Consider the following 142,998-nt stretch of genomic DNA (forward strand, 5'->3'; position numbering starts at 1 on the left):
TCTAAAATTAAAAGGGCTAACAATATCAAGTGTTGACAAGAATGTGGAGCAACTGGAACTCTCATACATTGTTGATGTAGTGTAAACTGGTATAATCAATATACTAAAGCTAAACACATGTATACCCAATGACCCAGCAATTCCACTCCTGAATATGTATACCCAAAACATGTACAAGAATATTCATAGCAGCTTTATTCAGAATAGTGAAAACTGGAAATAATCTAAAGGCCCATCAATAGGAAAATGGATAAATTATGGTATATTCACTCACTGGAATACTACCCAACAACAACAACAACAAAAATAAAGTCTGATTCAACAGCATGGATGAGTCTTGTAGACATGATATTGAGAGAAAGAAGCCAGGCACTAAAGATCACATATTGTATGATTTCATTTACATGAAATATTCAGAATATAGTAAATCTATAAGACATAAAGCAGACTTGTGGTTGCCAGGGGCTGGGGAAAGGAGGGAATGGGAGTGACTGCTTAATGGGTATGGAGCCCCCTTTTGGGGTGATAAAATGTCATGGGACTAGATAGATGTGATGGTTGCACAATATTGGGAATGTACGAAATGTCACTGAATTGTACACTTTATAATAGTTAATGACTAATTTTATGTAATGTGAAATTTCAAAAATGTAATTAAAAAAGTATATATCCATGACTCTATGTATATACCTTTCAAAAATAGAAAGAGCTAATGTGTGGTGACAGAGGTAAAAATAATGGTTACATTTGGGGGTCATTGTCTGGAAGGGTGCACAAGGGAGCCTGATGAGGTGCTGGGAATGTCCTATATCTTGACCTGAGTGGCAGATACATCTTGGGTGTAGACATCTGTAAAAATCCATCAAGCTGTAGACTACTTGACTGATGTAGTGAACTGCATGTAGGTTGTACCTCAATAAAAGAGGTGAATGAACACACAAAGAAAGAACTCCCTGAAATTTCCTATGCTACAATCCAAGAAGATGGAGGCTGGGGTGGGGATGGGGGCAGTTCTCAGGGCCTTGTCATCCTAGATGTTTCCCACCACCTCTCTTGTGGTAACCCTGATGACAGGGCCTCATTCACAGTCTGTGCACGCTCAGCTTTTTGTACCCAAAAGAACTTGCTGTGTCCTGTGGAGAGCTAGAAGCCCTGGTGGCACAGTGGTTAAGAGCTCAGGTTGGCAGTTCAAATCCACCAGCTGCTCCTTGGGAACCCTATGGGACAATTCTACTCTGTCCTATAGGGTCTCTATGAGTCGGAATGGACTCTATGGCAACTGGTGAAAAGCTAAGAGACGGTTCAGTGGTCTAGCAGCTCTATGCCCTTGTATTTCAAAAACATTTTACCAAGTTAACTCTTTTATCAGGCCAGTGCTCTGGGCTTTACTCACTATCATTGGCCAGAGTCATATTCATTCATATAACATGCCCTGGTGATGAGGCGAGGGTGGTCTCTAAATACCCTGATGGGACAGCCAGACCCAAATGTCACCGATGGTGACTCCATCCTTCAAGTTGTGCGGACTGAATTGTTTGTAAGTATCCTTGACCCCTCTCCTTCATATTCCACATCAATCAGGCAGGAAACCAAGGTGGCTCACTTAACTTTCAAAATATGTCCAGAATCTCCCCACCTACACTGCTATCCCAGTGGTCACAGCCACTACCATCTCTCACCTGGACTGTGGCCAAATCCTCCTAACTCCGTTTCTACCTGATTCCCAACACAGCAGCCAGGCAATCCTTCTAAAACCTAAGTCAGATTCCATCTCTGCTCAGAGCTCTTCAGGAGTTTCCACCTCACTTAGAGTAAAAGCCCCCAAGACCCCAAGGCCCTTTATTATCTTGCCCTAAATTTAATTCTACAACCTACACCCCCAACACATAAACCAGCACTCATGATTCCTTTATCTCTTTTTTTTTTCTTCATAACATGCATCCCTATATAACTCACTTGTTCATTTTGTTTACTGTTTGTGGTTTCTCCTCACTAGGATGTAAGTTCCATGCGAGCAGGAATCTGTTTTATTCAGGAATGTGTTCCAAATGTCTAGAACAGCGTGTGGCATATAACCTGTTGTGGTCCAGTTGATTCCGACTGATAGTGGCCCTATAGGACAGAGTAGAACTGCCCCATAGGGTTTCCAAGGAGCAGCTGGTGGATGTGAACTGCCAACCTTTTGGTTAGCAGCTGAGCTCTTACCCACTATGTCATCAGGGCTCCAGTCTGGCATATGAAACCAAAAAAACACCAAACCCATTGATATTGAAACATATGGTTTATTCTGAGCAATTAATCCATACGCATATAGGGAGACCATCTTGATTCTAAAAAAAAAGCAAATGGCTTAAAGTACAGTTACAGTGAGGCTTATAAAGGGAAGAGGAGGGAGAAGAATAGAAGATCAACCATTGGCTAATCTTAACGTGATTGATTGAGCCTTGACCTCCCCCTGTTACTGAGATCAATTGATCACAAGGTGGTCTCTGGCTGACTTCAAACAGGAGAGGAAAGATTAGCAACTTTGGGTGAAAAAAGCTGCTGGCAGGATTTGGTCAGGAATTCTTAAGATTAATATTTGGTTTCATGGGTAATAAAAACCCTAACATCAAAGTAAATGTCTGTTATTAATTTTTCTCTTTGACAGTAGGTATTCAATATATGGTTGTTAAATCGATGAAACCAGCCTCCTATGCTCATTCAGCATGATTGCTGAGCTTGGCTGAAAAGGTCCAGGAACTTTCTGGATAAAATTGTTATGGCCCCAACATGACAACAGTCAGGCTCGGAAATTCTCTCTCATACAGAGGAAGATGATCCAGACAAATTCATCAAACAAGGAAAGCATTCAGCCAGACTTTACTCCTGTAGGAGCTGCTGATCAAAAAAACAAACAAAAAACAACAAAACCCATTGCCGTCAAGTCGGTTCTGACTCATGATGACCCTATAGAACAGAGCAGAACTGCCCCATAGAGTTTCCAAAAAGCACCTGGTGGATTCAGACTGTTGACCTTTTGGTTAGCAGCCATAACCCTTGACCACTATGCCACAGGGATTTCCTTAAATGATAAAAAAAAAAAAAAGAAAGAAAGAAAGGAAATAGAGAGGGAGAGTCCCTGGTGGGGCTAAAAAGCTACCTTGAATACCTCCACCTACAGATTAAGTCTTGGTCTCAGGACCCACCTGTCCCTGGAATGAGGAAGCCCCTCTCCTAGCTGGGGTGGGGTGTATAGGTAGCCGCAGGGAGGCAGGTGGCAGAAAGGAACTGCATTCTTGCTAGGTTTCTCCTCCACCTTCTCTAGGGGAAGTTTCACGCTGGATCAGGCACTTCTAGATAGGGTTGAAGAGAATTCAGACCACTGCTGTGACCCCGAGTCTCCTTTCCCTACCTAAAACCTCCAACAGAAATCCAATCTCTCTTTTTATAAAGGGAAGAACTGAGGTTGAGCGGGAGGGTGGGAAAGGGCTCAGCTTATCAGGAATGCCCTACAGATTAATGATGTATTTGGAACTGGGACCCAAGATCCGTGGTCCTGGGTTGCGTCCCAGATGGTCCTCCTCTCAGCTTCTCCTGGCAAAGTCTTCCTCCCTTCATGTTCTAAGGTGACTCCCTCTTCCTTCCCAGTGGCTCGGCCTTTTATCCCAAAACAGGGTGATGTTCTAGAAGCCAGTGTCACACACCCCTGCCCATACGGGAGGCCACCACAGAACCCCAGGCTGCAGAGCTGGAGGATCTCAGTGCTCTTGTGACTGAGGCCCAGAAAGGACAAACAACTTCAAGATCACACAGCTCCTGGGTCACGTTAAGGGTAGAGCTGGAAACAGAACCTGGATCTTCTGATTGAACTTTAAAGTTCCTCCCAGCTCTGAGATTTTATGATCCCCTGACCCTGGACCAGCATGCACCCTCTACACCTGAGCTGCTTTCATCACAAAGCTCTTGCCCTAAAAGTCCCATACAGACTTTCCTGGCCACCGGTGGCAGCCATAATAGTTTATGGCTCTGAACCCTTGAGAGGGTAAAAGTCTTTTTTAGGTGTGTTTGGAAATGTATTCAGCAGCCATGTTGCTCTTCTCATGGCCAAGTCCCCTCAGCTTCTCTAAGTCATCATTCTTGCACTTCCCTTTCTCCCAGGCCCTGTGACAGTCCAGCACATTTGTTCTTTGCCTTCTCCCAGCTAGTCCTGTCCCTCTGCATCCCCATCCCCATTCCAGTCCCTCAGCCCTGGCTGGACACAGTCCTGGCTCTGACTAGGATGCAGAAACCCAGGATGTTGAAGATGGAAGGACCTACAGAACAGAGTCATGCCCCCACGCTGGGGGGTTGTCTACTAGTGACATCAGAGGACTATCCTGTCTCTATTGCTTGAAAATCAGTGTGAGCCATCCCATTCCCTTACTCATTTATTCATTGGTTAAGCACCTAAGATGTGTATATTTTTCATGAGCACCAACTATGTAGCAGACACTGTGTAAGAGCTTTTACCATCTCATACAGTCCTTACAACCATAACCTACTGAGGTAGGGATTACACCCATTTTATAGATCAGGAAGTTGAGGTTCAGAAAGGTTCTAATAGGACTAATAAGGTCCAGGGTCCAGAATGAAACCTAGGTCTGTCTGGTTGACTAGAAGCCCAAGCCCTAGGCACAACGAGGGTGAGAGAGTGGGGGTGTGGAGTTGGACCACCATCTTACGTGGCTTCTCTGGCTGTAGGACTGAAGGGATGACTATCACTGTGGAAGTGATTCCACACCTTTAAACCAAGCTTCAGAGAGGAGCAGTCATGGGGTGAGGGGGAGAGGAAGGTCAGCTTGGCTGAGAGCTCAGGCTGCCAGCTTTCAGCCTGTTCATTTGTGATCACCTGGTGGCACCCTGGAAACCACACAGTTGCACCCAGGTAGGTGGCCCGCCCCTCCTCTCTGGGTTGAGGAAGCAGGAAAAGGCAGCAGTGAGGGCAGCAGGCAGGTCTCCTGGGCATAGTTGCCGGCGCCCCAGCCAGGATGGGCTCCCTCTGGGGCCTGGCTCTGACCCTTTTCCTGTTCTGCTGGGAGGCTGGGGTCCCCGGAAGCTCTGCAGGTAAGGAGTGGAGAGGGGGTCTGTGGGCTTCTTTCCTGGCAGGGCTCTGGGTGTGAGTTCCAGTGTGGACAGCCCTGTGGGTAAGGGTAGGCTTTCCTAAGCTAATTGTGATTAATCATAAGGCTATAAAAATGTGAAGTATTATTATTGTTGACAAAGAGTATGCAAATAGAAATGTGTGTCAGTTTAAGCATGAATGGACGCTGCAGTACACACAAATAAATGTTACCGAAAGGGTCCCCGTGAGTTTGTCTATATGCAGGTGGGATTTTGAATAAGTGGGGTGAAGAGTGTCTGTGTGTGTGTGTGTGTGTGTGTGTGTGTAGGGAGGCGTGCAGGCTGGTTAATCATTCTTAAAGTCAAAGAATGCAGCTTAACAAGATTTGAACTCCACCAAGTTAATTTTCTAATGTGAATTTCCTTCAAAATATAGTTTCCGCATGAAAGACCTGACTGTCTTAGACTGCTTGGGGAGGGTGGATGCCAAAAAACAAAAAACCAAAAACTAAACCCACTGCTGTCAAGTCGATTCTGACCCATAGCGACCCTATAGGACAAAGTAGAACTGCCCCAGAAGGTTTCCAAGGAGTGCCTGGTGGATCCAAACTGCTGACCTTTTGGTTAGCAGCCGTAGTCTTAACCACTATGCCACCAGGGTTTCCAGAGTGGATGCAGGGGTCTACGGTCTACAAAAGAAGGGAAGTGACACTGATCTGTCACTAATAGGAACTGTGCCGGGCTCGTCACGTGCATTATCTTTTTCATCTTCACAATAACCTTATGAGAGAGGTACTAGTCTTACTGCCACGTTTAAATACGAAGAGACGGAGGCTGATGGGGATTAAGTAACTCATTCACAGGGCCAGGATTTGAGTACACACACACACACACACACACACACACACACACACACACACACACACACCCCTAACCATTGGACCACTCTGCCTCCTGTAGGCACCTCTGATCTACCAGGCTTGGACTGGATATTTTACATCTAATTTAATTTTCATAACCTCCATGAAATAGATGCCCACAGCTCCATTTTAGGAGTCTGGGTGGTGCAAGTGATTTGCAATTGGCAGCTAACCTAAAAGCTGGTGGTTTGAACCCACCTAGCCGCTCTGCAAAAGAAAGTCCTGGCAAACTGCTTGCATAACGATTATGCCAAGAACTCGCACTGGGTCACGGTGAGTTGGGGGCCGACTTGACAGCAGCGGACAGCAACAACAAGCTCCATCTTACAGATGAGAAAGAGCAGCTGTGCAGAGGAGAAACTTGCCCAGGGTCACACGGTTAGTAAGCAGCAGAGAGGGGACTCAGAGTTGGGGCCCCAAGCCCACACATTTTCCACTCTCCCAGTACCCGTGTTTGATTCGAGGAATGTACCAGGGGGCTGTAGAGATGGAGGGGTAGACTTTGCTGTCTGAGAAGACTCAGGGAATCCATAGACCCCTGGCAGGTAAGACACTTGGGTGGGGATTGTGAGAACCCCAGAGATGAAGAGGTTATGGGTTTACCAAGGACGAGAAGGTTTCAGGACACCACTGGGCTCCTGGAAAAGGAAGAAGATATGACAGGGAAGGTCAGTGGTCAGACACCAAGAGCCTCACTGTTGGGGCTTCAGCTACTTCTACAGACAAAACCACAGGCCTTTCTTACACGTGGCTCCTAGCCACACGCACTGCCTCTGATGGCCTGCAGACCAATAGTCAGCTAGGATTCTGGGACTTGCTTGCCTTAAGTGGCTCATCTGGGCTTCAGAGGACGTCAGCCAGGGCAATGACAGTACTGTGGCTGCCACAAGGGATTGGTATTCCTGTTACTGCCTCACTCCTTCCTGGTTCATAAAAAGTGGGGATAAAAACAGCTCCCTCTCCCCACCCTCCTCCCAGTGGTGCCCAGGGCATAAAGGCAAGAGCTCGTGTGAAGTTAGTGCATTGGGATCCAGGACTCACAGGGTCAATCTCACCCAACGCAGGTCCCGGCACCAGCAGACCAGGCCCATTGCTGACAACGAACCACATAGAAATGTCTGCCATGACTGCAGGGGTGAAGACAAGCTCAGGCGGAGCCTTCTGGACCACTAATGTCGCTGAGACCTCAGGCCACTTGGAAACTCAAACTCTAAGAACCGAGACTTCTGCTGGTACCTTCACCCCAGCTGGTACCACTTCAAAAATAGAGACCGGGGACACCAAGACCATTTCCCCTGCAACAGAGACAAAGACCCTCTCCAAAACCATACCCAACCAGTTCATGGCTGTGATCACCAATGCTATGGAGACGTCAGCCACAAGTGGCAGCACCACGGTGACTGCAATGACCACAGTTGAGACTGTTAGGGGCAGTGATCTCACAGAAGCCATCTTTGACACCATTTGCACTGATGACAGCTCTGAAGAGGTAAAGAAGGTCATGGTTGACACCTCGACATTGGCTCACACCTCTGCAGAAACCGGGGCCCTGACCACAAAGAGTAGTACCTCCTCTGACGTCTCCCTTCCAGTCATCGTCACCTCACCAGCCCCGGAACCTGAGATCACTGCTCCAGCTAAAGCCTGGGTTGCCTACACCATCACTGACACTGAGGTTACCAATTGCAGCATTATAGAAATAGAAAAAACTGCCGCCATCCCTGGGCTCTCAGACATAAATCACAGCCCCACAAGAGTAAAGGCCTTGTCCATCCTGGAGACATCAGCTTTGCCTGACTCCATTGAACCAAAATCACACATCACCAAGACTACAATCTCTGTTAAGACCTTGTTGACACCCAGCCCCGCAGAATCAGCCACACCTGGTACCACAGTTGAGCCCCCGCTAACCACCACTAACGCTAAAGAAAGAGAGACCACAGTTGAGGCCGCTACCCCCAATGGGACTTTGGTGACAGTTAGCACACACTCTTTAGAAGAAACTGCAGCCTTCTCTGCTGAGACAATAAGCCACACTGAGGTCTCAGAAGCAGTTCCAATCTCCACAGAAGCTGAATCAACAACGGACCAAACTACTACTCCTGCTATGTCCTCAACTATAGCCCATAGCCCCTCAGAAGTAGCCACCATCAAGAACTCCACACCTTCAGAAACTTTTACCCCAGAGAGCACAACCAGCAGAAGCTTCCCCATCAGTAGCGGCCCTCTTCCTTCTGTCAATCTGACTACAGCCAACAGCAGCCAAGGAGCAAGCATGGCCTTAGCTAAGACCACAGCCTCAGCGAAGACCCTGATGATAGCCAGCACAACCAGGGCAAAAACTCCAACGGCCACGCGCACCACTGCTCAGACAAGGCTGACCACAAAAGGCACTGCAGGTAAGTGGCTTCCCCGTGTGTGATCTTCAGGGATCTGAGGTTTGGAGCCTCCAGGATGTCTACATGCTGAAGAATTAGAGAGGAAGGAAGGATTTGGGGGCCTATTCTGAGCCGTCTCTCCAATATCACCTCTTCATGATTTCCTAGGGTTTCTTGGTAAAATTAGTAATAGAGTCAGAGTTGTGATGAAAGGGTGCTGGGAGTCTGGTGAAATGATTTGAGACCTTGCCTCTGCCCTTAGCAACCTGAATGACCTTGGACAAGTCCCTCTCTCTGGGCTTTAGTTTCTCCATCTGTAGTGGGAGGGGGTTGCACTGGATGAGCACAGAAGTCCTTTCCAGCTCTGACCTTCTACGAAGTTAACTATTGAGTAAGTACTGTACACCAGTCAAGGCCCCACACTTTGTCTGAAAGACATGGCCCTCATGTTCTGGAAGCCTATTGTCCAGACATAACCACACAGAGGGCCAGTATGTGAGCATCTGGCCAAAGTTGCTGCCCTCCAAGCAGCTGGGGAAAGTGGGGCTCACAGGATGTACTTTATGAGGTTGGCACCATAGATAACCAAAACCAAACCCGTTGCCCTGGAGTTGATTCCGACTCATAGCGACCCTTTAGTGCCATAGATAGTGACTTTTTAAAAAAATGGGCTAAGTTTGGGAGCTTAAAGGTACATCTCTGAGAACTCTCAGAGAAGAAGTTCCTTATCAGAGGCGACTTGGTCTGACCAACTGATGATCAGCCTGCAGCCATAATTTGTTTTAACTTGTTCCCTGTGAATAGACATTTTGGTTGTTTTTAGTATTTTATTATGCTACACCAAACAGTACATTTCTCCCATGTGTGTTTTTATCTGTGGGATAAATCCCTAAAAGTGCAATCGTTGAATCAACTCTAATACTGTTCTGACAGGGAGAAATGATTACAAGTGGCAAATGAAGTCAAGCAGATTAGGGCTCAGAAAAGAAAGAACTTTCTTACTGAGCTGCTAAGCCAGGAAGGATGGTTAGAAGACCCTTCAGCCACCATCACCTTAGAGCTGAAGGAATTCACTGAGGGTATCCCTTCAGATAGCCAGGCTCTCCCCTGGCCCTCCCCCAACAGCTCCCATCCAGGATCTCCAGGGGTTGAGAATATTCTAGATCCACTTCCATTTCTCATTCCTCACACTACCCTTTGGACTTCTCCAAATGGGGGTGGTGCCTTCAGCCATCGTTTCCTTCACGGACAGAGTAGAACTGCCCCAGAGGGTTTCCAAGGAGTGCCTGGTGGATCCAAACTGCTGACCTTTTGGTTAGCAGCCGTAGTCTTAACCACTATGCCACCAGGGTTTCCAGAGTGGATGCAGGGGTCTACGGTCTACAAAAGAAGGGAAGTGACACTGATCTGTCACTAATAGGAACTGTGCCAAGCTCGTCACGTGCATTATCTTTTTCATCTTCACAATAACCTTATGAGAGAGGTACAAGTCTTACTGCCACTTTTAAAGATGAAGAGACGGAGGCTGATGGGGATTAAGTAACTCATTCACAGGGCCAGAATTTGAGTACACACACACACACACACACACCTAACCATTGGACGACTCTGCCTCCTGTAGGCACCTCTGATCTACCAGGCTTGGACTGGATATTTTACATCTAATTTAATTTTCATAACCTCCATGAAATAGATGCCCACAGCTCCATTTTAGGAGTCTGGGTGGTGCAAGTGATTTGCAGTCGGTAGCTAACCTAAAAGCTGGTGGTTTGAACCCACCTAGCCGCTCTGCAAAAGAAAGTCCTGGCAAACTGCTTGCATAAAGATTATGCCAAGAAAACGTTCTGGAGCAGTTCTGCCCTGTAACACATTGGGTCACGGTGAGTCGGGGGCCGACTTGACAGCAGCGGACAGCAACAACAAGCTCCATCTTACAGATGAGAAAGAGCAGCTGTGCAGAGGAGAAACTTGCCCAGGGTCACACGGTTAGTAAGCAGCAGAGAGGGGACTCAGAGTTGGGGCCCCAAGCCCACACATTTTCCACTCTCCCAGTACCCGTGTTTGATTCGAGGAATGTACCAGGGGGCTGTAGAGATGGAGGGGTAGACTTTGCTGTCTGAGAAGACTCAGGGAATCCATAGACCCCTGGCAGGTAAGACACTTGGGTGGGGATTGTGAGAACCCCAGAGATGAAGAGGTTATGGGTTTACCAAGGACGAGAAGGTTTCAGGACACCACTGGGCTCCTGGAAAAGGAAGAAGATATGACAGGGAAGGTCAGTGGTCAGACACCAAGAGCCTCACTGTTGGGGCTTCAGCTACTTCTACAGACAAAACCACAGGCCTTTCTTACACGTGGCTCCTAGCCACACGCACTGCCTCTGATGGCCTGCAGACCAATAGTCAGCTAGGATTCTGGGACTTGCTTGCCTTAAGTGGCTCATCTGGGCTTCAGAGGACGTCAGCCAGGGCAATGACAGTACTGTGGCTGCCACAAGGGATTGGTATTCCTGTTACTGCCTCACTCCTTCCTGGTTCATAAAAAGTGGGGATAAAAACAGCTCCCTCTCCCCACCCTCCTCCCAGTGGTGCCCAGGGCATAAAGGCAAGAGCTCGTGTGAAGTTAGTGCATTGGGATCCAGGACTCACAGGGTCAATCTCACCCAACGCAGGTCCCGGCACCAGCAGACCAGGCCCATTGCTGACAACGAACCACATAGAAATGTCTGCCATGACTGCAGGGGTGAAGACAAGCTCAGGCGGAGCCTTCTGGACCACTAATGTCGCTGAGACCTCAGGCCACTTGGAAACTCAAACTCTAAGAACCGAGACTTCTGCTGGTACCTTCACCCCAGCTGGTACCACTTCAAAAATAGAGACCGGGGACACCAAGACCATTTCCCCTGCAACAGAGACAAAGACCCTCTCCAAAACCATACCCAACCAGTTCATGGCTGTGATCACCAATGCTATGGAGACGTCAGCCACAAGTGGCAGCACCACGGTGACTGCAATGACCACAGTTGAGACTGTTAGGGGCAGTGATCTCACAGAAGCCATCTTTGACACCATTTGCACTGATGACAGCTCTGAAGAGGTAAAGAAGGTCATGGTTGACACCTCGACATTGGCTCACACCTCTGCAGAAACCGGGGCCCTGACCACAAAGAGTAGTACCTCCTCTGACGTCTCCCTTCCAGTCATCGTCACCTCACCAGCCCCGGAACCTGAGATCACTGCTCCAGCTAAAGCCTGGGTTGCCTACACCATCACTGACACTGAGGTTACCAATTGCAGCATTATAGAAATAGAAAAAACTGCCGCCATCCCTGGGCTCTCAGACATAAATCACAGCCCCACAAGAGTAAAGGCCTTGTCCATCCTGGAGACATCAGCTTTGCCTGACTCCATTGAACCAAAATCACACATCACCAAGACTACAATCTCTGTTAAGACCTTGTTGACACCCAGCCCCGCAGAATCAGCCACACCTGGTACCACAGTTGAGCCCCCGCTAACCACCACTAACACTAAAGAAAGAGAGACCACAGTTGAGGCCGCTACCCCCAATGGGACTTTGGTGACAGTTAGCACACACTCTTTAGAAGAAACTGCAGCCTTCTCTGCTGAGACAATAAGCCACACTGAGGTCTCAGAAGCAGTTCCAATCTCCACAGAAGCTGAATCAACAACGGACCAAACTACTACTCCTGCTATGTCCTCAACTATAGCCCATAGCCCCTCAGAAGTAGCCACCATCAAGAACTCCACACCTTCAGAAACTTTTACCCCAGAGAGCACAACCAGCAGAAGCTTCCCCATCAGTAGCGGCCCTCTTCCTTCTGTCAATCTGACTACAGCCAACAGCAGCCAAGGAGCAAGCATGGCCTTAGCTAAGACCACAGCCTCAGCGAAGACCCTGATGATAGCCAGCACAACCAGGGCAAAAACTCCAACGGCCACGCGCACCACTGCTCAGACAAGGCTGACCACAAAAGGCACTGCAGGTAAGTGGCTTCCCCGTGTGTGATCTTCAGGGATCTGAGGTTTGGAGCCTCCAGGATGTCTACATGCTGAAGAATTAGAGAGGAAGGAAGGATTTGGGGGCCTATTCTGAGCCGTCTCTCCAATATCACCTCTTCATGATTTCCTAGGGTTTCTTGGTAAAATTAGTAATAGAGTCAGAGTTGTGATGAAACGGTGCTGGGAGTCTGGTGAAATGATTTGAGACCTTGCCTCTGCCCTTAGCAACCTGAATGACCTTGGACAAGTCCCTCTCTCTGGGCTTTAGTTTCTCCATCTGTAGTGGGAGGGGGTTGCACTGGATGAGCACAGAAGTCCTTTCCAGCTCTGACCTTCTACGAAGTTAACTATTGAGTAAGTACTGTACACCAGTCAAGGCCCCACACTTTGTCTGAAAGACATGGCCCTCATGTTCTGGAAGCCTATTGTCCAGACATAACCACACAGAGGGCCAGTATGTGAGCATCTGGCCAAAGTTGCTGCCCTCCAAGCAGCTGGGGAAAGTGGGGCTCACAGGATGTACTTTATGAGGTTGGCACCATAGATAACCAAAACCAAACCCGTTGCCCTGGAGTTGATTCCGACTCATAGCGACCCTTTAGTGCCATAGATAGTGACTTTTTAAAAAAATGGGCTAAGTTTGGGAGCTTAAAGGTACATCTCTGAGAACTCTCAGAGAAGAAGTTCCTTATCAGAGGCGACTTGGTCTGACCAACTGATGATCAGCCTGCAGCCATAATTTGTTTTAACTTGTTCCCTGTGAATAGACATTTTGGTTGTTTTTAGTATTTTATTATGCTACACCAAACAGTACATTTCTCCCATGTGTGTTTTTATCTGTGGGATAAATCCCTAAAAGTGCAATCGTTGAATCAACTCTAATACTGTTCTGACAGGGAGAAATGATTACAAGTGGCAAATGAAGTCAAGCAGATTAGGGCTCAGAAAAGAAAGAACTTTCTTACTGAGCTGCTAAGCCAGGAAGGATGGTTAGAAGACCCTTCAGCCACCATCACCTTAGAGCTGAAGGAATTCACTGAGGGTATCCCTTCAGATAGCCAGGCTCTCCCCTGGCCCTCTCCCAACAGCTCCCATCCAGGATCTCCAGGGGTTGAGAATATTCTAGATCCACTTCCATTTCTCATTTCTCACACTACCCTTTTGACTTCTCCAAATGGGGGTGGTGCCTTCAGCCATCGTTTCCTTCACACAGTCCTTGCTCTTTGTAGTGAGTAACTGTAAGACCCCTGTGAACACAGACACACTTACACACGAGTGTGCACACATGGATGTGGGGAGGGAGGAAGGGGCTGGGTTGTGCAATGCATGGCTGGATTCCTAAACTGACTTGACCACACTTTCATCTTCCTACTGTTCTCAATTTACAGGTGGAGATGGCGGCTTCCTCCTTCTGCGGTTGAGTGTGGCCTCCCCAGAAGACCTCACTGACCCTCAGGTGGCAGAGAGGCTGATGAAGCAGGTGAGCGGGCACTTTCTGGGCCAGGGAAGTAGAGGAGAGTGAGAGGTTATAGAAGACTCCAGGCAGATATGTGTACAGGATACAGAAGAGCAACTATTATACTTGAGAGAGGGTCTAGTTTCTTATGGAGTATTGGGAGCTAAAACCAAGGATCCCTGCCTGGCTTTATTTCTGTCTTTTTGAGTTCTTAATTCCCCTTCTCTTAATGTTTAAAAAAAATTTATATATTCTTTGCCTGGCTTCCAACTTCCACAGGCCCGAGGAAATTCAGGTCTTCTGGGCTCTGAGAAGAAGGTCAATGATACTGATGGGGAGGTAGGCAGGACTCTTGTTTGCAAGCGACAGAAGCCCAGCTCATAGTAGCTTAGATAGAAAAGGCAAAATACTGGCTGAGAAACCTAGAAGTGGTTTTCCAGCATCAGTTATGGCTGCATCCGGCAGCTCAAACATGATCACCAGGATTTTCTCTTTCTCTCTGTTTCTTAGCTTTGCTCCCCTCATTCCGCAGAGTCTCCCTCCACATGTAAGGAAAGGTGGCTGTGACAGCCCTAGATTCACAAGCTTTCAGCTTAGCAAACTCAGCTGAGGAACTCACTTGCTTCTTCAAAGATCTGCATATCACACCAGGGATCTGCAAAGTCCACCATGACTGAGAGCCTGTCCAGGACCACATGGAATGGGAAGGACAGGCCCCAAAGGAAATAGGGGTGTTGGGTAAAACCAAAAACAACCCCCCCAAAACCGTACATGTACACTGTAGATGGAGACCAAGATTGGAATACATTTATACAAACTGGGAAAATTCTCCTAAACTCAGATCACTGGACAGGATTTCCAGCGGTGGAATTCCGGGGTCAGGACTTTGGAGGATGGTGTGAATCTTTGGAAGGTTATAATGGGTGTGCTCAGTGCAGATTTCTCTGGCTCATCCTCTCTCAGGGGCAGCTCCCCTACTCTATAAAGTAGGAGAGGGAAAAGGGTGTAGTAGAAAGTGTCTGGGCTCCAGTGAAGTTGGGCCCCAGCGTACAGTCTAACATGGACTGCCTGCCCTTTTGGTAGTGTTTCCTGCCAACACCTCAGGCTTGCATCTAGCATGCCTCACAGTCCTTGATGCCATGTAGCTTGTGAATGGCTCTGGCTTGGAGTCACTCCTTATAAGGTTAAACCTGACAGAGCTTCTGGCTGAGGTGTATGCCGGGGATGGGATCCTGGAGGCAGGCTGGCGAGGTGAGGTGGCTACTCTTGGCAGACAGAAGGAGGATGTATTCATTGCAAGTAGGATCCTTTGTTTCGGGCAAAAGAGAACAACCTGGCTGTAGTAAACAAAAGGGAATTTGTTGCAGGGTACAAGGGTACATAACCTGTGGCCGTTGAGTTAATTCCAACTCATAGTAACCCTACAGAACAGAGCAGAACAGCCTCATAGGGTTTCCAAGGAGTGGCTAGTGGATTCGAACTTCTGACCTTTTGGTTAGCCAAACTCTTAATCACTGGGCCACGAGGGCTCCACAAGGGTGCATAGAATTAAAGAAATGCCCAGGGAGCTCTGGGAGCTAGTTGATGGGAACATTTTGACTAGGACACTGTTGCTCTTGCTGACCACTGTCACCACTGGATGCTACCACAGCCAGTAGACATCATCTTATCTGCACTCAATGCTACAAATGGGCCCTCACAACCCCATTGTCTTTGGGTCACCTGTTACAGTCAAAGTCCTGAGTGGGGACATCCGTTAGACCAAGCCTTGATCCTGTCCCCAGACTCCACTGCCAAGGACTGGGAAGTGGGACTACATGGGCCACTGAAGTTCTCTTAGTGGAATGGAGACCCGCCAGAACTCCCACAGTGAAGAATTTCCTAAACTTGGGATTGGGGTTTTGATGTGGGACAGCCAGATAAATGACAAATGTCCCCTACATGTCATAATCAAAGTAGCAATTAAGAATCCTAGCTGAAGAGGGAAACTGGGGGTGAGTGTCGATCTGAGCAGCTATTTCCGGGGTCAGAAACCAGGGTGATCAGGAGCAGGTCAGGCAGCTAACGTTCAGGAACTAGGCCTTGAAGGTGTTGGGGGTCAGCTCTTGTTGGGAGCTGACTGTAATCAGGGTCGGATTACCCAATAAGCAAGGTACATACAGGCTTAACTGTGCTTACTTACTAACCTGTAGTGCAGGAAACCAGGTACCTCGCTTACTGTAAACTGGTGCATACCGGGTTTACTGGTTAATCCGTCCCTACAACTATTGGTGTAGGCTCAGGGGTCAGACAAACAAAGCGCTTTGGAGCCAGATAGATCTGGGTATGAATTCTAATTCCTAGCTCTGTGACCTTGGGCAAGTTACTCCATATTACTTTCTTCCGCTATAAAATGGGCATAATACCTGCTTCACAAGGTTGCTGGGAGGTATAAATGACAAAATGTGCATGATGTAATGTGCCCAGCACATGGGAAGCTCAGGACATGTTAGTGCCCTCCACACATGTTCGCTTCCACTGTCCCTTCCTGTCCTTGCCCATGACACGCTCATGGGTGAGATGGGCTGGATGCACCACCTGGTTCTTTTTGCCCCTCAGCTCCGCCATGAACTGCACGCCCACATACTTCCCACCCAAGTCTCCTTGCTGCGCGTCAGGAGGAGCTAAGGAATGTCAGTGGCAACCAGGGAGGGCCCATGTGCCCGAAGGAGGACAGTGCTGCCTATGGCCTGGGTCCCCACCAACAGACTGGAGCCTCTCTACCATTCTGAGATGTGCCTGGAAGCCTCCCACCACGGTCAGCTAGCCCAGGCCCCTTACCCCACATATGGCAGTGGGGCCCTGGCTCACATATGCCTGAGTGTGTGTGTGTAGGGGGGCTCCCTTATCCCCTGCCGTGTCCTTGGGCTTCTCTCGGCACATGTGCTGTGCGTTAGTAGAAAGTAAACTGATCTCCCATCTGTCATCTGCTGTGTGCTTCCATCCTGCATTAAATCACACTCAGCATTTACATGTCCAGAGGTCGTGTGGGGTGTTTTTTTTTTTTTGGACATTTTATGCTGTAGGAATTCTGTGCGTCCTCGCAGCTACCCCTGTCCTTCATGCTCCCCCAGTTCTTGGTTTGCACCTTTATCTGCTCAGTTTTGTTCTGACACCAGCCACACGTGCGGCTCTTCTTCCTCTGCTCCTAACCACCGGGAGCTCGGTCAGATCTCATAAACCCAAGGACACGGCCCTCCAGACGGCCAGCTCTGCTCACAACCTCAGACACCAGTGGCGAGCTTGGGAATCCCCATGACATTCTCCCTTCTGTTGGCGACAAGTTCAGAGGTTCTCTCAAGCTCCTCGGGATATGAGCCATCAGCTCAGGGGTCCCCAGGCCCCCTCACTTCTGACCTGCTGGCTCCCACTGCTCACTTAGGATGACTCACAAAACTCACAGAACATGCTATACTTATGATTACAGTTTTATTATAAGAAAAAGGATACAAATGAAGAGACACATAAGGTGAGGCCTGGGAGAGTTTCCAATGGAGAGATTCCGTGTTCCAAAAAGGGACATGCTATTCTCCCATGCGCATCAATGTCTGTCACCAACCAGGAGCTTCCATGCCTAGAGCCTTATTGGGGCCTCAGTACATAGGCATGATTGAATCAGTCCTGCCCACTCATTCAGCATCAATGTCTGTTATCAACCAGGAGCTTCCATGTCCAGAGCCTTACTGGGGCCTCATTACTTAGGCATGATTGATTGAAACAGTCCCACCTCTTTACTCCCTGAAGTGGGCTGATATTGCCTGGCCAGTCCCCCTGAGTCACTTTGTTGGCATAAACCCTTAGGTGTGTTCTGAGGTCTCATCAAAGGCACTTCCATCACTGGGGAAATTCCAGGGTTTGAAAGTGTATTTCTCAGGAGCCAAGGACAAAGAACAAATTCTTTGGGTAAAGTTAATGTAAACCTCACAAGCTCTCTCAAACACTGCTAGTGTGGATGTACACTGGTACAACTGTTTAGGAGGTCAATTTGATTCATTATCTAAAGCCTGGAGTCCCTGGGTGGTGTAAACAGTTAATGTGCTTGGTTGCTAACTGAAGGCTGGAGGTTTGAGTCCACCCAGAGATGCCTCAGAAGAAAGGTCTGGTGATCTATTTCTGAAAAACCAGCCATTGAAAACCCTTTGGAGCAGAGTTCTACTCTGACACATTTGGGATCACCACGAGTCGGTGTCGACTTGATGGCAACCAGTAATCTAAAGCCTTAAAAATGTGTATCCCTTTAACCCAGTGTCATGGATTGAACTGTGTCCCTCCAAAATATGTGTCAACTTGGCTAGGCCATGATTCCCAGTATTGTGTGGTTGTCCTCCATTTGGTGATCTGATGTAATTGTCCTAGGTGTTGTAAATCCTAATCTCTGCCTGTGGTTAATGACGTAAGATTAGGTGGGATACAGCACCTTACTCAGGTCACAGCCCAGATCTATTGTAAGGGGAAATTCCCTGCGGTGTGGCCTGCATCACTTTTTATCTTACAAGAGATAAAATGAGAGAGAAGCGAGCAGAAAGATAGGAACCTCATTACCACCAAGCAAGAAGAGTCAGGAGCACAGCATGTCTTGTGGACTTGGGGTCCCTGTGCTGAAAAGCCCCTAGCCAGGGGAAGATTAACGACAAAGACCTTCCCCCAGAGCTGACACAGAAAGCCTTCCTCTGGAGCTGTCACCCTGAATTCGGACTTCTAGCCTCCTAAACTGTGAGAGAATAGTTGTCTGTTAAAGTCACCCACTTGTGGTATTTCTGTTAAAGCAGCACTAGATAACTAAGACACCCAGCTATTTTATTCCTAGGAATTTATCTTAAGGAAATAATTAAGGATCTGTGCAAAAACCAATGGATAAATATGTTAATCACAGAATATAACAGCCAATAAAAGAAAAACACAAAACCAAACTGAAATGACCTAAAACATCCCAACATAGCAGTTTGATTAAGTATAGAGTTATTTTATAAGTCTATAAAAGTATTGTTGAGAAGTGTATTTATTAACATGGAAAGAAGCTCATGAAATACTATTTTGTTCTCTCTTATTTTCTTAAGATGGAATAGTCCTTTTTTTTAAAACTCCAAATCACCCTTCACATTGCCTCCAGAATTTTTCTCCCCCAGATCAAGGCCAGTCCTGTCCCTACCTACAGGATAAAATTCCTAGCTTAGTATACAAGGATCTTCGTGATATAGCCTTGGCCATCTTTCTCAGCTTCGTGCCCTACAGCCTTGTCTTAGTTTCTGGTGCTACTATAACAGAAATACCACAAGTGGATAGCTTTAACAAAGAGAAATTTATTGTCTCACAGTCTAGTAGGCTACAACTCCAAATTCAGGGCATTAGCTCCAGGGAAAGGCTTTTTCTCTCTGTTGACCCTGGAGGAAGGTCCTTCTCATCAACCTTCCCCTAGATTAGGAGCTTCTCCATGCAGGAGGAACCCTAGGTCCAAAGGACTCATTGTGCTCTTGGTGCTTCTCTCTTGGTAGTATGAGGTCTCCACTCTTACTTGCTTCCCTTCCCTTTTATCTCTTGTAAGATAAAAGGTGCTGCAGGTCACACTCCAGGAAAACTCCCTTTACATTGGATCAAGGATATGACCTTAGTAAGGGTGTTACAATCCCACCCTACTCTTCTTTAACATGAAATTACAATCACAAAATGGAGGACAACCACACAATAATGGGACTCATGGCCTAACCGACTTGATACCTATTTTGAGGGACACAGTTCAATCCACGACAGGCCCTATCTCCTATATCTTATGTTCCTTCCACAGGAAACTTCTTCTCACTTCCCAGTCACACCTGAGTGCACATCACAATTCCTCCCCCAGAATGTTCTCTCTGTCCCTGGTCGCTTCACCTGGAGAACTTCTATTCATCATATCAGATGGTACCTCCTCATGGTGGTTTTCTCATATCACCTACAGCAAGGCTGGTTTCTCAGCCTCCTGTGTGCCTCTCACACTTTGTTTCTGTCTCTGGTATGGCACTACCATGCTATATTATAGTTTATTTATTTGCAAGTTTGCTAAAGCATGAGTGGTTCAGGACAAGCACCATGTATTATTCATCTCTGCAGCCACAGAACCTAGCACAGAGCCCTGCACACGGAAGGCTCTCAAACATCTGCTGAATGACGGGCTAGGTGAGCAGACAATCAAGAAATATGTGTGCTGAGCTCTGAACCTTTAAAAAATGGCATTCAGTGTTATAATCAGACAAAATGAAAAGGTTAATTGGATGCGAATTTTATGCTCTAATTGCTATTATGCTGCACCATAATTAGGCATGAGTGAAGAACAGTTTGCATAAATGACTATGATACTGCTGTTATATAAGCCCAATTTTAAGTGGTTTTTCTTTTCTTGCTTTGTACATCTTTACAACAGTGGTATATTACTGTCCTAGGGTAGTCATGGAAATTGCTACAAACTTGGAAGGCTTAAAACAACAGAAGTTTATTCTCTCAGAGTTCTGGAGCCTGGAAGTCCAAAATCAAGGTGTCGGCAGGGCCATGCTCCCTCCAAGTCCTCCCAGGGTTCCCTAGGCCGTGGCAGCCTTACTCTAATCTCTGCCTCTTTCTTCACATGACCATCTTCTCTCTTCTCTGCATCTATATCTGAGTCTCTTCTCTTCATGTAAAGACACCAGTCATATTGAATTAGGACTCACCCTAATTCAGGATGACCTCATTTTAATTTGATTACATCTGCAAAGACCTTATTTCTGAGTAAGGTCCCATTCACAGGTAGGAAAGGTTAGGATTTCAACATATCTTTTCGGGCAACACAATTCAATCTATAACAAGTGGATAATTTAATCTTAATTACATACATATAAGGACATACACACGTATACACAATGCTGATTACTGTTATCATTGGATGTCAAAAAAATTGCAAAATATGGGCTATGGCACTCAGAAGCATTTGAGAATTCAAGTGTGTAATATAATTATGCTTGTATAGATGAGTGTCTGGGTGTTGTATCTGTGAGAACTACTGGAGATGACCAAAATTTAGCAGAAGTAATGTCACCAAACCAGTGTGAACCACAAGTACCTGGAGAAAATCCACCAGTTATGTAAGATTATAGAGGCTTCTGCATATGAAGTGAAAGTACCACATATTTCATAATGACAAAGGTGGGTGTGGGTCTAAACCAGCTAGTCTATCTAAAGCCACCTGTGACTCAGCACAATGCTGAGAAAGCAGCACTCGAGGCCACGAAGAGGACAACATGAGGTGGAGCTATACGGACAAGAGAATCCAATGGAAGCTTCTGCCACATTCCTTGTAAGAGGGATTGGCCATCAACTCATGCAAAACAGTGAATGGTAATGAGTTCCATCTGTGCTCTAAATTTAAATGAGTGGGCATCATCTCTTAGTATCAATAAACGTTTAAATTGGTATATCATACCGGTTAACTATTATTTGTATCCTGGTCATTAAGCTCCTTACCTTAGGCCCATGGGCAGTTTCTGGAAGGTTCCTCTGAGAGCAGGGAAGGGTGAGAAAGGAAATCTGCATCTCTGGCCCAGAATCAACCCAGACTGTTCTCTTAGCCTCCTCAGTGCCCACTGAGTGTCTCAGCAGTCTGCCATCAACTGGGGACGAGTCCGGGTGATCTGCTTCCTTCTCTCTGCCAAGCAAACACAGGCCTGGTACCCTGAAGAAGGGCTGGTCAGTTCTTCATTCCAGGTGCCAAAGGGACAGAATCCAAACCACGTGAATTGATGAAAATTTGGAGCTGTGTCCTTGATCTAATTGCACCGTTGACAGGAAGGCACACAAAACCTTTCTTCCTTTCTTGTGACTGTCTTTTCCTATACACCCAGTGCCTTAGCCCTTTCAAGTAGTGTTGTCAGATAAAATACAGGACATCCAGTTAAATTTGAATTTCAGATAAACAATGATTTTTTTTTTTTCTTAGAGTAAGGATGTCCCAAATATTTCATGGGCTCTGGGCATCTCCACTGCCTCTGGCGTGGGCAGTCTGCCACAAACATATTGTCTTTCCATCCTCCTCCATTTTTTTTTTTTTTTTCCATTGCTCAGTGGAGAAGTATCTGGAGATGTGTGAGAGGAGAAAGAACTTCAGGGTTGGGGTGGTCTTGCTCCCCGTTTGCCACCTTGCTTCTATTCTTTCCAGTTCCCTTCCCCACATTTGTTGACACACCTATACCAAGCCCATTGCCATTGAGTCAATTCTGACTCATCACGACCCTATAGGACAGAGTAGAACTGGCCCATAGGGTTTCCAAGGAGCAGCTGGTAGATTCAAACTGCTGACCTTTTGGTTAGCAGCCAAGCTCTTAACAACTGTGCCACCAAGGCTCCTGTTGATACACCCAAAACCCAGTACCCAGTGCTGTCGAGACACAGTACCTATAAAATCATGTATCTTGGGGGGGGGGCCAAGATAGCTGACTAGGTAGACGGGACCTCGGATCCCTCTTGCAACAAAGACTCGGAAAAACAAGTGAATCGATCACATACATGAAAATCTACGAACCCTGAACAACAAACACAGATTTAAAGAGTTGACCTGAGTGACAGAGACGGAGAACAAACAACTACGGGGAAGCAGCGACTGTTTTCAGAGCCTGGAGCCAGCATCCCAGTCAGGTAACCTTGGCGCTGGGCTTAGGACTGGGCACAGCGGAGCTGAACACAACATCCTGTGACGGCACAAACACAGGGCGCAGCCCTACCCCCCTGAACTGACCCTGGGAGTGGGCCCATCCGGTCCAAGCGGGCGGCACGGCGATGTGGCTGGTGGGAGGAGAAGTCCCTGGGAGGCAGTGACTGGTCTTGGAGCCGGGAGTACAGCGTCCCAGCTGGGGAACCTTGGTGCCAGGCTTAGGATTGGGCACAGGGGAGCTGAGCACGGCATCCTGTCACTGCACAAACACGGGGCGCAGCCCTACCCCCCTGAACTGACCTCGGGAGTGGGTCCAGCCATCCGCACGGGTGGCGTGGCAACGCTGCTGGCAGGAGGACAAGTCCCTGGGAGGCAGCGACTGGTTTTCGAGCCGGAAGTGCAGCGTCCCAGGTGGGGAACCTTGGCACCAGGCTTTGGATTGGCAGCAGAGGAACTGACCATGGCTTTTGCGGGCCTGACCCTAGGGGGCAATCTCTACACAGCCAGCACACATAGGCAACACGCCCCTCGGGTATCTCAGATAAAATAGTCACCCCAAGCAAGATAAGCAACTTTGGCTATATTCCGGGGTGCTACTCTCTCCTGTTTATCTGAACCCTCCCCTCCCCTTCCCAGGTGGCTTCATTAACATTGGAATTTCCTGAGCCAGAGGGAGAACGGCTCCGGCTCCACAGCTTTGCTTTTCCCTTTTTTTTTTTTTGGTATTTTCCTAACCCATTCTTCTGGCCTGAGAGAAGCAACCACAAAAAACCCAGGGACCAAAAATCCTTCCCTAATTGGACTAAAAACACAGAACCAGCTCCAGCCAAGCATATATGATCCATATCTCGGGCTTTCATCCCTACAGGGAACAAGGTGGCTATTATAATGCAAAGGCATTTCTGATAGGGATCTGACTGCATTTTTTATTTAGCGGATTTACTGGAAAAACAAGTTTCCCAGGTCTGATATCTCTGCTTATTCAACAGAGCCCTAACTGACCCACAACAGGGAACTGAGGGCTGAAGCTCCCCCCAGACAACCTAGCCTCGTGCCTTAGGGGTCTAAGGAGGGTGACACCTACCAATCTGTAGAGGTACTTGCATTGGGGGCCTAAGGTACAGCTACAGAGCCCTCCCACCAAGGTGCTTTAGGAATAGAGACACACCTACCTCACTGACACTTGGGGGAAGCCTGCCAGCATCCTGCCCCCCTCCTCGGAGTGTGAATCCCAGCTGCTACTAGAATCTGGTGCACACAACTATCACTACTACTTCTCAAGGTGGATAGGTGTTAGGGTGCAGCACACACTTGATGACCCAAAATCAGATTCTACTCAAGAATAGTGAATAGACTCAGGCATATATATCTGGCAACAGCCCAAACCAGCTGGTAATAGGTCATCAAGGGCTACAACAATCAAGACAGCACAATCTAGTAGCCCATCCACGTATATTGAAAGAAAACAAAACAAGATAAGACTCAGTGAGCAAATACAGAATAAATCACTATAATATCTTAGTGATGGCTCGGAGACAGCAGTCGATATCAAACCACATAAAGCAGACCATGACAGCTTCTACAACCCCCCAAACAAAAGAATCAAAATCTTTCCCAAATGAAGATACATTCCTGGAATTATCAGATACAGAATATAAAAAGCTAATTTACAGAATGCTTCAAGACATCAGGGATGACCTCAGAAATGAAATAAGGCAAACTGCAGAAAAATCCAAGGAACACACTGATAAAACAGTTGAAGAACTCAAAAAGATTATTCAAGAACATAGTGGAAAAATTAATAAGTTGCAAGAATCCATAGAGAGACAGCATGCAGAAATCCAAAAGATTAACAATAAAATTACAGAATTAGACAACGCAATAAGAAGTCAGAGGAGCAGACTCGAGCAATTAGAATGCAGACTGGGAAATCTGGAGGACCAGGGAATTAACACCAACATAGCTGGAAAAAAATCAGATAAAAGAATTTAAAAAAATGAAGAAACCCTAGGAATCATGTGGGACTCTATCAAGATGGATAACTTGCGTGTGATTGGAGTCCCAGAACAGGGAGGGAGGACAGAAAACGCAGAGAGAATAGTTGAAGATCTGCTGACAGAAAACTTCCCTGACATCATGAAAGACGAAAGGATATCTATCCAAGATGCTCATCGAACCCCATTTAAGATTGATCCAAAAAGAAAAACACCAAGACATATTATCATCAAACTTGCCAAAACCAAAGATAAAGAGAAAATTTTAAAAGCAGCCAGGGATAAAAGAAAGGTCTCCTACAAGGGAGAATCAATAAGAATAAGTTCAGACTACTCAGCAGAAACCATGCAGGCAAGAAGGCAATGGGATGACATATACAGAGCACTGAAGGAGAAAAACTGCCAGCTAAGGATCATATATCCAGCAAAACTCTCTCTGAAATATGAAGGCAAAAGTAAGATATTTACAGATAAACACAAGCTTAGAGAATTTGCAAAAACCAAACCAAAGCTACAAGAAATACTAAAGGAAATTGGTCAGAAAACCAATAATATCAGATACCAGCACAACACAAGGTCACAGAACAGAACATCCTGATATCAACTCAAATAGGGAAATCACAAAAACAAATTAAGATCAATTAAAAAAAAAAATGCTCAAAACAGGGAATCATTGAAGTCAATATGTAAAAGATCACAATAATCAAAAAGAGGGACTAAATACAGGTGGCATACAACTGCCATATGGAGAGGGATACAAGGCGACATAGGACAATACAGGTTAGGTGTTTACTTAGAAAAATAGGGGTAAATATTAAGGTAACCACAAAGAGGTATAACAACTCATAACTCAAAATAAAAACCAAGAAAAACGTAACGACTCAGCAAACATAAAGTCAGATACTATGAAAATGACGATCTCACAATTTACAAAGAAAAACGTCTCAGCACAAAAAAGTAAGTGGAAAAATGAAATTGTCAACAACACACATAAAAAGGCATCAAAATGACAACACTAAACACTTACTTATCTATAATTACGCTGAATGTAAATGGACTAAATGCACCAATAAAGAGACAGAGAGTCTCAGACTGGATAAAGAAACACGATCCGTCTATATGCTGCCTACAAGAAACACACCTTAGACTTAGAGACACAAACAAACTAAAACTCAAAGGATGGAAAAAAATATATCAAGCAAACAATAAGCAAAAAAGAAGAGGAGTAGCAATATTAATTTCTGACAAAATAGACTTTAAACTTAAATCCACCACAAAGGATAAAGAAGGACACTACATAATGATAAAAGGGACATTTGACCAGGAAGATATAACCATATTAAATATTTATGCACCCAATGACAGGGCTGCAAGATACATAAATCAAACTTTAACAGAACTGAAAAGTGAGATAGACACCTCCACAATTATAGTAGGAGACTTCAACACACCACTTTCAGAGAAGGACAGGACATCCAGTAAGAAGCTCAATAGAGACACGGAAGACCTAATTACAACAATCAACCAACTTGACCTCATTGACTTATACAGAACTCTCCACTCAACGGCTGCAAAGTATACTTTTTTTTCTAGCGCACATGGAACATTCTCTACAATAGACCACATATTAGGTCATAAAACAAACCTTTGCAGAATCCAAAACATCGAAATATTACAAAGCATCTTCTCAGACCACAAGGCAATAAAACTAGAAATCAATAACAGGAAAACGAGGGAAAAGAAATCAAATACTTGGAAACTGAACAATACCCCCCTGAAAAAAGACTGGGTTATAGAAGACATCAAGGAAGGAATAAGGAAATTCATAGAATGCAACGAGAATGAAAATACTTCCTATCAAAACATCTGGGACACAGCAAAAGCAGTGCTCAGAGGCCAATTTATATCGATAAATGCACACATACAAAAAGAAGAAAGAGCCAAAATCAGAGAGCTGTCCCTACAACTTGAACAAATAGAAACTGAGCAACAAAAGAATCCATCAGGCACCAGAAGAAAACAAATAATAAAAATTAGAGCTGAACTAAATGAATTAGAGAACAGAAAAACAGTTGAAAGAATTAACAAAGCCAAAAGCTGGTTCTTCGAAAAAATTAACAAAATTGATAAACCATTGGCTAGACTGACTAAAGAAATACAGGAAAGGAAACAAATAACCCGAATAAGAAACGAGATGGGCCACATCACAACAGACCCAACTGAAATTAAAAGAATCATATCAGATTATTACGAAAAATTGTACTCTAACAAATTTGCAAACCTAGAAGAAATGGATGAATTCCTGGAAAAACACTACCTACCTAAACTAACACATTCAGAAGTAAAACAACTAAATAGACCCATTACAAAAAAAGAGATTGAAATGGTAATCAAAAAACTCCCAACAAAAAAAGCCCTGGCCCGGACGGCTTCACTGCAGAGTTCTACCAAACTTTCAGAGAAGAGTTAACACCACTACTACTAAAGGTATTTCAAAGCATAGAAAATGATGGAATACAACCTAACTCATTCTATGAAGCCACCATCTCCCTGATACCAAAACCAGGTAAAGACATTACAAAAAAAGAAAATTACAGACCTATATCCCTCATGAACATAGATGCAAAAATCCTCAACAAAACTCTAGCCAATAGAATTCAACAACATATCAAAAAAATAATTCACCACGACCAAGTGGGATTTATACCAGGTATGCAAGGCTGGTTTAATAGTAGAAAAACCATTAATGTAATCCATCACATAAATAAAACAAAAGACAAAAACCACATGATCTTATCAATTGATTCAGAAAAGGCATTTGACAAAGTCCAAAACCCATTTACGATAAAAACTCTCACCAAAATAGGAATTGAAGGAAAATTCCTCAACATAATAAAGGGCATCTATGCAAAGTCAACAGCCAACATCACTCTAAATGGAGAGAGCCTGAAAGCATTTCCCTTGAGAACGGGAACCAGACAAGGATGCCCTTTATCACCGCTCTTATTCAACATTGTGCTCGAAGTCCTAGCCAGAGCAATTAGGCTAGACAAAGAAATAAAGGGCATCCAGATTGGCAAGGAGGAAGTAAAATTATCTCTATTTGCAGATGACATGATCTTATACACAGAAAACCCCAACGAATCCACCAGAAAACTACTGAAACTAATAGAAGAGTTTGGCAGAGTCTCAGGTTATATGATAAACATACAAAAATCACTTGGATTCCTCTACATCAACAAAAAGAACATCGAAGAGGAAATAACCAAATCAATACCATTCACAGTAGCCCCCAAGAAGATAAAATACTTGGGAATAAATCTTACCAAAGATGTAAAAGACCTATACAAAGAAAACTACAAAGCTCTACTACAAGAAATTAAAAAGGACATACTTAAGTGGAAAAACATACCTTGCTCATGGATAGGAAGACTTAACATAGTAAAAATGTCTATTCTACCAAAAGCCATCTATACATACAATGCACTTCCGATCCAAATTCCAATGTCATTTTTTAAGGTGATAGAGAAACAAATCACCAACTTCATATGGAAGGGAAAGAAGCCTCGGATAAGCAAAGCATTACTGAAAAAGAAGAAGAAAGTGGGAGGCCTCACTCTACCTGATTTCAGAACCTATTATGCAGCCACAGTAGTCAAAACAGCCTGGTACTGGTACAACAACAGGCACATAGACCAGTGGAACAAAATTGAGAACCCAGACATAAATCCATCCACGTATGAGCAGCTGATATTTGACAAAGGCCCAGTGTCAGTTAATTGGGGAAAAGATAGTCTTTTTAACAAATGATGCTGGCATAACTGGATATTCATTTGCAAAAAAATGAAACAGGACCCATACCTCACACCATGCACAAAAACTAACTCCAAGTGGATCAAAGACCTAAACATAAAGACTAAAATGATAAAGATCATGGAAGAAAAAATAGGGACTACCTTAGGAGCCCTAATACAAGGCATAAACAGAATACAAAACATTACTAAAAATGACGAAGAGAAACCGGATAAGTTGGAGCTCCTAAAAATCAAACACCTATGCTCATCTAAAGACTTTACCAAAAGAGTAAAAAGATCACCTACAGACTGGGAAAGAATTTTCAGCTATGACATCTCCGACCAGCGCCTGATCTCTAAAATCTATATGATTCTGTCAAAACTCAACCACAAAAAGACAAACAACCCAGTCAAGAAGTGGGCAAAGGATATGAACACACACTTCACTAAAGAAGATATTCAGGCAGCTAACAGATACATGAGAAAATGCTCTCGGTCATTAGCCATAACAGAAATGCAAATTAAAACCACGATGAGATTCCATCTCACTCCAACAAAAAAAAAAAGTGCGGCTGGCATTAATCCAAAAAACGCAAAATAAATGTTGGAGAGGCTGCGGAGAGGTTGGAACTCTTATACACTGCTGGTGGGAATGTAAAATGGTACAACCACTTTGGAAATCTATCTGGCGTTATCTTAAACAGTTAGAAATAGAACTACCATACAACCCAGAAATCCCACTCCTCGGAATATACCCTAGAGAAATAAGAGCCTTCACACAAACAGATGTATGCACACCCATGTTTATTGCAGCTCTGTTTACAATAGCAAAAAGCTAGAAGCAACCAAGGTGTTCATCAACGGATGAATGGCTACATAAATTGTGGTATATTCACACAATGGAATACTACGCATCGATAAAGAACAGTGAAGAATCTGTGAAACATTTCATAACATGGAGGAACCTGGAAGGCATTATGCTGAGCGAAATTAGTCAGAGGCAAAAGGACAAATATTGTATAAGACCACTATTATAAGATCTTGAGAAATAGTTTAAACTGAGAAGAACACATAGTTTTGTGGTTACGAGGAGGGGAGGGAGGGAGGGTGGGAGAGGGTTTTTTACTGATTAAATAGTAGCTAAGAACTGCTTTAAGAACTGCTTTAGGTGAAGGGAAGGACAATACTCAATACATGGAAGGTCAGCTCAACTGGACTGGACCAAAAGCAAAGAAGTTTCCGGGATAAAATGAATGCTTCAAAGGTCAGCGGAGCAAGGGCAGGGGTTTGGGGACCATGGTTTAAGGGGACTTCTAAGTCAATTGGCAAAATAATTCTATTATGAAAACATTCTGCATCCCACTTTGAAATGAGGCGTCTGGGGTCTTAAATGCTAACAAGCGGCCATCTAAGATGCATCAATTGGTCTCAACCCACCTGGAGCAAATGAAAATGAAGAACACCAAGGTCACATGATAACTAAGAGCCCAAGAGACAGAAACGGCCACATGAACCAGAGACCTACATCATCTTGAGACCAGAAGAACTAGTTGGGGCCTGGCCACAATCGATGACTGCCCAGACAGGGAGCACAACAGAGAACCCCTGAGGGAGCAGGAGATCAGTGGGATGCAGACCCCAAATTCTCACAAAAAGACCATACTAAATGGTCTGACTGAGACTAGAGGAATCCCGGTGGTCAGGGTCCCCAAACCTTCTGTTGGCACAGGACAGGAACCATTCCCGAAGACAACTCATCAGACATGAAAGGGACTGGACAGTGGGTAGGAGAGAGATGCTGGTGAAGAGTGAGCTAATTATATCAGGTGGACACTTAAGACTGTGTTGGCATCTCCTGTCTGGAGGGGGGATGGGAAGATAGAGAGAGTTGGAAGCTGCCAAAATTGTTCACGAAAGGAGAGACTGGAAGGGCTGACTCATTAGGGGGAGAGCAAGTGGGAGTATGGAGTAAGGTGTATATAAACTTATATGTGACAGTTTGACTTGATTTGTAAACGTTCACTTGAAGCTCAATAAAAGTTAACAAAAAAAAAAAATCATATATCTTGCACAGCATGAGTTAGTCTCTTGCCAAGAGGTCTCACTGGGGTTAGGATGAGACTGATTCCGGTGTAACTTTTGGACTTTATGCTACAAGAGTGTCTTCCCCTTCCTGAATTCGAGTCACATAACAAAGTTCTCATTGCATAACTTAGTCTTGGAACTACAAGGTCAGCGGCACGGGCAGTCCAACCAGTCCCTCCTTGTTTTACATCCCCCTCTTTGAAATTGCTGGACACTGCGTCCTCCTGCCCACCTCACCCCAGTGCCATGAGTGCTCCATCCTTGCTAAATGAATGTTGTGAGTGTGATTTTATACTGAGACCTGATAACACTTTGGGGTCTGGGAGGGTAAAGCCACAGCTCTGGACATGACAGTGAGGCTTCACCTGCTGGAAGAAGTCATTCTCGATGTAAAGCAGACATTTGGAGTGTCTTCTCAGATCAGAGATCTGAGTTCTCAGAGAACTTCCCACAATAGCACCCACCCACCCACAAGAGTGAGCCTGGACAGCCAGGTTTATATCACGTGACTGCCCTTCCCACCCTATGGCCACATTTGACTGGACCAAGAATGGACAACTGACATAAGCTGAGCCAATTGGATTTCCTCTTCAGGACCAATCCTTCTTTCTTGGCTTTAGGACCAAGACCTCTACCTAGTTTCTGCATACAGCTGGAGTTGAGGTTCCCTAGACACAGGAACTGTGGGCCAGTTACGATCAGATAAATGCCCTGCCTGTTGAAAGAGAATGATGACGTGGAAGCTGGTCAAGTTGCTGGGAACAAGCAGAGATAAAGTGGAGCCCAGGAAAGAGCAGAGAAAGTGTTCCAGGCATTGGGTACATACCCCAGATCTACGGATGGGGTGAATGGCATGCTTCTCAAGTTGGTTCCTGGAAAAGGAGCTGATGGCTCAATCCATTCTCCAAGGAACACAGGCAGTGGGGACAGGAACCAGAATAGAAAAAGGCACCACATATTTATCCTTTTGTCATTTTTTTGTGACACTGATGGACAGAGATCAGCTAGGCAGGCTCTGGGAGAAAGAGACTGGGATACCTCATATGGGGAGTATCTCTGTCTTTCTCTTTAAAGGGCCAGGCTTTGGTGTGTGTTAGGGCAGGGGAACAAGATGGTGATATGGAGGCTGTGGCAAGGGCCCATGTTGGGGCTGGAACAATTGAAGGCTTCCCAATATGAAGTAACTGAGGGCCAAAGCAGGACTGGATCCAGCCCACCCCTGCTCCTCTACCACCTGCCCAGCACTTAATCCCCACACCCTGTGCCTTTTGATAGTTGAGAAAAGGTCCTGTGCTAGCCCTTCAGCCACCAGAGGAAAAGAACAAATGGAATCTACGGCTTCAGAGACACAAAGTCAGAGGGACTTTATTTAAACAGATTTTAATTAGAACTAAATCAGAGAGTTTTGTGTGCAAAAAAGCATTTTGGTTTTTAACTTAGAGCCATCACCCCATATTAGTTCTGATGTGTACGATCTGAGTGTGTGTGTGTGTGTGTGTAGGTTGGTGTCCACCCTTGTATGAGTGTCTGTGGAGGACCCACCAGTTTATGTAGTATGTCTTTTTGATCTCCGTGTACTGACAGGGTGTGCTGGAGTCTTGTTCCGGCTATTCATTCTCCTTAAAGAGTCCTGAATCCCCTTTAGTCATCTTCCCTTTTCCAATCTCCCCAAAACAAGGATGCTGGGAGGTGTGCAGCTGAGGATGGTCCTGAGGGCGGTCCTGAGGTATTCTAGGCCACGGCTGCCCCACTGGGGTGAGGCTTCAGCTCTCCGAGTCCAGAGGGTAGGAGCTGAAGGTCCCGGAGCAGTTCCGGAAGCGCAAGACCACAAACACGGCAGTCCCCAGTAGCAGGAGGGCGCCCAGGGCCCCAAAGAGGATCCCGAAGAATGCTCTGAGCTTTATGCTTAGATGCTCACAGTGCTTGCCCCAAGGCATGTAGATGGAGAAAGGCACACAGCTGGGGACAGAGAGAGGGGCACGATCAGGAATGGGGGAAAGCCCGCCCTCAGCCTCCCCACCTTCTCCTCTTCTGCGGGGCCAGAGGCGGTTCTCCTTGGTTCTTGGAAAGGGAGCTGAGATGGCTTGACAGGCTAGGCTCACCCACTAGCGAGAGAGGCCGGAATCAGCCCTGAGGCCATGCTGAAATGAGGCCACTGGACAAAGGAGGCAGGCGTGGGCCTTAAAAACATGTGAATTTACCTGGAGACAGGTCCATGAACGCAGGGATGGGGGTTGGCTAGCCACAGATGAACAAGCTCAGCCTGCCTCAGGCTGCTGAGCCCTGCCCCCGGAGACTGGCCCTGCCTTAGAGAGCTAGCCCCGCCTTCAGCCCCACCCACTCCATCCTTTGCCTGGCTGGGGCAGAAGGGATTGGGGACCGGGCACGTTGAGGGAGGCTGCACTGGGGCCCTAGCCTGGGCAAGCCGTCAGAGAGGGCAAAGGAGTGGTGATGCCCATCTCCCTCCTAGCCTGCAGACATACTGCACTCCACTCCCGGGAACCCTCAGACTGTGAATGAACAAACAGGTCCTAGGGCACCAGCTTCAGATGACCTCCCCTGACTGAGTACTCTTAGGGAGCAGCAGGGCTAGGCCTAGCCACAAGCTGGTTGGTTCCTTTTCCACGCCGAGACAGCAGGGTGCTCATCGAAGAAACAAAATCACGCAGAAGAGGGTAAGGATTTTGGCTTTGCAAACCCTACCCTACTTAACTTCCTGGGTCCCTTGGACAGGTTACTTATCATCTCTAAGCTGCAGTTTTCTTATCTTTAAAACGGTCATAATAATATTCACCCCGTCGTTTGTTTGCATTTTAGAGGTAATATAGTTCTCATAAGGAAAACCTGGTGGTGTAATGGTTAAGTGCTACGGCTGCTAACCTACAGTTCAGCAGTTCTAACCCACCAGGTGCTCCTTGGAAACTATGGGGCAGTTCTACTCTGTCCTATAGGGTCGCTATGAGTTGGAATTGACTGGATGGCAATGGGCATAGTTCTCACACACAGTGTTGTTGCTGTTGTTAGTTCTTGTTGAGGCACTCACAAATCCTTTCCATTGTCCCCCTTTCTCTGATTCGTGTTCTCACTCGATTACAAAGCAAACCATCCTAATTTTCACATACCATGAGGTACCATGGTATTCCTGGACACTTTGCAGTATCTTGAACCAGCTTGGATTCCTCAGCACTGTCCTTGTGCCTCTTGTCCCTTACCCCACTCACCTGCACTGAGGCCCTTCGGGCAGGTGCTGGCACTGGCCTCCGTTCTCACAATAACCCTCACTGCATGGGGACACACAGGTGAAGCCGTTCTGGGGGCTGTAGACCAGGTGGTAGCCCTTGTAGCCACTGCAGTTGAAGTAAGTCTCCAGTGTGCTCAAGTTCACTGTCAGGTAGGACACAGATGAACACCAAAATCAACTAACACCGAATCAATACCTTTGAATCCTTTCATGCCCCTTGGGATAGACTGTTGCCCACCCACTTTTTCTACCTCTCAGGTTCATTGGGAAGCTGTTTTCCCATTGATCGTGCATGCTGCTGCAAGGCAGGGGCCTTTATGACTGTTTGAAACCAAAAAAAAAAAAAACAGGCGTGTGCTGCAAATTGCTGTTTCTACAGGGTGTTGTATGGGATGTGTGCATTTTTGGTAGGAAACAGAAATTTTGAAAAATTTTCTTTGGGACATCGTATGTCCCCCTGAACTCTAAGGGTCGTCCAGGGCTAGAATAGCAGGGCAACGTATGTCCCTTGGGTCAGATCGTTGGTGGGGGCCAAAAAAATAAAATAAAAATCCTTATTACCTTCCAGAAATTCAACAGCACTCAATGATTTAGCATGCTTCTATTAATGAAAACACATGGTATCAATAAACAATTCAAAGCAGAAAATAATTGGGTCTTGAAAGAAAGAGTCAATAATTCCATTTTCAGGGGGTTTAACCTCAGGAATAATTTGAAAGTGCACAAACACCTATGTGCATGGAAGTCCAGGTCAGTATGGCTTATGATAGCAAAAAACAAGGAGAGGGAGGGGCGAATAACCTTAATGTTTAACAGGAGGGGTCTTGTTAAATTCATTGCTATATAACCTTACCAAAGGAATGGTGTGCAACCAGTAATACAATGGTATAGAAAAAGCAGTGGTTGAGAGCAAGTGCTCTGAAGCAGTCAGACCTAAGTTGGAACTCAAACTCATTTATTAACTGGTTGTATGATCTAGCGAAAATTCTTAACTCTCACAGTCTCAGTTTCCTTATGTTTAAAAGAAAATTATAATAACACCTACCGTGCTGTGAGATTTAATGAGATAGTATATCCAGAGCACACAGTACAGTGCCTGACATATAGTAAGGACTCAATAAACAGTAACTATTGTTATGGCAGAAACCCTGGTGGTATAGTGGTTAAGAGCTGCGGCTGCTAACCAACAGGTCAGCAGTTTGAATCCACTGCTTGGAAACTCTATGGGGCACTTCCACTCTGTTCTACAGAGTCGCTGTGAGTCAGTAATTGACTTGACAACAGTGGGTTTTTGTTGTTACAGCAGAGCCCTGATGGTGCAGTAGTTAAGAGTTCTGCTGCTAACCAAGAGGTCGGCAGTTTGACTCCACCAACGGCTCCTTGAAAACCCTCTGGGGCAGTTCCATTCTGTCGTTATGAGCCAGACTCGACAGCAATGGGTTTGTTTTTTGGTTTTATTATTATGGCACTGTATTTAAAATGAAAACCCTAGTGGTGTAGTGGTTAAGTGCTACGGCTTGTAACCAAAAGGTTGGTGGTTTGAATCCTTCCTTGGAAACTCTATGGGGCAGTTCTACTCTGTCCTATAGGGTCGCTATGAGCCAGAATCAACTTGATGACAATGATTTTGATATTTAAAATATAATACACTTATTAAAACATTATTGTTGTTGTTAGGTGCCACGGAGTTAGTTTTGACTCATAGTGACCCTACAGGACAGAGTAGAACTGCCCCATGGGCTTTCCAAGGAGTGGCTGGTAGATTTGAACTGCCGACCTTTTGGTTAGCAGCCTGAGCTCTTAACCACTGTATCACCAGGGCTCCACAGAAACTAAGTTTTCTAAGTGGTAGAAAATTAACTGGAAATGATTTATTGAATGAAAACATCATTATGAAATATCAAATAGGAATACATGATATACAAGGTCATATGTTCACAGTTGTTTGACTAATGAGGAGTTTATCAAACATTAGGTACTATTTGATCCCTTTATTGTTAAAATAAAAATCGAATCTAAAAAGCTGGTGGGTAAAATGTTTAAAATGTCTCTCAAAAGTTATCAACAACAACAAAAACTAAGTTAACTTCGTACTTGTGTGTGGCCTCACCAGAATGTTTTTCTGCCATGGGCTTGTGTGGGCTGAAGATCTGTGACAGACTCCCTCTGGCCTCCCCGTGCCCTGCCATTATCCCTGTACTCACGACTCTTCAGGTCGCGAATGTCATCTCTGGAGATGGGATGGAAGACCACATCGTGCCTGGGATCCTCATTCCTCCGCCACCTTCTCCTCAGGGGCTGGGGTAAGAAGGCCTCCACCACAGCATCCAGCAGCTGGTTGGTCAAGAAGTTGATGACAGGGCCCCGAGGGCGGTACTGGAACTCAGAGATGACCCTCCAGCGTCGAAGTAAGCGTCCTGTGCCCAGCGTGGTGGAATCACTGTGAGGGAGGGAGACAGTGAGGGCTTAATGGTGGGGGTGGATAAGGGGAAAACCAGGTGCCCAGGCAGTTAAAGTCCCACTTACTGTGCTTCCACCAGGCTGTTCCGGAAAAAGGCTGGCACATCCAGGGTCCTCAGTCTGTAGGCCACCTAGGACGGAGAATGGGGGGTGGAGATGATGCGAGTGGTGGGAGTGGGTCATTGCAACCTCTTCTGAGACTCTTCCCCACTTTAATGCATTTTTTTGCCCCTGTCTGTTTTCTTTTTTGAACGTGAGCCTAGGACCCCTAGAATGTTTCTCACCCATAGCTGTATCCCTACGCCCTAACCTAACCCAGTGACTGGCGTGGCTTCCTGTTAATGTTTGCTGGTGAGTGAAGGACTTTAGGTCCTTTTTGCCCCACCTCTGCCTAATGTTACAAGAAGGGAATCTGAAATGAATGGCCCCTACCTTGTCTCAGATCCCAGTCTCACCTACTCTTTCTCTCACCACGTGTTTATTAAACATCTGTTATGTTTAGCCAGTTGGCGGAGGCGGTAATCAGGTGCTGGGCCTTATTCAAAGGGCCCACAGTCTGGTGCAGTAGACAAATGCCAACAGATTATTCCATACAGAGTGTGGCGTTCTATAGTAGTAAGAGTAATAATGTTATTATAAAATATAATAGTAATATTATTATTATTTTAAACACTTATTGTGTTCCTGGCACTGTGCTTAGTGCTTTACATACATTATCATTTAAACCTTGACATAACCCATTAACACAGGTACTATTATTAGCCCTATTTTTCTAGATGAGACATTAAATAATTTATCTAAGGTCGTATCTCTAGTAAGTGGTAGAGCAGGGATTTGAATGTGGTGTGTAGGAGTCTAGAGCCTACACCCTCAGCAACTATGCTTTACTGACTATGACTGAGGTGTGGACAAGGGCATGGGAGCCTACGAGAGGGAGCCCCCAGTTCTGTCTGAGAAGTCAAGGAAGGCTTCCTGGAGGTGATATGCCCCCTTGTGCTTCTCCCATATAGTACCAAGAAGTGCAGGTCTTAAGGGACCCCCATAGGGAGGACCTGGGGTGACTTGGCCACCCTCAACTCAGCTCATGGTGAGTTGGTCATTCCAGTCCCTTCTGACATCCATGTCCTGGGGCTTCCTGACCTCCTGCTCTATCAGCATCATCTGGGGGCAAGGGGCTGGATGGATGAATCTAGATGAATGACAAGACTGCAGGACACACAGTTCGGCTCAGCCTTGGCCCTGAACCTGCCAAGACCTCCTCGCCTGCCCAGCCTGGCCTGCAGCACTGACCGAGGCGTCGACCTCTGCAATGGAGGCATTTTCTTCTTCACTGAGCGAGAGCTGGATGATTCTCAAGGGAAGCTCTGGAGATAGGAGAAGCAAAAGCATAATCACTTCATGGTTTTTCCCAGCCATTCCCAGGTAGTCCAGCCCAAGGAGACCACCCCGTTCTACAGGAGGTCACTGGAGGAATCAGGAGAAGTGACCAAGCCTTCTGACTCTCCCCTAGTACTCATTCTACCATGACTCTCATCTTGCTGAGAGGCGAGGTCACCTTCAATCTTTCCTCAGCAAACAGGACAGGCCAGTGGTTTGTGATGTGACAGCTGCCACCACCAGCCCCCGTATCCTACAATTTACCACTGGTGGTGCAAATGGTTAACACGCTTTTTTTGCTGTTAACTGAAAGGTGGAGGTTCGAGTTCTCCCGGAGATGTCTCCGAAGAAGGGCCTGTTGGTCTACTTCTGAAAAATCAGCCAGTGAAAATCCTATGGAGCACAGTACTACTCTGATACACATGGGGGCACCATGAGCCAGAATCGACTCAATAGCAGCTGGTTTAAGGGGAACCTAGAGTTCTGCCCTGTGAGTTTGAAGAACTTAGCTGAGGACCTGTAAGTTTCCCCATCTTCCCCAAAGACGAGAGAAGTGTGGAGGTGGAGATGGTGGGCCATTTGGTTGTACCTGGACTGGCAGTGGGGGTGAAATTGTTCCCAGCCAGGAAGCAACGGCTGTCGATGAAGGCCGGGGGGCATGTGCATCTGGCCTGGCAGCCTGAAGTCTGGGAGATGTAGCAGTGGCCATTGTTGTAGCAGTAATTTACAGGGCAGGACTTGTTCTGACAGAGGAAAGGGTTCTCCACAACTGTAGAGGGAGCAGGGAGGTCAGCAACACCACAGCAGCAGGAGAGATGGAGCGTCCGGCTCATGGAAACCTGCTCCCTTGAAAGACTTGCCTTCTTTCCTGAACACCCACTCAGTCTGCATTCTGCTTGCGGGCCACTCCGAACCCAAAACTATCCTTCTCCCTTTCTCCAGCTACTTCTCTGTCTGGCAACCCTTTTTCCTTTGCCAGGTAGGTTTTCTCCCAGTCTGCTGAGGGGAGTTAAGTGTTTATCAGACCCTCCGCGTCAGAGAAGGACCCAGAAGGCTGGTGGGAGAAGGACTTGCCGGCTGTTTTCCTCACTCCCTCACTTCCACCTCCTTTTCTGCCTTGATAAGCTGTGATTCAACCCCTTCTGAACTCTACTCAGAAGACACAGCAGCCTCTAGATTTTAGCTGGGCATCCGAGAGAGCTTAGTGGAAGCCTCACCACATGGCCTCCGGAGGCTCAGAGGTGCAGGAACAGAGACTGGTAGGAGGACTCAGAGGGAAATTGAGGCACTCCTGCCACTCAAACCCCATGACAGCCTGTCCTGACTTCTGAAGCAGGAGACCTGAACGAGCCCGAGGGCCCAGCTTGCCTCTGGTCATTGGTGCTGTAGGAAGTTCTTTCCCTCTTCCTTCTCCTGGTCAAGCCCCTCTTCAGTCTTCTGCACGGATTTTTCCCCCGACAATGCCTCAGAGTGGCTCTGCCCAGGCCCCTTCCCCATGCCAGTACAACCCCTTCTCTCTCAGCCCCACACCATAAGCCACATTTTCCAAGCCCTCCTCACCCACCCACCCCTATTGAACATTCTAAAGACTTGCTGGGAAAGGGTTTGCCTTTGGCTTTCCTGGGCCCTTAAAGGGCCATTGTCTCCAGAACCTTATCCCACCAGGGCCCTGGCTGCAGCTTACCTGCACAGTGACGTCCATCCCCAGTCATGTGCGGGGGGCAGGCCTCACAGCCCTTCCCAGGAATGCAGCTGACATTCGGAAAGCAGTGCTCACAGGGGTCCCTGAAGCTTTCGCAGTACCGACCGAAGGTGTCCCCATCACAACTGCAGGCGGCCACCTGCAATGGAGAGCCAGTCACTGGGGCAGCCATGAGGCTGAGGCGTTAAGAGCTGCTTGGTGTCCCAGTACTGACCTCTCTGCTCTGAGAGCCCGTGAACCCCGAGTCTTTGTCTTAGCTCAACCATCATCTACTGAGCACCTTCTTCGACCAGGCCCTGGGCCTTCAAGTCCCTGCCTCAGAGGGCACACAGTCCGGTGCCGTTCAGGCTCCCTGCCATTCAACCCCAGAATTTCAGCCATCATCCCTCTCTTTTCATACCCCTCCCCACACCAGACCTTTTTGCCTGAAATCCTTTCTAGAGTAAGATAGGGTCTGAGTTCATACATACATACATGTGTACCTACATACATATTCTGCTATCTCTAGAAAACTGGATCCCACATAAGCTGTGTTTTCCTCACTCCACCTCCCCTTGCTGGCTTTCAGCCACTGCTAAGCACAAGGAAGGAACAGGCAATAACCAAAATTACGACCCAAGGAAAGTAAAACTTTCTGGAAATCTCACATCTCCATCGCTTTTTTCTGATTCTCCTACTGAGCTGACTCTGGAAAGCTCCCTCATACGCAGCCCTCCAGCACTCAGATTTCAACTTCCAAAAGTGGATATTTTGGGATCTCTAGAATAATACTTTGGTTTTAATTTCTGTTTTTCCTACTCTGTATTTTTTCCTTTTCTGCTCCATGGCCTCCCCCACCTCTACCACTTTCAAGTAGCCATTCCCTGCTCAAGCCTCAGGAAAAGTGTGTGCGTGTGTATGCGTGCCCACGTATATAAAGAAACGAAGGGGTGGCAGGGCTTTGCCAGCCAAATACTTTCCTTCCTAGCTCCCCCTTTATAACCATAAAAAGCAGGTAGGACAAAATTCATGGCCTTAGGCCCAGTATCTTGACTAGAAACTCAAATGGAGAAGGATTTTCTTCAAACTGTAGAGATGTCTCTTTTAGCTGCAGGGGGAGAGGAAGGAGAGAATCAAGGAGATTTGGGCTTCCAAGATCAGAGGGGACCTGCACTTCTCTTTCTGACACCATGAAGATGAGGCCCCAAAGAGAAATGGCAGTGTGGTGCTTCTAGACAGATGGGACCTGAAGCAGCCTTAGAAAAGGTCTCCTGTGTCTGAGGAAGGCACTGAAGCAGCAGACCAGCTCCTTGGGCTACTTGTGATGGACAGCTGTATAGATTCATACCCAAGGAAGACATGGACACCTTCCCACCCTGCGCCTCAAGGCCATGCTCTGGATTGGACCCCAGAACTGTGGAACTAGGAACCACCAGGGAATTCTAAGACAGGCTGAGGAAAAAGTTTCCTGTCAGCCAGACAGAATGGGAGCTTGGAGATAAGGTTGGGCTCTAAGCAATAAAGTTATATTCCTTACAGATGTGAGCTTGTGGCCTGAGCTTGGTATCTGTTCTACTCACCTCCCACAGCTCTACCCCACCCGCAATGTGGACATTACTCAGGAGAGGTTGAATTACAGTATCCCTTCAATTCCCATTTCTTTTCCCCTAATATAGGACCCTTCAGCACTCAGATTTCTACTCCCAAAAGTGGATATTTTGGGCAATCTACAATAATATATCGATTTTCATCTGTTTTCCCTACTCTGAAACCTCCCTCCCCCCTTCCACCCAACACTCACCTCGAGGGAAGAATTGCCTGCCCGGCTGGTCTGGTTGTATAAACACTGTCGCTGTGTACTGCAAAAGCAGGCCACAGTGCTGGGCTGCAGTTCAGAAGACAAGCCATTCTTGGCATTTCTTGCTAAAATCTTCAGAGTGAATGGTTCTGGCGACTTTGGTGTCCATAGCAATGTTCCATTCTCTGTCCCAGGGAAGACAAGACCATTGAGAACTTGGAGATCTCTGCTCTGCTGTCTGAAACATCCTGGAGCTGGTTTTATGGTATTTAATGCCCAGATTGCTAATGCTGGGATTTTCCCCACTTCTTTCAGACCACCCCCTAAATATTATCAGGTGTTTCCTTAAGGATGACCCTGGTCATGCTCTAAGCTGGAGGTAGTACCAGCCCAACTTACTGATTACAGGATGGAAGTCCACAGAGGGGAAAGCCTCAAAGGGCAACCCTGCCTGGGCCTGCACCAGGTAGGGTCATCCTGTGGGGGAATGCAGGATAAAGACTAGGATCCTCCCAACACTTCTCCTTCATCCCTTACCCTGATTTCTTGCCCACCCCTGTCACTTCCTGGATCTTTGACCAGCCGCCCTGTCAGACACCAGACTGCAGTGAAACACTGTTATATATATATATATATATATATATATATATATATATATATATATATATATATATATATCCCCATGTGTCTGTCAATTTGTTATACTGTGGTGGCTTGTGTGTTGCTGTGCTGCTGGAAGCTATGCCACCAGTATTTCAAATACTAGCAGGATCATCCATGGTAGACAGGTTTCAGTGGAGCTTCCAGACTAAGACAGACTAGACAGACTAGGAAGATGGACTTGGAGGTCTACTTCTGAAAAAAATTGGCCAGTGAAAACCTATGAATAGCAGCAGAACATCGTCTTATATAGTGTGGGAAGATGAGCCCCTCAGGTTGGAAGCCACTCAAAATACAACTGGGAAAGAACTGCCTCCTCAAAGTAGAGTTGGCTTTAATGGCATGGATGGAGTAAAGCATTCGAAACCTTCTTTTGCTGAGGTGGCACGACTCAAAACGAATAGAAACAGATGCAAACATCCATTAATAATCAGAAAATGGAAGGTATGAAGTATGAATCTAGGAAAATTGGAAGCTGCCAAAGATGAAATCGAACATTTGAAGATAGATATCCTAGACATTAGTGAGCTGAAATGGACTGGTATTGGCCATTTTGAATCAGCCAATCATATGGTCTACTATGGCAGAAATGACAAATTGAAGAGGAATGGCATCACTTTCATGTCAAAAAGAACATGTCAGTGATAGGATAATACTCATATACCTACAAGGAAGACCACTTAATGTGGCTGTTATGGGTTGAATTATGTCCCCCAAAAATGTGCATCAACTTGGCTAGGCCATGATTCCCAGTATTGTGTGGTTGCCTACCATTTTGTGATTTGATGTGATTATCCTATGTGTTGTAAATCCTAACCTTTATGATGTTAACGAGGCAGGATTAGAGCCAGTTATGTTAATGAGGCTGGACCCTATAGGTCGTACCTTGAATCAATCTCTTTCGAGATATAAAAAACAGAATCAAGCAGAGAGAAGAGGGAAGTCCTACCACCAAGAAAGAAGTGCCAGGAAAAGAGTGCATCCTTTGGACTGGGGTTCCTGCACTGAGAAGCTCCTAGACCTGGGAAGATTGATGACAAGGACATTCCCCCAGAGATGACACAGAGAGAAAGCCTTCCCCTGGAGATGGCTGCCTGAATTTCGACTTCTAGCCACCTAAGCTGTGAGAGAATAAATTTATTTGTTAAAGCCATCCATTTGTGGTATTTCTGTTATAGAAGCACTAGATAACAAAGACAATGACTATAATTCAAATTTATGCATCAACCAATAATACCATAGATAAGGAAATTGAAGTTTTTACCAACTTCTGCAGTCTGAAGTTGATCAAACATGCAATTAAGATGCATTGATAATTACTGGCGATTGGAATGTGAAAACTGGAACTAAAGAAGAAGGATCAGTGGTTGGAAAATACAGCCTTGGTGATAGAAACAACACGGAAGATTGAATGATGGAATTTTGCAAGACCAACGACTACTTGAAAATACCTTTTTTTTCCAACAACATAAATGGCGACTATACACAGGAATCAAATCAACTACATTTGTGGAAAGAGATGATGGAGAAACTCAATATAGTCAGTTAAAACAAGGCCAGGGGCTGACTGTGGAACAGACCATCAATTGCTAACATGCAAGTTTAAGTTGAGGCTGAAGAAAATTAGAACAAGTCCACGAGAGCCAAAATATGGCTTTAAGTATATCCCATCTGACTTTAGAGACCATCTCAAGAATAGATTTGACACATTGAACACTAATGACCGAAGACAAGTTGTGGAATGACATCAAGGATGTCATACATGAAGAAAGCAAAAGGTCATTAAAAAGATAGGAAAGAAAGCAAAGACCAAAATGGATGTCAGAAGAGACTCTGACCCTTGCTCTTGAATGTAGAGTAGCTAAAGTGAAAGGAAGGAATGAAGTAAAAGAACTGAACAGAAGATTTCAAAGAGTGGCTTGAGAAGCCAAAGTAAAGTATTATAATGAAATGTGCAAAGACCTGGAGTTAGACAACCAAAGAGGAAGAACACACTTAGCACTTCTCAAGCTGAAAGAACTGAAGAAAAAATTGAAGCCTTGAGTTGCAATTGTGAAGAATTTTACAGGGAAAACATTGAATGACAAAGGAAACATCAAGAGAAGATGGAAGGAATACAGAGAGTCACTGTACCAAAAAGAATTGGTTAATGTTTAACCATTTCAGGAGGCAGCATATGGTTAAGAACCGATGGTACTGAAGGAAGAAGTCAAAGCTGCACTGAAGGGATTGGTGAAAAACAAAGCTCCAGGAGTTAATGAAACGCCAATTGAGAAGTTTCAACAAATGGATACAGTGCTGGAATTGCTCACTTGTCTATGCCAAGAAATTTGGAAGACAGCTTCCTGGCCAACTGACTGGAAGAGATCCATATTTGTGCCCATTCCAAAGAAAGGTGATTCAACAGAATGCAGAAATTATTGATTTATATCATTAATATCACACAGTAATGGTTACGACTGTGTGTCAACTTGGTTGGGCCATGATCCTCAGTGATTTGATCAGTCATATGATAGTGTAATTACTTCCACGATAAGATTTGATATTATGTGATCACCTCCATGATGGGATCTGCTGTGAGTAGCCAATCAGTTGAAAGGGAGTTTACTTGGGCGTGTGGCCTGCATTGAATATAAGTGGACATTCTGGCAAGGCCTGTGGGTGTTCACTCTTTCTGGATCCTGCAGCTGGCTCCTTTTCATCTGATCTCCAGTTCTTAGGACTTGAGCTAGCAGCTTACCTGTGGTCTTGCCTGCTAATCTTTGGGATTCATTGATCTTCACAGCCTGTGAACAAGAGCCCTGCACTCTGACCTGCTGATCTTGGGTTCACCAGCCCCTGTGACTATGTGCATCAGGAGAAGCTTGACCCACGGACATGGGACATTTCAGCCTCTACATCCCTGTGAGCCATTTCCTTGATATAAATTTCTCTCTATATATATATTTATACACTTTACTAGTTTTTCTTCTCTAGAGAACCCAGCCTAAGACACACACACGTGCAAGTAAAATTTTGCTGAAGATCATTCAAAAGCCGTTGCAGCAGTGTTTTGACAAGGAACTTCCAGAAGTTCAATCCAGATTCAGAAGAGAACATGGGACAAGTGATATCATTGCTAATGTCAGGTGGGTCTTGGCTGAAAGCAGAGAATACCATAAAGATGTTTACCTGTGTTTTATTGACTATGCAAAGGAATTTGACTACGTGGATCATAACAAATTATGGATAACATTGTGTAGAGTGGGAATTCCAGAACACTTAATTGTCCTCATGAGGAATGTGTACCTAGACCAAGGGGCAGAACAAGGGGATACTGCATGGTTTAATGTTAGGAAAGTTGTGCATCAGGGTTGTATCCTTTCACCATACTTATTTGATTGAATAGGTCTGGTGAAAGGATACAACCCTGATGCACATCTTTCCTGACTTCAAACAACTGCCTCTTCCTCCATGTATAGGTTCCTCATGAGCACAATTAAGTGTTCTGGAATCCCCATTCTTTGCAATGTTATCCATAATTTGTTATGATCCACACAGTCGAATGCCTTTGCAGAGTCAATAAAACACAGGTAAGCATCCTTCTGATATTCTCTGCTTTCAGCCAGGATCCATCTGATATCAGCAATTATATGCCTGGTTCCACGTCTCTTCTGTATCTGGACTGAATTTCTGTCAGTTTCCTGTCGATATACTGCTGCAGCCACTTTTGAAGGATCTTCAGCAAAATTTTGCTTGCGTGTGATATTAATGGTATTGTTTGATAATTTTTGCATTCAGTTGGATCACCTTTCTTGGGAATAGGCATGAATATGAATCTCTTCCAGTCCGTTGACCAGGTAGCTGTCTTCCAAACTTCTTGGCACAGACAAGTGAGCACTTGCATCCATTTGTTGAAACATCTCAGTTGATATTCCGTCAATTCCTGGAGCCTTGTTTTTCTCCAGTGCCTTTAGTGGAGCTTGGACTTCTTCCTTCAGGACCATTGGTTCCTGATCACATGCTACCTCTTGAAATGGTTGAACATCCACCAATTCTTTTTGGTATAATGACTCTCTGTATTCCTTCCATCTTCTTTTGATGCCTCCTGTGTTGTTTAATATTTTCCCCATAGAATCTTTACTATTGCAACTCGAAGTTTGAATTTCTTCTTCAGTTCTTTCAGCTTGAGAAATGCCGAGAGTGTTCTTCCCTTTTGTTTTTCTATCTCCAGCTCTTTACATATGTCATTATAATACTTTACTTTGTTTTTCTGAGCCGTCCTTGAAATCTTCTGTTCAGTTCTTTTACTTCATCACTTCTTCCTCTTGCTTTAGCTGCTCAACACTCAAAAGCAAGTTTCAGAGTCTCCTCTGACATCCATCTTGGTCTTTTCTTCCTTTCCTGTCTTTTCAATGAGCTCTTGCTTTCTTCATGGATGATGTCCTTCCACCACTTGTCGGTCTTCGGTCACTAGTGTTCAATGCATCAAATCTATTCTTCAGTTGGTTTCTAAATTCAGGTGGGATATACTCAAGGTCATATTTTGGCTCTTGTGGACTTGCTCTGATTTTCCTCAGTTTCAGCTTGAACTTGCATATGAGCAATTGATGGTCTGTTCCGCAGCTGGCCCCTGGCCTTGTTCTGACTGATGATATTGAGCTTTTCCATCGTCTCTTTCCATAGATGTGGTCAATTTGATTTCTGTGTGTTCCATCTGGCAAGGTCCATGTTTATAGTGGCTGTTTGTGTTGGTGAAAGAAGGTATTTTCAATGAAGAAGCTGTTGATCTTGCAAAATTCTATCATGCATCTCCAGCATCATTTCTATCACCAAGGCCCTATTTTCCAACTACCTATCCTTCTTCTTTGTTTACAACTTTCACATTCCGGTCATCAGTAATTATCAGTGCGTCCTGATTGCATGTTTGATCAATTTCAGACTGAGGAAGCTGGTAAAAATCTTCAATTTCTTCATCTTTGGCCTTAGTGGTTGGTACATAATTTGAATAATAGTCATATTAACTGTTCTTCCTTGTAGGCATATGGATATTATCCTGTCACTGACAGCGTTGTATTTCAGGATAGATCTTGAAATGTTCTTTTTGACAACGAATGCAACGCCATTCTTCAAGTTGTCATTCCCAGTATAGTAGACCTTATGATTGTCTGATTCAAAATGGCCAATACGAGTACATTTCAGCTCACTAATGCCTAGGATATTGATATTTATGCATTCCATTTCATTTTTGACTATTTCCAATTTTCCTAGATTCATACTTCATACATTCCATGTTCCAATTATTAATGAATGTTCGCAGCTGTTTCTTCTCATTTTGAGTCGTGCCACATCAGCAAATGAAGATCCGAAAGCTTGACTCCATCCACGTCATTAAGGTCGACTCTACTTTGAGGAGGCAACTCTTTCCCAGTCATCTTTTGAATGCCTTCCAACCTGGGGGGCTCATGTTCTGCACTATATCAGACAGTGTTCTGCTGGTATTCATAAGGTTTTCACTGGCTAATTCTTTTCAGAAGTAAACTGCCGGGTCCTTCTTCCTAGTCTTTCTTAGTCTGGAAGCTCAGATGAAACCTGTCTGTCATGGGTGATCCTGCTGGTATCTAAATACTGGTGGCATACCTTCCAGCATCACAGCAACACAAAAGCCCCCGCAGTAGGACAAATTGACAGACATGGGGGACACACACACACACACACACATATATATATATATATATAGTCTTTTAATCAAGCCTGTCTTATATATCTGAAGAAAATGGGAAAGCCTCCAGCAGGTTGAAAGGAGCTGATAGTAGGGAATAGATGAGAATAACTTCTAGCCATCACTCTTCCAGAGAGGAATCTAGTGGAGAAAAAAGTCTTTCAATAGTGTTACCTTTCATCTGAGAGAATGCCACATGGAGCAAAAGGGAAACAAACAATCCCTTCTTGTGCACAGAGAAAGAAACAGAGGCAGAGAGGTGATCAGAACTCAGAATAAGGTTATGTAAGGGCTTTGGTTTAGCAGAGAAGGGTTGCCAGCATAATTGGTGCTGACAACAGAAGAAAAATTGCACTCTTTGTGCTTTGATCTGTGGACCAGATCACGGGTGCAGGCCTGGGGTCTCTGATGCCATTACTGAGATTGAGAAACGAAGCTTTGGTTGGTCCCAGCACTGAAAATCAGGCGACGAGAGACAAAGCTAGGTAAACATGGTTAACAAACACATAAAAATAGTGAGAAATGTATCAAAGGCATTTGTGTTTCTTTAAATCTTGTTCCACGTTATATCCTTTAAACAGACATGGAAATGTTTTAAACTAGCATTTGTTAATTGTTGTACTTCATTATTCTAAAACTATGGTGATTGTATAAAGACCCTATTATATTATATTGAGATTAAATGCTCTTTGAATTAGTTGTACATGTTCAGAGTCAGCCTAGCTAGTTGACCAAATCACCATAAATCCATCACTACTATTCACTGGAGGGCACCTACTTGAATCATAGGAATCATTTCTATGAAATCCTGACCCTGGATATCAAATGGAAGTGACAGTAATTGCACAGGGTATATAGACGCAAAATTATCCAAAACTTGACTCTGACCTCATCTCCTACTTCCCCAGCCAAACATTCTTACCAAAGAGTGTGAAGTCAGTAGAGTTGTGTCTGAGAGAGAAAGTGACATTTTCCGAGGAGCTGGTATACTGAATCCACTCGGTCTGCCCCTTGAAGGCTTTAATCTCAAGAGCCCCCTTGATAGACGGCGGGTACTGATCTGAAACACAAAGAGGAGACTCGGGGTCTGAGGCAGGGCACTATCTTCCTTACCAGCCTCTTTTCTCTTTCTCCAGTCCTCTGGTTTGTGTGAAGCATTCCCAGGGCTATGACCCACCTCCGGGAGCAGGGATTGTTTTGTGTACCTGCTTGTTGGGGTTGAATTGCCCAAGGGGCCAAACCTTTAGCTTCCCTTTTTCTACCTCCTCCTCAAACACTTCAAGTTTTTTCCTGAACAGCATGCTGCTATATTGGATGTGACACAAAATGAACCAGAGAGCCAGGTTGTTCAGGCCATCACAGAGTTTTACCTTTGGAAAAGGGCTGAAAACCATGATGTCTAGATGAACGTTGCATTTGTCAGGAAATACAGAAGTAAAAAACTTTTCACTGGTCTCTGTTTTGTGAGACCTGCTATTTCCATTTCATTTTTTGCCCATTCGTTATTTAGCAAACACTTATTAAGCACCTACTATGTGGCTAGTGGCACTGGTTTTTTTTGTGTGTGTGTGTGTGGCTGGCACTGTTCTAGGTAGAGAGGATATATCAATGAACAAAACAGATGAAAACCCCTGCCCTTATGGAGCTGACAGTCTTGAGGGGGGTGGGGTGGGAAAAGATACATATAAAAAATTATAAAACTGTTAGACAGGTATAAATGCTAAGGAGAAAAAATAAAGCAGGGAAGGTGAATAGAAAGTGTGGGCGAGTGTGAAGTTTTAGATAGGGTAGCCAAGAAAAGCCTCGCTGAGAAGGTGACATTGGAATAAAGACTTGAAGGAGGTGAGGAAGTGAGCCTTTGGCTGTCTGAGGGAAGAGCATATCGGTCAAAGAGGACAGTAAGTGTAAAAGCTCTGAGTTGAGAGCAAGCCTGGCATGTGTGAAGAACAGCGAAGAAGCTGGTAGAGCTGGTTGAAGTGACAGCAGTAAGAAGTAGCAGGAGAAGAGTTCAGAGAGGCAGTGAATAGGGTTGACAGGGTCTTGAAGGTCATCACGACTGAGTGGGCTGGGGAGTCATTGGAAGATTTTGAGCAGAGGAGTAACACAAGCAAAAATATCTGTTAAATGAATTAAAAAAAAGGGGGGTTTCACGGAATGGGGGCTTCTGATCTGCTCCCTAACTCTAGAAACACCTCTCTGGGTCTCGTGCCACTTACTGAGGGTGGCATTAATCTCCTGGAATCTTCTAAAGAGCATCCTAGTATGCAGTCCAGCATTTACATTCTGCATGGCCAGAGAGTCAAAGATGCATTGTGGATCTTCATTACACTCAGAGGCCAAACTCAGATTCGAGGAGGCATTTCTCAGTTGGTCAAGGAAGACAGGGGTGAAGTTGGAAGGCAGCTGGTCACTCCTCTTGCCAAGGATACTTGTTCCATTGATTTTCCCTGTAACATATGAGATATGATGGTAATGGTACCAGGGGTGGGGCTCCAGTTGTATTTTTGCTGTGTCTACCCCTTACCCTCAGTTTATATGACTTGGGGCAGAGGGAGGGAGGTGTGGAGGGACTGAATGGCTCTCAGCTTCTGGTCCAGAGATCCCCGTTCAGTGAGTGAGGGGTTACCCAGTTTTCACATCCTATCTCCCAAGTAGAGAAATGCAGGTGGGATGGGGTAGGGGTGGGGCAAATCTGGGGTGGCATCAGGTGCCTCAGAGTCTCCTCCTGACCTTTTTACCCTGCTCTTACAAAGGACAGAGGTCTGGGCCCCATAAGCCTGAGGGAAAAACATCTCTCCCTTCCCTCATCCTGCCCCTACCCCATCTGCCCTGAGGACTCAGGCCCAGACTTACAGCTCATTCCATAGTGAAAAATCATCTCCTCAGAGCTCTCTTGGGGAACGGTGGAGCCATTGGGTCTCCTGAAGTCATCATCTGGATTGTCGTTCCAGACTCCTGAAGAACAGAGTAGGAAGTTGGTCGTCCTGGGATTGTGGCTCTCCTCTTTCTTGGGAGCACCCAAAGAGTGATATTCAATATGTAAGGAGGGGTAGGAGGGGGCCTGGGAAGCCTCCTTCAGTTGCATCCGTTCTTGGTTCAGTCCTCCAGGAAGAGGGGAGAGGACCATGACCTCATACCTCGCCCCTCTCCTTTAGCGAGGGGGGAAGAAAGTGAAGAGGAAATGGAGGAAGAGAAGGAATGTGGGGATGCAAGCAGAAAGAGGGGAAAGATTTGGGGCAGAAAGGGGATAAGAGGGGAAGGAGAGGGTGGCTGCCCCCCACCCTCCCCAGAGCCCATTCTGGATGCTCCCTTGGCTGCCCTGAAATCTGGAGATTTAGGAGAAGGACAGGAAGCGAGCCTCAAAAGTAGCTGAGAGAAGCCCCTCCTCCCTCACCCACCAGCCCTGTGCCCTGAGAGTTCAGCTCCAAGGAGGTTGAGAAAGGGAAACAGCTTGGGATGTCCATAGGCCAGCAGGAGAGAGAGCTGCTTTCCACCTGGAGGTCTGGGCCCCTGCGTCAGCCACTGCCTCAGAGGCAGGGTCTGACCTGCTTCTTACCCAGGAGGCCCTCTGTGCGGTTTTTATACTCCTCTGGAAGGCTGGAGGAAGCATGGAGGATGTTGGAGAGAGCTATCACTGAGATGGTCACTGTCCCATCAAAGTTGGCTGAGACCAGGGAGCCATTGCGGGTCAGTATGATTCCAGTGGTGTTGAATATCTCCTGGCCTAGGACTTTGGGAAACAGATGAAGAAATCATAGGCATCTTGGGGGTTGGGGAATGATAGCTAAAACATATGGGGTTTCTTTCTAGGGTGATGAAAATGGTCTAAAATTGACTGTAGTGATGGTTGTACGTATCTGTGAATACATGTGCTAAAACCCATCAAATTATTATTTCAAGGGGGTGAATCGTATAGTATGTGAACTGTATTTCAATAAAGGTGTTACAGAAAAAGGAGGAGACTAAGAAGAAGCAAAAGGAGAAGAAACCATCCAGGAGCCCTGAAGGCCTAGGACCTGCTAGTTGGAGGGTCACTGTGCAGAGGGGAGACTCTGAGAACAGCTCTGTGATGTCCTGGGAGCACTATCTCTAGCGGCACAGAGGACACCTCCAAAACCCATACCACTTCCTTCTTGGGGACTAAAGATGGTTATCAAAGGAGAAGACTCAGCACTGGAAGGCGGGACAGAAGTGGGGGGGGGGACATTTAATGCCCTGCTCATGGGGTGAAGAAGCTGCTGCGTTACAGCTGCTGAAGGGACGGGGTGGCAACCCCTCTCTTCTGCCTCCCCCCTGCCCCCGCCTGTTTCTACCTTCACATTCCAACACACACTGCTCCCAGGGCACTGAGCAACCCAGGGAAGCAGAAGAGGGTGGCTGACCACTGTCCTCAGCCTACCTTCTGCATCTTCACGGTTGGCTTCAAATGTCACATTCTTGTCATTGAGCTGAACGTGAATTTTGTCATTGGGCTCAAGGAACCATTGAACCTGGAAGGAAATTGGAGGAAGCCTAAGTCTGGCCTGTAGGTAGGTCCAGAGGTTCAGAGAGGAGGCACCTGAGAGCAACTCAGGGCTAGAACCTGACCCAGGGATGAAGATGAAGGTGACAGTATGACAGTGAGGTTCTGATAGCTAACATCTGCTGAGTGTTTAGCACGGGCCAGGCTCTGTGCAAGGCACATTTCTCTGCTCATTTAAATTTCACAACAGCCCTGAGAAGTAGGTCATGTTATTATCTGAGGCACGGAGAAGTAATTTCTTCAGTCACACTACTAGTAAATGATGGAGCCAGGACCCTAATCCTGCTGTCTCCAGAGCCTGCTCTCAAAGCCACTACACTAGCAGTGTGTGCCCTCCCTCCTTTCTCCTTTCCCTTCCTGTTCTCTCCTTCCGCCTGGACCTTAATTTTCAGCAGAATGTCCCTCAGGCGCTGTCTATGGGGGATGCAGGATGTCCTGGGCTCCCCCTTGCTCACCGTTATGGGGTCCAGCCTGCTGGAGTTGTACTGAGCAGCAAAGGCGATGAAGTTGGTGGCCTGGGCCGTGCCAGTCTGGGCAGTACGTCCCTGCAGCAGGAAGGAGGAGTTTCCGTCCTGGGCCTGGACCAACAGGAAGTCCCCCAGCCCATTGAAGGTGTAATTGGCACCATCCAAGGTGGTGATGTGAGGGTCCCCAAACATCCAGGCTGGAAAAAAGGAGATGCCACATTAGCATGGAAAACCAGGGGTGGTGGTTGCTGTTAGCTGGTGTTGAGTTGGTGCCAACTCAAGTCGACCTTGTGTATAACAGAACGAAACTTTGGCTGGTCCTGCACCGTCTTCATGATTGTTGGTATGTTTGAGTCCATTGTTGTGGCTATTATGTCAATCCATCTATTTGAGGGTTTTCCTCATTTTCACTGACCCCCTACCAACCATGATGTCCTTTTCTAGAGGCTGGTCTTTCCTGATGATGTGTCCAAAGTAAGCAAGCCAAAGTCTTGCCATCCTTGCTTCTAAGGAGCATTCTGGCTGTATGTCTTCTAAGACCGATTTGTTTATTCTTTTGGCAGTTCATGGTATACCCAGTATTCCTCACCAACACCACAGTTCGAATGCATCAATTCTTCTGTCTTCCTTTCTCATTGTTCAGCTTTTGTAGGGACTGAGATTTCCACCTGGCCCCTCACTCCCCAAGCAGGGCATTTGCTGTTAGACTCAAGCCTGGGGAGATGTTCATGGGAGTATGGAATCCTCCCCAGAAGTCCTCTTGAACTTTTGGGCCCCTTTCTCACCCGTTCCCCAACCCCAGGTACAAAGCCCCTCCATTGGCCATGAGCACCACACTGGAAGCATCTCCATCTTCCCTGTTGCTATAGCTTTGCCCTACAAGCTAGCCCTTCCATGATCCAGCCTCCATGTCCCAGTGGCCAAGAGGCTACCCCTCCCCAGATGCTCTGCCTCACCCAGTCGTGGGGGCCTGTATCCAGCACAGCTGACACGGGGCTGCCTTTGGTGGTACAGGGTGCAGAAGAAGGGCTTGTCATTCCAGCGGCAACACCAATTCTGCGGCTCTAGTTCCTGGACTGTGGAGAAGAGAAGAGTGTTGAGGGAGATGGAGGAAGTGGAGAACTCAGCTGGAAGGCTTGGTATGATGGGATGATATCATGCCAATAGCATGGCTTTGGAGTCAAGTACGCCTCAGTTCGAATCCTGCCCTGCTCGGTGATCTTAGGCAATTGGCCTACCCAGTTACTGTCTCCCTTGCAGGCTCATTGGATAAACCGTTGTGCAGCTGAGGCCCTGGCACATGGAGGTGGGAGCTAAAGGAAGTTCCTTTCTTGAAGACTGAGTGCTGAGTTCCACTCCTCTCAAAGTAGTTGAAATGGACGGGGGGCGGGGGGGGGACGTGGTGCGTGGTTTGGGGACTAAGGAGGCTGCAGTGTTAGGAGGAGAAGAATGGGCGGACATACCTGGCTCCCAGACACGTGACCCTGTACTCTCTAGCTCCTTTTCAGGGTCTCTGGGAGTAGCTAACTCTAAGTCTTCCCCCAAACAGCCTGCTAATCTGGGTGGTGTAGAGGGTTGAGGAATAGACTAGGCCCCCTCCTCTTCCCTAGAAAGATGCCTCCACTCTGAGCTGGGGCTACAAGGCCAACTGGAGATGGGGCAAGAGGGCACTCACTCATAAATTTCTAGGCTGTTAGAGCCAGAAGGGACATTGGAAGCTTCCTAACTTTACAGATTGGGAAATTGAGGTCCAGAAAGGGGAAGGAGCTGGGAAGAAATGGGGACAGGAGGCTCATTCTTGAGGGTCCTACTGCCAGGTGCAGTGCCCAGGGCTGGTCTCTGACTGGGAAGGGCAGTGGGCTTTAGAGAAGGCAGGGCTGAGGTCTCTGTGGACACACGTACCAAACTGCCAAGGTTGCTGCACTCTCCAGCCTTCTCGAAACTCTCCCCAGGGCCCGTAACTGCAGCACACGCCCCCTCGCCAGGAGGAGAAGCTGCACAGTTGTCTATTGCCAAGGCCCCACCAGCCTGCAACAAATTCAGACATACTCAGGCCAGGCTGGGGGAGGCCTGTGGTAGGGCAAGAATGGGGGAGGAGCATGTGTGGGGATTCTCAGAAGAAGCTGAGGGTGCCTTAGAAAGGACAGGTCAGGCATTACCCCAGGGGATGTACAGGGGCAGCGGGGATGCCCCAAGAGACAGGAAGAAGGTGTCACCTATGTTGGTGGGCTGAAATCGTAAGTCCCATAGTCCCTGCTGCCAGGAGCAAGGGCAGGAGATCTGGTTCCAGGCCCAGCTGGGCCACTGAGGCTGTCTCATCAACCACTGAAGGCACTTGAGACGGTAGTTGGGCCTTTCTTCCCTGTGTAGCCTATAGAGCTGCAGTCCCCGGAGGCCTGGGGAGCAAAAGAAAAAAGGGGTCATCACAGAGCCTGGACCGCAGGCTTGGTTTTAGCTTTTGGGGCAACCAAAGTTCAGAAGTGCATCTTCGCACCTCACTCTCCCTTCTCTGGGCAGCTCTTCCAGGGATGGCTTCACGCAGTGTAGATTGGCAGTGGCTTCTCCCCAAAGCCCCTTTGACGTGTGCTCCAAAAACCCTCACAGCTTGGATCTTAGGCAAAATCTGGGTCAAGTCCAGTGCAGGGCAGCCTCACCTGCACCCAACTCAGAGCCAGACCTGACCCTCAGTCCACCCATCCTCCACCCCCCTGTCCTGTTACTCTAAGTTCTAATACCTTCTCATCCCCAAACAAGTTCGTTCCTGTGTACCTTCTCTCAGCCAGTGACGCTACCATCCATCCAGTCATTCCATCAGACACTTCCTTTACCCTCCCCATCTCCCAGCACAGACTCCAGTGGCCAAAGTAGCCAAGACAGAGGCTGATGCCCAGAGGCCAGCTGGGAGCCATAGCGAAGGTCAGCATGCAAAGTAGGGGCTTGCTCCAAAACCATGAGGCTGAGTAAGGTGTCCCTTGTGCCTAGATGCCATCTTTGGGAGGAAGAAGGAACTGGGAGAAGAAACCGTAACGGGGGTTTGAGCTTTCACTAGACCTTTAATTGGTTGTAAGTTTACACATTGCCCACCGCAGCTGCCTCAGGTAAGAAGGAGGACCCCCAAGCCCAATACGATCAGTTATAGGACATTGTATATTAGGTTTTGGCCTAATTTGAACCCATAAAAAAAAAAAAATTTGAACCCATACAAATGCATAAATTGCCAAGATAACTGCAATTGGTTAAGATTTTGAGAAAAATCATTGTTTATGATTATTTGCGTGTCTTCTCTGCAATGACCTGGTGTTAGGGGAAACACATCAAACACTCCCCCAACACACACACACACACACACACACACACACACACACACACACACACCCCATCATGATTCTACCCCTAGGTCACAGCACATGCATCTTGATAGAAGGGCACTAATCTGACTCAGCAGCTCTCTCCACAAAATGGCAGCCATGATTTGACTTGACTTCTATTTCTGATTACCAAACTTTTTGCCACAGAAAAAATAGAACTGGACCTGAGTTTCACAATTTACATGACTGATTTCCAATGTTAAAATGTCCTTTGTTTTATTACATTTTGGAAACCATGATTTCTTTCCCTTTGGGGCATTGGGTCATGACACTGAGTCATGGAGGGGGTAACATAATTTGTCTCCTGTTAGTAAAGTACCAGCCTGCTTACCTGAGGGCGAGCTCTTTGAGAGCAAACCTAGTGGATCATTTTCCCTTCTTTCATATTCCTGGCTCTCAGCACACTATTCGGCACACAGTAGGTACTCCATAAATGTTGAATGAATCAGTGTTGGACCTCTAGAACTCTTTGGTAGGTTCCCTTAAAGGACCGCATCTGGGTTCTCATCCTAGCCCTGGGACAGGATACTTGGAGTATTGTCCTAACTGTCCATTCACGTCCCTACCTCCCATAATACTCCTGCCTTTATTTCTAGGATCTAGTCCCTCATTGAAAGATCTCTTGGGTTTGGGTCATCCTGGGCAGGAGACGTAGCCAACGATGAGACTGTACTGTGTGTGAGGGAGCAGAAAGCAGCAGCTCCTCTCTGGCCAGTGCCAAGTCCCGATTTCTCCTATAGGAGGTCAGACTGTGCTGGTGACACCCTTGGGAATGGTGGAGACGCTAGGGAGCTGCCCTCTAGGACTGCCACAGCATACAGAGTGGAGGACAAAAGGGAATTTGAGACCAGCTCAAGTGAGAGAAGGTGGCGCTTTTACCTGAGTCATTATTCAGGAATTGGTCTGGACGATACTTCTCCCACACTGGCCGGAATGTCAGTGGGCTGTTTTGGAAATATCCATCTCCACTGCAGGCAAAGGAAAGAATCTTAGGTCTCTGTCACACACAGGGAATTCTATTTCGGTCAACAATTCCTTCCTTCCTTCCTTTTCCTTCCTTCCTCCCTTTGATCACTTACTCCCTTAGTCCAGTCAGTCATCAGTCATCAGCTTGTCAATTATCCAGTCAGTCACTCTGTCAGCTAGTCAGTCAGTCAACCATCGGTCAGTTGGTCAGTCAGTTTGTTGGCTGACTGGCCACTCAGAATCACTGAGTTCCAGTAATGAGCAAGAGAGAAGAGATGGAGGAGACAGGAATGGCTCCAACTTATTCCATATCTGTTTGCTAACTGCAAGGAACTGGCAGTTCCACTTGGTCATGAGACAGGGGTGTGAAAACAACAAACCGTTCAGGCCGCCTTCCATTGGTTTCCCTTAAACTAGGGATTTAAGAGAGTCCCTGGGTGGTAAAAATGGCTTATGTGCTTGGCTGCTAACCTAAATGTTGGAGGTTCAAGTCCACCTAGAGGCACCTCGGAAGAAAGGCCTGGCAATCTACTTCAGAAAAAGCAACCATAAAAACGCTATAGAGCACGGTTCTACTCTGACACACGTGGGCTTGCCATGAGTCGGAGCTGACTCCCCGGCAACTGTTTTTCACAGATTGGTGGGGGGAAGGGCTCTGTAGGGAACAGTATGTTGTGTTGGTTAAGAGCTGGTCTCTGGAGTTGGGCAGTCAGGGATTCAACTCCTGATTCCAGCACTCACTGGCTTGGTTACCATAGGCAAGTTACTTAACCTCTCTGAGTCTTAGTTTTCCCATCCGTGTAAAAAGGCTTATAGTAGCATCCACCTCACAGTGTTGTGAGGATTAAATGCAGTAACATGTGTAAGTTCCTCAGAACTGTGTGGGGACCCAATAAATGGGAGCTGCCACCACTGTCACCACCATCACCATCCTCAGTTTCCGTGTTCAAAGCACTGCTCTAGGAAGGCGGAAAACCTGGAGCGGCAGCCTCAGAGCAGACTCCCTGTCTTCTCTCCCCTCTGACACAACAGATGACTGTGTGTACTCAGGATGGTGTGAACTTCCTAACTGGTTGAATAATTCCTCTCCTTTCTTCTCCACAGCACGTCAAAACGCAAGTGAAGGCAATGTAACTATACCAGCAATCCTGAATACCCTAATATAAGAGAAAACTATTTGCAGCAAATTACCAGTAATAAACTACACGTGACTCTTACCACACAGCAGCAGCTGGAGACACGATGGCTGAAAACTGTTGCGTCAGAGGCTGAACTCCATCCACGTGTGGAAACCCACACTTCACCCATCCACAGCCCCGTCCCTCCACTCTTCCTCTTCACTCTAACCCACATAAGCTGTTGGGTGCCCCTGGGTGAGTGGTTAATTCTAAGACTAATTTTGAAAGTCAGGGAGGCAGAACCCAGCCTCAGATGTCTGGGTTCAAGTCCTTGCTTTGTCCCTTCCTAGCTCTGTGACTGGGTAAATTACTTACCCATTTGTACCTCAGTTTTCTTAAGTGTGAAATGGGGATAATAAGTAGTGTATACCTCATGGGATTTTTCTGCTAATCGAACAAAATAATGCATATAAAGTACCTAGTGGAATAAATGTTGGCTATTTTTAATTAGAAGAACCTCTAGTGGTATAGTAGTTAAGCACTCAGCAGCTAACTGAAAGGTCGGTGATTCAAACCCACCAGCTGCTCCTTGGGAGAAGGATCTGGTGATCTGCTCCCGTAAAGATTACAGCCTTGGAAACCCTATGGGGCCGTTCTACTCTGTCCTGTAGGGTGGATGTGAGTTGGAAATGACTCGATGGCAATGAGTTTGGTTTGGTAGTTTGGTGTTTTTATTATGATATTTGAGAAGTCAAGAGAAGTCAGTTAATGTCAGTGGAAATCAGGAAAGTCAAAACTGGGAATTATTACAGGGCACAGGGATTGGTTCCCCTGACTGGTGACAGGGCTGGTGGGGCTAGACCACAGTTGTGTTGCTTTGTCGGTATGTCAGATTTGGGACACTGTAGAGTTAGTGAGTCATTAGGCATGTGAGCAAAGGCATAGTTCGTGGTTGGTTGGGATAGGAAAGACAAAGACAGGCAAATAAGCACCTTTTTATTTGAAATGGAGTCCTTGGGTGGTACAAACAGTTAAGGCACTCGGCTGCTAACCAAAGGGCTGGAGGTTCAAGTCTACCTAGAGGTACCTTGGAAAAAAGGTCTTGCAATCTACTTGCAAAAAATCAGCCACTGAAAACCCTATGGAGCACAGTTCTGCTCTGACACACATGGGGTCATCATGAGTTGGGGTCGACTCAAAGGCAATGGATTGCTTTTGTTTTCATTTGAAACAAGTCAGTGTGTGGCTCCAGTGGGAACTGGAGTCAGTGTGAGTCAAACCACTGGCAAGGAGGATTCGTGCCTTGTTATAAGAGATGTGTGTGTGTGTGTGTGTGTGTGTTTCGAAACCCTGCTCTGCACCACTTCATATTATTTAGTCTGTGCTGACAGCCCCTCCCATCCTACCTGGAGAAGCCTATGAGGACCGAGTTGTCTTGGTGCTGGGCAGGGTCCCACTGCATGCCACCACTTTGGTAGAGAAACAGAGCATAGGACTTGCTCCCGTCCGTGGAGAGGATGGCCTGGTAGGTGTTGGTCTAGGGTTTGGTTGGAAACAAACACAGGGATGCCTGTGAGAGATCTGGGGTCTCTGCCCTGATGCCCCACCATGTACCCAACACCACTGCCCCAGTGCACATATCAACTGTTCTGGTCTACCCAGAGCAAATTTGGGATTGTCTAGGGCAGCTTTTCCCCTCGGTGTCAAAGCACCAAACATGGTGGATTTGCCTTCTTTGTGATTTATTTCAAAGGAAGAGAGATAAAGGGCTCTGGGTTACAATCAAGTTAAAAGAGGGTTTGTGAGGGAAAGCTACAGGAATCTGAGAGATTAGCCAAGACACCAGACAGCTGAGAGAGGTTTAATTAGTTTCCCAGCGATATTTAAGGACAATGTCCCTTCAACCTGGTGTGTGAGGACACGTGACAGTTGAGATTGGAGGTTCTCTGAAGGCAGAGTGCTTTGTATGAAGTAGGTAGTCCACAAATTTTTGTCGAATGAATGAAGAAGTGAGTGACTTTAGACAAGACACAAGGAAGAACTTTGTGACTGAGATTTGTGAGCCCCCAGTTGGTGTGGCGTGCCCCACTTCCATTGAGTGGCACTGTGGTTAAGAGCCAGAGTTTGGAGTCAAAAAAATTTTGGTTGCAGGCCTGGCTTGGCCATTTACTAGCTGGGTGACCTCAAGCAAGTTCCTTAACCCCTTTAACTGTCATCTTCCTCATCTCCAAAATTACAAGTTGGATAGTAATATCAGGTTGAACCATAACTGCCAGTAGACAGTCGTTTTTGACCTACAAAATTTCCATTTCCTGTTGCCACCTTATATTACCTCCTGCGCCCGGCACTGTGAGATAATATAAACGGGCGCTGACAGTTCCTTCACTAGGTTCGTGTCAGCCGGTGCGGTAACTCTTGGTGTCACCCACCCCATGGGCCTCCTCCCGTGCCAGATCATATAGAATCCTTAGTAATGTTTTTTGTACTAATGTTACTTGTAAATGGTAACTCTCATATATCATTCCTTCTTTTCCTTTATTTTCTACTTCATTCTTTAAAAAGTTATTGATATAGGTTCACAAATGCTAATTGCCACAGTATCGTAGCTAAAGCACCAGAAAATTTAACAAAATCAGCAACTATAAAAACAAGGGCAGCAACAAAAACAATAGCATAGCGTGTGCTTGTAGCTTGAGCAGATGAAATTGTGAGATTTGAAGCATCACCATAATTGTGTAATAATGACAGATCTGACCAAAGCGCATTAGAAGGTTCAAAAAGTAAATTAGGATAGAGTTTTAGCCTCGTAGGGGTATTATTATTAAAAAAAAATAAATTTCTGCTGAAACAGTGCACAAAAATTTTATAGATAGCTATTTCGGTGTCACCCCCTCTGAGAGTGTCACCCAGTGTGGTCCGCACCTGTTACCTCCCCCTAGTTATGCCATTAGGGGCTGAGGTAGGCCCAGCACCTGGTGAGTACTTAGCAAATGGTGGCAGTGGGTGGGTGTAACCAACAAGCTCTCAAGTCAGAGGATTTTCGAAGCATGGTCCCTGCCTGGGGCTCTAGGATGGCTGACCTGCAGGGTGCACAGGCAGCTGCCCCTGGGTCCACTCACCCCAAGGGTCCAGCTGGCAGGATAGGCAGGAACATTGACCCAGGTGATCTTTAGGGTCCACCTGGCTTTGTAGTACCAGACGTTTGCAAACTTTTCAATCCAAGACTCCACCTGCCGGACTAGCGGGTTGTATTCGTCATAGAACGTCTTGTATTCCTAGGAAAGGAAGGCAGATAAGGACAAAGGAATGAGGGCCCCACCTCAGCACCCCCAAGAGACCCCCACATTCTGCATGGTGATCTCGCTCACCTCAGTCTACCCATATGGCCCATCCTTCCCTTTCTCAGGCCTGCATTTTCACAATCTGCATCTCTGACCTTGAGATCAGTTCAAATTTTGACTGTCGGGAAGCTTGGGGATGTGTGGAGTGGTGGGTTGAGGCCCAGAAATCCCAGCCAGTACAGATGTTGCACTCCTCTGGACTGTCCACTTACGCACCTCATAGCACAAACTGGCTCAGATACGGTGAACCAACTGTGCACATTTTACCTCCTGTGTCTGACTGGAGGCTCCTTGAGGACAGAGCCATGTTTCTCCACCTCTAGACCCTCTGCAGTACCTTCCCATGGCAGGCGCGCAATACACATTTGCAGGCAGTAGCTTTATTAGTGTGTCCACTAATGGGAAATACCCATTCTAGGAGCACAGGTGGGGATCCTGACTGGTCTCAGACTTGGTAGGCTATACTCCCTACAACCTTATTTTAAAATCAAACACTGAATTGCCAACTCATCCCTGTCGCCTGGTAGGTCTTCTCATGGTTGCATCAGGGTATTCCTGAGTCTCTGATAGTTTAATATTCCTTATCTGCTTCCTCTCTGCTCCCTACAACACCACCTCCAGCCCTACCCACCCCCACATTTAAGGCAGTAGCCCCCTGCCCACCCTGAGCCCAGGGTCTGGCAGGAGTAGCACTTGGCACAGCCCTTTCACCTCTCCTTGCTAGCTGCCAGGAGATCCCCAATGCTAGGCTTTGAAAGACCCACCTGGTAGAACATGGTTCCTCGGTGGCCGGAGAAATCAGCATCATCCCAAAAGGGAGCCACCAGGGCCACAGGGTCCCAGCTCGTGAACACTCTACGGTATGGGTTGGGGTAGGAGAAAATCTGGTAGTCGGACTCAGGGAAAATGATCTGGCCGTTGTCTGTGAACTGATCATAAGAGACCTTCTGGTTAGCATTTAGGGAGGGGGGCAGGGAGGGAACTTCCTATTTTGGAGCCAGCTCTTCAGGAGCATGGCCCCCAAGGGCCTCTCTGGGTAGAATGTCAGAGATGCCAGTGACCCCTGGAAGGTCATCTCATCCATCTCCCCACCTTCAGGATGAGCCCCCTTTGCACTGTAATCTCTTCACCCTCCAGACATTCCTCGTGCCCTAAATCCTTCCCAAGACTATATGCTTTGTCCTGCTTCAGTGGTAGACAATCCTGCCCACCCCACATCCCTAACTATAGACCAGCCCTTCACACAGCTGACTGTCTTAGTAAATTCTCTGGGCTACATCAGGTGGGATTAAAAAGATTTATACCCTCACCCTATTGCTGTTAGCCCTCTCTACAAGTGTGTCCTGGCTAAGCCTCCCCTCTCTGAGAGCAAGAGGGGCCAGGATTGTTGTTTCCACCCTATTCCAGGAGACATGAGGTACTTGGACCAGGGAACTAAGAAATAATTATAGAAAAGGCAACGGCATGAAATAGTCATGTTTCCCAAATATAGCTTCCTACTCATAAAAAGGCCTAGTGAAAACAGTGGAGAGTTTTTTACTTGGTAAAGACACTTCCATCCATACTGTTAGCAAGACCTTGTCTTGCTCCCTGTCATTGCTAGCATCCTGACATTAAAGAAGATTGTGAATGTCACTGTAGCCCATGGCAGGGACACAGTAGGTGCCTACCAGTGGTGCTTCCATTCTCCCTTCCTCTTTCTCTAAGAGATAACTGTGCTGGAGAGAGAAACAGGGCCCTATGGCTTGGGCTGCAGCTGGGGACTCACGTAGAGGGAATCCCGGAGAGAGGAGCCAAAGGGGAAGCCAATCTCGGGCTTGAAGAGGGGTGAGGTAAAGTCCACGGTCCTCTTGACAAACTCTTGGTCTCTAACATTCAACCCGTAAGGAAAGAGGGGAACACCTGGGAAGTACAAAGAAAGATAGGAAATCTTCATGGGACTTGATCTTTAGGGCTGAAAGAGAATCCCAGAGAGCTTCCCCCAAGCTGCTCTTCCATCCTTGTCCTTTATTCCTCAAGTGGCCCCAGTAGGCTCTACCTGGGGGCCATTGAGGACTCCTCCTTCTCCTCACCATTTACATTTAACCCACCTCCTTATTTTACCCTTGGAATTGGCACTCTTGTCCTTGAGAACTTCAATTCCAGTTTGTAGAAAACAGGTCCTGCATCTGCTATGGTAGTTATAATTCTTTTAAGGATTAAATGATAAAAATTTTCTGATGCAGTGAAAATTCATAATTGAAAGACCTTTTCATAGAATGAGACTTGTTTCCTAAGGTGGTATTTCTCTAGATAAACTTGAAGACTCCTAGAATTTGTCCTAGGGCCCCCATTGACGGCATTGGGCACCAGTTTGAGGACACTTGTCCTACCTATTTCTCAAATGGGTCTCCTCCTCTCCATACCTGCTGCCAAGGACCCATTGGAGCCCTGACCTGGTCTTTTTTGGAATACTGCAGAGGCCACCAAACTGTTCTCCTAGCCTCCTCACTCACCTCCTGCAAATTTAGCCTCCAAATCAGCCACCACAGTGGTGTTGTCAGTTGCTGTCAATTCCGACTCATGGCAACCCCATGTGTGTAGAGTAGAACTACTCCATAGGGTTTTCAAGGCCTTTCAGAAATAGTTTACCAGACCTCTCTTCCGAGGTGCCTCTGGGGGTGGGTTCACACCACCAGCCTTTCAACTACAAGTCAGGTGCTTAACCGTTTGCTCCCCTTTAGAGCCAGGGACACCACCATAGTACTGGTTATAAAATGCAAAGCTAATCATGTGCTCCCTGGTTCCCATCACCTCCAGGACTTCCTCGTGCTCCAGCCTCATTTCTTACCACTCCCTACCTTTACTTCCTGCAACCCCAAATACTTTGGGGATCTCCTCCCCCTGTAATACTGTAGGACTACTTTCCACTTCCATACCTTTATTCCCGCTGTCTAGGCCTCCTCTCTGCCTAGAATGCTCCCCTTCCCCCAGATTCTATTCACTTTTGCCAGCGAGCCCCTGGTTCACCTTAAACCCTCCCCCCAATGCCCCAGGTGCTTGCCATTGTATGTTCCTAATACCCGGGCTTGACTCTCTACCTACACCTATCAGAGCTCTAATAATTATATTTTTGTTGATCTGTCTCTTGGGCTAAACTGAGCTTCTTGAGGGCAAGGACTGTGCCTTGATCATCTCTCTCTCCAGCCCAAGGCAGGCCCTTAGCACCCAGCTCTGATGTTGTCTCACTGACCACTATGCCCTTCGCCATTGGGTTGATTCTAACTCATGGTGGCCCTATCCATGTGTGTCAGGGTAGAACTGCACTCCATAGAGTTTTCAATGGCTGTGCTCTTTTGGAAGTAAACCACCAGGCCTTTCTTCTGCGGTGCCACTGGGTAGATTTGAACAGCTAACCTTTTGGTTAGAAGCTGAGTGCTTAACCTTTTACACCACCCAGTGACTCTGATAAGGCCTTTCTAACCTGAAAGGGCAGAGCCTGTGAGCAAGCAGGCAGAGACTGAACACTCAGTTATATCACCCCTATAAAGGGGAGGTGGAGCCCTGGTGGCGCTGAGGTTGAGAGCTCAGCTGACAGCCAAAATATCAGCAGTTCCAATCTATCAGATGCTCCTTGGAAACCCTGTGAGGCAGTTCTACTCTGTCCTATAGGGTCACTATGAGTTGGAATCGACTTGATGGCAATAGGTTATAAACAGGAGGTGGGGAGCAAGTTAGACTTCCCATGGCCCAGATGTGGCAGTAGAGAAACCCACAAGCTGGAGATCCAGTTCCCCCAACTCTCCCACATGGATCCTCATGTGTAGATCCAATCCTAGTTCCATGGCTCCAGTTACCACAACCTCTGCATCTAACTCAATCTCAGGGTGGAGAGGTCCCAGCTCTATGGAATCACTTGCCTCTGTCAGGCTTGCTAGGGACTGGGGGGGCTGTTGAGTGGGTGACTGTGGATGTGCTGGGAGTTGAGGTTGTAAGGGTCCATAAGGATGTTGTTGGTAGTGACGTTGCTGTGCTTCTCTCACTGCTTGTCCTTAGTGAGGCTGTCATCATTCCTGGGTATGTAAGAAGAGGAGAAAAGAATGGGTCTTGCAGTCAAAGAGAATGAAATAATTCAGGAGGTGAAAGAGAAAGCTAGAAACCCCCCTTCTCCTGTCCTGTGATTGCAGGGCAGAGCCATGACCAACCCACTTCCTACAGATAGTATTCTGCTGGGACGGATGGATAGTGTGTCACCCCCACCCTAGCAGATTAACACTAAGACACTGTCCTTTCTCAAGCATGATCTAGACTTCCCACATACCTGGGGTCTGAGGCTTAACAGTGGAGCCTGAGGAAGCTGTGGCTGATGTGGAAGCATTGACATAAGGCAGAGGGTTTGTGTGACCTGTGAATGCAGTGGTGGAGCTCCACGTGACTGCAGGACCAGGGGCTGATTGAGAGAATGAAGAATTACACTTGAAATATAGAAACATGACATGGTATGAGCAAGCTTACATAACCAGAGAAAGTGGATTCAGAGCGGGGTGTGCTTCAAATGACAAATGAGGAAGATGACGTTTGCGTGGATTTTATCAAGTCATTGCTAGGATCACCTATTGGAGGAATGACCGCTGCAGTGATGTTTTCATGGAAGACTGAGCATGGGCATGTTGTCAGAGCTTCTGCACTTGTGGACAAAATTGTGGAAGGAGAACTTGAGGTCACATCACTCAGGGTGGTAGAAGTGAGCATCTTTGGCCTTCAGTTGTCTCCATTGACAAGGTTTGTGTTGCTGTCTGAGTTGTGTGGCTGTTGCTGACTGGTGTTGAGAAAAATATGCTGGTGCTTGAAGGTGACAGAGTGTGGGCCATGGTTTGGAGAAACGTGTGTCCATTTGGTGTTGATGAAGGAGAGGGAGATGTGACTGTTGAGGCGTCAGTCACCTGAGAGATTGAAGTGAGAGTTTCAGACGCTTTGATTGTTACTGTACTAGTAATCTGACACACCTGGGAAATGGCTGATATTTTCTGAGGGGAGGTGCTGGAAGAGAATGGGGTTGACTGAGCAATTGGTCCCCATGTTGTTGAGACCTAAGAGATGGTGGGCAAGGTGGTGCTGGTGACAAGATCAGACACTCTTCCCATGATTTCTGGGGAGTGACAATACTGTGCACACTGGACAAGGTTCAGTGGTTGACTGAGTTGAAAGGCCGTCACTGGAGGGAGCTGGTGAGAAGCTTATGATCTTACCTGAAGTGGCTCTTTCTGGGGACCCACTTCCAAAACCTGTTTGGCTGCTTGTGGTGGATGAAGAGGTAATTGTGTCCTTCAAGGTGGTGTCCGTCCCCGGCGAGGCTGGTTTCCTGGTGTCAGGTTGTCCAGTGGTCTCTATACTCTGAGTCTGCAGGTTTTGGAAAATGGCTGACATTGTATCAGGGGAGGTTCTGGTAGAAGGGGATGTTGATTGTCTACTCAGGCCCACTGATGTTGAGACTAGAGAGGAGACTTGAGGAGTGGTGTTGGCTATGGAATGTGCTGTGTCTGCTGAGGTTCCCAGGGTGGTTCCAGGGCTAGTTGGTGTTGCCAGCAGTACTGTTGTCACCTGGGTTGTGTTCATATCGGTGGGGTGTGGTGTGGTGAAGGTTGTTACTTTACTTGTGACCGGTGAATCCTGAGGAACCATTTCTGAGGGTGAAGACCCAATTGGTTTGAAGGAAGAACGTGGAGTTGTGACTGTCTTGATATAGTCAGCCTTAGGAAAAACTGACCTCGTGATTTGAGATTCTTGGGTGGAACGTGAGCTATGTGTGTCACTTATCTGGGAAACAGCTGATGATTGCCGAACAGGGGTGCTGATAGAGATTGGTGTTGACTGCCTTGACGGGCCCTCTGTTGTAAAGTCTTCAGACATTGTGTCATAAGTGACAGTATCTGAGATGTCTCCTAGATTCCCGTGAGTCATGATAGGACTGGTAGTACTAGACACCAATTCTGTTGACTTGTTAGTGTTACTGAATGGAGACACTGGAGAAGAAGGCATGTGAGCGGAGGTATAGCTCCAGGTTTGTTGTGGAGTGCTGGATTCTGAAGAGGTCGCAGAGGTGGTGCCGAGTGATGGGTGGGATGCGGGTTCTTGTGAAACAGTAAGTGTGGAGCCGGCTGCACTGTTAGGGGTTTTTGTAGAACTTACAAAGTTTGTCCTCGTCATGGGGTTGCTAGTAGAGGTAAGTGTTTCAACAGTTGCAGGCGGCTCATGGGTGGGTGTGTTTGATATCCCCACGGAGGAAGTGGATGCTTGTGTGGGTTTTGTGGAGTCATTGCGAGGACCACCTATTGGAGGAAAGATCGCTGCAGTGATGTTTTCATGGATGACTGAGCTTGAGCTTGTTGCTAGAACTTCTCCACTTGTGGACAAATTTGTGGGAGGAGAACTTGAGGTCACATCACTCAGGGTGGTTGAAATGACTGTGGTTGGCCCAGCAGCTGCCCCCACTGCCAATGTTTGTATTGATGTCTGAATCGTGTGGCCGTTGCTAACTGGGGTTGAGAAAAACGTGGTGCTAGTGTCCGAAGGAAATAGGGTGGGGGCTATGGTTTGTGGAGACGTGTGTCCCTTTGATGTTGGTGAAGGAGGTGAAGATGTGACTGTTGAGAAGGTGTCAGTCACCTGAGAGACTGAAGTGAAAATTTCAGAACCTCTGGTTGTTATATTCCTTGTAGTCTGAGCCATGTGGGAAATGGCTGATGTTTCCCGAGGAGAGGAGCTGAAGGAGGTTGGGGTTGACTGTTCTGTTGGTCCACCTGTTGTAGAGACCTCAGAGACGGTGGGCAAAATGGTGCTGGTGACAAGGTTGGACACATTTCCCATTGTTCCTGAGGTAATGACAAGACGGGGAACAGTAGACAAGGATTTGGTTGTTAACTGAGTTCTGTGGCTGTCACTGGAGGGAGTTGGTGAGAAGACTGTGACCTTACCTGGAGTGGCTATTTCTGGAGCACTCCCTGAAGCTGTTGGGCTATTTGTGGTAGATGAAGAAGAGGTACTCGTGCCCTGCAAGGAGGTGTGTGTCACTGAGGAGGCTGGTTTGTTGGCATCAGGTTGTCCAGTGGCCTCTATGCTCTGAGTTTGGTGGGTTTGGAAAAAGGCTGACGTTGCTTCAGGGGAGGTTCTGGTAGAAGGGGCTGCTGATTGTCCTGCTGGCCCCCCTGATGTGGAGAATAGGGAGGTGACTTGAGGAGTGGCGTTTGCTATGGAATGGGCTGTGTCTGCTGAGGTTCCCAGGGTGGTGTCAGGTCTGGTTGGTGTTGCCAGCAGTTCTCTTGTCACCTGGGTTTTGTACATTATATCCGTGGGCTGTGCTGTGGTGAAGGTTGTTCCTTCACTTTTGGCTGATGTGTCCTGAAGAAACGTTCCTGAGGGTGAGGGCCCACTCGGTTTGAAGGGAGATGTTGGAGTTGTGACCGTATTGATGTTGTCAGTCATGGGGGAAACAGAACCTGTGATTTGAGATTCCTGGGTGGAATGTGAGCCAAGAGTGTGACCTCTCTGGGAAACAGCCGATGACTGCTGAACAGAGGTGCGGATAGAGATTGGTGTTGACTGCCTTGTAGGGCCTTCTGTTGTGGAGCCATCAGAGGTTGTGGCACTAGTGACAGTATCTGATACGTCTCCTGGATTCCCCTGGTTGGTGACAAGGCTGGTAGTACTAGACCCCAATTCTGTTGCTTTGTTAGTGTTCCTGGATGGGGCCACTGGAGAGGTAGGCATGTGAGTGGAGGTATAGCTCGGGGTTGGTTGTGAAGTGCTGGTTTCTGAAGAGGTCGCAGAGGTGGTGCCGAGTGATGGGTGGGATGCGGGTTCTTGTGAAACAGTAAGTGTGGAGCCGGCTGCACTGCTAGGGGTGTTTGTAGAACTTACAAAGTTTGTCCTTCTCATGGGGTTGCTAGTAGAGGTAAGTGTTTCAACAGTTGCAGAAGACTCATGGGTGGGTGTGTTTGATATGCCCACTGAGGAAGTGGATGTTTGTGTGGGTTTTGTGGAGTTATTGCGAGGACCACCTATAGGAGGAAGGACCGCTGCAGTGATGTTGTCATGGATGACTGTGCTTGAGCTTGTTGCTAGAACTTCTCCACTTGTGGACAAAATTGTGGGAGGAGAACTTGAGGTCACATCACTCAGGGTGGTTGAAATGACTGTGGTTGGCCCAGCCGCTGCCCCCACTGGCGATGTTTGTATTGCTGTCTGAGTTGTGTGGCCGTTGCTGACTGGGGTTGAGATAAATGTTGTGCTAGTGTCTGAAAGTAACAGGGTGTGAGCCATGGTTTGTTGAGACGTGTGTCCATTTGGTGTTGGTGAAGGAGGTAGAGATGTGACTGTTGAGAATGTGTCAGTTACCTGAGAGACTGAAGTGAAAATTTCAGAACCTCTGGTCGTTACATTCCTTGTAGTCTGAGCCATGTGGGAAATGGCTGATGTGTCCTGAGGAGGGGAGCTGGAGGAGGTTGGGGTTGACTGTTCTTTTGGTTCACCTGTTGTAGAGATCTCAGAGATGGTTGGAAAAATGGTGCTGGTGATAAGAATGGACACATTTCCCATGGTTCTTGGCGTAGGGACAAGTCTCGTGACAGTGGAGAGCAATTCGGTTGTTGACTGAGTTCTGTGGCCGTCACTGGAAGGAGTTGATGTAAAAACTGTGACCTTACCCAGAGTGGCTGTTCCTGTGGAAGCACGTTCTGAAGCTGTTGGGCTGTTTGTGGTGGATGAAGAAGGGGTAGTTGTGCCGTCCAAGGTGGTGTCTGTTCCTGGGGAGACCAGATTGTTGGAGTCAGGTTGTCTAGTGGTCTCGAAACTCTGAGTGTGGTGGGTTTGGGAAATGGTCGACATTGCATCAGGGGAGATTCTGGTAGAAGGGGCTACTGATTGTCCTGCTGGGCCCCTAGATGTTGAGACTAGAGTCGTGACTTGAGTGGTGCTTGCTATAGAATGTGCAGTGTCTGCTGAGGTTCCCAGGGTGGTGCCAAGGTTGGTTGGTGTTGCCACCAGTTCTCTTGTCACCTGGGTTGTGTTTACATCCACAGGGTGTGTTGTGGTGAAAGTCACTTCACCTGTAGGCAATGTGTTCTGAGGAAATGTTTCGGAGGGTGAGGGCCCACTTGGTTTGAAAGAAGAATTCGGATCTGTGACTGTATTGATATTGTCAGTCATGGGGGAAAAAGAATCTGTGATTTGAGATTCCTGGGTGGAATGTGAGCCACGAGCGCGACCTATCTGGGAAACGGCTGATGATTGCTGAACAGAGGTGCGGATAGAGATTGGTGTTGACTGCCTTGTAGGGCCTTCTGTTGTGGAGCCATCAGAGGTTGTGGCACTAGTGACAGTATCTAATACGTCTCCTGGATTCCCTTGGCTGGTGACAAGGCTGGTAGTACTAGACCCCAATTCTGTTGCTTTGTTAGTGTTCCTGGATGGGGCCACTGGAGAGGTAGGCATGTGAGCGGAGGTATAGCTCGGGGTTGGTTGTGAAGTGCTGGTTTCTGAAGAGGTCGCAGAGGTGGTGCCGAGTGATGGGTGGGATGCGGGTTCTTGTGAAACAGTAAGTGTGGAGCCGGCTGCACTGCTAGGGGTTTTTGTAGAACTTACAAAGTTTGTCCTTCTCATGGGGTTGCCAGTAGAGGCAACTGTTTCAACAGTTGTAGAAGGCTCATGGGTGGGTGTGTTTGATATGCCCACGGAGGAAGTGGATGTTTGTGTGGGTCTTGTGGAGTCATTGCGAGGACCACCTACAGGAGGAAGGACCGCTGCAGTGATGTTGTCATGGAAGTCTGAGCTTGAGCTTGTTGCTAGAACTTCTCCACTTGTGGACAAATTTGGGGGAAGAGAGCTTGTGGTCACATCACTCAGGAAGGTAGAAATGACTGTCGTTAGTCCTGCAGTTTTCCCCACTGATGAGGTTTTTTTACCTGCCTGACTTGTGTGGCCGTTGGTGACTGAGGATGAGAGAAATGTTGTGCTAGTGCCTGAAGGTGATGTGGTGGTTGCCATGGTTTGTGGGAACGTGTGTCCGTTTGTTGGTGGTGAAGGAGGTGGAGATGTGACTGTTGAGATGGTGTCAGTCACCTGAGAGACTGAAGTGAAAGTTTCAGAACCTCTGGTTGTTATATTCCTTGTAGTCTGAGCCATGTGGGAAATGGCTGACGTTTCCCCAGGAGAGGAGCTGGAGGAGGTTGGGGTTGACTGTTCTGTTGGTCCACCTGTTGTAGAGACCTCAGAGACGGTGGGCAAAATGGTGCTGGTGACAGGATTGGACACATTTCCCATGATTTCTGGGGTAGTGACAAGACTAGGCACAGTAGACAATGAATCGGTTGTTGACTGAGTTATGTGGCTGTTAATGGAGGGAGCTGCTGAGAAGATTGTGACCTTACCTGGAGTGGCTGTTTCTGGGGAAGCACTTCCTGAAGCTGTTGGGCTGTTTGCAGTAGATGAAGAAGAGGTAGTCGTGCCCTCTAAGGTTGTGTGTGTCACTGAGGAGGCTGGTTTGCTGGTGTCAGGTTGTCCAGTGGTCTCTATGCTCTGAGTTTGGTGGGTTTGGAAAAAGGCTGACGTTGCATCCGGGGAGGTTGTGGTAGAAGGGCCTGCTGATTGTCCTGCTGGCCCCCCTGATGTGGAGAATAGGGAGGTGACTTGAGGAGTGGTGCTTGCTATGGAATGGGCTGTGTCTGCTGAGGTTCCCAGGGTGGTGTCAGGTCTGGTTGGTGTTGCCAGCAGTTCTCTTGTAACCTGGGTTTTGTTCATTATATCCGTGGGCTGTGCTGTGGTGAAGGTTGTTCCTTCACTTGTGGCCGATGTGTCCTGAGGAAATGTTCCTGACGGTGAAGGCCCACTCGGTTTGAAGGAAGGAGTTGGAGTTGTGACCGTATTGATGTTGTCGGTCATGGGGGAAACAGAACCTGTGATTTGAGATTCTTGGGTGGAATGTGAGCCAAGAGTGTGACCTCTCTGGGAAACAGCCGATGACTGCTGAACAGAGGTGCGGATAGAGATTGGTGTTGACTGCCTTGTAGGGCCTTCTGTTGTGGAGCCGTCAGAAGTTGTGTTGTTAGTGGCAGCATCTGATATGGCTACTGGATTCTCTCGGGTGACGACAGGAGTGGTGGTAGTAGACCCCAATTCTGTTGCTTTGTTAGTGTTGCCGGATGGGACCACTGGAGAGGTAGGCATGTGAGCGGAGGTATAGCTCGAGGTTGGTTGTGAAGTGCTGGTTTCTGAAGAGGTCGCAGAGGTGGTGCCGAGTGATGGGTGGGATGCGGGTTCTTGTGAAACAGTAAGTGTGGAGCCGGCTGCACTGCTAGGGGTTTTTGTAGAACTTGCAAAGTTTGTCCTTGTCATGGGGTTGCTAGTAGAGGCAACTGTTTCAACAGTTGCAGGCGGCTCATGGGTGGGTGTGTTTGATATCCCCAAGGAGGAAGTGGATGCTTGTGTGGGTTTTGTGGAGTCATTGCGAGGACCACCTATCGGAGGAAGGATCGCTGCACTGATGTTTTCAAGGATTACTGTACTTGAGCTTGTTGCTAGAACTTCTCCACTTGTGGACAAATTTGTGGGAGGAGAACTTGAGGTCATATCACTCAGGGTGGTTGAAATGACTGTGGTTGGCCCAGCAGCTGCCCCCACTGACAATGCTTGTATTGATGTCTGAATTGTGTGGCCGTTGCTAACTGGGGTTGGGAAAAACGTGGTGCTAGTGTCCGAAGGTAATAGGGTGGGGGCTATGGTTTGTGGAGACCTGTGTCCATTGGATGTTGGTGAAGGAGGTGGAGATGTGACTGTTGAGATGGTGTCAGTCACCTGAGAGACTGAAGTGAAAGTTTCAGAACCTCTGGTTGTTATATTCCTTGTAGTCTGAGCCATGTGGGAAATGGCTGACGTTTCCCCAGGAGAGGAGCTGGAGGAGGTTGGGGTTGACTGTTCTGTTGGTCCACCTGTTGTAGAGACCTCAGAGACGGTGGGCAAAATGGTGCTGGTGACAGGATTGGACACATTTCCCATGATTTCTGGGGTAGTGACAAGACTAGGCACAGTAGACAATGAATCGGTTGTTGACTGAGTTATGTGGCTGTTAATGGAGGGAGCTGCTGAGAAGATTGTGACCTTACCTGGAGTGGCTGTTTCTGGGGAAGCACTTCCTGAAGCTGTTGGGCTGTTTGCAGTAGATGAAGAAGAGGTAGTCGTGCCCTCTAAGGTTGTGTGTGTCACTGAGGAGGCTGGTTTGCTGGTGTCAGGTTGTCCAGTGGTCTCTATGCTCTGAGTTTGGTGGGTTTGGAAAAAGGCTGACGTTGCATCCGGGGAGGTTGTGGTAGAAGGGCCTGCTGATTGTCCTGCTGGCCCCCCTGATGTGGAGAATAGGGAGGTGACTTGAGGAGTGGTGCTTGCTATGGAATGGGCTGTGTCTGTTGAGGCTCCCAGGGTGGTGTCAGGGCTGGTTGGTGTTGCCAGCAGTCCTCCTGTGACTTGGGTTTTGTTCATTATATCCGTGGGCTGTGATATGGTGAAGGTTGTTCCTCCACTTGTGGCCGATGTGTCCTGAGGAAATGTTCCTGACGGTGAAGGCCCACTCAGTTTGAAGGAAGGAGTTGGAGATGTGACCGTATTGATGTTGTCGGTCATGGGGGAAACAGAACCTGTGATTTGAGATTCTTGGGTGGAATGTGAGCCCAGAGTGTGGCCTATCTGGGAAACAGCCGATGATTGCTGAACAGAGGTGCGGATAGAGATTGGTGTTGACTGCCTTGTAGGGCCTTCTGTTGTGGAGCCGTCAGAAGTTGTGTTGTTAGTGGCAGCATCTGATATGGCTACTGGATTCCCTCGGGTGACGACAGGAGTGGTGGTAGTAGACCCCAATTCTGTTGCTTTGTTAGTGTTACTGGTTGGGGCCACTGGAGAGGTAGGCATGTGAGCGGAGGTATAGCTCGAGGTTGGTTGTGGAGTAGTGGTTTCTGAAGAGGTCGCAGAGGTGGTGCCGAGAGATGGGTGGGATACGGGTTCTTGTGATACAGTAAGTGTGGAGCCAGCTGCACTGCTAGGGGTGTTTGTAGAACTTACAAAGTTTGTCCTCGTCGTGGGGTTGCTAGTAGAGGTAAGTGTTTCAACAGTTGCAGAAGGCTCATGGGTGGATGTGTTTGATATGCCCACGGAGGAAGTGGATGCTTGTGTGGGTTTTTTGGAGTCATTGCGAGGACCACCTGTCGGCATAAGGATCGCTGTAGTGATGTTTTTATGGAAGTCTGAGCTTGAGCTTGTTGCTAGAACTTCTCCACTTGTGGACAAATTTTTGGGAGGAGAACTTGAGGTCACATCACTCAGGGTGGTTGAAATGACCGTCGTTGGCCCTGCAGTTTCCCCCACTGATGAAGTTTCTTTACCTGTCTGACTTGTGTGGCCGTTGGTGACTGAGGATGAGAGAAATGTTGTGCTAGTGCCTGAAGGTGATGTGGTGGTTGCCATGGTTTGTGGGAACGTGTGTCCGTTTGTTGGTGGTGAAGGAGGTGGAGATGTGACTGTTGAGATGGTGTCAGTCACCTGAGAGACTGAAGTGAAAGTTTCAGAACCTCTGGTTGTTATATTCCTTGTAGTCTGAGCCATGTGGGAAATGGCTGACGTTTCCCCAGGAGAGGAGCTGGAGGAGGTTGGGGTTGACTGTTCTGTTGGTCCACCTGTTGTAGAGACCTCAGAGACGGTGGGCAAAATGGTGCTGGTGACAGGATTGGACACATTTCCCATGATTTCTGGGGTAGTGACAAGACTAGGCACAGTAGACAATGAATCGGTTGTTGACTGAGTTATGTGGCTGTTAATGGAGGGAGCTGCTGAGAAGATTGTGACCTTACCTGGAGTGGCTGTTTCTGGGGAAGCACTTCCTGAAGCTGTTGGGCTGTTTGCAGTAGATGAAGAAGAGGTAGTCGTGCCCTCTAAGGTTGTGTGTGTCACTGAGGAGGCTGGTTTGCTGGTGTCAGGTTGTCCAGTGGTCTCTATGCTCTGAGTTTGGTGGGTTTGGAAAAAGGCTGACGTTGCATCCGGGGAGGTTGTGGTAGAAGGGCCTGCTGATTGTCCTGCTGGCCCCCCTGATGTGGAGAATAGGGAGGTGACTTGAGGAGTGGTGCTTGCTATGGAATGGGCTGTGTCTGTTGAGGCTCCCAGGGTGGTGTCAGGGCTGGTTGGTGTTGCCAGCAGTCCTCCTGTGACTTGGGTTTTGTTCATTATATCCGTGGGCTGTGATATGGTGAAGGTTGTTCCTCCACTTGTGGCCGATGTGTCCTGAGGAAATGTTCCTGACGGTGAAGGCCCACTCAGTTTGAAGGAAGGAGTTGGAGATGTGACCGTATTGATGTTGTCGGTCATGGGGGAAACAGAACCTGTGATTTGAGATTCTTGGGTGGAATGTGAGCCCAGAGTGTGGCCTATCTGGGAAACAGCCGATGATTGCTGAACAGAGGTGCGGATAGAGATTGGTGTTGACTGCCTTGTAGGGCCTTCTGTTGTGGAGCCGTCAGAAGTTGTGTTGTTAGTGGCAGCATCTGATATGGCTACTGGATTCCCTCGGGTGACGACAGGAGTGGTGGTAGTAGATCCCAATTCTGTTGCTTTGTTAGTGTTACTGGTTGGGGCCACTGGAGAGGTAGGCATGTGAGCGGAGGTATAGCTCGAGGTTGGTTGTGGAGTAGTGGTTTCTGAAGAGGTCGCAGAGGTGGTGCCGAGAGATGGGTGGGATACGGGTTCTTGTGATACAGTAAGTGTGGAGCCAGCTGCACTGCTAGGGGTGTTTGTAGAACTTACAAAGTTTGTCCTCGTCGTGGGGTTGCTAGTAGAGGTAAGTGTTTCAACAGTTGCAGAAGGCTCATGGGTGGATGTGTTTGATATGCCCACGGAGGAAGTGGATGCTTGTGTGGGTTTTTTGGAGTCATTGCGAGGACCACCTGTCGGCATAAGGATCGCTGTAGTGATGTTTTTATGGAAGTCTGAGCTTGAGCTTGTTGCTAGAACTTCTCCACTTGTGGACAAATTTTTGGGAGGAGAACTTGAGGTCACATCACTCAGGGTGGTTGAAATGACCGTCGTTGGCCCTGCAGTTTCCCCCACTGATGAAGTTTCTTTACCTGTCTGACTTGTGTGGCCGTTGGTGACTGAGGATGAGAGAAATGTTGTGCTAGTGCCTGAAGGTGATGTGGTGGTTGCCATGGTTTGTGGGAATGTGTGTCCGTTTGTGGGTGGTGAAGGAGGTGGAGATGTGACTGTTGAGAAGGTGTCAGTCACCTGAGAGACTGAAGTGAAAGTTTCAGAACCTCTGGTTGTTATATTCCTTGTAGTCTGAGCCATGTGGGAAATGGCTGACGTTTCCCCAGGAGAGGAGCTGGAGGAGGTTGGGGTTGACTGTTCTGTTGGTCCACCTGTTGTAGAGACCTCAGAGACGGTGGGCAAAATGGTGCTGGTGACAGGATTGGACACATTTCCCATGATTTCTGGGGTAGTGACAAGACTAGGCACAGTAGACAATGAATCGGTTGTTGACTGAGTTATGTGGCTGTTAATGGAGGGAGCTGCTGAGAAGATTGTGACCTTACCTGGAGTGGCTGTTTCTGGGGAAGCACTTCCTGAAGCTGTTGGGCTGTTTGCAGTAGATGAAGAAGAGGTAGTCGTGCCCTCTAAGGTTGTGTGTGTCACTGAGGAGGCTGGTTTGCTGGTGTCAGGTTGTCCAGAGGTCTCTATTCTCTGAGTTTGGTGGGTTTGGAAAAAGGCTGACGTTGCATCCGGGGAGGTTGTGGTAGAAGGGCCTGCTGATTGTCCTGCTGGCGCCCCTGATGTGGAGAATAGGGAGGTGACTTGAGGAGTGGTGCTTGCTATGGAATGGGCTGTGTCTGTTGAGGCTCCCAGGGTGGTGTCAGGGCTGGTTGGTGTTGCCAGCAGTCCTCCTGTGACTTGGGTTTTGTTCATTATATCCGTGGGCTGTGATATGGTGAAGGTTGTTCCTCCACTTGTGGCCGATGTGTCCTGAGGAAATGTTCCTGACGGTGAAGGCCCACTCAGTTTGAAGGAAGGAGTTGGAGTTGTGACCGTATTGATGTTGTCGGTCATGGGGGAAACAGAACCTGTGATTTGAGATTCTTGGGTGGAATGTGAGCCCAGAGTGTGGCCTATCTGGGAAACAGCCGATGATTGCTGAACAGAGGTGCGGATAGAGATTGGTGTTGACTGCCTTGTAGGGCCTTCTGTTGTGGAGCCGTCAGAAGTTGTGTTGTTAGTGGCAGCATCTGATATGGCTACTGGATTCCCTCGGGTGACGACAGGAGTGGTGGTAGTAGACCCCAATTCTGTTGCTTTGTTAGTGTTACTGGTTGGGGCCACTGGAGAGGTAGGCATGTGAGCGGAGGTATAGCTCGAGGTTGGTTGTGGAGTAGTGGTTTCTGAAGAGGTCGCAGAGGTGGTGCCGAGAGATGGGTGGGATACGGGTTCTTGTGATACAGTAAGTGTGGAGCCAGCTGCACTGCTAGGGGTGTTTGTAGAACTTACAAAGTTTGTCCTCGTCGTGGGGTTGCTAGTAGAGGTAAGTGTTTCAACAGTTGCAGAAGGCTCATGGGTGGATGTGTTTGATATGCCCACGGAGGAAGTGGATGCTTGTGTGGGTTTTTTGGAGTCATTGCGAGGACCACCTGTCGGCATAAGGATCGCTGTAGTGATGTTTTTATGGAAGTCTGAGCTTGAGCTTGTTGCTAGAACTTCTCCACTTGTGGACAAATTTTTGGGAGGAGAACTTGAGGTCACATCACTCAGGGTGGTTGAAATGACCGTCGTTGGCCCTGCAGTTTCCCCCACTGATGAAGTTTCTTTACCTGTCTGACTTGTGTGGCCGTTGGTGACTGAGGATGAGAGAAATGTTGTGCTAGTGCCTGAAGGTGATGTGGTGGTTGCCATGGTTTGTGGGAACGTGTGTCCGTTTGTTGGTGGTGAAGGAGGTGGAGATGTGACTGTTGAGATGGTGTCAGTCACCTGAGAGACTGAAGTGAAAGTTTCAGAACCTCTGGTTGTTATATTCCTTGTAGTCTGAGCCATGTGGGAAATGGCTGACGTTTCCCCAGGAGAGGAGCTGGAGGAGGTTGGGGTTGACTGTTCTGTTGGTCCACCTGTTGTAGAGACCTCAGAGACGGTGGGCAAAATGGTGCTGGTGACAGGATTGGACACATTTCCCATGATTTCTGGGGTAGTGACAAGACTAGGCACAGTAGACAATGAATCGGTTGTTGACTGAGTTATGTGGCTGTTAATGGAGGGAGCTGCTGAGAAGATTGTGACCTTACCTGGAGTGGCTGTTTCTGGGGAAGCACTTCCTGAAGCTGTTGGGCTGTTTGCAGTAGATGAAGAAGAGGTAGTCGTGCCCTCTAAGGTTGTGTGTGTCACTGAGGAGGCTGGTTTGCTGGTGTCAGGTTGTCCAGTGGTCTCTATGCTCTGAGTTTGGTGGGTTTGGAAAAAGGCTGACGTTGCATCCGGGGAGGTTGTGGTAGAAGGGCCTGCTGATTGTCCTGCTGGCCCCCCTGATGTGGAGAATAGGGAGGTGACTTGAGGAGTGGTGCTTGCTATGGAATGGGCTGTGTCTGTTGAGGCTCCCAGGGTGGTGTCAGGGCTGGTTGGTGTTGCCAGCAGTCCTCCTGTGACTTGGGTTTTGTTCATTATATCCGTGGGCTGTGATATGGTGAAGGTTGTTCCTCCACTTGTGGCCGATGTGTCCTGAGGAAATGTTCCTGACGGTGAAGGCCCACTCAGTTTGAAGGAAGGAGTTGGAGTTGTGACCGTATTGATGTTGTCGGTCATGGGGGAAACAGAACCTGTGATTTGAGATTCTTGGGTGGAATGTGAGCCCAGAGTGTGGCCTATCTGGGAAACAGCCGATGATTGCTGAACAGAGGTGCGGATAGAGATTGGTGTTGACTGCCTTGTAGGGCCTTCTGTTGTGGAGCCGTCAGAAGTTGTGTTGTTAGTGGCAGCATCTGATATGGCTACTGGATTCCCTCGGGTGACGACAGGAGTGGTGGTAGTAGACCCCAATTCTGTTGCTTTGTTAGTGTTACTGGTTGGGGCCACTGGAGAGGTAGGCATGTGAGCGGAGGTATAGCTCGAGGTTGGTTGTGGAGTAGTGGTTTCTGAAGAGGTCGCAGAGGTGGTGCCGAGAGATGGGTGGGATACGGGTTCTTGTGATACAGTAAGTGTGGAGCCAGCTGCACTGCTAGGGGTGTTTGTAGAACTTACAAAGTTTGTCCTCGTCGTGGGGTTGCTAGTAGAGGTAAGTGTTTCAACAGTTGCAGAAGGCTCATGGGTGGATGTGTTTGATATGCCCACGGAGGAAGTGGATGCTTGTGTGGGTTTTTTGGAGTCATTGCGAGGACCACCTGTCGGCATAAGGATCGCTGTAGTGATGTTTTTATGGAAGTCTGAGCTTGAGCTTGTTGCTAGAACTTCTCCACTTGTGGACAAATTTTTGGGAGGAGAACTTGAGGTCACATCACTCAGGGTGGTTGAAATGACCGTCGTTGGCCCTGCAGTTTCCCCCACTGATGAAGTTTCTTTACCTGTCTGACTTGTGTGGCCGTTGGTGACTGAGGATGAGAGAAATGTTGTGCTAGTGCCTGAAGGTGATGTGGTGGTTGCCATGGTTTGTGGGAACGTGTGTCCGTTTGTTGGTGGTGAAGGAGGTGGAGATGTGACTGTTGAGATGGTGTCAGTCACCTGAGAGACTGAAGTGAAAGTTTCAGAACCTCTGGTTGTTATATTCCTTGTAGTCTGAGCCATGTGGGAAATGGCTGACGTTTCCCCAGGAGAGGAGCTGGAGGAGGTTGGGGTTGACTGTTCTGTTGGTCCACCTGTTGTAGAGACCTCAGAGACGGTGGGCAAAATGGTGCTGGTGACAGGATTGGACACATTTCCCATGATTTCTGGGGTAGTGACAAGACTAGGCACAGTAGACAATGAATCGGTTGTTGACTGAGTTATGTGGCTGTTAATGGAGGGAGCTGCTGAGAAGATTGTGACCTTACCTGGAGTGGCTGTTTCTGGGGAAGCACTTCCTGAAGCTGTTGGGCTGTTTGCAGTAGATGAAGAAGAGGTAGTCGTGCCCTCTAAGGTTGTGTGTGTCACTGAGGAGGCTGGTTTGCTGGTGTCAGGTTGTCCAGTGGTCTCTATGCTCTGAGTTTGGTGGGTTTGGAAAAAGGCTGACGTTGCATCCGGGGAGGTTGTGGTAGAAGGGCCTGCTGATTGTCCTGCTGGCCCCCCTGATGTGGAGAATAGGGAGGTGACTTGAGGAGTGGTGCTTGCTATGGAATGGGCTGTGTCTGTTGAGGCTCCCAGGGTGGTGTCAGGGCTGGTTGGTGTTGCCAGCAGTCCTCCTGTGACTTGGGTTTTGTTCATTATATCCGTGGGCTGTGATATGGTGAAGGTTGTTCCTCCACTTGTGGCCGATGTGTCCTGAGGAAATGTTCCTGACGGTGAAGGCCCACTCAGTTTGAAGGAAGGAGTTGGAGATGTGACCGTATTGATGTTGTCGGTCATGGGGGAAACAGAACCTGTGATTTGAGATTCTTGGGTGGAATGTGAGCCCAGAGTGTGGCCTATCTGGGAAACAGCCGATGATTGCTGAACAGAGGTGCGGATAGAGATTGGTGTTGACTGCCTTGTAGGGCCTTCTGTTGTGGAGCCGTCAGAAGTTGTGTTGTTAGTGGCAGCATCTGATATGGCTACTGGATTCCCTCGGGTGACGACAGGAGTGGTGGTAGTAGATCCCAATTCTGTTGCTTTGTTAGTGTTACTGGTTGGGGCCACTGGAGAGGTAGGCATGTGAGCGGAGGTATAGCTCGAGGTTGGTTGTGGAGTAGTGGTTTCTGAAGAGGTCGCAGAGGTGGTGCCGAGAGATGGGTGGGATACGGGTTCTTGTGATACAGTAAGTGTGGAGCCAGCTGCACTGCTAGGGGTGTTTGTAGAACTTACAAAGTTTGTCCTCGTCGTGGGGTTGCTAGTAGAGGTAAGTGTTTCAACAGTTGCAGAAGGCTCATGGGTGGATGTGTTTGATATGCCCACGGAGGAAGTGGATGCTTGTGTGGGTTTTTTGGAGTCATTGCGAGGACCACCTGTCGGCATAAGGATCGCTGTAGTGATGTTTTTATGGAAGTCTGAGCTTGAGCTTGTTGCTAGAACTTCTCCACTTGTGGACAAATTTTTGGGAGGAGAACTTGAGGTCACATCACTCAGGGTGGTTGAAATGACCGTCGTTGGCCCTGCAGTTTCCCCCACTGATGAAGTTTCTTTACCTGTCTGACTTGTGTGGCCGTTGGTGACTGAGGATGAGAGAAATGTTGTGCTAGTGCCTGAAGGTGATGTGGTGGTTGCCATGGTTTGTGGGAATGTGTGTCCGTTTGTGGGTGGTGAAGGAGGTGGAGATGTGACTGTTGAGAAGGTGTCAGTCACCTGAGAGACTGAAGTGAAAGTTTCAGAACCTCTGGTTGTTATATTCCTTGTAGTCTGAGCCATGTGGGAAATGGCTGACGTTTCCCCAGGAGAGGAGCTGGAGGAGGTTGGGGTTGACTGTTCTGTTGGTCCACCTGTTGTAGAGACCTCAGAGACGGTGGGCAAAATGGTGCTGGTGACAGGATTGGACACATTTCCCATGATTTCTGGGGTAGTGACAAGACTAGGCACAGTAGACAATGAATCGGTTGTTGACTGAGTTATGTGGCTGTTAATGGAGGGAGCTGCTGAGAAGATTGTGACCTTACCTGGAGTGGCTGTTTCTGGGGAAGCACTTCCTGAAGCTGTTGGGCTGTTTGCAGTAGATGAAGAAGAGGTAGTCGTGCCCTCTAAGGTTGTGTGTGTCACTGAGGAGGCTGGTTTGCTGGTGTCAGGTTGTCCAGAGGTCTCTATTCTCTGAGTTTGGTGGGTTTGGAAAAAGGCTGACGTTGCATCCGGGGAGGTTGTGGTAGAAGGGCCTGCTGATTGTCCTGCTGGCGCCCCTGATGTGGAGAATAGGGAGGTGACTTGAGGAGTGGTGCTTGCTATGGAATGGGCTGTGTCTGTTGAGGCTCCCAGGGTGGTGTCAGGGCTGGTTGGTGTTGCCAGCAGTCCTCCTGTGACTTGGGTTTTGTTCATTATATCCGTGGGCTGTGATATGGTGAAGGTTGTTCCTCCACTTGTGGCCGATGTGTCCTGAGGAAATGTTCCTGACGGTGAAGGCCCACTCAGTTTGAAGGAAGGAGTTGGAGTTGTGACCGTATTGATGTTGTCGGTCATGGGGGAAACAGAACCTGTGATTTGAGATTCTTGGGTGGAATGTGAGCCCAGAGTGTGGCCTATCTGGGAAACAGCCGATGATTGCTGAACAGAGGTGCGGATAGAGATTGGTGTTGACTGCCTTGTAGGGCCTTCTGTTGTGGAGCCGTCAGAAGTTGTGTTGTTAGTGGCAGCATCTGATATGGCTACTGGATTCCCTCGGGTGACGACAGGAGTGGTGGTAGTAGACCCCAATTCTGTTGCTTTGTTAGTGTTACTGGTTGGGGCCACTGGAGAGGTAGGCATGTGAGCGGAGGTATAGCTCGAGGTTGGTTGTGGAGTAGTGGTTTCTGAAGAGGTCGCAGAGGTGGTGCCGAGAGATGGGTGGGATACGGGTTCTTGTGATACAGTAAGTGTGGAGCCAGCTGCACTGCTAGGGGTGTTTGTAGAACTTACAAAGTTTGTCCTCGTCGTGGGGTTGCTAGTAGAGGTAAGTGTTTCAACAGTTGCAGAAGGCTCATGGGTGGATGTGTTTGATATGCCCACGGAGGAAGTGGATGCTTGTGTGGGTTTTTTGGAGTCATTGCGAGGACCACCTGTCGGCATAAGGATCGCTGTAGTGATGTTTTTATGGAAGTCTGAGCTTGAGCTTGTTGCTAGAACTTCTCCACTTGTGGACAAATTTTTGGGAGGAGAACTTGAGGTCACATCACTCAGGGTGGTTGAAATGACCGTCGTTGGCCCTGCAGTTTCCCCCACTGATGAAGTTTCTTTACCTGTCTGACTTGTGTGGCCGTTGGTGACTGAGGATGAGAGAAATGTTGTGCTAGTGCCTGAAGGTGATGTGGTGGTTGCCATGGTTTGTGGGAACGTGTGTCCGTTTGTTGGTGGTGAAGGAGGTGGAGATGTGACTGTTGAGATGGTGTCAGTCACCTGAGAGACTGAAGTGAAAGTTTCAGAACCTCTGGTTGTTATATTCCTTGTAGTCTGAGCCATGTGGGAAATGGCTGACGTTTCCCCAGGAGAGGAGCTGGAGGAGGTTGGGGTTGACTGTTCTGTTGGTCCACCTGTTGTAGAGACCTCAGAGACGGTGGGCAAAATGGTGCTGGTGACAGGATTGGACACATTTCCCATGATTTCTGGGGTAGTGACAAGACTAGGCACAGTAGACAATGAATCGGTTGTTGACTGAGTTATGTGGCTGTTAATGGAGGGAGCTGCTGAGAAGATTGTGACCTTACCTGGAGTGGCTGTTTCTGGGGAAGCACTTCCTGAAGCTGTTGGGCTGTTTGCAGTAGATGAAGAAGAGGTAGTCGTGCCCTCTAAGGTTGTGTGTGTCACTGAGGAGGCTGGTTTGCTGGTGTCAGGTTGTCCAGTGGTCTCTATGCTCTGAGTTTGGTGGGTTTGGAAAAAGGCTGACGTTGCATCCGGGGAGGTTGTGGTAGAAGGGCCTGCTGATTGTCCTGCTGGCCCCCCTGATGTGGAGAATAGGGAGGTGACTTGAGGAGTGGTGCTTGCTATGGAATGGGCTGTGTCTGTTGAGGCTCCCAGGGTGGTGTCAGGGCTGGTTGGTGTTGCCAGCAGTCCTCCTGTGACTTGGGTTTTGTTCATTATATCCGTGGGCTGTGATATGGTGAAGGTTGTTCCTCCACTTGTGGCCGATGTGTCCTGAGGAAATGTTCCTGACGGTGAAGGCCCACTCAGTTTGAAGGAAGGAGTTGGAGATGTGACCGTATTGATGTTGTCGGTCATGGGGGAAACAGAACCTGTGATTTGAGATTCTTGGGTGGAATGTGAGCCCAGAGTGTGGCCTATCTGGGAAACAGCCGATGATTGCTGAACAGAGGTGCGGATAGAGATTGGTGTTGACTGCCTTGTAGGGCCTTCTGTTGTGGAGCCGTCAGAAGTTGTGTTGTTAGTGGCAGCATCTGATATGGCTACTGGATTCCCTCGGGTGACGACAGGAGTGGTGGTAGTAGACCCCAATTCTGTTGCTTTGTTAGTGTTACTGGTTGGGGCCACTGGAGAGGTAGGCATGTGAGCGGAGGTATAGCTCGAGGTTGGTTGTGGAGTAGTGGTTTCTGAAGAGGTCGCAGAGGTGGTGCCGAGAGATGGGTGGGATACGGGTTCTTGTGATACAGTAAGTGTGGAGCCAGCTGCACTGCTAGGGGTGTTTGTAGAACTTACAAAGTTTGTCCTCGTCGTGGGGTTGCTAGTAGAGGTAAGTGTTTCAACAGTTGCAGAAGGCTCATGGGTGGATGTGTTTGATATGCCCACGGAGGAAGTGGATGCTTGTGTGGGTTTTTTGGAGTCATTGCGAGGACCACCTGTCGGCATAAGGATCGCTGTAGTGATGTTTTTATGGAAGTCTGAGCTTGAGCTTGTTGCTAGAACTTCTCCACTTGTGGACAAATTTTTGGGAGGAGAACTTGAGGTCACATCACTCAGGGTGGTTGAAATGACCGTCGTTGGCCCTGCAGTTTCCCCCACTGATGAAGTTTCTTTACCTGTCTGACTTGTGTGGCCGTTGGTGACTGAGGATGAGAGAAATGTTGTGCTAGTGCCTGAAGGTGATGTGGTGGTTGCCATGGTTTGTGGGAACGTGTGTCCGTTTGTTGGTGGTGAAGGAGGTGGAGATGTGACTGTTGAGATGGTGTCAGTCACCTGAGAGACTGAAGTGAAAGTTTCAGAACCTCTGGTTGTTATATTCCTTGTAGTCTGAGCCATGTGGGAAATGGCTGACGTTTCCCCAGGAGAGGAGCTGGAGGAGGTTGGGGTTGACTGTTCTGTTGGTCCACCTGTTGTAGAGACCTCAGAGACGGTGGGCAAAATGGTGCTGGTGACAGGATTGGACACATTTCCCATGATTTCTGGGGTAGTGACAAGACTAGGCACAGTAGACAATGAATCGGTTGTTGACTGAGTTATGTGGCTGTTAATGGAGGGAGCTGCTGAGAAGATTGTGACCTTACCTGGAGTGGCTGTTTCTGGGGAAGCACTTCCTGAAGCTGTTGGGCTGTTTGCAGTAGATGAAGAAGAGGTAGTCGTGCCCTCTAAGGTTGTGTGTGTCACTGAGGAGGCTGGTTTGCTGGTGTCAGGTTGTCCAGTGGTCTCTATGCTCTGAGTTTGGTGGGTTTGGAAAAAGGCTGACGTTGCATCCGGGGAGGTTGTGGTAGAAGGGCCTGCTGATTGTCCTGCTGGCCCCCCTGATGTGGAGAATAGGGAGGTGACTTGAGGAGTGGTGCTTGCTATGGAATGGGCTGTGTCTGTTGAGGCTCCCAGGGTGGTGTCAGGGCTGGTTGGTGTTGCCAGCAGTCCTCCTGTGACTTGGGTTTTGTTCATTATATCCGTGGGCTGTGATATGGTGAAGGTTGTTCCTCCACTTGTGGCCGATGTGTCCTGAGGAAATGTTCCTGACGGTGAAGGCCCACTCAGTTTGAAGGAAGGAGTTGGAGATGTGACCGTATTGATGTTGTCGGTCATGGGGGAAACAGAACCTGTGATTTGAGATTCTTGGGTGGAATGTGAGCCCTGAGTGTGGCCTATCTGGGAAACAGCCGATGATTGCTGAACAGAGGTGCGGATAGAGATTGGTGTTGACTGCCTTGTAGGGCCTTCTGTTGTGGAGCCGTCAGAAGTTGTGTTGTTAGTGGCAGCATCTGATATGGCTACTGGATTCCCTCGGGTGACGACAGGAGTGGTGGTAGTAGATCCCAATTCTGTTGCTTTGTTAGTGTTACTGGTTGGGGCCACTGGAGAGGTAGGCATGTGAGCGGAGGTATAGCTCGAGGTTGGTTGTGGAGTAGTGGTTTCTGAAGAGGTCGCAGAGGTGGTGCCGAGAGATGGGTGGGATACGGGTTCTTGTGATACAGTAAGTGTGGAGCCAGCTGCACTGCTAGGGGTGTTTGTAGAACTTACAAAGTTTGTCCTCGTCGTGGGGTTGCTAGTAGAGGTAAGTGTTTCAACAGTTGCAGAAGGCTCATGGGTGGATGTGTTTGATATGCCCACGGAGGAAGTGGATGCTTGTGTGGGTTTTTTGGAGTCATTGCGAGGACCACCTGTCGGCATAAGGATCGCTGTAGTGATGTTTTTATGGAAGTCTGAGCTTGAGCTTGTTGCTAGAACTTCTCCACTTGTGGACAAATTTTTGGGAGGAGAACTTGAGGTCACATCACTCAGGGTGGTTGAAATGACCGTCGTTGGCCCTGCAGTTTCCCCCACTGATGAAGTTTCTTTACCTGTCTGACTTGTGTGGCCGTTGGTGACTGAGGATGAGAGAAATGTTGTGCTAGTGCCTGAAGGTGATGTGGTGGTTGCCATGGTTTGTGGGAATGTGTGTCCGTTTGTTGGTGGTGAAGGAGGTGGAGATGTGACTGTTGAGAAGGTGTCAGTCACCTGAGAGACTGAAGTGAAAGTTTCAGAACCTCTGGTTGTTATATTCCTTGTAGTCTGAGCCATGTGGGAAATGGCTGACGTTTCCCCAGGAGAGGAGCTGGAGGAGGTTGGGGTTGACTGTTCTGTTGGTCCACCTGTTGTAGAGACCTCAGAGACGGTGGGCAAAATGGTGCTGGTGACAGGATTGGACACATTTCCCATGATTTCTGGGGTAGTGACAAGACTAGGCACACTAAACAATGAATCGGTTGTTGAGTGCGTTATGTGGCTGTTAAAGGAGGGAGTTGCTGAGAAGACTGTGACCTTACCTGGAGTGGCTGTTTCTGGGGAAGCCCTTCCTGAAGCTGTTGGGCTGTTTGTGGTAGATGAAGAAGAGGTAGTCGTGCCCTCTAAGGTTGTGTGTGTCACTGAGGAGGCTGCTTTGTTGGTGTCAGGTTGTCCAGTGGTCTCTATGCTCTGAGTTTGGTGGGTTTGGAAAAAGGCTGACATTGCATCCGGGGAGGTTGTGGTAGAAGGGCCTGCTGATTGTCCTGCTGGCCCCCCTGATGTGGAGAATAGGGAGGTGACTTGAGGTGTGGTGCTTGCTATGGAATGGGCTGTGTCTGCTGAGGTTCCCAGGGTGGTGTCAGGGCTGGTTGGTGTTGCCAGCAGTTCTCTTGTCACCTGGGTTTTGTTCATTATATCCGTGGGGTGCGCTGTGGTGAAGATTGTTCCTTCACTTGTGGCCGATGTATCCTGAGGAAATGTTCCTGAGGGTGAGGGCCCACTCGGTTTGAATGGAGAAGTTGGAGTTATGACCGTATTGATACTGTCGGTCATGGGGGAAACAGAACCTGTGATTTGAGATTCCTGGGTGGAATGTGAGCCAAGAGTGTGACCTCTCTGGGAAACAGCCGATGACTGCTGAACAGAGGTGCGGATAGAGATTGGTGTTGACTGCCTTGTAGGGCCTTCTGTTGTGGAGCCATCAGAGGTTGTGGCACTAGTGACAGTATCTGATACGTCTCCTGGATTCCCTTGGTTGGTGACAAGGCTGGTAGTACTAGACCCCAATTCTGTTGCTTTGGTAGTGTTCCTGGATGGGGCCACTGGAGCTGTAGACATGGGAGCAGAGGTGTAGTTCGTGATTGGTTGTGAAGTACTAGATCCTGAAAATGTCATTGAAGCTGTGCTTGTAGATGTAGCTGAGTTTCCCATGGTCGTGCCAAGGCTGGTTGTTGTTGCTTGGGTTGTTTTATTGTCCATGGAGTTTTCTGTAGATTGTGTTGTTGTACTCGTGTCTTCTACACTTTGTCCTGTAGTACTGCTCAGTGTAACTGCCCCTGTAAGATGAAAATGACCGCAATCAAAATATGTACACTGATTCATGACCCTGGTGCTCTGTCTTTTCAGAGGTACTTTGGTGTCATTGTATTTGGCGTTGTGGAAATTGGTCTCATGTCTTTGTTTTAATCTAGATGACACAATCTTCTGGAAGAAACATGTTTTATAACAATGCTTTTTAAAAATTATATATGCATGTATGTTTATATGTATTGTATATATATTTTTTCTGTGTCATATTCCATAAAATATTTCAAACACCAATTCTGATTTACCAGCTGCGATATGCAGATGCCATAATTGTGTTTGCTGAAAGCAAAGATGACTCCAAGCACTTACTGATAAAGATCAAAGATTACAGTGATGAATCTGCAAAAGTTTTCACAACATGGATGAATCTGCAGGGCATTATGTTGACTGAAATAAGTCAATCACAAAGGTACAATTACTGAATGAGACCACTATTATAAAAACTCATGGAAAGGTTTACATATGGAAGGAAACACTCTTTGATGGTTAAGAGAGAGGGGAAGTGTAGGGAGGAAAAAACACTAACCAGATAATAGTTAAGTGGGGTAGCTTTGATGGAGGGAAGGCAGTACACAATGCTCGGGAAGTCAGCACATCTTGACCAGGGCAAAGTCATGGAAGATTCATAGACACACCCCAACTTCCTGAGGAACTGAGTTATTGGGCTGAGGGCTGGGGACCATGGTCTTGGGGGAGATGTGGCTCAGTTGGCATAACATAGTTTATAAAGAAAATATTCTACATCCTACTTTGGTCAGTAGAATCTGGGGTCTTATAAGCTTGTAAGCGGCCATCTAAGATGCTCCACTGGTCCCACCCCTTCTGGTGCATGGGGGAATGAAGACAACCAAAGACACAAAGGAAAGATTAGTCTAAAGGACTAGTGGACCACAACTACCACAGCCTCCACCAGACCGAGGCCAGCACAACTAGATAGTGCCCAGCTACCACCACTGACTGCTCTGACAGGGATCACAATACAGGGTCCTGGACAGACCTGGAGGAAAATGTAGAACAAAATTTTAACTCACAAAAAAAGACTAGGCTTCCTGGTCTGACAGAGACTGGGGAAACCCCACGAGTGTGGCTCCCAGACACCTTTTAACTCAGTCCTGAATTCACTCCTGAGGTTCACCCTTCAGCCAAAGATTGGACAAGCCCATAAAACAAAATTAGACTAAATGGGCACACCTGCCCAGGGGCAAGGACAAGAAGGCAGGAGGGGACAAGAAAGCTGGTAATGGGGAACCCAAGGTCGAGAAGGGGAGAGCGTTGACATGTCATGGGGTTGGCAACCGATGTCACAAAACAATATGTATATTAATCGTTACTGAGAAACTAATTTGCTTTGTAAGTACAATTAAAAAAAAAAAGATCAAAGACTAAAGCCTTCAGTGTGGATTACACCTCAACATAAAGAAAACAAAAATCCTCACGACTAGACCAATAAGCAACATCATGACAAATAAAGCAAAGATTGAAATTTTCAAGGATTTCATTTTACATGGATCCATAACCAATATCCACGGAAGCAGCAGTCAAGAAATCAAACAATGTATAGCACTGGGCAAATCTGCTGCAAAAGACCTTTTTTAAAGTATTAAAAAGCAAGCATGTCACTAAGGAGCACCTAACCCAAGCCATGATATTTTCAATCACCTCGTATGCATGTGAGAACTAGACAATAAAGAAGGAAGATGGACAAATAATTGATGCCTTTGTATTATGGTATTGGTGAAGAATACTGAATGGACTGCCAGAAGAATGAACAAATCAGTCTTGGAAAAAGTACAGCCAGAATGCTCCCTAGAAATGAGGATGGGGAGACTTCATCTCATATATTTTGGATGTGTTACAAGAGGGATCAGTCCCTGGAGAAGGGTATCATGCTTGGTAAAGTAGAGGACCAGGGAAAAAAGGAGCTTCCTCAACAAGATGGATAGACACAGTGGCTGCAACAATGGGCTCAAATATAGCAACGATTGTGAGGATGACTCAGGCCTGTACGCTGTTTCGTTCTGTTGTACATGGGGTTGCCATGAGGTGGAACCAACTTGACGGTACCTAACATCACAACATTCTGATTTAAAAAGTATAATGAGCTTATTGTATGATTTTTTTTAATACAAAAGATATAAAGGAAGAGCAAATACCCACAATCCAACTGTTGGTTTTCCTTGTCAGTGTAGGGATATTATGTTATCTCTGACTACATTGTGGAAACCCTGGGGGCGTAGCGGTTAAGAGCTATGGCTGCTAACCAAAAGGTCGGCAGTTTGAATCCACCAGGTGCTCCTTGGAAACTCTACAGGGCAGTTCTATTCTGTGCTGTAGGGTCGCTATCAGTCGAAATCGGCTTGACAGCAACGGGTACCAACAGCATAGTACTTCAGGGTAGATCTTTGAATGTTCTTTTTGATGATGAATGCAATGCCATTCTTCTTCAATCTGTCATTCTTGGCATTGTGTGTGTAAAAATCCAACTGCTTAATGATACATACTATTTTGATTGTTCTGTGCATTCATCTAAGTTTCCCTACACATGCAAAATTTATTTTCACAGAATTATCACAGTGTTTTTTTTTTTTTGTAAGTTTTGTGTTTGGATTTGTATTTCATAGTTTCTGACTAGGTGTCCTGTCTAGATCTCACAAAATGGTAGACAAGGTTTTTCTAAATATGGAGGATATGACTTTAAACGTAAGGTACAAAGACTGTATGAGACACTTATACAACTATTTTGTAAAGTACTATCCTATGTCACAATGTAGAAGGATGAATGGCTGCAGAGACTGATTTATTTATTTAACATCAGCTAAGAATTCTGCCATCACAGGGCAGACACCTGCTCATAAATAACACTGCAATGAATTACCTTTCTGTTAACATTTAGTCACCGCTACAGATTATATTGGAAGGACAGATGACCAGAAATAGAAGGTCCTGGATAGAATGACAGAAAAATGTAGAACAAAATTCGAGCTCCTAAAAAAAGGTCAGGCCTAATGCATCAATAGAGCCTGGAGGAACCCCAAGATAATCGCTGTGGGATGAACCGCTTTTACGTGGCCTTTCTCACCATGGTATTGTAACTCTCACCAAATGATTGGGTGAGATCATGGAAATAAGGTGTTTGTGGCCCACCAAGGGGGTTGGACAGCTTGCTAATAATGCAAATAGGGTGCACTGCATCCTTGCGGGGGTGGGATGATGCAAATAAAGTATATGGAACCCTAACAAGGAAATTGTCAGTTTTGCCATCCCACTAGGCTTAAAATAAACCATCCCAGAGGCAGACAGGAGGAACCTCACTACCACCAAGAAAGAAGAGCTAGGAGTGGAGCGTGTCCTTTGGATCCGGGATCCCTGCACTGAGACGCTCCTAGATCCAGGAGACAGAGAGAGGGAGCTGTCATATGGAAGACAGCAAGAGACGCTGGCACAGCAGTAGCAAGAGCTGTGGCAGTGTGAGACAGCTGTGGTGGGGCTTGCAGGCCCACGACTCACAGAGTTAAGAGTTGTACCAGTAACTCAAGAAGGCCCCTAGCAGGGCCCAGCAGAAGAAGTTATCCTGATTGAGGAACTGCATCCTGAGTCATTCTCGTTACTTCCAAGTTGATCATGATCCCAAGTTGTACCCTGTTACTTCCCTAATAAACCATTTCGCTGTAAGTATGGTTCGTGAGTTCTGTGAAAGGTGGCAGAGAATTACCGAACCCGAAGTTGGGAGGGAGGGTGCTGAGGGGAGAGGGAGTAGTTGGTGTTAGAGATGATGGAGTGGGACAGCAGTTTGGAAAAGTTGGACATTTGGGACATCTTCAGCCTCTGCCTCGTAGGAACCAGCTTTGTGCTGATTCTTATAAAATCAATTATTCATTTAATCGCCCTAAGATAACCTTTGAACTTGGAACTGAAGCTATTTCTGGAGGTCACCTTTCAGCTAAATATTAGATTGCCTCATAAAATAAGCAATATCACCCACGAGTAATATGCTCCCTTGAACAATCAACTATATAAGACCAAACAGTCAGCATTTACCCAAAAGCAAGGATGCAAAGGCAAAGAGCCGAGCGGAGGCCAGATCAATAGAAACAGAACAAACAGAATGCAAATAATGAGAACGCTGACACATTGTGAAATCTGTAACCAATGTTAAGGAACCATTTGTATAAAAATTGTGAAATAGGAACCTACTTTGCTGTGTGAACTTTCACCTAAAACACTGTAAAATATTATTAAAAAAATTCGTTGATGACAATCCAATTTTACTTTATATTTTGCATCGTATTGGACAACCTATATTGATCCCCCCTAGCCGAAACTATCTTTAACGTCCAAAAATGTAAAATGTTCACTAGAAAACCAGAGATAGCTTCTTTCTGACTCAACCCCTATGCGGGTACTAAAAAAGTTCCCACACAGTTATGGAAAACCAACGACGAATCGAATTTCAACAAATTTGGAGCATTTGGTTCTTTACTGAAAACCATTGTTGTTCTCTTCACAGCTACTACTACGACCCACTGCTGTCGAGTCGATTCCGACTCACAGCGACCCCATAGGACAGAGTAGAACTGCCCCATAGAGTTTCCAAGGAGCACCTGGTGGATTCGAACTCCTGACCTCTTGGTTAGCAGCCATAGCACTTAACCATTATGCCACCAGGGTTCTCTTAATAAGGAATGTGAATATTAAGCCTAAACCACTATTTCTTCGAAGAAAACGCTTTTCTCCAAGGTGACAGTAGCCAGTTTTAAAATATTCAATTCAAAGAAGATTTTACATGATTAGCCAAATTCAAAACCTGCAGAATATTAATATGGTGAATATTTAGAACGAAGTATTTCTCCGGGGCTCAGACATCTACATTCAGGGCCTCAAAAGTAAATCTGCCAATTACACAACTAGTTTTTTCAAAAAAATCCCATAATGTAAAGGTTCTTTTTATATGAAAAAGTGTCTTTTTTTTCCCCAAGGAATTTAGAAATAAAACTGAATTTTAATATGTTTGATTTGATTTGAAGTGGCCCATCTTTCTTGCTAAAGTTTCCAAGTATTCCTTCCCTGAAAAAAGCTCTGAGAGGCACAAGAAGATGGAGACAAGTTCCCTCATGATGGAGAATAGTGTAGAAGGAAAGGAGTCCCTGGGTGGTACACACGTTCAATGCTCTTGACTGCTAACTGTAATGTTGGAGGTTCAAGTCCACCTAGAAGTATCTCAGAAGAAATGCCTGGCCGTCTACTTCGGAAAAATCAGCCATTGAAAACCCTATGGAGCACAGCTCTACTCTGACACACATGGCGTTGCCATGAGTTGAAGTTGGTTAGACAGTACCTGGTATGGAAGGAAATCATTCAGCTTCCCAGCAAGGTGTGGATCCCCGGATGGCCAGGCCAATGGGCCCTGGGTTCCCGTTGCCATCGAGTTGATTCCGACTCATAGCGGCCCTATAGGACAGGGTGGAACTGTCCCACAGGGTTTCCAAGGAGGGCTGATAGATTTGAACTGCTGGCCTTTTGGTTAGCAGCTAAGCACTTAACCACTGTACCACCAGGGCTCCTTGAGGGTTCTCTTTGCCGTCGAGTGGATTTCGACTCATAGCAACCCTATACTACAGCGTGAAAATGCTCCCTAGGGTTTCCAAGGAGCACCTGGTGCATTTGAACTGCTGACCTTTTGGTTAGCAGCAGTCATTCTTAACCACTACACCACCAGGGTTTCCCCTTGAGGGCTGGGTCTGGCCAATACATCCTGCTCCAGGTCAGAGGCTTAGAGATTTGCCTGGAGGGATGCTTCAAGAGAAAAGTCCATGATAAAGAATAAGGGATGGCAGTACAGGACTCCCACAGAGGGAGGAGTTCCCTGACCAGGGCTGCTTTGAAGAGTTAAAAATAATAATAATAATTTCAGGAATATAATGACTCTGACTCACAACTGTCTTCCTCATGAGGAAGAAGGCGACATGAGACTAGACTAGTGAGAGACCATGTTTAAAACTCCATGGTGGGTGGAAGTCCAAACCCCTGCTATATACTGTGTTAACTCCTTTGGCCTGGGTTATAGCATTATTTTCTTTTTTAAGTAAATTAAATTAAATTTCTATCTCTTCCTCCTCCCTCCTCTTTTTAAACATTTGTCCCAATCTAGAAGAGACCTAGGAGTGACTGTATACTCTCTAGCCCTGATCACATCATACCAGATGATGATTTAATTTAATTGATTATGCCATTTTTAAAAATTCATTTATTTCCTAGGCAGAATGTTTAAATACCAATCCATGTTGTTCAAAATACTAGATGACCTCTGTACCAGCTACGGACAAAACCTCAGTCAATAGGACATACCTTCTTCCTAGATGTATTTCAGAGCCCTTGAGTCTTCTAAATTAAACTTTTTCTTAGGAATCTGTTCTTTCTGCTTTGTATTAGCCCCCTAGCTGATTGTGTGGAGCCCTGGTGGTGTAGTGGTTAAAAAGTTCGGCTGCTAACCGAACTGCTAGTGGCAGTTCAAAGCCACTAGCCGCTCCTTGGAAACCCTGTGGGGCAGTTCTACTCTGTCCTACAGAGTCACTATGGGTCAACTCTATGGCAATGAGTTTCGTGTTTTGGTTTCAGCTGCTCTCACTTTTTTTTTTTTTTCCTTTAACCTCAGTGCTCACAAGCAGTTAGAAGGATGAATGGAGTTCACAGACAGGACAGACTCCCAGGGAAGAACACAGGTTTAAGGTCTGTTCCTGGAGCTAACTCTCATCTATCACTTTCCTTCTTAAGAGAATAATTGAGGCTTTCAAGTGAATGGGAGCAGTTATGAATCAGCTCTGATTTATTAAAAAGTAAGTGACTCACTGGAAAGCTTCCGTACTTTATTAATAGTAACTAATTACTGGTGACAGACTTCTTAGCTGGTGTGGACAAACACATGGACTGAGCTGCCGAGCTGTGCTAGGAGGCCCTTGGGCCCCCACCTTTACCCAGAATGACTCTGCCCCAACTTGAAAAGGAGACTTCCTTCCTTTATTCAGAATCAGGGGTAGGTCTTCTTGTTGGATTCCAAACTCTATACCTGCTTTCTCCTCAATAAAAACTCAATTTCTCCAAATACAGTTTAGATTGTAAAACATTCTCTACACAACCATTGCTAGCCTTATTTTAATTTCCTAAGAACTGAATTAAGAGCTCGATCATCAGGCTTTGAGCAAACAGACCAAAAAACCAAAAACCATTTGCCATCAGGTCTATTCCAACTCATGGCGACCCCAGGTGTGTTGTAAGAGTAGAACTGTGATCCATAGGGTTTTTCACTGCCAGCCCTTTCTTCCAAGGTGCTTGTAGGTAGACTCAAGCCACTAACTTTTCAGTTAGTAGCGAGCACATTAACTGTGCCACCCAGGGACTATGAGTAAATAGACAGAAGCTATTTATGTGCCAAAATTTCTGAACTTGTCATTCTTTTTGGATGATATAACTGCTTACATAGAAAGTTCCCCAAATTTATAAATTAGCAGCAAGGTTCTTCCAAGATCAAAATTTTTAAAATAACTGCATTCTTATGCATTAGCAAAAGCAAATACATTTTTTTTTTTTTAAAAAAAGGGAGTGCTTCTGATAGTGAGAAAAAACACAAAGTACGTAAGAATATATCTAACAAAAGTTGGGGTTAACCTTTATGGACAAAGGTACACAGCTTCACCAAAACATACTAAAGAAGACATACATTATATATACTTTGAACTTACAGACAGCTGAAAGACCAAAAATCCATAATCCCACTACCCAGGCAACCACATTGTGAGCCTATCTTCAGATATTTGTATGCTTTAAATATATATATAGTTTAACTTACCTGGTAAGTCTTGCTTTTTATTTTTTTAACTTACAAGGGCAAAATGTGAACGCCCTTAGCTGAGCTCTGGAGGCCCCCATCTAACAAGACCAAATTTCTCCTGGAAACTTTCACTGTAACCTTGCATTCTCATTTCCCCACAAATAGTACAGGGACCTGTCCTTCTCCTGGAGCACTTTTGGGTACAGCTCTGCCCACCTCTCTGTGAGATAATGAGAGCCCAGGGGGGTCGTGTGCACTCTATTCCTTCTCTGCTGGTAAGTTTTTTCCTCAATAAACCTTAGAAACGGTTGGCTGTCAAGCTGATTCTGACTCCTGGTGACCCTAAAGTGTGTCAGAGTAGAGCTGTGCTTTATAGGGTTTTCAGTGGCTGATTTTTCAGAAGTAGATCTCCAAGCCTTTCTTCCGAGGGATCTCTGGATGGATTCAAACTTCTAACCTTTTGGTTAGTAGCTGAGTACATTAATCATTTGCACCACCCAGGGACTCCCAATAAACCTTACTAAATGTATCGCTAGGATGTATGTGTGATAGACCAGGCGATCCGTTTCCGTAAAGACTAAAACCCATTGCAGTTGAGTTGATTCTGACTCATAGCGACCCTATAGGACAGAGGTTTCCAGGGAGCAGCTGGTAGATTCTAACTGCAGATCTTTTGATTAGCACCCAAGGTCTTAACAACCGGGCCACCAGAGCTCCTCATCCTAGGAAACCCTGTGGGGCGGTTCTGCTCTCTCACATGAGGTTGCTGTGAATTAAAAATCGACTCAATGGCACCTAACAATGGTGAGAGAGAGAGAGTGTGTGTGTGTGTGTGCGTGTGTGTCAGACACTGGACGTGGCCTTTAAACATTCCCTACCCTTCTCCCATAGGGACGGCCCATAATTAACTTACTGTTGGACTCTTAGGCTGTTAGCAGTGTGTTAGTGTTGCAAAGCAAGCCTTGGTTATTATCTTCGGCATAAGGTTTTGTTTTGATTATTTCAACTCATTTCCTTAAGATAAATTATTGTAAAAGGGATTACTGGGTAATGCTGTCATAAAAAACTTCACATTATCAACATACACTGCCACGTTTCTTTGCAGAAAGGCCAGACCCATTTACAGTCCCATCAGCAATACGTGAGACGGTGCCTGTTTCCCAATGCCCTTTCCTTTTGAGAAAATACGGTCATCAAACAGGGCTGTGTCTCGGTCATCAAAGAGGGCTGTGTCTCAATACTCCTCCTTTTAAATATTTCAAGAACTTGCTACAAATCCTGGGCCAAAGTGATTAGCGTCTCCTGGTATAGCTAATAAGAGCGTTCCTTCGGGTTGATGACATAGTTTTGATAGTGACATGTCTAGGGAAGTAGGCACAGCCTTAACAAGTCTCTAAATCTGTTAGCGCCATTGTTGTTAGAAGGAAGAGATTAGCCTTGATTATTTCAAAACTACAGTTATTGTATTTGCCCTTCACCACCGTTTAAACGGCAAATCTTAAACCATGCCTCCAACGAGTTATTCAGCTATTTAGGAAAACAGTTTGCAGATATATCTAAACTTCAATAGGCTATTCTCAAGGAAGAAATCCTGGGGAGTAGGGAGCTAAAGACAAGTTCTTTTTGGTAAGAAATTGGCTCTCAAAAACCAGAACACTTGTAAAATGGAAGAAGATGCTTGGGCCGGTTCCCTATGCCCGGGGTCGGGTCTAGGAATCTGTATTTTAACATGTGCTCAGAGTGAGCCTGATACAGGTGGTTTATGGACCACATTTTAAGAAACACTGTCCTGGAAATAAAATGACAGTACCTGCTCCTAAAAGGCACACAAGCTTGAGTTCTTGACCAAGTTTTGTTCTACACAATATTTCCAGCCTCGTTTCTGCTGCTCAAGTGTTGCTGAAATGAGCTGGCCTTGTCTTGTACGGGTATCCCTGGTGGCGTAGCGGTTAAGTGCTACGGCTGCTAACCAAAGGGTTGGCAGTTTGAATCCGCCAGGTGCTCCTTGGAAACTCTATGGGGTAGTTCTACTCTGTCCTATTGGGTCGATATGAGTCGGAATCGACTCGACGGCACTGGGTTTGGTTTGGTTTTGGTTTGTCTTGTACGGGAATGCAAGTCAGGCTGTTCAGGCTCCATCAGGTGGTTAGACAGCTGAAGCCTGTCATTCTCACCCTAGCCAAACATATACCGTATTTGCAGAGCGGAGAGCTAGGAGATGACTGTAAAGAGCTGCTATCTGAGAAAAACAAGTTTAGTCCTGTCTTCCCCCTCCTTTCCTCTCTCTCTCCTTAAGACACTCCATCTTCTACTTCACTGAAAAGGTCAAAATTATCCAACCTGACCTCCTTCGATGCCCCAGAGCCCTTTGTGCCAGGAAACATCTCTACCTTCACCAGGCCCCATGTCCCATCTCAGGTGAGAGGCTAACTCTCCTTCCTCTCATCCTGGTCTGTTCCCTTCTCCCTCCACAGAAGGCTTAGTTTTTCAGTTCTCTCTGTCGAGTGTGTCTTTCTGTGATCTTTCCTTCTTCTTTGCTCCTTCTCTTCTGCCAACAATCTCGTTTAGGCCACTTTTGATCTAAAATGAAAGACTTTCATCCAGTTTGTGCCCATCTTGTTTCTATCTCTTGTTTCACCCTCAAGTATCTCCAGAGAGGGGTCTACACTGTCCACCTCTTCTTTATCGCCTACTCCTTACGCTCCACCCTCACTTCAATCACCTCACTGAAATGACATACCTCAAAGGTCACCCAAAACTCCTTCCTAGTCACCAAAAGAATCCCTGGATGGTACAAACGCTTAATATGCTTGGCTGCTAACCAAAAATTGGCTGTTCGAGTCCACTCTGAGGTGCCTCAGAAGAACGCCTTGGTGATCTGCTTCGGAAAGGTCACAGCCATTGAAAACCCTATGGAGCACGGTACCATTTTGAAACACATGGGGTCGCCCTGAGTCAGAATTGACTCGATGGTGACCGATAATCACCAAAAACAGAGTCCCTCCTCAGGGGTCTCTGTGAAAGTTATTCACTCAACAAATATGTGTTCAGCACCTATCTCAACCTTTCCTCCTTGACATTTGCATGGTATTTCCCTCCTAGAACCTGAGCAATTCTTATTCTCCTGCCAACACTTTCACTGATCCTTCTGTTTCCTTTGCTGCCGCTGCTCTTCTCCCCTCAGCTCCCAGATGAAGTCAGTCTTCCAGGTACCATCTGCACCCCTTTTTCTCCCCCTTCTATACTCTCTCCCTGGCTGAACTGCATCACATTCATGCCTTACAAGTCTATCATTCTATCCTGACTTCTCACCCATTTTCCCTACTCATTTTTCCCAGCGAGTGTGAAATCTAACCCTGGCCTGTCAAATGTAAACTGTCCAACTTGAACTTTTCCTTGAACTGTTTCTTCTATCTTCCTTCCTTCTGGTAATCGTAATGCCAGCCCCCCAGATATTCAGGCCAGAAACCTCTCAGTTATCTTTGATTCCTTCCTCTTCCTTGTCCTTGACATCACTGTTTGGCACCAACTATTATTTCTCCAGAAGAATTGATGCCTTTGAATTATGGTGTTGGCAAAGAATATTGAATATGGACTGCCAGATGAATGAACAAATCTGTCTTAGAAGAAGTACAACCAGAATGCTCCTTAGAAGCAAGGATGGCGAGACTGTGTCTTACATACTTTGGACATGTTGTCAGGAGGGATCAGTCGCTGGAGAAGGACATCATGCTTGGCAGAGTACAGGGTCAACAGAAAAGAGCAAGACCCTCAACGAAGTGGATTGACACAGTGGCTGCAGCAATGGGCTCAAACATAGCAAGGATTTTGAGGATGGTGTAGGACCAGGCAGTGTTTGGTTCTGTTGTGAATAGAGTCACTATGAGTTGGAATTGACTCCACAGCACCTAACGACCAAATTATTTTTCCCATTATACGTAATAGGCTTCCTATTCGCCTTAGCTGCAGCATCCTCATTACTCTAACTATTCCAGCAGCCTCTTAACTGCTCAGCTGCCCCTCCTGATTCCAGTCCCCTCCCCTCACTCTGAACTAGTTCTCATCACACCATATCTGGATTGATTTTCAGCTATGGGGACCAGAAAGGAGAGTTCTCCTATTGTCTCCTTAGCAGGAATTGCTTTGAAGAATGGCCCTGCCTTGGGAGGAAGCTTCTTAGATTCTAAGGGTCTGGGTCTAGTTGTCTTATCAGAACCATGGAGACTGCTGACTGGAATTGCTCCTGTTACCCCCTCACAACTGTGCTAAAGGGGCCAGAAACCAGGGTTCTGAAGCACAGCTCCTCAGAGGTGACCATTTGGTGATGGCTGACCTTACTCCAGAGCCCTAGTGGTGCAGTGATTAAGGGCTCAGGCTGCTAAGCAAAAGGTCTGCAGTTCAAATCCACCACCTGCTCCTTGGAAACACTATGAGGCAGTTCTACTCTATCTTACAGGGTCGCTATGAGTCAGACTTGACTCAATGGCAATAGTCTTTTTTTTTTTTTTACTTTACTCTGGTTGTAGCTGGAAGAGAGACGACCAAAAGCAGTGTCAATGGATCTGTGTGCAATGCAGGATGGCTTCTGTAATAAGGAATGAACATAACTGAGGCATTTCTACCATTTAGCCTATGGGAGACATTGTTTTTACTTTGGGTTCTTAAGTGTCAACTGACTTTTGTGATTAATTGACCCAGATAGCTGGGAATAGGGGCTTCTTTTGTACTTCTCTGAGTAGGCACATTTTGACTCTATGAATAATAAAAATGTTAATACCTCATATCTATGTAGTGCTCTATAGCTTATTTTATTTAATAGTGCCCCCATTTTACAGGTGAAGAAACTGAGATTTTTGTGACTCACCCAATATCACACACCCTGTTAGTGGCAGAATTGGGACTCAAAAATAACAGTCAAGACTCAGAAGATATGGACTACTACTCACCTGTGGGACTATCACCAAGTAGACTGCCTACCGACATTTTGGGCTCTTCTAATACTACCTCAGGAAGACTGCAAGTAAGGAATGGAGAAATGGTGACTGACCTGGCCCAAGTTCTTTATCTACCACATACTGAGGTGTCTGAGCCTACAGACAAGTCAGCTACATTTTTAGGGGCAACTGATGTGACACGGGAGTTCCTGGGAGGTGCAAATTGTTAATGTGCTTGGCTGCTAACCAAAAGGTTGGAAGTTCTATCCCACCAAGAGGGACCTTGGAAAAAAGCCTTGACAATCTACTTCAGAAAATCCAGCCATTGAAAACCCTATGGAACAGAGCTGTACTCTGACACACTTGGAGTCACCGTGAGTCAGAATTGATTCAACGGCAACTGTTTTTTGTTTTTGTTTATACGTGTGGCACGAGGACATTTCTTCCAATTTTCCTGGCATCTCCTTTTTTTGTGATAAAGTCAGAGTACGATGTGATGGCTGTCAACCACTTAGGGTGACATGACATGTGTGATATCACTTAAAATGGATAGTTTTTAAGAAGTTTTCTCAGAGGAGGTCTTCATCCAGGGAGAGTGAGGACCTGAAGCTGGCACTGAGGTGGGGATATTCCTCACAGCTGAGTCCTGGAAACTTCTGTGGATTTCTCTGCCACCATCTCAGTCAGAGAGCTATCAGGAAAGGTGGCTTTTCTCCCTTTGAACTGTGTTAGGTGGGAGATGCTCAGCAGTTGTCTTATTCTTTTCAGGGCTTCAGGAATGGCAAGGTTGATGGTGTCACTAGGCAACGTTTCTCCTGTTGGCCATCTGGTGACTCAGCAGGTATGTGGAGGTGATGGGTGTGTTATTGACCTGGCTGAAGGCGTGGTGGCAGAAGTGGTGGTGGGAAATAACAGTCCCATGGAGCGGTGAGTCACTCCCTGAAGAGAAAATAAAGTCTGTGCCCTTGTGGGTTTAAGCTTATTCTGGTCTGTTTGTCTTGAGTTATTCCTGGAACTGAAGGTGAGGAACCCATGAGTCCTTTCACCCACGAAGTTTCACTTTTCTGCTGTTATTTCCTGGTTGGTGGGGCTGTTGGCCAGGCTGAGCCTAGGGCAGTGCAGAGCCCAGGGAACATGCCCTGAGGGACAAGCCTCCTTTCTACCTCACCAACTGCAGGACAGTCTTGAAGAGAAATTTACTCACAAATGGACAGCAGGTGCCCTGAGAGATGTGAAGAAGTTGAGGGAGGCAAACCCACCAGCCTGGCCACCCATGTGAGGAGCCAAAAGCTGTTTGTGTGGGTATCAGCCTCAGAATCAGCCTGGCTCATGTCAGTGCCAGACACCCTCCTACCTCATCGCTGTAACTGTGCTTCAGGATCAGGCCTCTCACAGAGGAGGAAGCAGGTTGTGGGAACTGTTGCTCACACACAGCTGGACTGAGCTCCCCCAGATTGAGAACAGTTGCTCCCTTGGCTACTCTTGGTGACCAAAGGCTGACTTTTCTGAACTGTTCCTGGGCTGTGGGTGATTTCAGGCTTCTGCTTCTCTGTGGTCAGGGTTTGGGGGCCAGACAGTTCCCAGAGTTGCCCCTCAAGATGATGGGTTAGTGGAAGGTAATGTGTCCATTAGTCATTGGAGCCACTGCTGTAGACGGCACAAATACCCTGTGATGTGGCACAGGTGACAGTGAAGGCCGTAGCTACACATTATGTTCCTGATACCCTGGTGGCATAGTAGTTAAGTGCTTAGCTGCTAACCGAAATGTCGGCAGTTCAAATCTACCAGGCGCACCTTGGAAACTCTGTTGGGCAGTTCTTCTCTGTCCTATAGGGTCGCTATGAGTTGGAATCGACTCAACGGCAATGGGTTTTTACGGGTAACCTTAGTGAAAACAGAAACTGTGGCCCAGTGTTGTGTCAGCTGGGTATTTTTCCTGCATTGCTCCTAGAATTCAAGATGAGGAAAGATACTGATTCAAAATGCCCTTAGGATAACTGATCTCATGGTATCTCCAGCTCCTAGAACGGTGCCTGGCATAGCGTAATCACATCGCAAACATTTGTTGATGAATGAACTCATGTGCCCCTGCCCCCTGGTCTCTGATTCCTTCAGCTGAGGTTGCATCTGTTTTTCCTGTGCAAAGTGAGCCTGGGCCAGAAGGAGGCCATAGAGACCATAGCAGCCAGAGAGCTGTGACCACCACTGCAGCAGAAGGTAGTCAAGGTCCTGAAGGCGACCCTGGCGGGAGAGGGTGGGTCTGCCTTGGATGGAAGGTGGGGAGAGATGAGCTTCAAAGCCAAGATGATGGAATCTTGAGATTGAACTTCTTCTGAGAGGAGGAAGGCACGAAGAAAAAGAAAGTTGGAGCTTGCTTGTGTGAGTATGTGGTCGAAGCTGGGTTCTAACACCTCTTGTGTTGGTCCTTTACCAGCTGCTGAGGAGAAATTAGGTCAACTGACCGTAGTGATATCCAAGGTGATGAAATGCCCAGTGACAAACATTGTTTGGGATTTGACTTCAGCAGGTAGAGTTCTAAAGAAGAGATAAAGTCCTTGCCTTGGAGCCAGCTGTGGCAGGTGGATTATAAATTATTTTCCTCAGTGTTACTGACCTAGGTTTTTGAAGTCAGCCCAGAGGAGGCAGCTCTATTTACTGATAAGGGGAAGGAAGGAGAGCCTGAGAAAGCTAGAGCGATACCAGTAATGTTTCAGATACCTGAGTTCCAGAACATAGATCAGCTGGTCTTTAACTTGGGGAAGAAGGAAATGAAGCAGGAAAGTGATTTGTAGTAGCTAGTGCAATTTGGTGTTTGTTTGTTTTTGCCATGATTCAAGTCAGACATCCTGCTTCTGATACTCCCTAAAAGGCTCTCTCTGCTATGTTGGCATCTCCTATCTGGAGGGGAGGTAAGGGGGCAGAGGGGGCCAGAAGATGGCGGAATGGACACAGAAAGAGAGAGTGGAGGGAAGGAGTAGGATGTCTCATTAGGGAAGAGCAGTTAGGAGTATATAGCAAGGTGTATATAAATTTTTGTAAGAGATGAAAGAATTAACAAGACCAAAAGCTGGTTTTTTGAAAAACTCAACAAAATTGACAAACCATTGGCCAAACTGACAAAAGAAAAACAGGAGAGGAAGCAAACAGCCTGAATAAGAAATGAGATGGGTGATATTACAACAGACCCAAATGAAATTAAAAGAATCATAGCAGATTACTATGAAAAGCTATACTCAAATTTGAAAACCTAGAAGAAATGGATGAATTCCTAGAAACACACTACCTTCCTAAAATAACACAAACAGAGGTAGAACAACTAAATAGACCCATAACAAAAGAAGAGATTGAAAAGGTAATCAAAAAGCTCCCAACAAAAAAAGGCCCTGGTCCGGACGGGTTCACTGCAGAGTTCTACCAAACTCTCAGAGAAGAGTTAACACCACTATTACTAAAGGTATTTCAGAGCATAGAAAAGGATGGAATACTACCAAACTCATTCTATGAAGCCACCATATCCCTGGTACCAAAACCAGGTAAAAATACCACAAGAAAAGAAAATTATAGACCTATATCCCTCATGAATGTAGATGCAAAAATCTCAGCAAAATTCTAGCCAATAGAATTGAACAACATATCAAAAAAATAATTCACTGTGACCAAGTGGGATTCATACCAGGTATGCAGGGATGGTTCAACATTAGAAAAACAATTAATGGAATCCCCCACATAAATAAAACAAAAGACAAGAATCACATGATTTTATCAATTGATGCAGAAAAGGCATTTGACAAAGTTCAACACTTATTCATGATAAAAACTCTCAGCAAAATAGGAATAGAAGGAAAATTTCTCAACATAATAAAGGGCATTTATACAAAGCCAACAGCCAACATCACCCTAAATGGAGAGAGCCTAAAAACATTCCCATTGAGATCGAGAACCAGACAAGGATGCCCTTTATCACTGCTCTTATTCAACATTGTGCTGAAAGTCCTAGCCAGAGCAATTAGGCTAGATAAAGAATTAAAGGCATCCAGATTGGCAAGGAAGAAGTCAAAGCATCTCTATTTGCAGATGATGTGATCTTATACAGAGAAAACCCTAAGGAATCCTCCAGAAAACTACTGAAACTAATAGAAGAGTTCAGCAGAGCATCGGGTTACAAGATAAACATACAAAAATCAGTTGGATTACTCTACACCAACAAAAAGAACATCGAAGAGGAAATCACCAAATCAATGCCATTTACAGTAGCCCCCAAGAAGATAAAATAGGAATAAATCTTACCAGAGATGTAAAAGACTTATACAAAGAATACAGTACACTTCTGCCAGAAACCAAAAGAGACTTACATAAGTGGAAGAACATACCTTGCTCATGGATAGGAAGACTTAACATTATAAAAACGTCTATTCTACCAAAAGCGATCTATACATTTAATGCAATTCCAATCCAAATCCCAAGGACATTCTTTAGTGAGATGGAGAAACAAATCACCAACCTCATATGGAAGGGAAAGAGGCCCTGGATAAATAAGGTATTACTGAAAAAGGAGAACACAGTGGGAGGCCTTACTTTACCTGATTTTAGAACCTATTATACCCCCACAGTAGTCAAAACAGCCTGGTACTGGTACAACAACAGATACTTGGACCAATGGAACAGAATTGAGTCCAGACATAACTCCATCCACATATGAGCAGTTGATATTTGACAAAGGCCCCAAAACAGTTAAATGGGGAAAAGACAGTCTTTTTAACAAATGGTGCTGGCATAACTGGATATCCATCTGCAAAAAAATGAAACAAGGCCCATACCTCACTCCATGCACAAAAACTAACTCAAAATGGATCAAAGGCCTAAATATAAAATCTAAAACGATAAAGATCATGGAAGAAAAAATAGGGATAACAATAGGAGCCCTAATACATGGCATAAACAGTATAGAAAACATTATAAAGAACATAGAAGAAAAAATAGATAACTGGGAGCTCCTAAAAATCAAACACTTATATGCTCATCCAAAGACTTCACCAAAAGAGTAAAAAGACTACCTACAGACTGGGAAAAAGTTTTTAGCTATGACATTTCTGATCAGCGCCTGATCTCTAAAATCTACGTGGTACTGCAAAAAGACAAATAACCCAATTAAACAATGGGCAAAAGATATGAATAGACACTTCACTAAAGAAGACATTCAGGTAGCTAACAGATATATGAGGAAATGTTCACGATCATTCGCCTTTAGAGAAATGCAGATCAAAACTACAATGAGATTTCGTCTCACTCCAACAAGGCCGGCATTAAACCAAAAAACACAAAATAATAAAAGTTGGGGAGGCTGTAGAGAGATTGGAACACTTCTACACTGCTGGGGGGAATGTAAAATGGTACAACCACTTTGGAAATCGATTTGATGCTTCCTTAAAAAGTTAGAAATAGAACTACCATACGATCCAGCAATCCCATTCCTTGGAATATATCCTAGAGAAATAAGAGCCTTTACATGAACAGATATATGCACACCCATGTTTATTGCAACACTGTTCACAATAGCAAAAACATGGAAGCAACCAAGGTGCCCATCAACAGATGAATGGATAAATAGATTAAGGTATTTTCACACAATGGAATACTACACATCAATAAAGAACAGTGAGGAATCTGTGAAACATTTCATAACCTGGAGGAACCCGGAAGGCATTATGCTGAGTGAAATTAGTCAGTTGCAAAAGGACAAATATTGTATAAGACCACTATTATAAGAACTTGAGAAATAGTTTAAACTGAGAAGAAAACATTCTTTTGTGGTTACGAGAAGGGGGAGGGAGGGAGGGTGGGAGGGGGTATTCACTAATTAAATAGTAGATAAGAACTACTTTAGGTGAAGGCAAAGACAGCACACAATACAGGAGAGGTCAGCACAATTGGACTAAACCAAAAGCAAAGAAGTTTCCTGAAGAAACTGAATGCTTCGAAGGCCAGCGTAGCAGGGGCAGGGGTCTGGGGACCATGGTTTCAGGGGACATCTAAGTCAATTGGCGTAAAAAAATCTATTAAGAAAACATTCTGCATCTCACTTTGAAGAGTGGCTTCTGGTGCTAGCAAGCAGCCATCTAAGATGCATCAATTGGTCTCAACCCACCTGGATCAAAGGAGAATGAAGAACACCAAGGGCACAGGTGATTATGAGCCCAAGAGACAGAAAGGGCCACAAGAACCAGAGACTACATCATCCTGAGACTAGAAGAACTAGATGGTGCTCTGCTACAACTGATGACTGCCCTGACCCCTGAGGGAGCAGGAGAGCAGTGGGATGCAGACCCCAAATTCTCATAAGACCAGACTTAATGGTCTGACTGAGACTGGAAGGACCCTGGTGGTCATGGCCCCCAGAACTTCTGTTGCCCCAGGATGGGAGCCATTCCCGAAGCCAACTCTTCAGACATGGATTGGACTGGACAATGGGTTGGAGAGGGATGCTGGTGAGGAGTGAGCTTCTTGGATCAGGTGGACACTTGATACTATGTTGGCATCTCCTGCCTGGAGGAGAGATGCGAGGGTGGAGGGGGTTAGAAGCTGGTGAAAAGGACACGAAAAGAGAGAGTAGCGGGAGAGAGCAGGCTGTCTCATTAGGGGGAGAGTAACTGGGAGTATGTAGCAAGGTGTATATGGGTTTTTGTGTGTGAGACTGACTTGATTTGTAAACTTTCACTTAAAGAACAATAAAAATCATTAAATTTTTTTTTTTTGTATGAGAGACTGACTTGATTTGTAAACTTTCACTTAACACACAATAAAAATTAAAAAATAAAAAAAGGCTCCCTCTGAGCCTGCCATGGACAAGTAATGGCAGAATGCATCTGGCGAGGCCACAGAGTGGTTAAAAGTATGGGTTCTAGAGCCAGACTGACCAGCATTCACTGTGTGACCTCTCTAAGGCTCGGTGTCTTCATCTATAAAAATGGGACAGTTACTAAAATCCGCAACCCATTCCATGGCTTACAAGACATGATCTTGTACCTTCCTACCTCTTTCAAGTCTTCCAAAGGGTCAGGCTCTCTTTTGACTCTTCCTCCTGCCTGCCTGGCTTATGCTTTGCCTCACACTCTCCACCTGGTTTACTACTTACCCATCAGATCTCAGCTCACAGCACCTCCTCAGAGAGGCCTTCCCAGACTTCCTGATCTAAACAAAGTCCCTGATTTACTCTCATTGCACTCTGTACTTTTTCAACAACCTTACCACAATTATAGTTGGCAGTCTTTTGGTAATTATTTTATGTCCCTCTGCATACTGGAGCTTAGCTCTGGAAGGTTGGGCCACAACTGTATCATCCCTCACCATATACACAGTGCGGCCCTAGAACGACGTCAGAGGCATGATTGTTGTTGTCGTTGTTAGGTGTCGTCCAGTCAGTTCTAACTCATAGCAACAGTGTCCAGTCCTGTGCCATCCTCACAATTGTTGCAACCTCTGTGTCAATCCATCTCATTGAGTGTTCCTCATTTTCAATGACCTCTACTTTACCAAGCATGAGGTCATTACGATGAACTCTACTTTGAGGAGGCAGCTCTTCCCCAGTCATATTTTGAATGCCTTCCAACCTCAGGGGCTCATCTTCCAGCACTATATCAGACAATGTTCTTTTGCTATTCATAAGGTTTTCACTGGCTAATTCTTTTCAGAAGTACACTGCTGGGTCCTTCTTCCTAGCCTGTCTTAGTTTGGAAACTCGGCTGAAACCTGTCTACCATGGGTGACCCCGCTGGTATTTGAATTCTGGTGGCATAGCTTCCAGCATCACAGCAACATGCAAACCCCCACAATATGACAAACTGACGGACGAGTGGGGGTCAGATGCATGGTAAACCCAAAACCAAACCCAGTGCCGTTGAGTCGATTCTGACTCATAGCGACCCTATAGGACAGAGTAGAACTGCCCCATAGAGTTTCCAAGGAGTGCCTGGTAGATCCGAACTGCTGACCCTTTGGTTAGCAGCCGTAGCACTTAACCACTACGCCACCAGGGTTTCCAGATGCATGGTAGACATTAACTATTTATTGAATTAGCAAATGCGTGAATTAATGAATATTTCAGCAGGGGTGGTGAGTGCTTCTGTCTTTCCCATCATGGATGGGCTCAGCTGGTCAAACTATTTGTCAAAGTTCGTGTGCTGCAGTGGAAGGAAACACAGTGAACAAGGAGTTGGGAGACCTGGCTTCTAGTCCCAGCTGCCATATCTGTGAGCTGTGTGACCCTAACTTAGAGAGCTCTGAGAGCAGGAACCACGACTGATCGTCTTAGTGTTCAGAGCACCTGGCACACATGAAAGTTCAGCAAGTGAATAAATAACTCCACAGTCTGAGCTCCCTCCTCTTCTGAATTCCCAAAATCCCACTGTTGATTGGACCTCTGGTGCTCAAACAGCAACGTCGACTGGGAAATGTCTGTATATAGGATGGATGTCCATGCGGTCCTTAAGAATGCATGGCCCCATGCCTCCATATGAGTCTGACCTCACACATAAATGCAGATGCCCGGTTCTGGGGCCTCTTCAGAGTGTCAAGGAAAATGTTGAGTATTTTATGCATTGTTGTATACAGTGACGACAAATTCAGTCCCTCAGCACTGGGCTGGGGAAGGCGGATTTGGCAGTGACCAAGTGCCTGCTTGCAATGAACTCAGCCTAACAGAGGGAAAAACGTATGTGCAGGGCAAAGGGTTGGAGCTTGGAAGAGAGCTCCTACCTCCTCCTGTGAGGTCTTCAGTCCTGACCTTCAGAGGCCTGCCTCCGAGAGCTACATTCTGGGCCTACTTGAAGCACTTAACACGCTATGAGACCAGCAAACACACAGTAGCAACACCACTTGCTTGAGGACATGAAAGGCCAAATGGTTGTCAGCCTCTCCTGGCAAGGAAGGCAAACCACTCACACTTCAAACAGTGACAGGCCAGCCTCTGCTGCTGAAGGGAAGCACAAAAACCAAGAGCATGGAGCAGACGAAGCTGGCACTCAGGGCCAGCGCATGTGATAAGTCACATTCTGAATAAACCAACTCATCTCTCACAAGGCCGCAGGAAGCACTGCATTTAGACTTGGATTTGCAGACTGCCACATCTTTCTCCTGCAGACCTGCTGGTGGGTTTGAACCACTGACAGCTGAGCACTTAACCACTGTGCCACGTGAGCTCCACAGGAAGCATAGGGGTGGCTTGGTAAAGGCATGAGGAACCTTAAAACCCAAAAACCCACTGCTGTCGAGTCAATTCCGACTCATAGGGACCCTATAGGACAGAGTAGAACTGCCCCGTAGGGTTTTCAAGGAGCGCCTGATGGATTTGAACTGCCAACCTTTAGCCACTGTAGCACTTAACCACTATGCCACCAGGGTTTCCTAAGGAGCCTTGGGTCAGTGGAAATGCCTCTGAGCCAACCAAAGCTCCCGTTCCATTCCTGGCTCCAACACCCTCCTCACCACCTGGCTCTCCTCTGAAGTGGAGAGGGCCTGATCTCAAACAATGGCTCCCTGACTTTATACCAGACGCTGTTGCATTTTAGCCTCACAGCGACGCTATGACGTAGCCCCGGACAAAGACACCAAAACTCCAGGGCTAACGGGATTTTTGCCTATGCCCCCTTGGCTGCTAAGCGGTAAAATCGACACCAGTGCTACTGATTTTGGAGCCTGTAGCTCAGTTGTTTAAGCAGCTGGCTGCTAACCAAAAGGTCAGGAGTTGGAGTCCACCAACTGCTCCTTGGAAACCCTATGGGGCAGTTCTACTCTGTCCTATAGGGTCGCTATGAGTTGGAATCGACTCAATGGCAACAGTTTTGGTTTTTTGGTTGGTTTTCTACTGATTTTAAGTCCATGATCATTACTGAATATCTTGCTGAGCTGTTGGCCTAAATTTGATTGATTTTCTTGGCAGGACCTCTTGTACTGGGATCCTCTCCTTGTGCGTGTCTCCAAGCACAGAGAGGGCTTCCTGGGAGGGTGGGCAGGTGGGCCTGTAGAGTGTTTTGGTGCCCTCAGCGGCAGGTCAGTGGAAGCGTCTCCCAGACAGACAGACAGCTTGGAGGTTGTTGGGAGAGGGAGAGCAGGACACCCTTCTCTCTGGGCCCCTGTGGCTGTGAATCTCCTCCCCGGCTGTATACTAGCTTTAGTCCTGTAACCTCGGAGGACCTGTCAGGACTGCAGCCCCTCTGCCACTGGGCCACTGAGGCTTGTTTTGACCCAGTTTCCTCACTGTGAGGGGTGAAGTCACGGTTGCCAAGCATCATCCTGAGTCGTTGCCGCCCAGAGCTACCAGGAGTCACCAGTTTCCATTAGCTCCATGTCCAGCCCACCTCCATTCACCCCTTCTTCCTCCCCTTCATCCTCCGGAGCCAGAGCTTTTTCTTAAGGAAGCCTTTAGCACTGCAGCTTCTTCTCTGGAAATCCTGGGGTTTCTTTCTTCCTCCTGAGGCAGAGGAGGCTCTGATACCTGCTTTAGTGATGGCCCAGGCCTGGGAGAGGGTCCTGCCACCGGGTCTAGAAAAAGACCCTAGACTCAAATATAGGCAGGTCACCATAAGCCTCTATCAGGGAGGCAGGGGGACAGGACTGGCCGACTTCTACACCCCAGAAGCTTCCCTCAGAGAAGAGGAGGGGGGCGACTGCCCAGCCCTCTGTGACTACTTTTCTCCTCCAACATCCGGCATTGCCCCATCAGATGCTTGGGGCGCATCTCCCCAGCCCACACCCCCACCTCTCCTAGCTCCCCCACTTCACTTTGCTCCTTTAACAATACCCAGGAGGCCAGAGCTCCAGGGCATACCTGCGCCTCTTCAGGGTCATATGGGTGGGGACCCCTTTCCACATTCCTCGTCCTTCAGCCTCCTCTTCGGTGTACCCCATCCCTCCTCACCTCCGCTTTCGTGGTCCCCTCCCACTCCAGCTATCTCACCCTGGGGCTCCTCTTTACGGACCCTGCTTCCCCCCAACCCAACCTGAGCCTGATGACCTTAACGAAGGGCTGAGGGCTGAGCTGGTACCTAACCCTTTTGGATGGACTTTAAATCACAGAACGTTGAAACTCAAGAATGTGGAAATCAGGAGGTCAGGTCATTTACCACTCCCACTTTTTACAGCAGGAAGCTGAGCCTGGAGAGATCAAACAGGACTGGGCACTGGGGCCAGAATTATTAGTGGTACAGCCAGGACAGGGCCATCCCAGGAAAACCTAAACCCAAACCAAACCAGTTGCTATCAAGTCAATCCCGACTCATTGCAACAGATGTGTTGCAGAGAAGAACTGCGCGCCATACGGTTTTCAAGGCCGTGACCTGTGGGTGGGTTAATACTTGAGCAGTTGACTGTTTGTATCACCAGGAGCTCCAGAACAGAGCCCCAGGGCCCCTCCTAAATCAAAGCCACCTTCTCCCCACTGCCCTGCGTCATGATTCCCATGGAAACATTTTCGTCTACATCCCTTTCTTTGACTCCAGGACAAGACCCTGAGTGGCTGGCCACTGCAGGCTTTAAAGGTTCCTTCTGACCTCTGGGTCCTCACTGTGTGATGGGGGTGGGGGGGGTATGGTGGGAGGGCTGGAGGGCTGGGAGTGGAGTTTCTTTCATTTGCTCTTAGCCAAGCTCTTCAATATTTCAAGGAAAGTGGAGTATTCCACCTAACCAGCATTTTGTCTTTTACTATCTGTAAGAGGGCGTGTTCCTTCTGACCTGCTCCTCGAGAAAAGATTTCTTTCTGCAAATCTTCCCCAGACCTGTTGCAGGGGTAAGGGGGCTGTAATTCTATCTTTGTTTTGGGCTCCTGGCTCCTCATTGTCCCAGGAATAGCTTCACTCTCCCCAGGCTCCAGACCCTCCCAGAAGACTGAAAAACAAACAAACCAACCCAGATGCCATTGAATATACTCTGACCCATGTCGACCCCACGTGTGTCAAGTAGAACTGTGCTCCATAGGGTTTTCAATGGCTGATTTTTTTTGGAAGTAAATGGCCAGGACTTTCTTCCAAGGCATCTCAGAATAGACTTGAATCTCTGACCTTTCAGTTAGCAGCCAAGCACCCAGGGACTCCCCAGCAGACTCAGACACCCAGAAATTCAGAATGAGACCTGTTCCTGGAGTCAGAGGGGCAGTTGGGAGGTGGTGGGGAGAGGTCTGGGGAACCCCAGAGGGTCACTTCTCCAACAGGCCTTGCTCCCATGCCCTGCCCACCCCACCTCTGCACCCCAGCTCTGTACATGGAGGGGGAAGGGGAGTGTGGAAGGAAGCCAAGGTCAGTTCCAGGGCTGTGAGTCATGCCCTGAGGGCATCAACCCAAGAGGAGGTTTTCAAACCTAAGGCCAAAGGCAAAAAACCTGACCATTCCCAGCATCTCCCTTGCTCTCTTATCCCTGCCTGGTTTTCCTCTCTACCACTCTCTGAGCCGGCCTGTTCTTGGCTTCCTTGATCCCTTCCTTTCAGTTCTGCATGACGTCCTCTGATTTTCTCCCTGTGCATATCCGTTTTGCTTTGGCTCCTCTATTTCTAGCCAGCCTTTTTCTCTAACTCTCTATCTTTATTTTTCTTCTGTTGCTGTTCCTCAGCTTCTCTGCTTTTCTGTCTCCGTTTCTTTCCTCAACTCTCTCTCTCTCCACCTCTGCCCGCCTGTTCCCTCCTCTCCACAAAATAAGCCCTGGCTCTCCAATGAGTCCCCCAAACCAGGTCACCTGTTCCGAGAACTCTCTCTGCTTCTCTCTGTCCCTGTCTCCTCTTTCCCTCTCTGTCTCTCTAACACTCTCCCTCTCCCCCATCTCTCCCTCGTCTTGCCCTATCTCTTCCTGTCCACACTTCTCTCTCTCTCTCTCTCTCTCCTTTCCTTTCTCTAACTCCCCTGTCCCCCTCTCCTAACAAGCTCCCCAAAGCCCAGCCACCCCCTGCCCCAGAATGCTGTCCCTAGGGGCATCACTTACCCAGGACCACTGGCCAAAGGAGGGACACCCAGGTGATCCTCCTCCAGCAGGCCCCCCTCATGGCTCCGGAAAGAGTCCCTCAGGCTCCCGGGGAGGCTCTTCAGCCGATGCAGCGTGTGTGAGGAGCAGAGGTGAACCTGTCGCCACTGGCTGCTGGCCTGAAGCAGGTGTATTTCCCTGAAGGGGCCAGAGAACCAGAGAAGGAGGACAAAAGAAGGCGGGGCCCCGTGTCAATCATCCTTGCCCCGTCTTTTCTTTCCTCCATCTCCACCCCCTTCCCCCACCAGTGAAACAAAAACAAAAAAAATACCAATACACCCATTGCTCTGTTCTTAGTCAGCCTGAGCCAAGCTCAGAAAGGGGGCGGTGGGGAGGCATAGAAAAGGGGTATTGAGAAATAGAAACTGGGACACACAGGAGATGAGTGGGCCACTCTCCTGCCCAGACCCCTGAGCCCTCCTCCCTCCCCCACGGCTCCCCTATACTTCTGAGGGGGCTGCTAGAGGGGGCAGTAGCTGGGTCACTTCAGAAAGAGGGGCAGGGGAGAATGGGGAGAAAAGGGGCTGAAGGGGAGTGAAATTGGGACTGCACAAATAGGAGAAACGAGTGAGATTTGAGGACACCCTAGGGCAGATGGGGACTGGGTAAGGGGTAGGAATCAGAAATACCCTGTATGAGGTCTTTTGAAACGCTTAGAATATTTGCTCAGTACCAGGCAAACTACTAAGACCCTCACTGCCATGGATTGAATTGTCCCCAAAACTATGTGTCAACTTGGCTAGTCCATGATTCCCAGTATTATGTGGTTGTCGTCCATTCTACGATCTTATGTAATTATCCTATGCATTGTAAATCTAGCCCCTATGTCTGTGGTTATGATCCTATTTGGGAGTGAGCTGTTATGTCAATGAGGCAGGATACAATCTACAGGATTAGGTTCTATCTTGACTCAATCTCTTTTGAGATATAAAAGAGAGAAGCGAGCAGAGAGGAGAGAGACCTTATTACCACCAAGAAAGAATAGCCAGGAGCGGAGCAAGTCCCTTGAGCCCAGAGTCCCTGCACTGAGAAGCTCCTAGACCCAAGGGAAGATTGATGACCAGGACCTTCTCCCACAGCTGACAGAGAAAGAAAAACTTCCCTGGAGCTGGCACCCTGAATTTCGACTTCTGGCCTCCTAAACTGTGAGAGAATAAATTTCTGCTTGTTAAAGCCATCCACTTGTGGTATTTCTGTTATAGCAGCACTAAATGACTAAGACGCTCACCAAATGATAGATTCCTTCTTTCTAGAAGAGGGAGCTCAGGGTCAGGGTCCAGAGAGCCTGAGCCAAGCTGGGAAAGTAGCCCGAGGGATCTGGGCTGGGTAGTGGGGTTGAAGGCAGAACATAGGTGGACATGAGTAACCATGACCTAGGAGGAAGTGGGGGCTGCTCTTGGAGACCTTAGGGCTAAGGTCACCCCATTTTGACCTCCTGGGACTCGCAGGCACAATCAAGCAGGAACAGGAACCCCAGGCACATTGTGCTGGGTGGGGTTCTGAAGGTGAAGGAAGTTAGTTGCTGGAGCTCTGCAAAGGAAAACAATGGACGTTTTCCCCACCCTCTGCCATAGCCGGAATCTCTGCTTCTGGTTCCTCAAGATTTGATCCCCTGGGTGTGCGGTGTCTGTGTAGTAAGTGGTCCCAGAGCAGGGAGATCAGGCTCTTAGGTGCCGTTGAGCCCAGAAGAGGAATCGCATTACCTCGCTCCCAGGCACAGCCGACCTTGCCCAAGGAGAAGTAGGCAGCCAGCACTATGGTGTCATCTCAGAGCATCACGAAGGCCCCACCACCCAGTAACACTCCACCGTGTTGGCCACTGGCTTTCTGAAGCTAAAAGTCCACTTATGGCTGAAGTCAAAAGGCTAGCCCTTCTGGTTATGATGCAGATACTACTGAGAAGTAGAGTGGCACCCCTACTGTCCCTCCACCCCTGTGTGGATGAGTTAGTTTATCAGTTTATCCCATTCTTTCCGGGGGGGGCAGGAAAGTCATAAGGTAAAGAGGGACTTCAGGCACAGAGAAGGAAGACACCACTGAAGAGGATTATATAGACACCAAGGCCCAACTTGGCCTTCTTGATCATTTTTATGTGTCAGTTCTTGATCATGAGTTCTCCTATTAACTTGCTGGATGTTTTTTTTTTTGGTGACACTCTCTGGACTGCAGAGAATCCATCTACAGAGAAAAGAAAAGCATTCCACGTTAAGCCAAACTAAGAGTTGTCTTGTCAACCTAACACAGATAACCTCCCACTTTCCAATGCAAGGATAGACCAGAGGCCCAGAGGGTTCTCTGGAGGCTGCTGGAGTGGCCAAGACTCCAAGGGGATCTTAAGATACCTGGACTTGAATCCCCAGCACTGCCACTGTACGACCCGAGGCAAGTCACAGCCTCTTTGAGTCTTCTTCATCTGTAAAATGGGGATAACAATACCTACCCACAAGGTGGTGAGGCTGAAATGAGCTAATGTATGTTGCCTTCTAGATGTTAAGATACATGTAGAGGGAACTTGGCTCCTCATTTCATCCTGGCATCACCCCTGATCAAACCAAAATCAAACCCATCACTGTTGACTGGATTCCAACTCATAGCAACCCTAAAAGGTAGATACAAAGAAGGAAGCCAGGCTCAGAAAAGTTAAGTAACTTGCTCAAAATCAACTAAGAAGAGGAATCTGGAAATGGATTTCTAGAGCCTCTGCATACAAAGGACCTTCCCGTACCCCTGGAATTTTAAGATACTTTGACTAGGAGTATGAGAACTTGTTAATGAGGGCATGCTTGATACTAACTCGTCTTCTCCCTGCCCACCTCCAGTTCCCTTCTTAGTTTCTCTTTGAGCCCAGTTCCTCAATTTGCCCATTTTTGAGAGTTTCAGGATGCCTCTAGGTCTCTGTGAAAGTTGGCTCTCTTTTTATCTGTGGTGGGTTGTAGGATATCCATCTCCCCTCCCAAGGCAACTGATGGAGACAGAGAAAACCAAAACCAAACCTGTTGTTGTCAAGTTGATTCCAACTCAGGGCAATCCCATGTGTTACAGAGTAGATAGAACAGCTCCATAGGGATTTCTTGACTGTTATCTTTATGGAAGTAGACAGCCACGCCTTTCTTCCGTGGAGCCACTAGGTGGGCTGGAACTGCCCACCTTTAGGTTAGTAGTTGAGCACAAATGCTTTGTACCACCCAGGGGCCTTGAAGGGGACAGAGAGAGGGGAAGAGGCAAGTGGATTCCTTGAGTTCTGTCAGATCCCCAGGTGGAGACCACCTAGGCTTGCAGACTGCCAGGTTTGCTGGGGGGAATCGGAAACCAAGTTCAAGTTAATATCCATAGGGGACAAAGAGAGTTCAATCTGGACTTGAGGTATAAGTAAATAGGAAGAAACAGACGTGGCTTCAACAGACTCAGCCTGGGTTCTGGACAGTGAAGTCAAGATCTTGAAGAGATTTCTGTTACCCAAAATGGGAATCCCTAGTGTTTTGGGTTTGCTAAATTCCTTATCTCCATATAATTTATGCCCCAATAGAACCCCATGCTGCTAGTAAATTACTTCTGGTCAGACTTAAGATGCCTGAACTGAGAAGGTAGGCAGGAAGTCAGACATTTATTAAGTTTGATCTAGTAAGTCATTAATAAAAGACTAGTGACTGGAGGGCCAGGACCTGTGTATCTCATTTCACTTAATTCTGCCTGTGTATCACCCTCCCCATTTCACACAAGGAAACGGAAGTTCAGGGAGATGAACGTATATTCCAGCCACACTGAGCCACGTGCTAGGTTGGGTGATCAGGTGAAACCGAAGGAGCTGACTCCCCTGATCACACTGGCCCTAAGCCACAGAGCAAGTCACTAAGCTGGAATTGGAGCCCAGACAAGCCTGGCTTCAAAGCAAAAGAAGGGAGTTCACACTGGCCAAATGCCAACTGTATGCCAGGCCGTTTACACATGTAATTTCCCTGTGACAGACACGGAGGGGCACCTTCAAGAACCAACTCGCTCCCCAGCTGCAAGAAGAGTAGGTGGTTGACATTCCCCAGCTGTTAGCTCCTTCAGGGTGTAACTCAGCTTCCAAGCTGAGATCACACTCTTCTGGGGTAAACCTTAGGCCAATGACTGAGCGAGGCAGTGGTGCTGGGACCCAGGCATTTCCCCATAACATGGACTCCTCTGACAGAAACCTGTGCCCCAGAGCACCCTGTAGGGCTGGCAGAGATTTTGTGACTTTGTCAGTTCTCCATCATGGTTCCCCCACACCACAATTGCCTAGTCCTGCGTCCTCCCTTTCCCTTTCACAGGCATTGTTGTTAGCTGCCTTAGTATCAGCCCCCAACTCATGAAGATCCTGTGCATAATGGAATGAAATGCCGCCTAGTCCAAAACCATCCCCATGATGGGTTGTGTATCGGACAATTGCGATCCACAGGGTTTCCACTGGCTGATTTCCGGAAGTAGATCACCTTGTCCATCTTAGTCTAGAAGCTCTGCTGAAGCTTGTTCAGCATCATAGAAACACATAAAACTCCAATGACGGGTGGTGGCTGCACATGGGGTGCTTTGGCCAAGAATCGAACCTGGGTCTCCCATATGGAAGGAGAGAACACTACCACTGAATGGTGTTACTCCCCAATAAACCTTTGTAGCCCTAACTCCAGCTTTGTGTTTGCTTCCAGAAAGATGATCACTATTTTACAGATACAGAAACTGGCCCTCGGAGCTAGGATTCAAACCTAGGTCTACACAGCTCTGAAGCCTGTCCTCTTCCTACTCTGTCATACTCAATAGTTCAGCAAGGAAGGATGTGGGCTTGGTGGGCTTGGCACCCTGCTACACATGGTCCTTGCCTGCCAGAAGTGGGTGATCTGCTTGGGCAGACAAGAGCCTCACACTACAAAAGATAAAGACCAGCACACCCAGGTTCATGGCAGCACTGTTCACAATAGCAAAAGGATAAAAAGAACCTAAGCGCCCATCAGCAGGTGAATGGATGAACAAAACGTGGTATATACCTACAATGGAATACTGTGCAGTCATAAAAAGAATGTTCAAATCCTCAAAACATCTGATAATTTCGGTAAATCTGGAAGGCATTATCCTGAGTGAAATAAGTCAATCACAGTTTGAATCCACCAGGTGCTCCTTGGAAACTCTACGGGGCAGTTCTACTCTGTCCTATACGGTTGCTATGAGTCAGAATCAACTCCGACAGCAACAGGTTTTTTTTTATATGCATATGCGGCATGGTGGTTAAGTGCTATGGCTGCTAACCAAAATATCAGAAGTTCGAATCCACCAGCCATTGGTTGGAAACCCTATGGGGCAATTCTACTCTGCCTTATAGGGGTCGCTGTGAGTCATAATTGATGGCAATGGGTTTGGTTTGGTATTATATGTATATGTATATACATGGGAAACCCTGGTGGCGTAGTGGTTAAGTGCTATGGCTGCTAACCAAGAGGTCAGGAGTTTGAATCTGCCAGGTGCTCCTTGGAAACTCTATCGGGCAGTTCGACTCTGTTCTATAGGGTCACTATGAGTCGGAATCAACTCGACGGCAGTGACTTTTTTTTTTTTTTTTAATATATACCTGTGTTTTAGTATGTGCATGCATATATAGTCATATATATAATGAAGCACATAGGGGGTACAGTTATGGATACATCTTAGACATAACCAAACACCTCGCTAGATTGGTTTTCTGAGTTTGGAGCCTTAGGACCATAGTCTCATGGGAGAACTTGGTCAACTGGCATAATATAGTTCATAAAGTTATTTTCTATATGGTTTGGTAAGTAGCATCTGGGGTCTTAAAAGCTTGTGAGCAGCCATCTAAAATACAACTATTGGTCTCCTTTCATCTGGCGCAAAAGAGAAAGAAGGAAACCAAAGACTCAGAAGAAACTAGTCTACAGGACTAACAGTCTACTAGAACTATGACCTTATCCACCCTGAGACCAGAAGAACTAGATGATGCCTGGCTACCACTACCAGCCATTCTGATCAGGACCACAATAGATGGATCCTGATAGAAGGGGAGAGAAAAACTGGAACAAACTCAAATTCTTAAAAAGTCCAGACACTGGACCAGTTGAGACTAGAAGACTCCCTGAGACTATCACCCTGAGATACTCCCTAAACCTTGAACTGAGATTACCTTTTAGCTAAATAACAGATTGGCTCATATAATAAAGTATATTACCTGTGAATACTGCCACCCTAAAAAAATCATCTATATAAGACCAAATGGTCAAAAATTATTCTAAAGCAAAGATGAAAGTGTAAGTAGACAAGGAAACCAGATTACTGGAAGCAAAACAACCAGGGTGGAATTAACCAGAATGTTGACGCATTGTGAAAAATGTAACCAATGTCACTGAGCAGTGTAGGAGTAGTTAAATGGGAACCTAATTTGTTGTGTAAACTTTAATCAAAAACACAGTAAAACATTATTTAGAAAAAAGATAAAGATCAAAGTGATGGATGGATCCCAAGTGCCCAGTGGCTTGCTTCCTCAGCAGGTGGGTGTTGGTATGGGTGCCAACTGCAGAGGCCTTGGCTTCCAGAAGGAGCCCCCAGGCCGTGGTAAACGCAGGGGCCCTGACATTTGGGCCACACAAAGGCCTCGTCATTCTCCCAGGATTGGGTTTCTCAGCCTCTTTCTCTCCAAGTGCTGAGCATTTTCACACCCATTAGCTCATTTTCCTTCTCATTTTACGCCTGAGACAGAGGTGGGCATAATGCCGGGCATGGGGTCCCAACAAGGAGGGGCCATCCTGGGCGCACAGATGGGAGTGGGGGTAGGCTGTGTTGGCTCGAGGCCCAGGAATCTGGATTCACTCCATTTGTAAGAACTATATTCTCATCTTCAAGGGGAAGAAAACCAATGCCAGGAAATTAGCAACAGCACTAAGTCAAAAACTCAGTAACCCAGGCCTTGGATTTGCCATTTGTCTCCTACAGTTGGACTTCCCTCTTTAAATCCTGAAAGAAAAAAAAAGACTCACAACATAAGTTTAGAAGTGGAAGAGACCTTGACAATCATCCAAACTCTTCATTCTACCGAGGAGGAGACTGAGGCCTAGAAAGCAGGAAGTGTCCAAGTTCACGCATTTGGTAAGTGGCAGATGCAGACCTTGAACCCACGTCTCCAGCCCTCTTTCTGCTTGAGCACTCTACCTCCGCATACTTTTTGTCTTTGCGTACTCCAACACCTCGACTGTACAAAGGGTTGCTATGAGTCAGAACCGATTTCATGGTATCTAACAACAACAACAGCGCCCCAGAATCCGTGCTTCTAGTTTAAACCTCAGTAAATATTGACAGTAGACTAAATGACTGGTGGACTGACGTTTAGCAAGTCTGCAAATCCTCAAATAGAAATTCGCAAATAATGAGGATTGACTGTGCCTAAAAATAGAGAAAAGTATCTTCAGTGTTTCACTCCCCCATGAACAGCTCATAGATATGATGCATATAATTTTGATTCCTACTTTTTGACCTAACATTAAAATGTAAACACTTCCTCCTGTTACTATCAACATTCCATTCACATATTTTTAAAGACAGTATAATATACCATTGAGTGGACTGCCACCATAACTTATTTAATTCAGACTTTCTGGTTGTTCCCAATGTCCCCATTACAAGTGTCACAGAGACTGGAGGAGTCTTTGTGCTTAAAGCTCCTTCCGTGTTGAGCCTGATTTACTTAAGATAGAATCAGGCCTGGTGTGTTTTCCCCGGCTGCCCTGACCTTCCTTCTCCTGCAGCAGGAAGCCAGAGCACATAACCAGCTAAATCTACAGGACATGGGGCATATTCTTGGTCACTTGGGGTCCATTAAATCTCCTAATGTTGACAGCCTAACAGCAAAGGCAAAATCAACAGTAGAACACAATGATTACTCAGGAGAGCTAAAAGCCATGGGGTAGGTTAAAGACTCTGCAGGTGGGTTGGGTGGAGTCCCTCCAGGATGCCTTCTTGGGTGGGCTTCCAGCCATGTGTGATCAGCTGTCAAGTATCTCATTTGAATACCTGAGCCTTGACACAGCCCAGGTGAATTTTCTAAAGAAAGCGATGCAAAAGGAATTTGAAAGAGAAAGAGCAAGAGGGTTAGAGCAGAAGAAAATGGAAATGGCCCTGGAGGAAACCTTAGCTGAGGTTGAAGCTCTCCTTTCCCCTCCCTGGTCCCTGTGGAGAGGGACCAGCTGAAGCTGGAGACAGAGGTCAAGGGGACAGGAGGGGAACAGACCCAGGGAGTTCCAGCAGGCCCTGCTTCCCTGGTGTACAGTGACCCCAATGTACGTACAGGCCTCAGACAAAGGGTCGGCCTGGCAACTTGACAGCAAAGTTACTGCGTGAACCTGCGTGCCAGACACTGTGCTCGGAACAGGGGATGGTGAGATGAGCCAGAAATACCCCCACCCTCACAGGGTCACAGTCTAAAAGGATCTAGACATGGGAGGCCCTCTGGGTCTGTGGCCCTGAGGTACAGGTGTGTGTTGGGCAGTGTGGGGAGGCTCAGTGAGGGCAATCCAAGAAGTCCTCCTTGAAAGTCTGGGGAGTAGGGGTCATTACAATGGATGATTCTTGCCTATGGGAGAAGACCAGCCAGTGAGCCCAGGCCTCCCTGGTTGGCCCTAGAAATCCCCTGGCATGAGCACTCGTCACCACTGCATCCTGAGGCAGGCTAGGCGAACAAGGGAAACCAATCCCTGCATTAAGCCCTTGATCAAACTTCCCAGGGCCCGGAAGCTGGGCAGCAGCAGATCCCAGAGTCCCGAGCCCTGTCTCTTTAGGGAGGGCAGAGAAGTCATGACGGCACGAAAGCAGGCCCAGTTGGAGGGTCCTGGTCCTGAGACTGAGGTGTGGAGCTGACACAGGCTGGAAAAAACAAACAAACAAACCCATTGCCGTCAAGTTGATTCTGACTCATAGTGATCCCATAGGACAGAGTAGAACTGCCCCATGGGGTTTCCAAGATTGTAATCTTTACACAGAAGCAGTCTGCTACATCTTCCCTCCTTGGAGAGGCTGGTGGATTTGAATTGATAACCTTTTGGTCAGCAGCCAAGCGCTTTAACCACTGTGGCACCAGGGCTCCTTTGACACAACCAAACCCGTTGCCATTGAGTCGACTCCGACTCATAGCAAAGCGATAGGACAGGGTAGAACTGCCCCATAGAGTTTCCACGGAGAGCCTGGTGGATTCGAACCACTGACATCTTGGTTTGCAGCCGTAGCACTTAACCACTAAGCCACCAGGGTATCTGTGACACAGGCTCGCCCCTCACTAATTTCAGGCCTGCTCTCCCAAAGGCTGACTTGTTACAGCTGAGTGAATATATCACATTTCCTGGTTTCTTTCTGAGCCCAAGAAGAGATCAAAGGTGGGCGAGGGAGATGACAGCAGGAGTGTGTATTTAAGAATAAATAAACCCCACCCTGCCCTCGGGCATTCCACAGCGGGGGCAGGTCAGCCCCATCTCCCCCACAGGACTGCCCCCCAAGGGTGGGGAGGAACTAGACCATGTTCTCTTTCTCCTACGCAATCTCAGACTCCCCTTTATAGGAAAAAGTGACTTCTCACCCTGCCCCTCCCCTTGAAATTTCTTCTTTAGGCGTGCTTGGCATGTCTCCCCTCTGCTCCGACCTAGCAGGGTGCGGCTTTGCGTCTGTCATTACGCACTGAGTTGGTTCCTGTACCCACACTCCCTAGAGTTCTTCAGAGCTGGAATGCAGGTGGGAGAAAAGGGAGGCAAAAGGATTAGGATTACAATAAAGTCAAGAAGTTTTCACTGAAATGAAAGCCCCACTTCCGGGGGTCTTGTCAGCATGAGTCTGGGAGATGACCCTGCGGGGAGGAACCGCTGGCCTCTCTTCCTCCTGGGAGAGAGCTTGTGACAGGGTCTGTTGTTGAGCCCCAGAAGGTAGAGTGTGTGCTCTAGGGAGAAGAGCAAAGGCTTACTTTCTGGCTGTACCTCAGTCTTTCCATCGGTACTATGGATATGGTAGTAAATCCTATTAGCATATCACATAATAGGCTCTCAACAAATGTTAGTCCCTGCAGGGAAGGTGGATGTTGTTTGGAAACAGAGTCTGGGGTTGGAGGAGCAGCTCATGTAAGTGAGGGGGCTACCAGTGTCCATTCTTGGTGAGTGGATAGCTCAGGGAAAGGGGGACAGGTATAGCCGCAGGAGGTTACTGCACTAGCAGGGGCCTAGTACATTGGGGGTTGGTTAGCCTGGCTGGAGCTGGTGTTAAACAAATGCTGATAAGCTTGTTTTACTGGGGCCTTAACCCTATGGGGCAGTTCTACTCTGTCCTTTAGGGTCACTATGAATTGGAATCGACTCAACAGCTATGGGTTTTAAAGTTCCTGAGTGATGGAAACAGTTTACACTAGCTTGGCTGCTAAATAAAAGGTTGGCGGTTCAAATCCATCTAGCAGTGCTGTGGAAAAAAGGTCTGGTGATCTACTGCTGTAAGATTCCAAAAACAAACAAACTCATAGCCACTGAGTTGATTTTGACTCATGGCAACCCCGTATGATACAGAGCAAAACTGCTCCATAGGGTTTTCTTGGCTGTAATCTTGATGGAAGCAGATCACCAGGCCTGTCTTCTCTGGTATTACTTGTAGGTTCAAACTGCCAGCCTTTAGTTTAGCAGTTGACTGGAAACCATTTGTGCCACCTATTACAGCCACCGAAAACCCCTTTGGGTGCCGTTCTACTCTGACACACCTGGAGTTGCCATGAGTTTGAACCCGCAACAGGTTTTTATTCAATGGTTGTGCAAATTGGTAAGTTCTTCAGGGACTATAGTTTAGAGATTGGGGGAGAGAAGCAAGTTTGAAGCAATAAGGTTGAACCCACCTACCAAAAAGTATAACATCTAAGGATGAAGGGGAGTCCCTGAAGGGTCTCTGAGGCATTTTTTGTTTGAGGGCTCTTTTTTTTTTGTTTTAATTCTGACTCTAGGCTATCTCTCCCAGAGTATTTGAGCCCACAGGGCAACCTGACTGTTGGGAGTTCATATTTAGGTGCCAATATCTATATTACAATAATCAATATATGTTATGTAAAAATTTATTGCAGCATGTAATAGCATATTACATAATATAGTTATTTTATTACAGTGAAACCTGTGAGAGTCAGAACTCGAGGGGACTGCCTTGTTTTACTGAGTCTCACAAGTTGTCCGCCTTTGACAGGGTGCATCTTACCACTTCTCTGTTGCTGTCTGTTAGTAGAAAATATTTGCGTTTTCCTTCTCTGACAGGTTTCTGCCTTACATGAGTGTCAGCTTTCACAGGTTTTACTATGTTAACCTAGTTTAAGTGTGAGATTGGCTTTTCAAAAATACTTGAAAGGGTTTCATGAGCAGTTTTTGCCTGGGGAGTCCCTGAATGCCTGATCCTTGTGCTGGAACAGCCAAACCCCAAACCTCTGGCCCCTCCTGCCAAAAGGCAGTCCCATACCCAGCCGGGCCCCACTGGCAGCCCAGCCTGAAGGCGGGCTTTTCAAAGCAATGGGGTGTTGACGTTCAGCCTGCAGGGACCCGGCTTTCTGAGGACCTTTGCTGTCTGGAAGACACCCCTACCTCCTCCCCTACCCTGCCAAGAGTACTTTGCTTAAAGTACTCAGAACATGAAACTGAAACTGCTGTTTGATGAGTCTCTCCTCTTTCCCTACCAGTCCTTGGCAGGAATGAAAGACAAGATTAAAGCTGACTTGTTTAAAGTTTTGTATCCAGACTGTGAATCTGTATTTCTGCATAAATGATCAGTGCATTTGAAGATCAACAAGGACTTGCTTTACCCTTCTCAGGCCCTAAAATCTGCTTTTGCATCAGGAAATACAGAGAGTGAGGGAGACAAGGAGAAAACGTGCTGAGCAAATCTGCAGGCTACATTCCAGCACACGGACCAGACCCTGCACTCCTGGCACACACGAAAGGCTGCCAGGGGCTGGTATGAGTAGAGTCCCCGCGGACACCAAAAAACAGTCATTTTGATCCAGGTGGACCCAGGTGGATCTAGCAGCTTTGGACTCAACCCAGGCCTGGGGGCAGAAGGAGTGTAAAACCAGAGCTTGGTCCTTGTTTAATGCTCCAACCTGCGTGGCACTATGAGAAATACGAGAGGTGCTGGTGGCTGACTCCCCAAAATTCCACCGAATTTGGGTAAAATCCTTTGGGTGTCTAGCTGGAGTCCAGAATAGCTGCTGAGGCAGCCTCAGAAAGGAGTAAAATTGCAGGGAGGAGCCCTGGGGGGCTCCACGGAGCATCCCAGGGGGGTCCACGGAGCATCCCAGGGGGCTCCACGGAGCATCCCAGGGGGCTCCACGGAGCATCCCAGGGATCTGCTTTGTCAAGGGCAGCATCTCCCACTTTGTGCTAGAAGGTGCTGAGGGGACTTCGTGCAGAGGCCCTCAATGGCTGATTTTTCATAAGTAGATCACCAGCCCTTTCTTCCAAAGTGCCCAAGTGGACTCAAACCCAGACCGAAATATAATACATTCATTAAAAATGGTCTCGTGGGAGAATATATAGCAATCAGGGAAAAGTTAATAAAACATTGTGAAGTGAAACGTCTACAAAATGTTTTATGCAATATGATCTCAAAATTTTTTTAAAAAGCTATGTAATACGCAAAAAGCCTGAAATGAAATATACCAAAATGTTAACATTGGCATTTTCTGAGCGGTGAGATTATGGGTGACTTTCATTGTATTATTTTTCCTGTTGGTGTTTTCAGCAATAAATCAAAATCAAACTAGTTGCTGCCGAGTTGATGCCAACTCATGGAAACCCCACATGTTTCAGAGTGAAACTGCTATCCATAGTGTTTTCAACGGCTATGACCTTTCGGAAGTAGATTGCCAGGTCTTCCTTCAAGATATCTCTGGGTGTATTTGAACCACCTCAACATTGAGTATTATTTTATGATTAACAAAAGTGAAAGTTTTGTGAGTTGTTTAAGGTTTATTTTCTTAAGTGAGTTTTCCTCAGGTTAGTCATAGCTGGAATTTGAATTGCTAGAGAAGATGACCACTGCTGGTAAAAGGGTAAGAGGGATATTGGGAGGGAAGAGGAGGGCCAGGAGGGAAGGGCTTGAAGGGACCTCTGGGTCAACAGATGCAATGCCTTCCCCAAGGCTGATGACAAGCACCTGACAGTGGGGCCTCAAATCCACAGAGGTCGGCACTAGCAGTTTGAACATTGTATGTATAGAGGATCACAATATGAAATGTATTTTTACATGGGCTGTAGTTAAAAGCAACAAAAAAGGAGCCCTTGTGGTGCAGTGGTTAAGAGCTCAGCCGCTAACCAAAAGGCCCATAGTTTAAATCTACCAGCCACTCCTTGGAAACCCTATGGGGCAGTTCTATTCTGTCTTATAGGGTTGCTATGAGTTGGAATCAACTCGATGGTAACAGGTTTGGTTTTTTTAGTAGTTAAAAAAAAAAAAGTTCACGAAATACTGCTCTACGCTAGCCTCACCAAGTGCGGCTTGGCCCTGGGTGAGCCCTTCTAATGACGGGAAACTCACTACCTTCGGGCAGCTTTTTGGTGGCACAAGCTCTGGCTCGTCATCATAGCCAGGCATTGACCTGGCTTCTGCCCTCTGGAGGCCCCCACTCCTACCTCCTCGGGGAAGCACTTCAGACATTTGAAGGCAGCTGCCATGGCACCCCCAAATCCAGGATTGCCTCCTCCCATCCCTACCCAGCCCCTTAACCACCTTCCACCTCTAGGTTTTGAGGCCCTCATTCTCCACGGAGAATACCCTTCCTCTCTGCCACCCGGTCACTGATAAAGGGTCACACATACACATACACCCAGGACTGAGGGCAACATGCCAGGCCATTTTTCTCATTAATTAATCCACGGTTTCACTTGGTGATCATCAACTGAGCACCGCTCTGTGCCTGGCACTATGGAGGTGCAGGCGAGGCGCCTGCCTTTGGGTGCCCCCGTCTAGTGGGGTGAGAAGAGTTGACATGGGTTGTCTTTGTCATGGGCCAGCTGTGTTCACCCATAGGGCTGGCTGAGGGCGGCGGCACTCACAGTCTACTCCCTGGCAGTAGTCCCCTCTGCTGGAGCCGAGATAAACTGACCCCTGTGCACTGCCCAGGCTGCCTGCCACTTGCCCACCAGCACCTCTGGGCCCTGCCTGACTCCCAGACAAGGCGTATGTCCCTCTGGCAGGCAGCCCGAGGCCACACTAACCTCTTCCCCCTCACCCAAGAACAAAGCGGAACCATACACCCAAGAGAATTTTCTTGCTGCAAACCGTTACGTTCTATGCCAGGGCCTGTAGTGCTGATCACCTCATTTGTCTTATTTATTTACTTATTTTTTAAAGTTACGTTTTATTGAGCTTCCACCATATGCTTGATGTTTTGGTGTATTATCTCTAGTCATTGGAACCTTCTCGAGGTAGCTGTTACTCTACTTGACAGACGAGAAAATCAAACAGAGAAGTTAGGTTTCTGTTCAATGTCTATTGAGCATTTATCTGTGCCAGATATGGGGCTGGAAGCAGAGATGAAAGCCAGGCATAGCAAGACTGCCAGACTCTGCCCTCATTAGTCTGACCCAGAAGCAAATATTAAACTGAAAAGCTAGCAAATAATGACAATCGTGATAAGTGTTACAAAGAAAAAGTAGAGTATTCTAGGGCTACACAACAGCTGCATTTACTATAGCTGGAGAAGGGAGAGTTGCAGAGGGACACCTCAGGTGGGGCTAAGGAGCATGAGCTGGCAAGGCAGAGGGCAAGACCGCGGTCAGTAGAAGGAACGGCATGTGCTAAGGCCCTGTGGCAGGTAGAAACTGCCTATCAAGAATCTGAAAGGAAGATGGCTGTGGGTACACAGAGGGCCAGAGGAAGCACCCTCCAGACAAGAGAATGGGCCAGTGGAGCCAGAATTTACATGGCTCAGAGGCGGGTAGGGACACAGCAACCATGACGCCAACTGGCTGACTGGACCCAAGTGTCTTCAATAGAGATTTCCTTTACTGTGGAGCCCTGCTGACGGAGTGGTTAAGAGCTTGGCTGCTAAGCAAAAGGTCGGCAGCTGCCCCTTGGAAACCCTATGGGGCAGTTCTATTCTGTCCTGTATTGTCACTATGAGTCAGAATTGACTTGATAGCAACAGGTTTGGTTTTTGGATTTTGGTTACCTTGCAGAGGCCTCATACGTTCCCTCCGCTACATGCTTTTGCATTAGAATTTCATTTTGGCTTCACAGTACCACTGTGAGGCAGATCCCACTGGGATGGTCCTCCTCCTTTCCCTGATGCATACCCTGAGGCTCAGCAAGGGAAGCCATTACCCAACGGCCCATGTCAGTGAGTAGGAAAATGTGCTGGTGCACCAGGACCCAGGGAGGAGTTGGGCTGGGCTTGTCGATGGGCAGCCCGGAAGGCTGGGTGTTCATCGCAGGCACCACAGGCTATGGGAGAGCAGTGATCCCTGCTGTCATCGATCCCCTGGAGACAGGAGCTTGGGAGGAATGCTCTCTGGGTTTTCGTCACATCTGTGGGGGCACTGCTCTGGTTCAGGGAGGCCCCAAAGATGACAAAACCTTCAGGGTCCACCTGCTATGTCACCTGGGGCAGTTACTCCCCACTAGGTGCCTCGGTTTCCTACCTGTGAACTAGCCCGTCTCTGCCATCCCCTCCAGTTCTAGCATTGTTGGACTCTGAGGTGGCCTGGGTGGGTCTCTGATTCCGGAGGGCGCTGGCCTGGCTGGCATTCTGGGCCAGGACTGTGGTGGTTTGGCTGCCAAGAGGAACAAGGAAGTCAGGGGGTATTTCAAATTAAGTTTCAATTCCTACTGCTCTGAAAGCTGGGTGGGGAACTTGCCGTGACAGTGTTCTGGGTGGCGGGGGGGAGTGTTGTGTGTGACAGGCCTGCCCAGCACCCGTCAGCTGGGAAGGAAAGGCCTCAGCTGTGGACTCAGGCCCTGGGCCAGGCAAAAGCAATGGTGTTGGCTGCCAGTGAGTGTCTTGGCAGAGCAGGGGGCTCTCAGGAATGGGTCTCTCCCCACTCCACAGGCCCTCTTTTCACAACCAGGACCAGTCAGAGGAGCAGGACTAGGGGAGTGGCTGGTAAGAGGGACGTCCACATGGGAAGATGGGGCACAGGAAGCTGGGAGTCTTCACTTCCCAGAGCTTTCTGGCCACCGCTCAGAACCCGGCCCCATCATCTGTCCCCTCCTCCCCAGGTGTGAGAGCTCGGGACGTGTGCCTCCCCTATAATGACTCAGTTCTGGCCGCTCTCTGTGCTCCGTCCACCCCTGCAGAAATGCCCCCCAGCTGCGGCCAAGCCAGAGCCCACTCCCTGGGGTCCCTTGGCTCCCACAGGCCCCAGGCCACACATCCCCTCCTGACTGGCTCCCCTGGGCTCAGCTGGAAGCTGCTCTGAAGGCTATTTCCTCTGACCTCCTGCTTCCCACACCTTTCCTGTCCCTCATGGCCTTCCGGTATCGGTCACCTGCAGAGCCTCCTGTCCCATCTGACCTCTCACTTCCCTGACTCACGTCTCCTTTGTCACTTGTCACCTTTTTCTCTTCTCTCCTCCCTCACACACCTTGGGCAGTACTGACCTTTTGCCCATTGCTAAGATACTCACCCAAGTGACTCCGTGGACCCTCAGCAAACTTAGTGTTTACGAGCCATCCGTGTTTCCTAAATCCTCGTAATTCCACAGCAGGAAGGCACTCCACTGGAGGTGGCAGGAAGCCTGAGGATAACTTTGATCGGGTGCCTCCGCTCAACCCCTAGGCCAGCAGCAAGGTCTTGTCAGCCCCGGGGATGACCAACCTCTTGGAAAGTGATTCCTGTTTACCAAGTCCAAAGAAAACTGCTGATTTATAAATCAAAATGCTGGCTTATGAACTTAAAATACAAAATAGAACTCCCAAACTGGCTGAATGCTTACCTTTACCTATTGATTTATTCTCCCCTGTGCTGGCTGGAAACCCTGGTGGTGTAGTGGTTAAGTGCTACAGCTGCTAACCAAAAGGTCAGGAGTTCAAATCCACCAGGCGCTCCTTGGATACTCTATGGGGCAGTTCTACCCTGTCCTATAGGGTCTCTATGAGTCTGAATCAACTTGACGGCAACAGGTTTCATTTTTATTTTTTGGTCCTGGTTTATTAACCTTCAGCGGGGCTGTACCTTTGCAAAGATTTGAACCCTTGTGTCTGATGACAGGGCACCCCATTTCCAACTTCTGGGTATCTGAAGACCCAAGTTAGATTGTTTGATGAAGCTGAATCCAGAATTAGGTGAGAGGGGAGGGTAAGATCTCATTCCCAAAGCAGAACACTCTTCTATGTGTGCTTTTTAAAGAAGGACTCTGTGGCCAAATACTTTTGAAGAATGCTAATTCCTCCTGGAAATACACTGTGTGGATCAGTTTATTCAATGAACAGCATTTTACAAGAAATTTTCCAGATTTATTTGACCCCACACTCCCTAATGCTATCCCATGGATAATGCTATGCTGTTGCAGGGTGGTTTACCAGGCCTCCCACCAAGAATACTTCTCTGGGGAGTGGAGAGTTGGTGTCCCTGCATCCAGGGCTCTCTCCTCGCATCAGTCTGCCCTGTCCAGTTAAGCCTCTTGGTCTCCCCTTTCTTGTTCTCCTTGTTGACCAGCATCTGCTGACGAATTCCTTCTTTTGCTGTGTTATTTGCATTGCCTGGGTACTGGCAGGTCTCCTACACCCAGATGTCAACTTGAGAAGTCTTTTGTGTTAAAGATGACTTCTATATCGTCAACCCAAAATACCAAACCAGTTGCTCTTGAGTCGATTCCAACTCGTGGCCACCCCATGTGTATCAGAGTAGAACTGTGCTCCATAGGGTTTCAATGGCTGACCTTTGGAAGTAGATCGCCAGGCCTTTTCTTCTGAGGGGACTTTGGTGGACTCAAACTTCCAACCTTTCATTTAGGAGCTGAGCGCATTAACCAGCTGCACCACTCAAGGACTCCAACAGAGGGGGGAAATGGTGCTTAGAAGAACAGATTGACAGAATTAAAGAAAAACCCATAAACTGCAGGTTCCCTGAGCTAGTAAAGGAGCAAACGTCCTCGAGGGATTTAGAAATGCAGGTGTGGACCTGGGCAGACTTTGGGGTGGAGTCTGGGGAGACTGGCATTGCTCTGACTTATACAATGAATGGAAACCCTTATGACATAGTGGTTATAGCTGCTAACCAAAAAGTCGGCAGTTCGAATCCACCTAGTGCTCCTTGGAAACTCTATGGGGCAGTTCTACTCTGTCCTATGTGATCACTATGAGTCGGAATCAGGTTTGGTTTTCTTTTTTTTTTTTAATACGATGAACAGAACTTCGGGTGTCAGGGTGATCTGGGAGGAGGGGCAAGGAGAAGTCTTAGAAAAAGAGAGGAAGCTGAATTTAGCATATATAAATATGGAACATCCAGTTAAATTTGAATTTCTGATAACAATGATAACAATGAATAAATTTTTAGTATAATATGTCTCATTGTTCCCATTGCTGTAGAGGTGAATCTGAGTCATGGTGACCCTAAGCATTACAGAGCAAAACTGCTCCATAGGGTTTTCTTGGCTGTAATCTTTATGGAAGGAGATTGCCAGGACTTTCTTCCATGGTATTGCTGGGTGAGTTTGAACAATCAATCTTCAGGTTAGTAATTGAGCACCAACTGTTTGCACCACACGGTTACCTATTTGGGACATGCTTATACAAAGCATTATTTGTTGTTTATTTGAAATGACTGAAGCTCTACTAAACATTCCAAAAAACTAACCCATTGCCATGGAGTCCATTCCAACTCACAGTGACCCTATAGGACAGAGTAGAACTGCACCACAGAGTTTCCAAGGAGTGAATGGTGGATTTGAACTGCCAACCTTTGGTTAGCAGCCATTTGTTGAACCGTCTCAATTGGTATCCAGTCAATTCCTGGAGCCTCGTTTTTCATCAGTGCCTTCAGTATAGCCTGGACTTCTTCCTTTCAGTACTGTTGGTTCTTGATCACATGCTACCTCCTGAAATGGTTGAACATCAACCAATTCTTTTTGGTACAGTGACTCTGTATATTCCTTCCATCTCCTTTTGATGCTTCCTGAGTCGTTCAATATTTTCTCCCTAGACTCCTTCAATATTGCAACTGGAGGCTTGAATTTTTTCTTCAGTTTTTTTTCAGCTTGAAAAATGTTGAGCGTGTTCTTCCCTTTTGGTTTTCTAACTCTAGGTCTTTGCACATTTCATTATAAAACTTTACTATGTCTTCTCAAGCTGCCCTTTGAAATCTGCTGTTCACCCCTTTACTTCATCACTTCTTCTATTTGCTTTAGCTACTCTAGGTTCAAGAGCAAGTTTCAGAGTCTCTTCTGACATACATTTTGGTCTTTTCTTTCTCTCCTGTCTTTTTAATGACCTTTTACTCTCTTCATGTATAATGTCCTTGATGTCTTCCTACAACTAGTCTGGTCTTATAGTCATTAGTGTTCAAAGCGTCAAATCTTTTCTTGAGATGATCTCTAAATTCAGGTCGGATATACTCAAGGTCGTACTTTGGCTCTCACAGACTTGTTCTAATTTTCTTCAGCTTCAATTTGAACTTGCATATGAGCAATTGATAGTCTGTTCCACAGTTGGTCCCTGGCCTTGTTCTGACTGATGATATTGAGCTTCTCCATCTTCTGTTTCCATACATGTAGTCGATTTGATTCCTGTGTATTCCATCTGGTGAGGTCCACATGTATAATCGCCATTTATGTTGTTGAAAAAAGGAATTTGAAACAAAGTCATTGGTCTTGCAAAATTCTGTCATGCAATCTCAGGCATCATTTCTATCATCAAGGCCACATTTTCCAACTACCAACCCTTCTTTGTTTCCAACTTTTGCATTACCAATAGCTAGTAATTATCAATGCATCATGACGGCATGTTTGATCAATTTCAGACTGCAGAAGTTGGTAAAAATCTTCAATTTCTTCATCTTTGGCCTTAGTGATTGGTGCATAAATAGTCATAGTAACTGTCTACCTTGCAGGCATATGGATATTATCCTGTCAGTGACAGTGTCATACTTCAGGATAGAACTTGAAATGTTCTTTTTGACAATGAATGAAATGCCATGCCATTCCTCTTCAATTTGTCATTCCCAGCGTAGTAAACCATAGGATTGTCTGATTCAAAATGTGGCCAGTTCATTTTAGCTCACTAATGCCTGGCGTTTATGCATTCCATTTCATTTTTGATTATGTCCAGTTTTCCTAGATTCATACATCACACATTCCACGTTCCTACTATTAATGGATGTTTGCAGCTATTTCCTTTCGAGTCATTCCACATTAGCAAATGAAGGTCCCCAAAGTTTGACCCCATCCATGCCAGCAAGGCTGACTCTACTTTGAGGAAACAGCTCTTCCCCAGTCATATTTTGAGAGCCTTCCAACCTGAGGGGCTCATCTTCCGACACTACCTCAGACAATGTCCTGCTGCTAATCATAAGGTTTTCACTGGCTAATTTTTTTAGAAGTAGACCACCAGGTCCTTCTTCCTGGTTTGTCTTAGTCTGGAAGCTCATCTGAAACCTGTCCACCAAGGGTGACCCCGCTGGTATTTGAAATGCTGGTGGCATAGCTTCCAGCATCACAGCAACATGCAAGCCACCGCAGTATAACAAACTGACAGACACGTGGGGCTCCCTATGAAACATTATTTGTTGTTTATTTGAAATTCAAATTTGACTAAAGCTCTGTATTTATCTGGCAATCCTACACAGTGGCAAGAGAAGCCAGGGAAAGAGAAGGGCCAAGGTGCCAGGGAAGCAGGGGCCCTGAGGCAGGTGGTTGAAGGACCACAGCTCTGAGACAGGTGACTCTTTTGCTCTGCAGTGTGGCCAATGACCTGGAGACCTCAGTCAGTGCTTTGCTGTAGGTGAATACCTCATGGGAGGTGGAGGTGACGGCAGGGATCAAGGAGAGAAAGGGCTGTGTCTCACATTCGCCTTGACAGAGGATAAGGCAGAACTGCCTTGTGACTGTGGTGCCCAAGAAGCCACGAGGCAGAAAATTGAAGCCAGGGTGGCATGAAATCATCCTCCCTCCCACCCAGGGGGAACATACAATCTTATCTCTAGATATCAAGGAAAGGATGACTCCAATTGAGCTCTGGGTAACATGTACTTGTATACATGTTGTTGCTGCTGTTGCTGGGTGCTTTGAGTCAATTCCAACCTATGGAAACTCCATGTGACTGAGTAGAACTGCCCCCATGGGGTTTTCTTGGCTGTAATCTTAATGAAAGCAGATCTGTCGTGGAGTTGCTGGATCAGCCTTTTGTTTAGCAGCCGAACCCTGTGCCACTGGGGCTGCTCATTTGCATACATACATATGTGTATGTGCCTCTGTGTACGACCTTACCCATTACATGCTAGCTTTACTAGTCTACCGCTCAGAATCCTAGTGTTGTCTTATTATACCTTTGGATAGATATCTTCTCATCTTTCACAATATCGGGGAAGCTTTCTGCCAACAAATCTTCAACAATTCTCTCTGTATTTTCTGCTACCCCCTCGCCCCCATTCTGGTACTCCAATCACTCGCAGGTTATTTCTCTTGATACAGTCCCACTAATTCTTAGGGTTTCTTCATTTTTTTTTTTTAATTCTTTTATCTGATTTTTCCTCAAATATGCTGGTGTCAAGTGCTTTATCTTCAATCTCACTAATTCTGATTTCCATTTCCTCAGTTCTGCTCCTATGACTTTCTATTGAATTGTCTAATTCTGAAATTTTACTGTTAATCTTCTGAATTTCTGCTTACTGTCTCTCTACAGATTCTTGTAGCCTGTTAGATTTGTTGGAAACCCTGGTGGCGTAGTGATTAAGTGCTATGGCTGCTAACCAAGAGGTTGGCAGTTCGAATCCTCCAGGCGCTCCTTGGGAACTCCTAAGGAGCAGTTCTACTCTGTCCTATAGGGTTGCTATGAGTTGGAACCAACTCAATGGCAGTGGGTTTGGTTTTCGGTTTATTAGATTTGTCATTATGTTTTTCTCTAATATTCTTAAGATCCTCTAACACTATGTCTGCATTCCTTGGCTTGTTCTGCATTTCACCTGATCTCCTTCCTGATCTCTTGAAGAGATCTGCATATTAATTTTTTGTATTCTACCTCTAGTAGTTCCAGGAAGTTATCTTCATCTGGAATATTCCTTGAGTCTTTGTTTCGGGAGCTTGCTGAAGCCATCATGGTCTGCCTCTTTATGTGATTTGATACTGACCGTTGTCTCTGAGCCATCAACAAGTTATTGTATTTATTTATTTTGTTTGCTTACTGTGTCCTAGCTTCTTGTTTTGTTTTGTTTTGATATGCCCAAATAGGCTGCTCAAGTGAGCTAGTTTGATTATTGGTGCCTTTGAAGTTCTAACGTCCTGTCACCAGGTGGTTAGAACTGTTACTAGGTATATAAGTCCAGGAGACTTTACTTTTCTTGTATAGATTCAACTCAGGTGTCCAGGTAGTCAGTCACCAAGTGTGTGGTATGGACTCTCACCTACAGTCTTAGATGAACAGGGGTGATTGCTGTAGGCACAGGTATCTGACTGCAGTAAGGGGACACACACTGAGCAAGGCAGGACTGACAATGCCTGAGTGTCTGTGAGGAAGGCATGTCCCTGTTCCCTAGAGCACCTAGGTGGGTGGGTTTTACAGCTGGACTATGGGCACCCAGTGCTGTTGGCTGTAAGGACTGGGTGGCACCACTTATCCTTGTACCCCTGTCAAGGGTGGCTAGGTGGCATGGGTGATGCCACCAGTCCTCAGGCCCCTGATGTGGGTAGGGAGGACCCTGCTTAATGGGCAGAACAGTGTCAAACATCACAGACCTGCCTCTCCACATTACAGCTGAAACAGTTGAAGTTAGACTTCAGGTATATACCTTGTTGTACTGTGCTAATGAAGGCCTACACTGTTGAAATGGGCCCACACAGGTCTATGCAGGGATGGAAGGCATTCAAAGTCTGTGGACCACTTATGCCTTCCCCCAGGCAAAGGAGTTGTTTCTGCCTTGAGCTCCCAGTTTAGGGGAGCTGGCAGATTATTTATTCCCCCTGTTTGTTTATTTCTTCTCCAAAGCCAGGAGGATGGCTCAGGGCATGCGACAGGTCTTACTTCCAGCCCAGGGAAAGCAGCTATCACTGATGCTGGCTCAGGACTCGGTGCGAGGAGGGGAGGGGTCAGTTAATTGGGAGAGAGTTTTTTCCAAAGGGGTGTTTTTTGGTCCACATGGTAGATTAGACACAGTACTTATCTTATGCTGAGACTGCCGCTTTTCACTGATTCTGGAGGCGTGAGTGAACTCTCCACTACTAGGTCTCTACCAACGTGGAAAATGCTTCCTGAACACTACTGCTTGTTTCACCATGCTCGCGCCAGTGAATCCAGCCTACAGAACGCTGGTTCCTGCCAGGTCAGGTCTGTCAACTCTTCACTGCTTCTGAACATCTTTCCCTCCCCCACCACTCAGTCCAATTCCTCAACTTTGCCTTTGATGTTCAGGGCTCCTAGATTGTCATATATAATTGATTCATTTGTTTTTTCAGGTCTTTGTTGTAAGAGGGACCATGGGAAGTGTCTGGCCCCACCTCACTTACTATATCTTCATTACCCCTGCAATAGGGGCCTCAGAGACCAGTTGTTTCAGCACTCTCATTGTAGATACAAAAAACTGAGGTCCAGAGGGGCAAAGTGACTTGTCCAAAGCCACACAGCAAAGCCAGAACTAGAATTCCCTGCAGTAACCCTGGCTCTTTTTGCTATTTTAAGTTGCCTTTCCACAATAAAAAAATTCATGTCTCTGCATCTCAGTTTCTTCACCCATAAGATACAAGACGGGGGCAACGATAGTATCTCACCAGGTTGCTGTGAGGATTAACTGAAATGATACATGATTAGAAGTGCCTGTCACAACTAAATGTTCAATAAAGGTTGGCTATTTTTATTATTTCTGTTTACACTTGTGTTGTTTCAGTCCTCTGAGAGGCAGAGGCCAAGACAGGATTAGACATGCAAAGGATTTATTGGAGGAAATGCTTCTGAAGAAAAAGGGGGAGTGTATTAGTTGTCTATTGTTATAACAAACATTTATTATTTTACACAGTCTCTGAGAGTCAAGAGTTTGGAAGCAGCTTAGTTGGGTGGTACTGCCTCAGGATCTTTCATGAGGTTGCTTTTAACCTGCTAGTTGGGTCTTCAGTCAGATCCAAGCTCATTCACATGGCTGTTGGTTGAAGGTGTCAATTCCTCGTCATGTAGGCCTCCAAACAAGCCTGCTCAATGACATAGCAACTGGCTTTCCCCAGAGTGAATGATCCAAAAGTGCAACCAAGATGAAAGCTGCAGTGTCTTTTGTAACCTAACTTGTGCCATTGTCATTGATCACACAGACCAAATCTGTCACAACGAAGGGCTACATAAGAGTTGGAATATCAGGAGGTGGGATCATTGTGGGCCATCGTGGAGGCTGGCCAAGGAGGAAGCCAGAGAAAGAGGGAAGAACCTTCAGACCATGATGCAGATCTGACCTCTGTGAGGGAAAGAGGAAAGGAAAAACTGGGCATGAAAAGTCTTAGAATGCAGTGCATTTCTAAGAGTTTCTGCCAGGACAATAGGGAGTCTTCAAGCCAGAGTCACTCATTGGAGGAGTCCCATGTCTTACTGGAATGTACCTGCATTATATCCTCACCATGTTCACTCATCAGAGTCCTGGGGTGATGTAAATGGTTAACACACTTGGCTACTAACCAAAAGGTTGGAGGTTCGAGTTCACCCACAGGGGCCATGGAAGAAAGGCCTGATGATCTACATCCAAAAAATTAGCCATTGAAAACCCTATAAAGCATAGTTCTACTCTGGCACACATGGGGTTGCCATGAGTCATAGTCGACTTAACGGCAATTGGTTCTGTCATTGGCTGGAGCAGTGCAGGGCAAGTGTGGTCTCTGTGCAAAGGTGGTGGTGGACGTAGAGGGTGGCAGCTGGGGTGTCGGTCAATTATAACGCCCACAGTGGGCATCTGAGTGACACATTTTCACAGCTGTCACAACTTCAGAGTGTCTCTCCCTATCCGCATAATAAATAAATTTAACCAAAGAAACTGTTCTTCAGTAGGTAATATATGTGGTAGAGGGAATTGTGGACCCAAGAAGGAGACCGACCAATGGCCAAATAAATTGCAAGTAAGTTGTTTTCTATTCAGTCAACAAATATTGTCTAAGCTTTAACTAAGACAATGTCTCTGTCCTTATGGTAGTCTCATCTTGTGCCAGCCTGGCAGGAAGGCAAGCATCAAGGAAAGCTTCCTGCCAGAGGTGATGCCTCAGCTGAATCTTTAAAGGCAAAAAAAGGAGAGGGCTGTGGGGCAGAGGTAGAAGTGTATGCAAATATCCAGTATGGGTGTGCTGAGGAGACCTGGCCAGACAGACAGGTGAGCATGGCTGTGGGCAGTGTAGAACAATTTTGTTTTGGCAAGTATAACTGGGACAAATACAGCCTTTTCTTTTTAGTTATCCAGTGCTGCTATAACAGGAATACCACACGTGGATGGCTTTAACAATGAGAAATTTATTTTCTCACAGTCTATTAGGCTAGAAGTCCAAATTCAGGGCATCAGCTCCAGGGAAAGGTTTTCTCTCTATGTCGGCTCTGGAGGAAGGTCCTTGTCGTTGATATTCCCCTGGACTAGGAGCTTCTCTGTGCAGAAACCCTGGGTCCAAAGGATGCACTCTGCTCCCAGCACTGCTCTCTTGGTGGTATGAAGTCCCCAACTCTCTGCTTACTTCCTTTTGTCTCTTGCTTCCCTTTTATCTGCTTCTAAGATCTTTTGTAATATGAAAGGTGGTACAGACCATGTCCCAGGGAAACTCCCTTTACATTGGATCAGATGTGACCACCCTAATCTTCTTTTACCACAGGCAGATTGTGATTTATAACACATAGGAATATCACAAAATGAAGGACAATTGTACAATACTGTGAATCATGACCTAATCAAGTTGACACATTTTTATTTTATTTTTTTATTGTGCTTTAAGTGAAAGTTTACAAATCAAGTCAGTCTCTCATACAAAAATTTACATACACCTTGCTATATACTCCTACTTGCTCTCCCCCTAATGAGACAGCACACTCCTTCTCTCCATTCTCTATTTTCGTGTCCATTCGGCCAGATTCTGACCCCCTTTGCCCTCTCATCTCCCATCCAGACAGGAGCTGCCTACATAGTCTCGTGTGTCTACTTGATCCAAGAAGCTCACTCTTTACCAGTATCATTTTCTATCCCATAGTCCAGTCCAATCTCTGTCTGAAGAGTTGGCTTTGGGAATGGTTCCTGTATTGACACATATTTTTAGGGGATACAATTCAATCCATGACACCTTCCCTAGCCAGCTGTGGAAGATTTTGTGTTACTAACCACCCCTCAAGAAATGAAGGATGGGATCAAACAATCTGAGGAGGTAAACCTTCTGGAATTTGTTTTAGCCTTTCAGTTGAGCTCTTCAAATCCTGAAGGCGATCTGGCCAAACCTTTGGCAGCGGCCCCCAATGGCAAACAAAGTGACCAGAAACATCCTGCAAGGTGGGCTAATACATTTTTTAAAAGAAGAAAATGTGTTTGAAACTGAAGGCAGCCAATATCACAAGATTGCTTGCAGGCATTTTGTTTTATCTTACAGTGAAATTACTAAATATATAAGATGAGACACAAGTTACACAGATGTCCAATGATGGTTGAAATACAGCCAGCTGGTGATTCCACCTTCCCACACAAACTGTGAGCATCCCCAAAGGTAGGATTTTGCCTTACTCACCTTTGTATTCCTAGCACCTGGCACAGTTCCTAGAAGAGATGAGTGTTATGGATTGAATTGTGTCCCCCAAAAAGGTGTGTTGGAATCCCAACCCCTGTACCAGTGGATGTAATTCCGTTTGGGAATAGGGTTTTCTTTGATATGTTAGTGAGGCCATATCTGTGTAGGATGTGTCTTAAACCTACTTTCTTTTGAGATATAAAAAGAACAGATTCAGTACAGGGAAGCAAGTACAAATGGGGGGAACACAGTTGCACATGAATATCTGCAAGGAACGAGAGAACACTAGAGATGCTGAGACAAGGATTTTTCCCTAGAACAGACAAGACAGAGGCTTCCCCAGAGCCAGCGCCCTGAATTCAGACCTCCAACCTCCTAAATGGTGAGAAAATAAATTTCTGTTCATTAAAGCCACCCACTTGTGGTATTTCTGTTATAGCAGCGCTAGGAAACTGAGACAATCAGTAACTCGGTAATTGAACTGAACAAAATCACAGAATATGATGATGGACATCTTGTACTTGGACTAAGTGATATGAAGCACCAGACAAGGTGGTGAAGCATGTTAGTGGAGACCATTTGGGAATGGTTCCTGACTTCACATGTATTTTGGGGGATACAATTCAATCTATGACACCTTCCCTAGCCAGCTGTGGAAGATTCTGTGTTACTAACCACCCCTCAAGAAATGAAGGATGGGATCAAACTATCTGAGGGGTGGAGACCAGGAACAAGGAGGCTGGCATCTTCAACCTCACTGTTTGAAAGGGAAGGAGGTGAAGCCTGTGCAGCCCTGACAACCGGGATGGTCTGCGATCCCCTCTCCAAGGAATACACACCTGTCAGGTAGTTCTAAGGAGAGTAAAGTCTTGGGGCTCGGGGCAGGCAGCGCGGCTGATCATACATAGCACAGCCAGCAGGAGAGCGTGAAGCTGACAAATGCAGAGAGGCAGGGCCAGGAGCAAGGTCTGAGGGAAACAAGACACAAGGGCAAAAGCTGGGGAAATCCAGAACAGGCTGGGAAGTTAAGTTCAAGGTGAGTGAAGATAAGCTTCAAATGATGGGACATCATGAGAGGTCCAATTATCTACAGTGCCAGCAGCATGGTATGCTCATGAGCCTGCCAGCCTACAGCAGCACCCAAGGCAAGTGGAGGGGAAAGAGGCAGAGGACAGGTATGGACAGGCTAAGGGTGGTGATGGCACGAACAACTTCTTACTGAGAAGGACAAAAAGTGGGGCGAGGGGGGAGGCTATTATGGGTTGAATTGTGTCCCCCCAAAATGTATGTTGAGATCCTAACCCCTGTACCTGTAAATGGAAACCTTGGTGGTGTAGTGGTTAAATGCTATGGCTGCTAGCCAAAAAGTCAGCAGTTGGAAGCCACCAGGTGCTCCTTGGAAACTCTATGGGGCGGTTCTACTCTGTTCTATAGGGTCGTTATGAGTTGGAATCGACTTGATGGCAATGGGTTTGGGGGTTTTGGGTACCTGTAAATATGACCCTGTTTGGAGGTAAGGATTTTCTTTCATTATGTGAATGAGGTCATACCGAGTAGTTTGAGTCCTAAATCTAATCACTCCTAGTTATAAAAAGGGCAGAATAGACACAGAAACACAGACAGGGGAAAGACAGACATGAAGGCATGCCAAGGACCTCACAGGCTACCAAAAAAGAAGAACCTCCCCTTAAAGCCATGTCCTAAATTCAGACTTCTAGCTTCCTGAACTGTGAGGAAATAAATTTCTGTTCTTTAAAGCCACCCATTTGCAATATTTGCCGTTATTGTTGTTACAGCAGCACTAGATAACTAAAACAGCAGGTAAAAAAATATGCTGATGCTTCCTGAGTCCTAGAATGACAACCAACAATTAAAGAAGCCTTGAGAGTATGAGGAAACCCTGTTGGTGTAGTGGTTAAGATCTACAGCCGCTAACAAAATGGTTGCCATTTTGAATCCTCCAGGTGCTCTTTGGAAACTGTACGGGGCAGTTCTACTCTGTCCTATAGGGTCACTGTGAGTTAGAATCGACTCGACAGCAACAGGTTTGGTTTTTTGGTTTTAAGAGTAGGAGGGAGGGAAGAGGGAGAGACGGCTCTAAGGATGTAACAGAGGAGGGAGGCCAGGAAGACAGCACAGCCTGAGGAGTGGAGAGGCAGAGGAAGAAGAAGGGGGTGGGAGCTAGGGAGAAAGGACACAGGAAGA

At 46.8% G+C, this 142,998-nt stretch overlaps 5 protein-coding genes across 5 annotated transcripts; 1 reads left to right on the forward strand and 4 right to left on the reverse strand.

Moving 5' to 3' along the window:
- Window positions 1-6,292: 6,292 nt before the first annotated feature.
- MUC20 (mucin 20, cell surface associated) lies at window positions 6,293-14,530 on the forward strand. Its single transcript, XM_064294990.1, has 3 exons — window positions 6,293-8,401; window positions 11,052-12,386; window positions 13,791-14,530. The coding sequence occupies exons 1-3, from the start codon at window positions 7,117-7,119 to the stop codon at window positions 13,922-13,924; spliced, it is 2,754 nt and encodes a 917-aa protein (XP_064151060.1). The 5' UTR covers window positions 6,293-7,116; the 3' UTR covers window positions 13,925-14,530.
- A 16,789-nt stretch (window positions 14,531-31,319) lies between these two features.
- MUC4 (mucin 4, cell surface associated) lies at window positions 31,320-72,345 on the reverse strand. The gene is made up of 25 exons (XM_064295050.1): window positions 71,071-72,345; window positions 65,424-65,552; window positions 65,023-65,175; window positions 62,892-63,025; window positions 61,888-62,052; window positions 60,902-61,057; window positions 59,189-59,319; window positions 56,578-56,666; window positions 54,547-54,726; window positions 54,233-54,358; window positions 53,287-53,406; window positions 52,319-52,527; window positions 51,741-51,831; window positions 50,898-51,065; window positions 50,195-50,296; window positions 49,558-49,788; window positions 48,264-48,401; window positions 40,984-41,165; window positions 39,186-39,342; window positions 38,091-38,270; window positions 37,415-37,488; window positions 36,191-36,255; window positions 35,869-36,104; window positions 33,645-33,807; window positions 31,320-32,382 (listed from the first exon to the last, which is right to left on the reverse strand). The coding sequence occupies exons 1-25, from the start codon at window positions 72,320-72,322 to the stop codon at window positions 32,187-32,189; spliced, it is 4,827 nt and encodes a 1,608-aa protein (XP_064151120.1). The 5' UTR covers window positions 72,323-72,345; the 3' UTR covers window positions 31,320-32,186.
- LOC111751443 (mucin-4-like) lies at window positions 65,694-68,642 on the reverse strand. The gene is given in 2 exon segments (XM_023551679.2): window positions 65,694-66,286; window positions 66,288-68,642. Coding segments are annotated over 2 exon segments (2,751 nt in total). The 5' UTR covers window positions 68,585-68,642; the 3' UTR covers window positions 65,694-65,832.
- A 251-nt stretch (window positions 72,346-72,596) lies between the features above and the next one.
- LOC135232248 (mucin-4-like) lies at window positions 72,597-76,827 on the reverse strand. Its single transcript, XM_064292014.1, has 2 exons — window positions 72,780-76,827; window positions 72,597-72,612 (listed from the first exon to the last, which is right to left on the reverse strand). Exons 1-2 carry the CDS (start codon window positions 76,610-76,612, stop codon window positions 72,597-72,599), a joined length of 3,849 nt encoding a protein of 1,282 aa, XP_064148084.1. The 5' UTR covers window positions 76,613-76,827.
- A 4,118-nt stretch (window positions 76,828-80,945) lies between these two features.
- Window positions 80,946-85,912, reverse strand: LOC135227251 (mucin-4-like). Its single transcript, XM_064268822.1, has 2 exons — window positions 82,359-85,912; window positions 80,946-81,069 (listed from the first exon to the last, which is right to left on the reverse strand). The coding sequence occupies exons 1-2, from the start codon at window positions 85,883-85,885 to the stop codon at window positions 80,946-80,948; spliced, it is 3,651 nt and encodes a 1,216-aa protein (XP_064124892.1). The 5' UTR covers window positions 85,886-85,912.
- Window positions 85,913-142,998: the final 57,086 nt, after the last annotated feature.

Source organism: Loxodonta africana, chromosome 1 (assembly GCF_030014295.1).
Source record: "Loxodonta africana isolate mLoxAfr1 chromosome 1, mLoxAfr1.hap2, whole genome shotgun sequence".
Lineage (NCBI taxonomy): Eukaryota > Metazoa > Chordata > Mammalia > Proboscidea > Elephantidae > Loxodonta > Loxodonta africana.

Coding starts and splice junctions, on each gene's coding strand:
- LOC135232248 (XM_064292014.1), bottom strand. CDS start 76,612: ATGGGAAATGTGTCCAATCCTGTCACCAGCACCATTTTGCCCACCGTC.
- LOC135227251 (XM_064268822.1), bottom strand. CDS start 85,885: ATGACCGACAACATCAATACGGTCACATCTCCAACTCCTTCCTTCAAA. Junction 81,070..82,358: donor AAACTGAGTGGGCCTTCACC/GTCAGGAACATT, acceptor CTGTATCACAAG/AACCCGTATCCCACCCATCT.
- MUC4 (XM_064295050.1), bottom strand. CDS start 72,322: ATGCCTACCTCTCCAGTGGTCCCATCCGGCAACACTAACAAAGCAACA. Junction 51,066..51,740: donor CAACCGTGAAGATGCAGAAG/GTAGGCTGAGGA, acceptor CCAAAGTCCTAG/GCCAGGAGATATTCAACACC. Junction 39,343..40,983: donor CAGGCAATTCTTCCCTCGAG/GTGAGTGTTGGG, acceptor TCTCCATTGCAG/GTGGCCGCCTGCAGTTGTGA.
- MUC20 (XM_064294990.1), top strand. CDS start 7,117: ATGTCTGCCATGACTGCAGGGGTGAAGACAAGCTCAGGCGGAGCCTTC. Junction 8,402..11,051: donor GACCACAAAAGGCACTGCAG/GTAAGTGGCTTC, acceptor CACCCAACGCAG/GTCCCGGCACCAGCAGACCA. Junction 12,387..13,790: donor GACCACAAAAGGCACTGCAG/GTAAGTGGCTTC, acceptor CTCAATTTACAG/GTGGAGATGGCGGCTTCCTC.